At 44.4% G+C, this 122,655-nt stretch overlaps 1 protein-coding gene and 1 pseudogene across 1 annotated transcript; both read left to right on the forward strand.

The window, feature by feature from the left end:
- The first annotated feature begins 32,131 nt into the window (after positions 1 to 32,131).
- Positions 32,132 to 87,540, forward strand: LOC148514742 (G protein-coupled receptor family C group 6 member A-like; annotated as a pseudogene).
- On the forward strand, positions 66,600 to 67,891 carry LOC148514743 (uncharacterized). Its single transcript, XM_088480997.1, has 3 exons — positions 66,600 to 66,763; positions 67,095 to 67,120; positions 67,332 to 67,891. Exons 1-3 carry the CDS (start codon positions 66,741 to 66,743, stop codon positions 67,889 to 67,891), a joined length of 609 nt encoding a protein of 202 aa, XP_088337123.1. The 5' UTR covers positions 66,600 to 66,740.
- Positions 87,541 to 122,655: the final 35,115 nt, after the last annotated feature.

The following is a 122,655-nucleotide window of genomic DNA, read 5'->3' on the forward strand; positions in this document are numbered from 1 at the left end:
TAGTAAGATTCAATTTCTGGATTTGGTATTAGATACCACTAATTTTGAGAAAACAAAAGAAATTGAAACATACACATTTTTTAAGAAGGTTGATTGTAACAGCTATCTGGCATTTTCCAGCTGTCATTTTCATAAATGGAAGAGAAATATTCAAGCATTTCAATTTGTTCGGCTTCGTAGAAACTGTAACACTATTGAAAGATTTGACCAACAATCTGAAATTTATAATCAGAGATTTTTAGAACATGGTTATCCCAAAGATATTATTCAACATGCAAGGGAGACAGCTAGAGATAAAGATCGAAAAGAATCATTGGTCTATAATAATATTAATAAAAAGAGAAATATAATGAAAGATAGTATTACTGAACAGAAATATAAAGAGAATAGTGTGGCCGGAGGCCGACCACACAAGATTAAAATGGCTGCCAAGGCATTGAGGGGATTAACCCTCATGCCGTTGCACCATTTTAAAAAGGACAGTGTAAAAGCACACTGCACATGGTTTATAATAAACTGTATTAAAGTATATATGTATTGCTGTAATGCACTGCAGCTGATCTGCAATGCATTAGTGCATGAAGCAACGTATATTTAATAGGCTATGCACTATATGGTTTAAATGTATGTTTTGTAGAGAAAATACACTTTTTGTATAAAACATGTTCAGCCTCTGTGGCTGCAGGAAACTAGATGCTAATTGTCATTCCCTTAGCAGGAGGTCTGATGAATAGGCTTGACTGGAAGTTCTCTCTGTAAAGGTGTGACTAGTGTCATATAGCCAAACACTTCAGTTACAGAACTTCCTTTGAAAAGACAATTTGTTTTTAAGAACCTTTTGGAAGTCACTGAATGTGTTAAGGTTGGGAATGCCAAACTGATTGATACTTTCATTGGGAAGGATGAATGTCATTTACTATTTCCTGTGAAATGTTATATCAACATGTTATACAGTTATACTGTATGATAAATCAGTTTTGTTTAGGTTTGGGTGACTCCTTTGAAATGTAATATGTGGTTAAATTATATTTTCCGAGGAATCATGATTGGTTGAGAGGAACACAGGGCGGGTTTGCCCCCTGTGATGTTGTGTGTAAGAATGAGATAAAAAAGAGGCCCTGTATGTGTACATCTCTGAAAATCCTTTGTGGAGAAGAGCTGCTGATAAGATTCCTGCATGCAATGTAATGTATCCCTTCATTCGGAAGGTTGAGTCTTCTTTAAGACATTGAGCAATAAAACAACGTTTGCCTTTACTTCAATTGTCTCAATCCTGCGACCAACAGAATTGCGCCAAAATGCTATTCCGTTCTCCAGCTGTTCTGGGTAAGAGCTCAGCATCTCCAAGTTCAAGCCCTCTGACAAGCTACCGTGCAGACGTGGTCCATTGCGAGGGATCAGGTGGGAACAGCCGACACCAAACAGGAGGTGTGTCCACAGTTAATCAAACGCATATGCAGCAGAAGCGGTTCCAGTCACCGGTGGTAGGAGCCTAATGGTAATGTAAAAAGCGGTTCCAAACGCCGATGGTAGAGTTTGGTGGTGGCAGCATCGTTAAATGCCCACGGTGCAGTGGGCGGAGTCAGTGACAGGCGGTCACTGACAGGGAGTGGGAGCCCAAGAGCGCTAACCCATGACCAGGGCGGCCTAGGCGAAAGGCGTCCGGTCACAAATCTTTTTTGTCCATGTGTCACGAATTATAATAATGGAGCCAATATAATTCAGAGAGTTCTTAAGAAAAATTGGCACATTCTCAAATTAGATCCAGTACTGTCAAATTATCTTCCTAGTGGTACAAGTATGGTGTTCAAAAGGACTAAAAATATCAAATCATATGTGTCTAAAAGTAAATTAGATCCACTTCACGAACCTGTTGGTATCATAAAAATCCCTTTGGAGATCTAAAAGGGTTTTTTACATGTGGTAGTTGCAAGGTATGTAAGCTAGCTGAACGAGGTGCCAAAACCTTTTGTGGTAAAGAATCAAAGAAAGAATATCCAAAAGCTTCATTAATTGCAATTCCATGTTTGTAATATACAGATCACCTGTCCTTGTGGGTATAGGTATATAGGGAAAACGAAAAGGGTCTTTAAAATCCGGATCCTGGAACACACGTAAAATATTAAAAATAAATTAACGAATCATAGTCTTCCAAGAAATTTTCAGGATCATCATAGTAGCAATCCTGATGTCTTGAAATTTAATGGCATTGAGAAAATGAATACTAACAATCGTGGTAGTGACCATGATAGAGATCTAATAAAAAGAGAGACATATTGGATTTTAGCTCTAGATACTCTGATACCAAAGGGTCTCAATGAGAGGATAGAAATAACCCCCTTTATAAGAGATGTCTAAATGAATGTGTAATGTATTAACTGGTATTCTAGCCTTCATTTTTTGATGTCTCTAGATTTCTAATTCTTTTAATTTAATGTCTCTTGAAGTATTGATTTTGTGGAGAAAAATCATGTATTTGTTTATATTGATTGCTGTATATCAATAATGTTTGTAGAAACAAAAGATGTTTTTTATGTAAGACAAGTGTGGACTGGTACTGAGTGACAGTCTCCAAAAAAATCCTCTTTGTAACATACACCAGACACGATCGTCCCGGTTTTGAGAAAGGTGTGGATGTATACCTCCACACTGATTGGCTAGCCTGCCATTTATGAATGAGCTTACTGCATCACGAAGCCCAGCCCTCTGACGAAGTCTATGATGAAACGTGCATGGAACTGATCCCCGGCTTCCCTGGCAGCGTGTCCAGGACTGACGTGGTCCGACCAGCGGCGGCCTGTTGTCAGTGTCCAGTGGTGGGGATCCTGGGACGCAAGTTGGAGATTGTCCGGTGGAGTATTCATGTTTACACCATGTGGTAACCAGCCCAAACTGTTTTTTATATGGTATGAGTGACACCATAGTTGATGAGTGCTTGCAACTCTTTCTGTGTGATATTAAAAAGTGTTTTTTATCTGCACCATGGAGCGCTCTCTTTCTATTGTATTCTGATATATATATATATATATATATATTTATGTATTCCATAGACAAAAAAACCTTACTGTTTCACATGTCCCATTAAGGCTTCTTTGACATGATCTGAATTTTCACAAAACTTACTGAATTTGTGCCACTCAAACTAAAAGAAGCAATGAAATTATGATCATTAAGGTTGACACCTTAATGGACATGTTCCTTGCACAATACAGATATGATATGCCATCACACCCTGTGGTTAACTGCAGATGCAGCACTCTCACAGATCAAAATTGCTGTCACTCACAAAATGGTGGATCTGCTAATTCACAGAATTGTGTGCTCATTGGAATACACACATGCAGTCTATGCAACTGAGGTCTGAGCAGTTATGTGGCTCCCACATCCCACTCAGTTCTCACAATCTTTCCATCTTCCCATTCAATCACCACAACAATCTCACTGAGTTTCAACATCCTTCTTACTCTATACATTTATCTAATTTAGAATACACATTCAGCTCCCTTATTTTTAAAACTATCTTACTCTGTCTATGCATGTACATTTTCTTCCCCTATATGCCTCCATGCTGCTATATATACCCCAATCTCTACTGCTGTGTGATCTGCACCACTTTGTCCCCCCAACCGTGCAACTCTGTCTACCCCACCCGCACCACTCTGTCTTCTTCCACATCCACACTAATCTGTCTTCCCCAATCCCTACTGCTGTGTGGTGTCCCAACTGAGCTAGTCTGTGTTCTCTCATCTGCACCAATCTGTCTTTCCCCATTCACACTGCCCTGCATCCATGCCACTGTTTCCTTCTGCACCACTGCCTTCCCCCAAGCCATGCAGCTCTGTCTTCCTCTCCTCTGTGGCACTCTTTCTTCCTCCATCTACACCACTCTGTCCCCTCTAACTGTGCCACTCTGTGTCCTCCCCCACCCGCACCACTCTGTCTTCCTCCCCTTCCACACCAATCTGTCCTCCCCAATCCCTACTGTTGTGTGTTCTTTCATTTGTGCTAGTCTGTATTCCCTCATCTGCACCAATCTGTCTTTACCCATCTGCACTGCTCTGTCATTTCATGCCACTGTCTACCTCCGATCCACATTGCTGTCCCCCAAACCATGCCACTTTGTTTTCCCCCTAGCCGCACCACTGTTTTTCACCCATGTGCATCACATTGCTTCCCCCCTCTGTACTGCTTAATCTTCACTTTTGTACACACCCTTCTGTCTCACCCATCCATGCCACTCTGTCTCCTCCCCCCATCCACACCACTCTTATCCCATCTGCACAGCTCTATCTTCTGCTCAGACCTCAGTTGCATAGATTGCATGTGTGTATTCCAATGAGCACACAATTCTGTGAATTAGCAGCTCCACCATTTTGTGAGTGACAACAATCTCATTCTGTGAGAGTGCTGAATCTGCAGTTAACCACGGGGTGTGATGGCATACCATATCTGTATTGCGCAAGGAACGCGTCCATCAAGGCGTCAGCCTTAATGATTGTAATTTCATTGCTTTTTTAGTTTGAGTGGCAGAAAATCAATAGGTTTTGAGAAAATTTAGATCATATCTAAGAAGCCTTAATGGGACATGTGAAACCGTAAGGTTTTTGTCTATGGAATTTCATTGTTTTTTTTACATTTATTAACTTGCAGGCTTTGTAGGAGCAAACTGTGCCACCTGCAGGGAAGTAGGGCAACAAAATTGTACACTAGCAAAGGTGTAAAAGGGGCCGGCACACAGGAGGTGGTTTGGTAGGTGTAGAGTGAGAGTCAGCTGCAGAGGTGGGCTGTAGGCATGCAGAGTAGCAATAACAGCGGGGCTGTGGAGCAGTGACAGTAGCAGGGCAGTGCACAGAAGCATCAGCGGGTGACAGATGGACTCACTGGTGCTGGGCATGCACCTGAGAAAATCTAATAAATAAAACACAGATGCATGGACGTATTAGGGAGATCCATCCATGCACCTGTTAAACAATTAATGTGTAATATAAAAAAAAATGACATGCCCACACAGCACAACCAGCATCTGGCTTTAGAGCCCCAGTGCTGGTTTTGCTAAATACAAGGGAAAAACGATGTAGGGGTCCCCTAGAAAAAAATGGAAATCTCCCAGAGAACTCCCAAGGAGGGTATGGTGTTTAAGGGGCTACACCTCAAAAGCTATTAGAGGTACGGAGCTGAAGTTTGGCATGGGCGGGTAGAACTATCAGTGCTGCTAGCCAAATTTCAGGGCAAAAACATAAAAAATTAGGATTTGGGAGTAATCTAATGTTCCAACTGTTAGTTTTTTCTGACACTGTCAATCAGGACCACTTTTACTTCAATGTAAACTCTATGGGGGATTTTTGGGAAGGCATAACTCAGGGTAGGGGGTGAATTTAGACTTGGGGTTTGTTTTATTAGGTGGGTACTTTTCCAGTGTATGTGCTGTTTGGGTTTAGGTAATTGAGAAAAATTTCTTACCTCACAAATCCACCATTATAGAAGTTGGAAGTTTCAACTTGTGCAGCCTCAGAAGGAGCCTCCAGCAGGTGTACTCACTGTGGCGTCACTTGGGTGCCCCAAGATGGCTGGCCAGTGCGGGCGGAAGTGGTGGTGGGCTCACGGGAAGGAAGCAGCCATTAGCAACAGCTGGGACCCAGGGACGGTAGCGGGTGTTAGTGGCGGCGGTGCAGGTGGATGTGGTGCGGGCTGCAGGACCCAGGGGAGGTAGCAGCACACAGATGCAGACTCAGATACGAAAGATCCATGATACCTGCTTCTGTGTATAAATAAACAAACACAGAAGCAGGCACAGGATCAGTGAGACCCATCTGTGCTTCTGTGTTTAATAAAAAAAACCTGTATAAAAATATTTTAAAAAATGGGGTGCCCTGCCTTTGAAAACAACAACCAGCAGTGGGCTTTGGAGACCCAGTACTGGTTGTGCTAAATACAGGGGACAAACAACATAGGGGTTCCCTGTATTAAGCACAACCAGCACCAGGCTTTTCAGAACCAGTCCTGGTTGCCAAAATACAGGGGACAAATAAAGTAGGGGTCCCCCATATTCAGTGCAACCAGCACTGGGCGCTGAGCCAGTCCTGGTTCAGGAAATACAGGAAAATGCGTAGAGTCCCCCCAGCTGAAGCATCACCCCTGACCACTATTCAGCCCAGGCCGGGGATCCCTGTGGAGCTGGGGACACCCCTCAATAAAGGGGTTCTCCTCTCCAGGGCACCCCAGGCCCAGACTGGTATCCCTGGGCTACCCCCAGCACCCCTGGGTGGTGCATGCTGGGTTGATTGTGTAGTATGGTGCATATGAAAATATAAAGATTGTCTTTTGCAGTAGTACTACAGGTCCCAGCAGGCATCCCTGCATACTGGTACTTGGAGAACCACAAGTACCAGCAGTTGGGGCATTAAGGGCCCGCTGGTACCTATTACACCCCTGCAAAAGAAATATTAAAGTAAAACAAAGACACAATTTTTAAAAATATTTTATTTTTCTGCACCTTCACCTGGGGGGTGGCAGCCTTTAAGCTCTTTTTCATGACTGCCACTTCCCCTAGGACTTCGGCGGCATCTTCACCTGGAGGGTGGTGGCCTTAAAGCTCTTTTTCATGGGCGCCGCTCATCTAAGACTCCCGGCATCTTCTTTCTTCAGCAGCTCTTGTTTGCTGCTACCCGGCTGGTGGAGTTACTGGATGGTGCCTGGAGCTGGCTTTATATAAGCCAGCCAAGGGGGTGGGGCGATGACGTCGCACGCCGTGATTGGCTCGCGGTGGCCATCTTTGAATATCAAATATGGCGCTGAGGCACCATTTTTGAAATGGGCACACTCGGTTCTTACCATTGAAGTCAATGGTGAGAACCGCTCATTGGTTGAGAGGCAGAAGGCTCACCTCTCCCAGCCAATGAGCGCTCAGCACCAGGAGTTCTGTACTGAAATCCTGCGGCGGAACTGTCATTCGGGTAGTAGTGTCCTTAGAGGACACTACTAATATACGAGGGTCCACGTTTTTGCGTTTTTTTTTTTTTTTTGCCAAGACCCTGGATTGCCTACTTTGGAACGAAGAGGACAGATCCACGCATAGGAGGAGGTGAGTATGGATTTTTTATTACAGGTATGCTATGGATTATATACTGGAGAAGAGGACAGATTGGCTACAGGGATACATAGGTGAGTATGTGAGATGTGTGCAGGTATGTTTTAATATATACTTTAACTTTTCTACGGTGTGTTTTTTTATTATTTCTTTTGCTATGGAACTAGAGGTACCAGCAGGCCCGTAATACCCTGCATGCTGATACTTGTGGTTCTCCAAGTACCAGAATGTGGGGGAGGCTTGCTGGGCACTGTAGTTCCACAGCAAAAGCCAATATTTTAACTTTAATTGCACCACACTTTACATAATCATCCCGGCACCCACCGGCCAGAGGTGCTGGGGATAGCCCCGGGCTATTAGTCTGGGCCTGGGGTGCCCTGGAGAGGGGGCCCTCTTTACTGGGGGGGTCTCCAGCTCCCCAGGGATCCCTGGCCTGGGCTGACTAGCAGTCAGGGGTGATGCTTCGGCTTGGGGGCCCTGTGAAAAGGCTCCCCTGGCTGTGGCATCACCCCCCCCCTGCTATAAAGGGTCGAGTGCTGGTTCTGGCAAATACAGGGGGACCCTACACATTTTTTTCACTTGTATTTCCAGAACCAGGACCAGCTCAGAGCCCAGTACTGGTTGTGCTGAATACGGGGGACCCCTACGTAATTTGTCCCCCATATTTTGGCAACCAGGACTGGTTCTGAAAAGCCTGGTGCTGGTTGTGCTTAATATGGGGGACCCCTACATCATTTGTCCCCTGTATTTAACACAACCAGTACTGGGTCTACAAAGCCCGCTGCTGGTTGTTGTTTTTGGGGGGGCACGCCATTTTTTTTACATAGGTTTTTTTTAATTAAACACAGAAGCACAGATGGGTCTCACTGATCCCATCTTTGCTTCTGTGTTTGTTTATTTAAACACAGATGCAGATGCAGATACCACGGATCTTCCAAATCCGAGCCTGCTTCTCTGTGCTGCTACCTCCCCTGTGTCCTAATGCCTGCACCACCGCCACCCACACTGCTGCTTGCATCACCACCACTAATGCCTGCTACCATCCCCGGGTCCCAACAGCAGCTAATGCCTGCTACCCCCCCACCCCTCTCCCCCGGGTCCCGGCCGCAGCTAACGCCCACTTAATTCCCCCAAGCTCAATGCCGCTACCGCCCACAGAGGACGGCCATCTTGGTGCACCCAGGTGAAGCCACAGTGAGTACACCTGTTGGTGGCTCCTGCTGAGGCTATGCAATGAATTGAAGCTTCCTATCTGTATAATGGTGGATTTGTAAGGTAATAGTTTAAAAACTGTAACTTTCTCAATTACCTGAACCCCAAAAGGCCCTATTCTGGAACAATAGCTACCTAATGAAACAAAGTCTAAGTTTGCCCCCTATCCTAAGGTATGCCTTCCCAAAAATCCCCCATAGAGAATGGCAGAAAAGTGGTCCTAATTTAGAGTGTCAGAAAAAACAGACAGTTGGAACTTTAGATTACTCCCAAGTCCACATTTATTAAGTTTTACCTGTCCATGCCAAATTTCAGCTCTGTACCTCCATTAGCTTTTGAGGTGTAGACCCTTAAACACCCTGCCCCCCCCCTCTGAAATTCTCTATGGAGATTTCCATTTTTTTATTCCGTGGGAGAGGTCAGTGATATACTCCTGTGCATGACAGTCAGTGATAAGGGCATGTGAGGCTATGGTGGCCATACAGGGGCAGTGCAGTGTTTGTATGGAGGGGCTAGGGAGATAGTACTAACAGTAGAGAGGTAGTGTTTGGTATGGAATAGTCAAGGGAATAGTGCAGATAGGTAATGGTGAGTATGGAGAGGTCAGGGAGGTAGTGCAGAGAGATAGTGTTTGATACGGAAGGGTTAGGAGAATAGTAAAGATAGGTAGTGGTGAGTATGGAGGAGTCAGGGAGTTAGTGGTAAGCATGGAGGAGTCAGTGAGGTAGTGGTGAGCCACCTAGTAACCCTTGCAATGCTGGTCAGTTACACATTATGCCACACTGTAGTGCTTCACATATTATGCCACAGTGTAGTGTATCTATATTATACTACACTGTAGTGCACTCACATTATTATTGTTGTTATTGTTATTATTATCCTTTATTTATATGGCGCCACAAGTGTTCCACAGCACCTTACATAGTGCATAGAAGAAGAATTACAGTGCAGGATAAGGACACGATTTATATACATTGCTGCAATTTGATGAAAGCACTCACAATAAGCAGCAGGTAGTTTGCAGTCATGTGTTAGGTGCCCTTATGGGGAGTAAAGAGTAGAAGAAAATGTAAAGAGAAGCCCATGAGGGAAGAGGTCCCTACTCATGAGATCTTACATTCTAAAGCCACACTATAGTGCTCCACACATTATGCCACACTGTAGTGCTCACACATTATTCCATACTGTAGTGCCTCACACATTATGCCACCTGTAGTGCCCACACATTATGCCATACTGTAGTATCTACACATTATATCACTGTAGCACCCACATATTGTGCTACACTGTAGTACCCCCACATTATGGCACACTGTAATGCTCAAACATTATGCCACACTGTAACACCCCCTCACTATGCCATACTTTAGTGCCCACACATTATGCCACACTATAATGCCCTTACATTATGCCATACTGTAGTGCCCCACACATTATGCCACCTGTACTGCCAACACATTATACCACACCTTTGTGCCCACACATTATGCTGCACTATAGTGCCCCCCCACATTATACCACACTCTAGTCCCCCCACATTATTCCACACTGTAGTATCCACACATTATGCCACCTGTAGTGCTCACACATTATGACACTTGTAGGGCCCACACATAATGCCACACTGTAGTACCCACACATTATACCACTGTAGCAACCACATATTATGCCACACTATAGTGCTCACACATTATGCCACACTGTAGTACCCACACATCACACCACTGTAGTGCCCACAGATTTTGCTACACTGTAGTGCCCACACATGATGCTACACTAGTGCCAACACATTATGCCACCTGTAATGCCCACACATGCCACACTGTAGTGCCCACACATTATGCCACCTATAGTGCCCACACACTATGCCACACTGTAGTGCCCACAGAAGCCTCAGGCAGCCAGCAGAGCAGTAGTCACAGCAGTTCACACTTCACAGCAGCAGTCACAGCCTCAGAGGAGCATGTGATGGGCTTCTCCAATCAGAGCTCAGCACATGCTCCTCTGACCCCTCTGCAGTGACCACTGGAATTCATTACCTAGTAGTGCACTGCAGCACTGAGACTGACTGCAGTCAGTGTGCCCTGGCCTTCGGTCCTCTGCGTGCAGCTGCTGGCCGGGTCAGTCACATTCTTGATGACTTCCCGGCAAGCAGCTGTAATGCTTACTATACAAACGATGCTGTTGACCATGCCCTCCTGTGATAGGGGGCATAGCTACAAGTCAGTGGGTTCCACTGGGGATTTCACCGAATCCCCGGCAGCCCAGTCAAACTTGGAGTCAGGATCCAGCGCCGGCATTCTGAGTGCAAGAATCCCCCGTGGTCGGGTTATTGACTGCATCCTGTACATATACCACAACTTTGGTGCATCTGCAAATGATGCATTGCTGAGCCTCATTTGTGCATGTTTTTCTGAAACTGAATGTATGGTTTGTTTGCATGAGCCCTCATATACACACTCTTTGAAATAATTCATAAGAAATGTTTTTTGGAAAGACCATTAAACTGTAAACACATGTATTATTTGTTGTATTCTATTTTTGTTTACTTTTGCTTCTGTAATTTTGAGAACTAATAAATAAAAAGATAATTATAAAAAAATTGTTAAAAAGAAAATATATTCAAATGGTAGTTATATAACTAGATAACAATGCACAGCAAATGTCAGTATGTCTATTTTCAAGTGGCCTGGGCAATGAGGGACATTGGGTGTGGTGCAGAGAACACAAGTCAGTTTTGCTGACATATATTGTATGTCATTACACTGCACATGCCCCGGAAACGAGTGTACACAATTACCTAGGCATATTTAATCCTGTTTCAGAGGGACCTTTTGCACCAGGCATAGGGCTGGTGCAAGTACATATCGATGATGGTGACAGCTATAAAATCAAGTGTACGGATAGGCACAGTCTGACTGCAGAGATGTATACAACAACATATGGGTGATTTAAAACATTATTTGCTGTGCACACAATGCAGGAGCATTTGTGTTAATCTCTGCATGTACCTTTAAGGTCACTTGAATGACTAATAGCAGGACTCTCGGGAAATAGTATGTTGTGGGTGTAACCTAACTGGGGGACTTTCCAGCAGAAACATTATTGAAAGCCTATGCAATTTGAGACAACAGTGGAATGTCTATTTATTTCCTGAAAAGAGAAAAACAACATTCTTGCTTTACATATGTCACAGAATACAAATATTTTCTCATTTTGTTTCTTGGCTGCAGTGGACACAGTTCATGATGTTTGTAAATTGGCCATTTTATGCCATTCATATAATTTCCAGCTGGAGATATGTATGGCCATGTGACATTTATGAAGAAGCTATAGCTTACCTACCTGGGGACATCATGATTGGTGGGATTTTACCAATCCATAAAAAAGTCTCAAACTTATTACAGAGAAAGGAAAATTATAGTTTCATTTGTAGCATTTTTGTATTACTATTTGTTTTAAACAAATATTTAAATGAAAAAAAATGTTACCCTCTTTCTTATATTTTTCCCTTTATTATTTATTGATGAATTTTGATTATAAAAGAACTATAAAACGTGTACTGTAAATAATAGAACTGATTCTGAGTTGGGAGTAAAGCAAAAAACAGCAAGTAATTTTGCACCTTGGTAAAACCATGTGGCACTGCCAAGCGACAGATTTAAAATGTGCAGATATTTAGATTTTGGCAGGGTGTGTCTAAACTCAAATCTAAATTAAAATGTAAAAATTAAACTATCCAGTGAATTGTCATGAATTTTTTTTGGGGAGTCATACATTTTTCTATTTTATTCCATTTTTTAACATGTATACCAAAAGAATCCTCCACAGATCATAAATTGATTGCCATCAGATATGCTGTGATATAGGGGTTTGAAATCCAATGAGTATCGAAGTCGGATTTTAAATGAGAGTCACAACTGATGCATAGTAAATGCTGTTTTTTAGACTGCAATCCGATGTTGATAATTGACGATACCAGTCAGTTTGAGAACAATCCAAAACCAATCTTTAGTACATTTACCTGTGAATGTGATCTAGTGTCTTTTTTTTTGGTCCAAAACAAAAATATGTTCAACAAATTATGTGAATTTCAAATTTTCGATGTTATGTATAAGCCATGTCATATATTTTTGATAATTGTTTAAATTGTATACTCCCCCTCCACAGCACAGCAATAAAATACATATATTTACTTACAAAGGTTACTTAATATATTTAAGTAAGAAAACATCCATATGAATACAATAAAAGTTACAATGAGATTATTTTTAAAAACCTGTAATTTTTGGACATTTCTTGTGAATAGAGCCATGGACATTTGATAATTGGCACATAAGCTCTCTCATACCCCTTTTCCACCAAAATTCTGGGTCTGACCCAGAGTTGGAACAGGGTTTTGCCGGCGCCGGCTCGGGATATTCCAGAGTCAGCGCCGCTCACACCGGAGTCGGGTCTGCATAGGCCCGGCTTTTCCGGCGTGTAAGTGGTCGCTTGGAGATGACGTCATCTCCAAGCACCACTGAAGCCGGACCAATCGGTCGGCTAGCAGCGCACTCCAGGTCATCGTGACTCGGAGTGCGCTGTTCACACAGCAGGGTTTCACGAACTATGCCCGTTTTAAACCCTGCTATTTACCTGGGTTGGATTGCCGGGTCACTCAACCCGGCAATCCAACCCTCTCCCCTTTTACAGCAGGGAGCTGCCCGGGTTAACCCTTCAATAACCCGGGTTTTAGCTCCGGCGTACAAGGGGTATTATTAATTCAAAAGGTGTTTGTTTTTGACAGTGCTGTCCAACTGGTGAGCCAAGTGTCTAGTGCTGTCACTATCTGCTATTAAGAAAATTAGTGTTATTACAACTTCCTCAGAGAGAACAACAAGCATTTGTAGTACTTTAAACCTGAGTTATTTTGCAGCAAGTAAAATCTGTGAATTTTCAATAAGAAATTGGTGCATTTTCAAAAAGTATTGCTTTAAATTTTTTATTTCATTGCATTTAAGATTGAAATCATGCTGCTTCCCTCCTAGCAAGGCATTCTCATTCAGCTAATATGGGAAAAACACTAATCACTACCAAGATGTAACAAGGCATTTTGTAATGTAGAACACTGAGGTTGATCAAAACAATACTGTTGCTGGAGACGTTATATATAAGCATGGAGCCATTAAATATAAGCACTGTTAATTGATGGTTCACCTGATCTCATTGCCCTGTTTTGGAGCAAATTGAGTAGTCTCAGAGGTTGAGGAAGAGATAAGAAAGAAACCTTGCAAGGCCCCTTATCCACATCTTAAAGCTGAGCATACAATACATAGAAAGTAGAACATACTCTGGAGTGATACACAATTTTTGGATTTTATTTGGTTTTGCATAAAGATGTGCACCAACCCTCGTGTTTTGGTTATGTTTTGGATCTGGATTTTTTATTAAAAAAATTAAAAAAAACAGCTAAAATCACATAAAATGGGCATTTTTTGGTTCCTACAGTATTAATAACCTCAATAGCATTTATTTCCACTCTTTTCCAGTCAGTTTTGACCACCTCACAGCTCACAAGGGGACCAGGAAGTGTGCTTTCCAAAAATAAATAAACAAATGACTTAAATAATGCTTTGCAAATCTTCTATAAACTGGCATTTCCGAACCTGTAGAGGGACATAAAAAAAAACATAGTTAGTGTCCTTGAAACTGCCGTTGTTCCCACTGTCCACTTAACCATATGAGACATATTATGAACAAGCGGAACTGAGCAGCAAATGCAACATTTCAGACCTAAGGTTTAAGTATTACGTTGTGCGGCTGCGCCATGCCTGCTTGCTGGGAGTTGATTTTTTTCATCCCAGAAGGGGACCAGGAAGCGTGCTTTTCAAAAATAAATAGACAATTGATTTAAATAATCCTTTGCAAACCTTCTTTTCTGTAACGGAATTTCCGACCTGTACTGGGACATAAAAAAACAGAGTTAGTTAGTGGCCTTCAAATTGCCATTGTTCCCACTGTCCACTTCTCTTAGATATGTGAATGTTAGAAACTTAGAATGTAGAAGGCCAAAAATTGGGAGGACCACACATGGCTGATTGATCAACCATGGCAAATGGATTAGTGTCATAAGGAAGAGGAGGCTGCAAACTGGGTGTCATATTATGATGAGTTGGCCATATGGGATATATTGCTGTTAAGGGATCAGGCTGGTTATCAGTGGACACATTATTATTATAGTTGTTGTTATTCTGGGTTGCCATCTCCTGAAGGGTGTTTACCAACAGACAGATACTACCTACCTATCAGCTCAGGCATAGACAGTTCCTGAGGAACAGAGCTCTGTTCTCTGAATGGAAGCCAAATAGGTGGGAGCCCCTGTTCCAAGTCCAACATCTGAAGCTCTTATCTCTCCACATGATCTATGATAGAAGAAAAAAAATGTCATTGGAGACGTCTAGCTCCTCTTTCTGTACCCTGCTTACCCTTTTTGGACAGGAAGACCAGGATGGATGGTTTGGAAGAAGAAGGCCTAGCAACAGATGGGGATGGTCATTATCAAGACCAGGTCCCCCCAGTGGGTGTAGTCTGGGAGGTATTGGTTGGCATGCAGGCAGCAGAATAACAAAGGCCTCCATGTTGTCTGTGCTTACTATTCCGTATTTCAGTTTTCAGAATCACTGGATGTCTTAGTGCATTCAGGCCAAATATGATCCATGAATTCCCAGACAGATTCCAGACAGATTAATCCTTTGCTTGTAATAATCTTTGGCTATATATAACACCCACCTTTGCCAGGAATTACCAGACACTTTGAAGGCTGTAAATTTGAACTGCTTTATAGAAAACATGTGAATGGTACCTTTCCACACTGCAGAACATGATGGAGAAATCCCTTGAAGTTCAGCACCTAGAGCATCTTTTTTCATGTTCTCTGAGGCCTCTCCTAACTGTGAAGAAACATTCTCCAAACTGTAGTCTTCCATTGTGACTTTTTAAAGGTGACTTCAATGTTGTCCACTGGCTGAGATGCATCTCATCTGAGGGTTGTGTTTTCCCCATGCAAATGAGACAATTCACATCCAAAAGGTGACTCTAATGTTTAGCCATGGTGTCAGTCTCTCTTTTGACTGAATTAGGCTTTAGTTTTTTTTTACAAATATAGGCTTTAGTTTTTTAGAGCATATAACTTTATAAGCTGTTAGGATAACATTTCTGCTATGTTTAAGATTAAAAAAAAAATTTTTGTAACCCAATAACGTAAAAAAAAAGTTTTCATTGCAATATTCATGCAGCCCCTTGACAGGTAGCAGCACAGCACCCCTGTGCAGCTATGCCGATGACAGGTGTGGCTGAAACACACACAAAAAAAGTGTTTATTTAATATTTTGGACAACATAAATTAATTTAAAGACAATTCATTGGGTGCAGCCCCTGGATAATAAATTGATCATACATTAATTTAAAAACAATTCATTGGGTACAGCTCCTGGCTGTTAAATTGATCATAAATGAATTTAAAAATAAATCATTGGTTACTAAACCAACCATAACATTAATTTAAAATGTCAGGCAGTAATGCCCCAACCAGCATGTAATGGAAAGGAAAAAGGTGCAAGATGGAATAGTCCTTGGGCCCTCCCACCCAGCCTCATGTTTTATACAAAACAGGACAGTTTAACAAACCAATCATTTCAGCGACAAGGACTGCCAATTGTGGCTGAAATGATTGGTTTGTTTGGACCCCCATAAAACAAGCTGCCAATGTGCTTTGGACATTGAAAAGAAAATAATCTCATACACAAACTGGCTTTACATTACTAGTTGTCATTGTCCTCGTCATCCCCATCAGTGTGTACATCCTCTTCTTCACACAATATTAATTCATCCCTGCTGGATTCCACCATAGGCGCCTCTGTCATTTTTTGATGTAATTGTTGATCGAGGTCTTCCTCGTGGAATTTGTAATTCATTTTAATGAACATCATCTTTTCCACATTTTGAGGAAGTAACCTCCTATGCTGATCACTGACAAGGTTGCCAGCTGCACTGAAAACTCTTTCGGAGAACACACTGGAGGGTAGGCAACTTAAGTAATGCAAAGCCAGTTTGTGTATGGGACTCCAACTGCCTCTTTTTCCTGCCAGTACTGAAAGGGACTGTCTGACATGTCTATTAGAATGTTATCTCTGAAATAGTCCTCCACCATTCTGTGAATGGAGACCGTATCACACATAGTCATGGTAGAAGACATGTCACTAGTAGGCAGTTCTCTCAGGCCCGACCAGATATCATTTTTTGGTGACTGATCTGCATGCAGCAGGCATTCTGTAAAGAAAATTTAGTTTTTTCCTGGCAGCTGTTGAAACTGAAGGAGGAGATGAAGGCGTTTCACATGTGGCTGCAGCTGACAATTTTTAGACCAACAGCTCTTTGCATAGTTTTAGATTTTGGTCTTTTGGAAAAAAACTCAAAAGGTAGGACTTAAACCTAGGATCCAGAATGGTGGCTAAAATATATTTTTCAGATTTCAATAGATTGACGACTCTTGGATCCTGGTGAAGTGAATTAAGGGCTTGATCCACTGGTCCGACATACTTTGCGCAATCACTCCATTTCAGCTCCTCGTTCAGTTTCTCCAGCTGTTTTTGCAAAAGTCTGATTAGGGGAATGACCTGACTCAAGCTGGCAGTGTCTGAACTAACTTCACGTGTGGCAAGTTCAAAGGGTTTGAGAACCTTGCACAACACGGAAATTATTCTCCACTGCGCTTGAGTAAGGTACATTCCCCCTCCATGGCAAATGTCATAGTCCGCTGTATAGGCCTGGATGACCTTTTGCTGTTCCTCCATCCGCTGAAGCATATAGAGGGTAGAATTCCACTGATTTACTACCTCTTGCTTCAGCTGATGGAAGGGCAAATTTAATTGTACCTGCTGGTCATGCAATCTTCGACAAGCGGTCGCCGAATGTCTAAAATGTCCAGATATTTTGTATGCCACCGAGAGCATCCCCTTCACGCCCCAGTCATTTTTTTAAAAATGTTGCACCACCAAATTAATTGTGTGAGCAAAACATGGGACGTGTTGGAATTCGCCCAGATGTAATGCTCTCACAATATTGGTGGCTTTGTATGAAATCTCAAATCCTGCGGAAAGTCCAAGTGGGGTAAGCCATTTAGCAATGATTTCCCTGAGTTTTTCTAAGAGGTTCTCAGCGGTATGTCTCTTAGTGAAACCAGTTATACAAAGAGTAGCGTGCCTCTGTATCAGCTGTCTTTTGGTAGATGTTGCTGCTGCTGCTGCTGTTGCTGTTGTAGGCAATACACCTACCCAGTGGGCTGTCATAGTCATATAATCCTTAGTTTGCCCTTCCTACTTGTCCACATATCAGTGGTCAAGTGGACAGTGGGTACAACGGCATTTCTGAGGACATTAATAAGGTTTTTTTAATGTCCTTGTACAGATTTGGAATTGCTCTTCTAGCAAAGTGGAATCTAGCGAGGACACAGGACCTGCATTAACTATTGAAAACCCACTTCAGTAATGGCGGATACTGGATGCACATCTAATACCAGCATAGCTGTTATGGCGTCAGTAATCCGCTGTGCAACTGTGTGATTACTGTCATACTTGTTTGCCCATGCAAATGATTGTTTAACAGTTAATTGCTTTTTGGAGGATACGCTACAAGTAGTCTTCCTCCTGGTCCCCTTCTGGGATGAAGATCCACTGACAACAACAGCAGCAACAACAGGCGTAGTCATCAAGGATCCTTCTGAGGAATCACGGATAGGAGAGGAGTCAATCATGCTTGGAATACCAACATTGGATGCAGCAGGACTACTCCCGATGACGAATGAGGATGTTGATGATGCAGGTGTTGGTGTTGGAGATCGTAGGTTTTGAGTTTTGGAACTTGGCAACGTACACTTTGATATTTGATGAATGCGCTCCAAGGAGGAGGTTCCTAGGTGTAACAAGGAGGAGGTTCCTAGGTGGTTTAGGTCCCTCCCTCTACACACTCTTGCATGGCAATGGGCACATATGGCTTGACAACTGTTGTCTGGATCGGGATGGAAATAATCCCACACTTGAGAAGTAGATTTTTTTATCTTTTGTCCCGGCATGACAACAATGGGCTTTGGCTTTTTCAAACCATGGGCAACAAACCATGGGCAACAGCTGTTGCCTTACTTACACAAATGACATCCTCAGCATCAACATCCTCATCACCAACACCAACATCTTCATCCTCAACATCCTCATCATCCTTAGCGCCTTCATCCAGCAAAATATCCTCCTCCTCCATGTGCAATTCTACAGAAGCATCCTCAATGACTGTGTGTGCAAGATGTTGACCTCCCTTCCCCACATTTACAGAGGGCACACAAATGTTGGAACTTGGAGGATCCTCCAGTACACTAGTATTTAGGTCGGGCTCACACATGGCAACCGCGGACACACTTGCACTCTCCTCTGGGATTTGTGATTTCAATTTCTCAGGGCACACAGTTGGTTTTTCCGGAGCTGTCTTAACAAATATCACATTTTTAATTGGACCACCACCACTACTACTACAAGCAGAAGGGCTATCAGAATCAGCAGACTTCTTTATAAAGTAAGAAGGCCAAGGCCTTATCCTTTCCTTGCCACTTCATGTAGTGAATATCATATTGCCAATTTTTTGTTTATCTTAAAAATTCACGGCTGATCACTATTGACAGTCTAATATCAATCTTATACCAGCGCTGGGAGCTGGGTAGACTTCAACCCTTTTTTTGGACGTGTATTAATTTCAGTAAAACCTGCTTTACCATACCGATGGTGTGACTTAAGCCCTGGGGCATGGGCCTTCCTAAAGGTCGAGGAAGTTGATGGCCTTGCACTGCTGGCGGCAGCTACATCATGTGGTTCTTGGCCTTGCTCTCCTGTCATGTGACAGCCCTCCATATTTTTTCTGCAGTCTAGAAGCAGTGTCACAGTCACCAATAGTGTAGCCAAGGTGCGGTTACAAAATTCACACACGTGCAGTCATGCGTACACACAAATATATTAGAAAACACGACAAATAATGATTTATATTTTTTGTCAGCCCCAGAGTAATGATTGATCACGACTGGAGTTGGGCAGCACTAGATTGCAACTTGCGTTGCTGGCTGGCTCTTGTGCGCTACTGCGGTTAAGCCTAACACCCACGCACACACACAAGAAAAAAAATATAAGACAGTGACACTTGTATTGTTTTTTTTTTGACTGAACACGACTGGAGTCACTGGATCTTGTGCACTACTGTGGTTCAGCCTAACACCCACGCACACAAACAAAAGTATGACACTTTAATTGTTTTTTTTTTAAGAACGACTGGAGTCAGGCAGCACAAGGTTGCAACTTACGTTACTGGCTGGATCTTGTGCACTACTGCGGTTAAGCCGAAAACCCACCCACACAAACAAGAAAAAAATATGACACTTTTACTGTTTTTTTTTTTAAGAATGACTGGAGTCAGGCAGCACAAGGTTGCAACATGCGTTACTGGCTGGCTCTTGTGCACTGCTCTGGTTAAGGCAACGACCTACCCACACAAACAAGAAGAAAATATGACACTTTATTGGTTTTTTTTAAGAACGACTGGAGTCAGGCAGCACAAGGTTGCAACTTACGTTACTGGCTGGATCTTGTGCACTACTGTGGTTAAGCGAAAAACCCACCCACACAAACAAGAAAAAAATATGACACTTAAATTGTTTTTTTTTTTTTTATAGAACGACTGGAGTCAGGCAGCACAAGGTTACAACTTGCGTTACTGGCTGGATCTTGTGCACTACTGCGGTTAAGGCGAAAACTCACCCACACAAACAAGAAAAAAATATGACACTTTTATTGTTTTTTTTCAGAACGTCTGTAGTCGGGCAGCACAAGGTTGCAACATGCGTTGCTTCCTGGCTCTAGTGCGCTACTGTGGTTAAGCCTAACACGTATGCACACACAGAAAATTTTAAAAAACACTTTTATTTTATTTTTTTTACTTTGTTTTTTGAAGTCCAGAACTTGGGCCCAGAGATGGACACAGCACAAGCCCAGGACACAGCAGACAGCCCAGATGGATCACCAGACAGCACAGTGACAGTGACAGCACCGTGACCAGAGACCAGAATGGATCAGCACAGACAGCACAGTGATAGTGACAGCACCGTGACCAGAGACCAGAATGGATCAGCAGGCAGCACAGTGACAGCTCCGTGCCCAGAGACCAGAATGGATCAGCAGTCACCAGCCCAGAACACAGTTGATAGCACCAGCACCTCTCCCAGCCCTACACTACCCACCCTCCCTGTTCAGTCTCCACAGCCAGAGTGGAAATGGTCGTCCGTCGCGTGGTCCCTTATATACTACATTGATCATAGAGACGAAAGCACGCGAACCGAGAGATTTCCGTCTCTATGGTTTTGCCTCAGTTTCGAGAACTGAGTAAGGCGGAAACCTCCGAGCCTGCTTGGATCCGACTTGTATATGCTAAATTCGGGTGGATTCGGTTTTCTGGGAACCGAACCCGCTCATCTCTAGTTTTGCGTACACTGTATCCTGAGAACCTGCAATTAAAGACAGCGCTTTGTGGCCATTCAGGTATGAATGTGGTCGACGTGACCTTTGTCTTGGACCTTTGCTGCTGAACTGGAGGCCTGATTCAACAGAGGACAGAATTGCAAAGCCTCATACAAGCAGCTTTGCAATTCCATCCATGCTAAAATGCAAATGCAGCAGGCAGTGTCTGACACCTCCTACTGCATCTGCGATCCTAGCGCTGCGACCAAAGTATCAGCCTGCGATCACCATTAGGACCATCGTGACCATCAATTGTGATGTTGGACGGCGCTGGTCAGCTTATTCAGGCTGGCCGGCATGCGAGGCCAGGGGTCTGCATCCATAGACGCAGGTCTTGACCATGCCACTCCCAGAAAATGGGGGCAACATGCCCCTGTGTCCGGGAACACAGGCCATCCCCACCTCCGCACCGCAATGTAAAAGCTTCTGTCTGTCAATCAGGCAGCGGCATAGAGGTACCTGCGTGTGATCACGCAGGACACGTTCTGCCGATGCACAGAAAGGGTCCTGCGAATGCACTGTCGAAACTGGATTATTGGCTGAGACAAGATCAGTTTAAAATTGAATCGCAGCGACACCATCTTGCGACTGGCTGCAAGACGCCATTTTGCGAAATGGCTGCCTAAGCACCATTTTAGATAAACTCACATTTTAGTACATGTGGCGATAATACTATTAGCATCATGCGAATGCATCTGTGACCATCGCCATAGGTTACGGCGATTCACCAAAAGCCCATTTCATTACTTTAAGTATTATAAAGGATATATATTTCAGAAATGGCTTTACAGTATGCCAAAATTGATTGTATTAGCTGAATAAAGCAAATGGCCAAGTGACAACTAGCCTGTGTAGATAAGCTTCCTGGAATAACGTCTGCTCTCACTCCAGGTGGTCCGGCTAGAATACACACCTTACATTAGCAAGCTTCCTTCAATTACATGATTTCAAAGACTAGAGTGTCATCTTAGGTCTATCTCGTGTAGCTGTGCTATTTGCATTTCACACAAGAGACTGGGAGAATAAAGAGTTTTTTCTTTTGAAGTCTGGGACAGGTGGGGGGGACTGCTGACATATTGGGCATGTGGAACTATCTGGCTCAGCATGTCACACTGCTAAGATGTTCACTTAGTGAGAGTTAAGTGCACCCTTCCTCATACACACTTTAATATGTCTTTATATCAAACCCCGAATACTCACACATTACATATTCACACATAAGGTTTAATAAGCTTTAAAGTATATGATTTAAGTTGGTTCAGTTATTTTAAATGCTGTGAAATAAAGATATTTGATAACTAAGGTTTTATACATGTTAAGACAGCCGTGTTTGGGTTCGTACTGATGCATACTCTTTCAACAGAATTCCGGTACTATCGGTGTGGAGATCGCATCATGCATTCTCAACTTATGGACCGCAGAAACTACAAGCAACAAAATGTATATTTTATGAACAACTGTTAGGATGCAGCATGGGGAGGCGGGAGGGAAAAGACCCTCAGTTGTTAGAGGCTGGGCGAGTCTATTTGAACCAGCCTGTTAAATGCACTGTAACATATGCTTCTCCCCTAGGAACCAATGGCATAAGCAAGAAACTTCTCTATTGTCCTGTCTATTCTGGGGGTTATAAACATGTGTGCTCAAACACTGGGTCTTTAGTCTTCTTGCTGAATGCTGATTGACGGAGGTTTTCTTTCTGAATGCCGGGATCTGGTCCAGAGGCGCTGCATATGTATACTGTACTTGGGTCTGTATAATTCCTTTGCGCTAAATTGTACACAGATCATAGCGTGTAACTGACAGTACTTTTACTTGAATAATACTTTGTGCTTCGGAACCACATGTTCTGAGTCTGGAGTCTCTATTTATTGTATGACTGCATACGCAAATTAGCGTCATCCTTAGAGGTTTATAGGAAGGATTGTAGAAGGTACAGGCAGGGATATATAGAGGTTCATTTTAATATCGTCAGCGCAGATTCCTAATAATCGGGAATCTTGCGTGCACTGCTAATTCAGGCCCTGCAAGTGCAGGTTACTAGTACTTTTTATAATTTAGATAGTATTGGGCTTAGTTGACTCACCTTGTAGGATTCATAGCACACAAAAAATATGGTAGTTGCTCAAATCAGCTATAATGACATACCACAGGTGCTTGTAAAGGGCAGGGTTTACACTGAGCACAGAAAAAAGGGATTTTTACCTCCAGCACACTGTAGCAAAATAAAAAATACTTAAATCCTACATAATAATAGAGATTCAGAGGTATTAGTTACATACATTTGCAAATATATGAATAAGCACCAGGCCAATCGTCAAGGCTCCTCTATACTGGCATCCCTAACATTAAAGGGTTCATGTCCGAAAAGCAAGTCACCCCAAAAAATTCTAGCCAAGGACCATCCCCAGGGCATCACACAAAAGGGGGAAAAAAGGTGATAGTGAAGTGTAAAGGATAGATGTGTAAGGATAAATCAATAAGTGTTAATGAAGTGTGAAAGAATTAAAATGACATAAATAATATACAAACAATTAGAGAAGTGATAAAAATATTCTATGTGAATTAAGTGGTGATGCCATGAGAAAGTTCCAGCCAGGAGAACCCCGGGGGCCCCACTCCCAAATGCTCACCCCAATAATAATTATTGCTATATAATAGTAGCACCCACTCTGGGTCATATAATTACAAATTAGTGTACTGCATGATAACAGCACATGTATAAGCTGAGAGCTAACTTACCTTGGAGGTACCCCAAAAAACCTCCACATGGCACTATAAGGATCAGCACCTCCTCCTAATGCAGACTCCCTTCATACCTCTCCAAACTGCAAACAAAAATTATGGTAGTTGCTCAAATCATCTATAATGATATAAAGATTTCGCAACAGTGTGCGGGAATGAAAATCCCTTTTTTCTGTGCTCAGTGTAAACCCCGCCCTTTACAAGCACCTGTGGTATGTCATTATAGCTGATTTGAGCAACTACCATATTTTTTGTTTGCAGTTTGGAGAGGTATGAAGGGAGTCAGCATTAAGGGGCACATCCACTAGACGATCTACTCCCTGTCCAATCTCTAAACGATTTTCCCTTGAAATTTTATCTTTTAGTCTGACCAATTTGCAAATGATTTGCAAACGATTTGCAAACTATCTTTAATAGATCAAGTGAAATTGACCTGCATGTTCAGTCGACTGACGAGACGATCAAACGACCAGCGGGAGCGCGCATCGTTGATCGTTAACGACCAAACACTGCACGATTTATAAAGGATTTTGAAACGATTGAATGATAACGACGTTGTTATCATTGAATCGCCTGCTAAAATCGTGTAGTGGATGCCCCCCTTTAGGAGGAGGTACTGATCCTTATAGTGCCATGTGGAGGTTTTTTGGGGTATCTCCAAGGTAAGTTAGCTCTCAGCTCATACATGTGCTGTTATCATGCAGTACACTAATTTGTAATTATATGACCCAGAGTGGGTGCTACTATTATGTAGCAATAATTATTTTGGGGTGAGTGTTTGGGAGTGGGGCCCCAGGGGTTGTTCTGGCTGGACCTTTCTCATGGCATCACCACTTAATTCACATAGAATATTTTTATCACTTCTCTAATTGTTTGTATATTATTTATGTCATTTTAAATCTTTCACACTTCATTAACACTTATTGATTTATCCTTACACATCTATCCTTTACACTTCACTATCATCTTTTTTCCCCCTTTTGTGTGATGCCCTGGGTATGGTCCTTGGCTAGAATTTTTTGGGGTGCCTTGCTTCTCGGACATGAACCCCTTAATGTTAGGGACGCCAGTATAGAGGAGCCTTGATGATTGGCCTGGCGCTTATTCATATATTTGCAAATGTATGCAACTAATACCTCTGAATCTCTATTATTATGTAGGATTTAAGTATTTTTGATTTTGCTACAGTGCGCTGGAGGTAAAATGCCTTTTTTCTGTGCTCAGGATTCATAGCACGTTGGCCATCATGAAGTCAGACTGACACAAGAGTGGCCACTACAAGTCTTGGCCCCCTGAAGAGAATAACAAATAATTATGTCCTTTTAGTGTATTTAAAATCAAAACAGTGACCTCTTATTATTCTGAATGTGGAATTGTGTCTCTTTAGATATATAATTAGAGAATGATGCACACATAGGGGCATATCCAATTGGGTGCGAGGTTTAGCGAGGTTAAAACCTCGCTCCCCTCGCGCCCAATTTAGAAATACCACGGGTATGTGCACTCCCGATACCTGCGGTATTCAATTCCAAAAATACTGGTCGCGGGGTTTTCAGTTGTGAAAACCTTGCGCCCCGTGTTTTTAAAAATAAAATTAACAAATCACTTACATGGCCGGGGCTCTCCAGACGTCTCTGCGGCTCCCAGTGGCCTCTCCTCTCTCTTCATACTGGAGAGGGGGCTGCTGGGAGTCCCAGGGGCTTGTGGGATAGGCAAGGGCTGCTGGGAGATGTAGTTCTACCAGCGCCCAGTACAGGGGGCCACACTAACAGTGTGGGGGCACTGACATTATACACACACACTCATACACACTTACATACACCACACACACTGACATACTCACCGCTGCTGCAGAAGAGCCGCCTCCTGACGCAGGATGAAGAAGACAACACAGCAGGAGGTAAGTGATTATGGACTAATTAAGCTAATTGGATACTTCCAATTGCTTAATTAGTCTTTACTGGGGGTGCCACAGGGGTGTCAGGTCAAGTCCTGGTGATTTCTACTAAAATCATTGATTTTAGGAAAAATCACGAAAAAAAAAACTCCCGACGCGTGTTTTAAAAAAAACACGCACCTAATAGAATAGAATAAAAAAAAACCCGCACCTGCAGGAAAAACATTGCAGGTGCGGGTTTTTTATATTCTCACACGCTATTGAATATGCCATAAAGGAAGGAAAATATATAGTTAATTTTCCCCATTATTATTTATCATATTATTGTGCTCACAAGATTTTAGGGCATTTGCTAAACTAAAATCTATCTTAGATCAGACTTATCAATAAGGAAAGACAAAAATACTTACAGATATAGTAGGCTTCTCTCAAGGAACTGAGAAAAAAGAGCCAAATGATGTACAGTCTGATAAGCCCACCTAATTAATAGAAGGACAGTCAATTACAGCGTTCTTTCATTTAAAATGGCCACTATATTTGAACATACCATTGGGCTGGGTAGCTGCTGTACGTTAGTTGTTTGGGCCTCACCACTCTAGAACACTGGCCCTGATTCAGAGCCAGACGCTCTGACAGAGTGCTCGCTCTGAATCACGGCCGTCCCTGCTCCTTTTTGGAGCGGCCTCCTGGCCACTGGCCACTCACATAGCTGTGGGTTACCACACATAGCAATAGCGAGCGGCCATGATGATGGTCGCGATGGTCAAGAGTCAAGACCATCGCGACCATTGGGCTTGCGATGAGACCCTGCGGTAGGGTCTCGCTGCCGCAAGCCCAGGGGTGCTTTTGGCTCTATCAGAGCCAAAAGCACTCCCACTGACATCACTAGTGATGTCAGTGGGGCCGGACCCGGACGGTAGGCATTCCCATGGGAACGCCTCCGTCTGGGCAGCCACGCCCCCGGCACGCCCACCAAAGGGGGCGTGCTGTCAATCACCATCGACAGCACACCCCTTTGGTGCGAGACCCATAACGACGGCTTGGCCATCGTTATTCGGGTCTCGCGCATGCCCACGACGGAGCCGCCTCCATCGTGCGCATGTTCACTTGGGCACCATGGACCCGCTTGCGAGCGCTCAGCGCTTGCGAGCGGGTCAGAATCAGGCCCACTGAGCAATGTTGAGATCACAAGCTGTTACAGAAAGGGATGGAGGGTTTTTTTTACATTTATTTCTTTATTGAATTTTTTAAATTACTCTAACTCAGTGGTCTCCAACCCGTAGCTTGCGAGCTACTAGTAGCTCGCAGTCTTAATTTTGGTAGCTCGCCTAGCTGCAGTACTGCCGTGTCAACTAGGAGGGTAGCTTGCCTAGCTGCAATACTGCTGTGTCAACCAGGAGGGTAGCTTGCCTAGCTGCAATACTGCAGTGTCAACCAGGGGGATAGCTTGCCTAGCTGCAGTACTGCCAAGTCAGCTAGGAGCCCACTAGGTGACCTCTGATGCATGCTCCCCTGTGGCATCGGCGCCGTTGGTGGAGCTACGGTGAAAAGAGTCAAGTGATTGCCATAGCCGCTATGATCACCTGACGTGCTTCTACGCCACGGTGGAGCGGCACAATACGTGACAAACACCACGAGTGACTCCTGCCCAGCCCTCCCGCAAAATCACACAGCAGTCCTGTAACGATATCACTGTATTAATTAAATGCATTGTTGTGATCTATGAAACATTTTTTTAATTTTCATTAAATGACCTACAATTGTTCGGTTATTAGCCAGATTTTTTTTTCTATAATTTTAGTAGCTCTTCATGAGGTATAATTTGTCTCGAGTAGCTCACACCCCAATTTAGGTTGGCGACTACTGCTCTAGCTAATGTAGGGTGATATTGTCTGTTTTACGTCTAGTTTTACCAAGTGGTTTCCCCTAAACAACATTTAGTTTTAAATACGCCACACATAGACTGCGTTTGTGTTTTTACCATAAAAACTGCAAGATAGCAAATTTTGTAGTTTAAAGGTGAAAACTCCTACCTAGTATTGTGTGCTGACGTGTGGCAGTTTCAAAACTAGAAAAAAATATTTAGATGAAATTGAAAGTTTGTCACAGAATGTGATTAGTTTTTTTTCTTTTTAAAGGAGAGGCATTTTTATGGGTTTTGGTAAGTTTCATTCATTGTGAAGCTAATACAACATGTGTCATTCAGAGACAGTGACAAGATAGTCATCTACTGTAGTTGATGTCAGAAAAACATTTCCAAAAGTTTTTAAATGATTCAGGATTAACTAAGATAGAGTATTGTGCTTTACTGATCATGTGCCTGGGAGATGAATGATATGACCCTCAAACACAGTACTGCAAACAAATGGGGAAGGCAGAAAGTGCCTACTGATCATAGGGAATGAGATCTGTTACCCGTCTACTTTGGCAGTCAGGAAAGGGTTAAGAGACCTCTTCACTGTACATTCACTATACTAAATTATATTTACATTATTCTATGTGTGTACAATTTGCACACTGAAAAGGTAATCTGTGGAAAAATCTTTAAAATAAAATTCAAATGTTCAAATTATCTTATCATAGATTGGACATTCCTGTTCTCAGAGTCAGCACTAGGCATAGGCATTCTAAACAAATACACAAACAAAAATCCGGAGAATACCACTCTGCGCTCACCCAAAATATAGAATTTACTTATCTTCAATATGAAGTCCTGATCTTGGGACCTCAAATCCTTTTTATAATGGACACTTTATATGATAGGTGTGGGATGTATGTTCCAATGTTGATGAATATGTGGGAACATAAAACATAGAACACAATCTAGTGCAGACGTATAAGAATTCACTTGAGTACACAATAATTCACATATAGGGGTGTATATGATCTACCCCAAATTAATACATATATAGTCCATTCAGGTATATGCTCTCCATATGTCCATATTAAAATGGAAAAAAAGGCACATTTAAAAACCAAAGAGACAAAATTTCCAAAAAAAATAAGTGTTTTAATTGGATATATCCAAATGAAGGAGTTCCAAATAACTTTAAAAATACAACAATGCTTCACAGCTGAAATATCCACAAAAGGTGAAGATGGCTTCCTACCAGAATACAGTGGTTTTTTGTGCGTATAAGAGTGATCTCACTGCCCGCAGTAATGCACCCAAATCTTCGATGGAAATGGCACCGTCCTCCTCTGGTCTGGTCTGGTCAGGATAGCTGTTCAACACCAATACCGCCAACGCGTTTCGATCAGTACTCTGATCTTCCTCAAGGCTTGAGGAAGATTACTGCGGGCAGTGAGATCACTCTTATACGCACAAAAAACCACTGTATTCTGGTAGGAAGCCATCTTCACCTTTTGTGAATTATTGTGTACTCAAGTGAATTCTTATACGTCTGCACTAGATTGTGTTCTATGTTTTATGTTCCCACATATTCATCAACATTGGAACATACATCCCACACCTATCATATAAAGTGTCCATTATAAAAAGGATTTGAGGTCCCAAGATCAGGACTTCATATTGAAGATAAGTAAATTCTATATTTTGGGTGAGCGCAGAGTGGTATTCTCCGGATTTTTGTTTGTGTTAATGTAATTTTGGTGAGGATAACACCAAGGAGATTTACCCTTTAGCAGCCTTTGTAGCGCAATTGTTGGCAGATATCACCTTCTACATTCATTCTAAACAAATGCCTAGGGCATTGGGAATGCCTAGGTTCTGCAGCACCACCCCTCCCTGCTCAGCTCCGTTCGGGCAGCGCAGTAATCAGCCAGTCAGTTGACAGCCATGTCAGAATGAGCTTCTGCACAGAAGCTCATTCTGGCTACAGGGCACAAGGAAGATGGACACAGCCGCAGGAGGATATGCTGTGCATGCCCAGCCGTGGCCACTCCTCCCATGGTCCTTTACGGAGCAGAGCCGTGAGTTATAACTCACAGCTCTGCCTCCATATTTGCCGTCCATCAGACCAGGGCATCAGAACGAGGGCAGACACCAGTCCACTGGGTACTGGGTTCTGGGGCAGTACATACAGAGTAGAGGGGGCCGGAAAATCAGCTGTAGGTTCTGTACAACATGTGATGACAGTCAGGGTGTGTGTGTGGAGCATGCAATGTAAGTTAGGGAGATGGAAGAGCAGCATGTGTGTAATGTCAGTTGGAGGGGTGCAGCATGTGTGTAATGTCAGTTGGAGGGGTGCAGCATGTGTGTAATGTCAGTTGGAGGGGTGCAGCATGTGTGTAATGTCAGTTGGAGGGGTGCAGCATGTGTGTAATGTCAGTTGGGGGCGGGTGCAGCATGTGTGTAATGTCAGTTGGGGGCGGGTGCAGCATGTGTGTAATGTCAGTTGGGGGCGGGTGCAGCATGTGTGTAATGTCAGTTGGGGGCGGGTGCAGCATGTGTGTAATGTCAGTTGGGGGTGGGTGCAGCATGTGTTATGTCAGTTGGGGGGTACAGCATGTGTTATGTCAGTTGGGGGGTACAGCATGTGTTATGTCAGTTGGGGGGGTGCAGCATGTGTTATGTCAGTTGGGGGGGTAGAGCATGTGTTATGTCAGTTGGGGGAGTGAAGCATGTTATGACAGTCAGGGTGTGTATACAGCATGCTGTGTCAGGGGTGTGTGGAGCCTGCTATGTCAGGGGTGTGTGGAGCATGCTATGCCAGGGGTGTGTGGAGTCTGCTATGCCAGAGGTGTGTGGAGTCTGCTATGCCAGGGGTGTGTGGAGCATGCCATGCCAGAGGTGTGTGGATCATGTTATGCCAGGGGTGTGTGGAGCATGCTATGCCAGGGATGTGTGGAGCATGCTATGCCAGGGGTGTGTGGAACATGCTATGCCAGGGATGTGTGGAGCATGCTATGCCAGGGGTGTGTGGAGCCTGCTATGCCAGGGGTGTGTGGAGCATGCTATGCCAGACGTGTGTGGATCATGCTATGCCAGGGGTGTGTGGAACATGCTATGCCAGGGATGTGTGGAGCATGCTATGCCAGGGGTGTGTGGAGCCTGCTATGCCAGGGGTGTGTGGAGCCTGCTATGCCAGGGGTGTGCGGAGCCTGCTATACAAGGGGTGTGCAGAGCCTGCTATACAAGGGGTGTGTGGAGTATGCTATGGCATGTTATGACAGAGTGTGTGGAGCATGTTACGCCTGGGGTGTGTGTGCATATCAAGTATATATATATATATATATATATATATGTGCACATGATGTGTGCATTTGTGTGTATATATATATATATATATATATATATATATATATATATATGTATATATATTTCCTTGTGGCTGGTATTAAACACAAATAAATAAATAAATATATAAACTAAATGTTTATATATAACATATATAGATATATATTTTGGCATCCGCATATAAACACCAATGCTGGGTACACATTGGCCAACATATCAGTTATTCAATTAATCGGCCAATATATTGTGTGCCCATCAGCCAGTGTGTACACATGGGTTGGGTATGGGATGCCAACAGTCGGGATCCCGAGGGTCAGAATCCCAATGCCGGCATCCTGACAGGGTTAGTATACCGACACCTGTGGCGTTGGATGAAGTCTCTACTCCGTACAGGACAACAGCCTGTTCTTCTGTCTTAAAAAGTTGGATTCACTTCCAAGATATGTAAATAGAGTCAGAAAGAACTGATATAGTGAAGTACTTCCAGATACTTTAATAATTTCCACATATACATATACTAATGATAAAAATAATAGACCTATACCTATCACCAGATAGGTTGGCCCCATACCATAAAATGAGGGTGCAGTTTCCGGACACCCAAAAAGGCATAAGAATCGATGTTATACTCCACGCTTTCCCGGGCAAGATCATGGGCCTTCTGGTAATCTGGAAATCACTGTCCCCCAACGGCACTCCACACACACACCAACGCGTTTCAACTCCTACAATGCTGGAGTCTTCCTGGGGGCCCTGAGGAAGACTCCAGCATTGTAGGAGTTGAAATGCATTGGTGTGTGTGGAGTGCCGTTGGGGGACAGTGATTTCCAGATTACCAGGAGGCCCATGATCTTGCCTGGGAAAGCGTGGAGTATAACATCGAATCTTATACCTGTTCAGGTGTCTGTGAACTGCACCTTCATTTTATGGTACGGGGCCAACCTATGTGATGATAGATATAGGTCTATTCTTTTTATCATTAGTATATGTATATGTGGAAATTATTAAAGTCTGGAAGTACTTCACTATATCAGATCTTTCTGACTCTTTTTACATATCTTGGAAGAGGATCCAACTTTTTAAGATAGAAGAACAGACTGTTGTCCTGTACGAAGTAGAGACTTCATCCCATGCCTGTGGAAAACAATTGTTGGTGACTGTATGAGATTGGACAGTGATCCTAACATTAGTTGGTGCATAGACATTATTTTGTTTGTATTTTCATTTGTGGAAGTAGGGAACATTTTATGAGACTATTCCACAAGTGTCAAGTGTGGCCGACTGTAGAAGTGCTAGTAATAGTCTATTTGTTTGTCATTAGATCAATGCTGTATTGTTGGTTTGGTTTTATTGGTGGTTATTTTTTATCCATTTCATTTTCAAAATACATTTATTTTTGTTTCAGCCTATACGTACGAAGTATGATTCAAGCGCTTTCTATGGTCTATGCAATTGAAAATATTAATAATTCCACATTGTTACAATTGTTAAATTGGGCTATGAGATTTATGATTCATGTTCTTATACTTTGAAAGCAGTTGAATCCACACTGAGACTAGTTCCAGAAACTGCAACTATAAATAATTCTTCAGAATGCAGCAACAAAAAACGTATACCTCACGTCAAAGCTGTTGTTGGAGAAACATATTCAGAAATCTCCATTGCAATTTCCAGGACACTCGGCATTTATCTTATGCCAAAGGTACATATGCACTTTACATTGCATGATTTACTATATAATTTGTATTAAAACATAATGGGCCTGATTCAGAGGTGAATACTAATGGAACGCAATGCCATGTTGGTGGAGTTGAGCGTATATTTGCTACTGCCCATGCGCAAAATATTCTGAAAACCGCTACAGCACATGCGTACCACAGAGTGTACACACAATGGGAGAGCTGGTAACAGAACTTGAGAGGCAAAGTGAAGGACCTTCCAGGGCAGTGGAAAACAAGCAAGACGAGAAAAACTCTGATGTGAGCACTCTTGAAAAAATTGACTAATTAAAACATAACTTTTATTGAAAAACTTTCAGATAAGAAAAATAGTGCCAGCAACTGTATGTGGCTTTATCAATAATGATACGGATGAAGCAAAATAAGTATCATATGTGAAATAAAATAAACATAATTACACTGATGTCATATGTGAGGGATAATTATGTATCAATGCAATGAGGTATCACACACTAGAATCATCTCAAACTAGGATAGTAGATATATGAGAAGAATAAAAATGCTGCTGGTAACTGTCCTATGTCCCACCTGATCCAAGTTCGTTAATGTATAAAGTGAAGAGATAGTCAATGTTCTACCTGAATGAGCATAAATAATCCCAATTGGGAAATAGAATAGTTAATCAGGTAAATGCATCAATACTAGGGGTGTGCACCGGCCACTTTTCGTGTTTTGTGTTTTGGTTTTGGATCTGGATCTTTCTTCGTGTTTTGGATCTGGATTGGTTTTGCCAAAACCACCCTTCCGTGTTTTGGGTTCTCGGTTTTGTGTTTTGGATCTGTATTTTTTTGAAAAAAAGCATAAAAACAGCTAAAATCACATAATTTGTAGGTTTTTCTGCTCCTATGCTATTATTAACCTCAATAACCTTAATTTCCACTCATTTCCAGTCTATTCTGAACACCTCACACCTCACAATAGTGTTTTTATGTCCAAAAGGTTGCACCGAGGTAGCTGGATGACTATGCTAAGCGACACGAGTGGGCGGCACAAACACGTGACCCATCTAGGCGTGAAACTGCAGTGGCAGACAGGATGGCAGTTTGAAAAACTAGGCCCCAAACTGTACATAATGCAAAGAAAAAAAGAGATGTAAGATGGAATTGTCCTTGGGCCCTCCCACCCTTATGTTGTATAAACAGGACATGCACACTTTAACAAACCAATCATTTCAGCGCCAGGGTCTGCCACACAACTGTGGCTGAAATGATTGGTTCATTTGGGCCCCCACAAAACAAGCTGGAAATTAATCTGTCCCTGCACAAACTGGCTCTACGGAGGCAAGATGTCATCCTCATCCTCCTCATCCACCGATTCCTCACCCTCTTCAGTGTGTACATCCTCATCCTCACAGAGTATTAATTCGTCCCTGCTGGAACCACAGGTCCCTCTGTACGTTCTGGAGGCTGGTCTCCCTGGAAGAGTTGATAATTCATTTTATGAACATCATCTTCTCCACATTTTGTGGAAGCAACCTCCTACGCCTTTCGCTGACAAGGTTCCCGGCTGCACTAAACACTCTTTCGGAGTACACACTGGAGGGGGGGCAACTCAGGTAAAATAGAGCCAGTTTGTACAGGGACCTCCAAATTGCTTCTTTTTCCTGCCACTACAGGTACGGACTGTCTGACATGCCTACTTGGATGCTGTCACCGATGTAATCCTTTAACAGACAGACGCACGCTTGTCGCTGCTGCTTTGAGGATGCAAGTGCGGCTACAGCCCACACAATTCACAAAGACAGAAAAAAAAAGAACAGTATTTTAATTGTTTTTGTAGCACACTTTGAGGGTGTCACCACCCTTTAACAGACAGACGCACGCTTGTCGCTGCTGCTTTAAGGATGCAGGTGAGGCTACAGCCCACACATTTCACAAAGACAGAAAAAAAAAGAACAATATTTGAATTGTTTGTGTAGCACACTTTGAGGGTGTCACCACCCTTTAGCAGACAGACGCACGCTTGTCGCTGCTGCTTTGAGGATGCAGGTGGAATCTAGACGGGATTTGGAACCGAGGACACACTACCTCCATCAATTGTCTAAATCCCACTGCACTAATGGCGGATACCGGACGCACGTATAACACCAACATAGCAGTCAAGGCCTCAGTTATACATTTTGCTTCAGGATGACTGCTGTCGTACTTCATCCTCATCGCTAGGGACTGTTGGAGGGTCAATTGTTTAGTAAAAGTAGTGATGTTCCTACTTCCTCTCTGGGATGATGAACAACTCCCAGCAGCAGCAACAGCACTAGGAGGAAGTGGTTCTTGATCTTTCCCTATTTTATTTTTATCAGAGAAAGTTTGGTCCTCCATTTATGTTATATTGATATATACGTGCGGCTAAAGCGCACACAAACACAGAAAATATTTTTTTATTTTTGCTGGAGAGTAGTGCACTTTGTGGGTTACACCACCCTTTAAGAAATGAGCCAGCCGGCTCTTTACTTATGGGACACAGGCACACGCTTGGCGCTGCTCCTTTGTTGATGCACGTGCAGCCACAGTGCACACAAGTAACAAACACAGAAAATATATATTTTTTTGTTTTGGAGTGTACTTTGGGGGTTACAGAACCCTTTAACGGTCAAGCCAGCCGGCCCTTTACTTATGACACAGGCGCACGCTTGGCACTACTTTGTTGATGCACGTGCGGCTACTGCGCACACAATTCACAAACACAGAAAATTATTTTTTTTTTGGTTTGGACTGGAGTGTACTTTCGGGGGTTACAGCACCCTTTAACAGTCAAGCCAGCCGGCCCTTTACTTATGACACAGGCGCACGCTTGGCACTACTTTGTTGATGCACGTGCGGCTACTGCGCACACAATTCACAAACACAGAAAATAATTTTTTTTTTGGTTTGGACTGGAGTGTACTTTCGGGGGTTACAGCACCCTTTAACGGTCAAGCCAGCCGGCCCTTTACTTATGACACAGGCGCACGCTTGGCACTACTTTGTTGATGCACGTGCGGCTACTGCGCACACAATTCACAAACACAGAAAATAATTTTTTTTTTGGTTTGGACTGGAGTGTACTTTCGGGGGTTACAGCACCCTTAACGGTTGAGCCAGCCGGCCCTTTACTTATGACACAGGCGCACGCTTGGCACTACTTTGTTGATGCACGTGCGGCTACTGCGCACACAATTCACAAACACAGAAAATTATATTTTTTTTGGTTTGGACTGGAGTGTACTTTCGGGGGTTACAGCACCCTTAACGGTCAAGCCAGCCGGCCCTTTACTTATGACACAGGCGCACGCTTGGCACTACTTTGTTGATGCACGTGCGGCTACTGCGCACACAATTCACAAACACAGAAAATTATATTTTTTTTGGTTTGGACTGGAGTGTACTTTCGGGGGTTACAGCACCCTTAACGGTCAAGCCAGCCGGCCCTTTACTTATGACACAGGCGCACGCTTGGCACTACTTTGTTGATGCACGTGCGGCTACTGCGCACACAATTCACAAACACAGAAAATAATTTTTTTTTTGGTTTGGACTGGAGTGTACTTTCGGGGGTTACAGCACCCTTAACGGTCAAGCCAGCCGGCCCTTTACTTATGACACAGGCGCACGCTTGGCACTACTTTGTTGATGCACGTGCGGCTACTGCGCACACAATTCACAAACACAGAAAATTATTTTTTTTTTGGTTTGGACTGAAGTGTACTTTCAGGGGTTACAGCACCCTTAACGGTCAAGCCAGCCGGCCCTTTACTTATGACACAGGCGCACGCTTGGCACTACTTTGTTGATGCACGTGCGGCTACTGCGCACACAATTCACAAACACAGAAAATAATTTTTTTTTTGGTTTGGACTGGAGTGTACTTTCGGGGGTTACAGCACCCTTAACGGTCAAGCCAGCCGGCCCTTTACTTATGACACAGGCGCACGCTTGGCACTACTTTGTTGATGCACGTGCGGCTACTGCGCACACAATTCACAAACACAGAAAATTATTTTTTTTTTGGTTTGGACTGGAGTGTACTTTCAGGGGTTACAGCACCCTTAACGGTCAAGCCAGCCGGCCCTTTACTTATGACACAGGCGCACGCTTGGCACTACTTTGTTGATGCACGTGCGGCTACTGCGCACACAATTCACAAACACAGAAAATATTTTTTTTTTTGGTTTGGACTGGAGTGTACTTTAGGGGTTACAGCACCCTTTAACGGTCAAGCCAGCCAGCCCTTTACTTATGACACAGGCGCACACTTGGCACTACTTTGTTGATGCACGTGCGGCTACTGCGCACACAATTCACAAACACAGAAAATATTTTTTTTTTGGTTTGGACTGGAGTGTACTTTGGGGGTTACAGCACCCTTTAACGGTCAAGCCAGCCGGCCCTTTACTTATGACACAGGCGCACGCTTGGCACTACTTTGTTGATGCACGTGCAGCTACTGCGCACACAATTCACAAACACAGAAAATAATTTTTTTTTTGGTTTGCACTGGAGTGTACTTTGGGGGTTACAGCACCCTTTAACGGTCAAGCCAGCCGGCCCTTTACTTATGACACAGGCGCACGCTTGGCACTACTTTGTTGATGCACGTGCGGCTACTGCGCACACAATTCACAAACACAGAAAATAATTTTTTTTTTGGTTTGGACTGGAGTGTACTTTGGGGGTTACAGCACCCTTTAACGGTCAAGCCAGCCGGCCCTTTACTTATGACACAGGTGCACGCTTGGCACTACTTTGTTGATGCACGTGCGGCTACTGCGCACACAATTCACAAACACAGAAAATATATTATTTTTTTAGCACTTGGGGGAGCACCCCTGATGGACAGAGCACCCCCTGGACAACACTACAGCACCCCTTTAGGACTGGGACACTGCACAGGACTTTGGAGTGGACACAGCCCCTATGGAGAACTGACTGCACAACACAGTCCAGCCAGCCCCTATGGACTTTGAAGTAGTGGACACAGCCCCTATTAACAACAGCAGCACAGCACAACACAGCCAGCCCCTATGGACTTTGAAGTAGTGGACAACAGCAGCACTACACTACACTACACTACACAGCCCTAACTCCCACCCTCCCTCTTCACTGTCCACAGCCGAGTGAGAAAATGTCGCCGACGCGGGTACCTTATATAGGATCCAAAACCCGCGAGACTCGGAAGGCGGGATGATGACGTTTTGCCTCGATTTCAGATCCGAGTCAGGCGGGAAAAGTCGAGCCTGACTCGGATCGGACTCGGATCGGGGGGGCTCGGGGGGGTTCGGATTTCAGAAATCCGAACCCGCTCACCCCTAATCAATACAAATAAAATAACACAAATTTAAATGATCTCAATAAACTGGGATAATATATATATGAGCTAAAAAATGCTGCCAATAGCCCTCATATATCCCACCTGATGCAAGGTCGTATATGTGTAAATTAATAATATGATAAATATACCACCTGGGTGGATGTAAATAGTCACTATTAGAATGGTTAATCAGGTCGAAAGTTTTAGTCAGTGGCGGGCTGGGCCGGGGGAAGGGTGCCATGTGCCCCCCTGGCCACAGCGTCATGCGGGCCGCGGGCCGGTGCAGTCTGTGTCACTGTGACACAGACTGCACCGCATGTGTAGCGCTGACCGGACGGAGTCCGGTCAGCGCTACACAGCACAAACACACAGCCGCCGGAGCCGGCAGCTGTGCGTTTGCTGTAATCAGCAGCCGCTGAGAGTCTGTAAGACTCTCATCGGCTGCCGCTGCTCCCACTGCGGGAGCCATCTTCCGGCTCCCACAGTGGGCAATGGGAGAGTCGTCGTCATGACGACGTCTCTCCCATAATGCAAAGTGGCCAGAGGAGCCGGTGGAAGCGTCGGGACCAGGAGCGGGAGTTTCAGGTAAGTGTTTTTTATTTTTTTTATTTTATTAAGTCTCTCTCTACTAGGGGGGGGATTACTATGGGGGCACTATCAAGGGGGGGGATTACTGTGGGGGCACTACCAAGGGGGGGATTACTATGGGGGCACTACCAAGGGGGGGATTACTATGGGGGCACTACCAAGGGGGGGGATTACTATGGGGGCACTACCAAGGGGGGGATTACTATGGGGGCACTACCAAGGGGGGGGATTACTATGGGGACACTACCAGGGGGGGATTACTATGGGGGCACTACCAAGGGGGGGGATTACTATGGGGGCACTACCAGGGGGGGATTTCTATGGTGGCACTACCAGGGGGGATTACTACTGGGGGCACTACCAGGGGGTGGATTACTATGGGGGCACTACAAGGGGGGGACTACTACTACTGGGGGAACTACAAGGGGGGACTACTACTACTACTGGGGGCACTACAAGGGGAGGGGACTACTACTAGGGGCACTGCATAGGGGGGAGGGGACTACTACTAGGGGCACTACATAGGGGAGGGGACTACCACTGGGGGCACTGCGAGGGACCACTGCTGGCGGCTCTATATAAAGGGACATTGCATAAGGGTTACCACTATTGGGGGCACTGCATGGGGGGGTGGACTGCTACTGGGGGCACTGCATAGGGGGTACCACTATTGGGGGCACTATATAAGGGGCCTACTACTGGGGGCACAAGGGGCACTGAACAGGGGGGACCACTACTGGGGGCACAAGGGGCACTGCATAGGGGGGATCACTACCGGGGGCACTACTGGAGGCCTGCATAAGGGTGTTATCTCCTGTGGCACACGGGGGCACTGCATATGTGCACTACGACAGGGGCCTGCCCCATATCTTTATTTTTACCTTACATTAATCCCATATGGACCTGCCTCCTCCCTGAAACACTTGAGGGGGGGCGGCGCCGTAGCACGCACGTTCTTCGGGCACCGTGGCTACACTCTACTCCTCTGCCAGGGCCGCCTGCATGCATTTGCCCCCCAGGCTAAAAGTTGCCAGTCAGCCCCTGGTTTTAGTGCTTTATAGTTAGCATAAAAAGATGATCACATAACAATACACACCCTCAAGAACAAATTCCAAAACAATACAATACACAAAAGGCAAAATATTAGAGATAAAAATAATTCACATTCATATCCTAAAAAGCATGATAAGTGAAACTTGATCAGTTTGTATACATAATTCCCTTGCTGAGATGAAAGGCCAGAATAATTAGGGTAAAGACGCGTATAAGTGCAAATATCGATTTGTTAGAGTCTAGCATAAATCATAACATAATGCATATGTATCCTTCAAGTATATCTGATATGACCTCCTTGCCTACATGTGTACTAGTTAAAGCCTGAGGATTACCCTGCTTTGTATTGAATTCCATTCGTTTGGTTACACTATCATAAGCATTACAAGCAAATGTTCAATAACATACCTTTATATGACTACCTGTTTGGCTGTTTTGAAATCTCTGTGCCAGATATATATTGCTAATTATAGATATGTTGTTACAGAGCAGTTTTATCTCTCCATACAGACAGCTGTATGCTAATTGAGCTTAGTGTATAGGAGTTGATGTATGTTAGCTATCTGCCTTAAGAAATACTTGAAGGAAACATATGCAGTATGTTATTATCTATGATTTGCATTTATACACGTTGTCATAGCATATTACTGGTCTATTTGTGTGTGAATATTGTATAGGATATTTACATATATAATTGCTGTATATTCTCTCTCTATATCTCTCAGTATCCACTCTATTAACTGACGACTACCTCACTTTAAGTAACTCTCTCAGTCGGGCCCCAATGCTATCCGTTAGACCCCCAACAGCAGAAGCGAAATTTTAAGTAACGTTGCAGTTACACTGTTGTTTCTAACGGCTTAACTGTTCTCAAATAATCTCTGACTCATTATTGATGGCTAAGGCTAAGTAAGGAGAAGCAGAATTTAGAGTAACAGTGTCTTTACCCTAATTATTCTGACTTTTCATCTCAGCAAGGGAATTATGTATACAAACTGATTAAGTTTCACTTATTATGCCTTTTAGGCTATGAATGTGAATTATATTTATCTCTAATATTTCACCTTTTGTGTATTGTATTGTTTTGAAATTTGTTCTTGAGGGTGTGTATTGTTATGTGATCATCTTTTTATACTAACTATAAAGCACTAAAACTTTCTACCTGATCAACCATTCTAATAGTGACTATTTACATCCACCCAGGTGGTATATGTATCATACTATTAATTTACACATATACGACCTTGCATCAGGTGGGATACGGAGGACTATTGGCAGCATGTTTTAGCTCATATATATATTATCCCAGTTTTTTGAGATCACTTAAATGTGTGTTATTTATAACTTATTTTATTTGTATTGATGCATTTACCTGATTTACTATTCTATTCCCCAAGTGGTATTATTTATGCTCATTCGGTAGAACATTGACTATCTCTTCACTTTATACATTAACAAACTTGGATCAGGTGGGACATAGGAGAGTTACCAGCAGCATTTTTATTCTGCTCATATATCTACTATCCTAGTTTGAGATCATTCTAGTGTGTGATACCTCATTGCATTGATACATAATTATCTCGCACATATGACATCAGTGTAGTTTCTGATATACAGTTGGTATATATTAGGGGTGAGCGGGTTCGGATTTCTGAAATCAGAACCCCCCCGAGCCCCCCCGATCCGAGTCCGATCCGAGTCAGGCTCGACTTTTCCCGCCTGACTCGGATCTGAAATCGAGGCAAAACGTCATCATCCCGCCTTCCGAGTCTCGCGGGTTTTGGATCCTATATAAGGTACCCGCGTCGGCGCCATTTTCTCACTCGGCTGTGGACAGTGAAGAGGGAGGGTGGGAGTTAGGGCTGTGTAGTGTAGTGTAGTGTAGTGTAGTGTAGTGCTGCTGTTGTCCACTACTTCAAAGTCCATAGGGGCTGGCTGTGTTGTGCTGTGCTGCTGTTGTTAATAGGGGCTGTGTCCACTACTTCAAAGTCCATAGGGGCTGGCTGGACTGTGTTGTGCAGTCAGTTCTCCATAGGGGCTGTGTCCACTCCAAAGTCCTGTGCAGTGTCCCAGTCCTAAAGGAGTGCTGTAGTGTTGTCCAGGGGGTGCTCTGTCCATCAGGGGTGCTCCCCCCAAGTGCTAAAAAAATAATATATTTTCTGTGTTTGTGAATTGTGTGCGCAGTAGCCGCACGTGCATCAACAAAGTAGTGCCAAGCGTGCACCTGTGTCATAAGTAAAGGGCCGGCTGGCTTGACCGTTAAAGGGTGCTGTAACCCCCGAAAGTACACTCCAGTCCAAACCAAAAAAAAATTATTTTCTGTGTTTGTGAATTGTGTGCGCAGTAGCCGCACGTGCATCAACAAAGTAGTGCCAAGCGTGCGCCTGTGTCATAAGTAAAGGGCCGGCTGGCTTGACCGTTAAGGGTGCTGTAACCCCCGAAAGTACACTCCAGTCCAAACCAAAAAAAAAAATATTTTCTGTGTTTGTGAATTGTGTGCGCAGTAGCCGCACGTGCATCAACAAAGTAGTGCCAAGCGTGCGCCTGTGTCATAAGTAAAGGGCCGGCTGGCTTGACCGTTAAGGGTGCTGTAACCCCCGAAAGTACACTCCAGTCCAAACCAAAAAAAAAATTATTTTCTGTGTTTGTGAATTGTGTGCGCAGTAGCCGCACGTGCATCAACAAAGTAGTGCCAAGCGTGCACCTGTGTCATAAGTAAAGGGCCGGCTGGCTTGACCGTTAAGGGTGCTGTAACCCCCGAAAGTACACTCCAGTCCAAACCAAAAAAAAAATTATTTTCTGTGTTTGTGAATTGTGTGCGCAGTAGCCGCACGTGCATCAACAAAGTAGTGCCAAGCGTGCGCCTGTGTCATAAGTAAAGGGCCGGCTGGCTTGACCGTTAAAGGGTGCTGTAACCCCCAAAGTACACTCCAGTCCAAACCAAAAAAAAAATTATTTTCTGTGTTTGTGAATTGTGTGCGCAGTAGCCGCACGTGCATCAACAAAGTAGTGCCAAGCGTGCGCCTGTGTCATAAGTAAAGGGCCGGCTGGCTTGACCGTTAAAGGGTGCTGTAACCCCCGAAAGTACACTCCAGTCCAAACCAAAAAAAAATTATTTTCTGTGTTTGTGAATTGTGTGCGCAGTAGCCGCACGTGCATCAACAAAGTAGTGCCAAGCGTGCACCTGTGTCATAAGTAAAGGGCCGGCTGGCTTGACCGTTAAGGGTGCTGTAACCCCCGAAAGTACACTCCAGTCCAAACCAAAAAAAAAATTATTTTCTGTGTTTGTGAATTGTGTGCGCAGTAGCCGCACGTGCATCAACAAAGTAGTGCCAAGCGTGCGCCTGTGTCATAAGTAAAGGGCCGGCTGGCTTGACCGTTAAAGGGTGCTGTAACCCCCGAAAGTACACTCCAGTCCAAACCAAAAAAAAATTATTTTCTGTGTTTGTGAATTGTGTGCGCAGTAGCCGCACGTGCATCAACAAAGTAGTGCCAAGCGTGCGCCTGTGTCATAAGTAAAGGGCCGGCTGGCTTGACCATTAAAGGGTGCTGTAACCCCCGAAAGTACACTCCAGTCCAAACCAAAAAAAAATTATTTTCTGTGTTTGTGAATTGTGTGCGCAGTAGCCGCACGTGCATCAACAAAGTAGTGCCAAGCGTGCGCCTGTGTCATAAGTAAAGGGCCGGCTGGCTTGACCGTTAAAGGGTGCTGTAATCCCCGAAAGTACACTCCAGTCCAAACCCCAAAAAAATTATTTTCTGTGTTTGTGAATTGTGTGCGCAGTAGCCGCACGTGCATCAACAAAGTAGTGCCAAGCGTGCGCCTGTGTCATAAGTAAAGGGCCGGCTGGCTTGACCGTTAAAGGGTGCTGTAACCCCCGAAAGTACACTCCAGTCCAAACCAAAAAAAAATTATTTTCTGTGTTTGTGAATTGTGTGCGCAGTAGCCGCACGTGCATCAACAAAGTAGTGCCAAGCGTGCGCCTGTGTCATAAGTAAAGGGCCGGCTGGCTTGACCGTTAAGGGTGCTGTAACCCCCGAAAGTACACTCCAGTCCAAACCAAAAAAAAAATTATTTTCTGTGTTTGTGAATTGTGTGCGCAGTAGCCGCACGTGCATCAACAAAGTAGTGCCAAGCGTGCGCCTGTGTCATAAGTAAAGGGCCGGCTGGCTTGACCGTTAAAGGGTGCTGTAACCCCCAAAAGTACACTCCAGTCCAAACCAAAAAAAAAATTATTTTCTGTGTTTGTGAATTGTGTGCGCAGTAGCCGCACGTGCATCAACAAAGTAGTGCCAAGCGTGCACCTGTGTCATAAGTAAAGGGCCGGCTGGCTTGACCGTTAAGGGTGCTGTAACCCCCGAAAGTACACTCCAGTCCAAACCAAAAAAAAATTATTTTCTGTGTTTGTGAATTGTGTGCGCAGTAGCCGCACGTGCATCAACAAAGTAGTGCCAAGCGTGCGCCTGTGTCATAAGTAAAGGGCTGGCTGGCTTGACCGTTAAAGGGTGCTGTAACCCCCGAAAGTACAATCCAGTCCAAACCAAAAAAAAATTATTTTCTGTGTTTGTGAATTGTGTGCGCAGTAGCCGCACGTGCATCAACAAAGTAGTGCCAAGCGTGCGCCTGTGTCATAAGTAAAGGGCCGGCTGGCTTGACCGTTAAAGGGTGCTGTAACCCACAAAGTACACTCCAGTCCAAACCAAAAAAAAAATTATTTTCTGTGTTTAGCCGCACGTATATATCAAATCGATATAACATAAATGGAGGACCAAACTTTCTCCGATAAAAATAAAATAGAGAAAGATCAAGAACCACTTCCTCCTAGTGCTGAAGCTGCTGCCACTAGTCATGACATAGACGATAACATGCCATCAACGTCGTCTGCCAAGGCCGATGCCCAATGTCATAGTAGAGGGCACATACAATCCCAAATGGCAAAGTTCAGGAAAATGACCTTGAAAAAGACATTTAAATCAGCTGAAGAGAAACGTAAACTTGCCAATATGCCATTTACGACACGGAGTGGCAAGGAACGGCTAAGGTCGATCCCTAGTATGTTCATGACTAGTGGTTCAGCTTCACATGACGATGGAAGCCCTCCTCCCACTAAAAAAATCAAAAGAGTTAAGCTGGCAAAAGCACAGCGAAGAACTGTGCTTTCTAAGAAGATATCACAAATCCCCAAGGAGAGTCCAAGTGTGGTGGTGGTTGCGATGCCTGACCTTCCCAGCACTGGATGGGAAGAGGTGGCTCTTTCCACCATTTGCACGCCCCCTGCAAGTGCTGAAAGGAGCACCCACAGTCCACTTGCTGATATGCAAATTGAAGATGTCACTGTTAAAGTACAACAGGATGAGGATACTGGTGTAGCTGGCGCTGAGGAGGAAGTTGGCGAGGAGGATTCTGATGGTGATGTGGTTTGTTTAAATCAGGCTCCGGGGGAGACAGTTGTTGTCCGTGGGATGAAAAAGCCCATCACGGTCATGCCTGGGCAGAAGACCAAACATTCCACCTCTTTGGTCTGGCAATATTTCTATCCAAATCCGGACAACAACTGTCTTGCCATATGTACCATATGTAAAGGTGAAATAAGTAGGGGTAGGGACGTCAACCACCTAGGAACATCCTCCCTTATACGGCACCTGCAGCGCGTTCATAAAAAGTTACTGTCAAGTTCAGAAACTTTGGCTAAGACCGTAAGCAGTCCAGGGACACCTAAATCCCGTTGTCCTGTTGTATCCAAGCGCCTGCAAACCACACCGTCAACTCCCTCCTCATCAATTTCCTCCTTAGTCAGGATCGGAAGTAGTCCTGCAGGCCATGTCACTGGCATGACTGACTCTCCTAGCCGGGATTCCTCTGGAGGATCCTGCATTGCTACGCCTACTGCTGCCGCTGCTGCTGTTGCTGCTGCTGGGAGTCGTTCATCATCCCAGAGAGGAAGTAGGAACACCACTACTTTTACTAAACAATTGACCCTCCAACAGTCCTTAGCGAGGAGGATGAAGTACGACAACAGTCATCCTGAAGCAAAACGTATAACTGAGGCCTTGACTGCTATGTTGGTGTTAGACGTGCGTCCGGTATCCGCCATTAGTGCAGTGGGATTTAGACAATTGATGGAGGTAGTGTGTCCCCGGTTCCAAATCCCGTCTAGATTCCACTTCACTAGGCAGGCGATACCGAGACTGTACAGAAACGTCAGAAAAAGTGTCCTCAGTGTCCTGAAAAATGCCGTTGTACACAATGTCCACTTAACCACGGACATGTGGACAAGTGGAACAGGGCAGACTAAGGACTATATGACTGTGACAGCCCACTGGGTAGATGTATCACCTTACGCAGCAACAGCAGCAGCGTCACCAGTAGCAGCATCTCAGAAATGCCAGCTCGTTACAAGGCAGGCTACGCTGTGTATCACCGGTTTCAGTAAGAGGCACACCGCCGACAACCTCTTAGAGAAACTGAGGGAAATCATCGCCCAGTGGCTTACCCCACTTAGACTCTCCTGGGGATTTGTGATATCTGACAACGCCACCAATATTGTGCGGGCATTACATCTGGGCAAATTCCAGCACGTCCCATGTTTTGCTCACACAATAAACTTGGTGGTGCAGAATTTTCTGAAAAGCGACAGGGGCGTGCAGGAGACGCTTTGGGTGGCCCGAAAAATTTCTGGCCACTTTCGCCATTCAGCGACTGCGTGCCGAAGACTGGAGCGCCAGCAAACACTCTTGAACCTGCCCCGCCATCACCTGAAGCAAGAGGTTGTGACGCGGTGGAACTCAACCCTCTATATGCTTCAGAGGATGGAGGAGCAGCAAAAGGCCATACAAGCCTATACATCCACCTATGACATAGGCAAAGGAGGGGGTATGCACCTGACTCAAGCGCAGTGGAGAATGATTTCCGTGTTGTGCAAGGTTCTCCAGCCCTTCGAACTTGCCACATGTGAAGTCAGTTCAGACACTGCCAGCTTGAGTCAGGTCATTCCCCTCATCAGGCTTTTGCAGAAGCAGCTGGAGAAAGTGAAGGAGGAGCTAAGACGGAGCGATTCCGCTCGGCATGTGGGACTTGTGGATGAAGCCCTTCATTCGCTTTGCCAGGATTCCAGGGTGGTCAATCTGTTGAAATCAGACCACTACGTTTTGGCCACCGTGCTCGATCCTAGGTTTAAAGCCTATGTGGTGTCTCTCTTTCCGGCCGACACAAGCCTGCAGAGGTGCAAAGACCTGCTGGTGAACACACTGTCAGCTGAAGCGGAACGTGACACGTCAACGGCTCCTTCTTCATTTTCTCCTGCAACTGGGGCTGCCAGGAAAAAACTTAGGTATCCTAAGCAACCCGCTGGCGGTGATGCAGGGCAGGCAGGACCAAGTTTGGACATCTGGTCCGGATTGAAGGACCTGGCAACAATTTCTGACATGTCTACTGTCACTGCATATGATACTGTCACCATTGACAGAATGGTGGAGGATTACATCGGTGACAGCATCCAAGTAGGCATGGCAGACAGTCCATACCTGTACTGGCAGGAAAAAGAGGCAATTTGGAGGCCCCTGTACAAACTGGCTCTATTTTACCTGAGTTGCCCCCCCTCCAGTGTGTACTCCGAAAGAGTGTTTAGTGCAGCCGGGAACCTTGTCAGCGAAAGGCGTAGGAGGTTGCTTCCACAGAATGTGGAGAAGATGATGTTCATCAAAATGAATTATCAGCTCTTCCAGGGAGACCAGCCTCCAGAAGGTACAGAGGGACCTGTGGTGGTGGATTCAAGTGGGGACGAGTTAATACTTTGTGAGGATGAGGATGTACACACTGAAGAGGGTGAGGAATCGGTGGATGAGGAGGATGAGGATGACATCTTGCCTCCATAGAGCCAGTTTGTGCAGGGACACATTAATTGCCAGCTTGTTTTGTGGGGGCCCAAACGAACCAATCATTTCAGCCACAGTTGTGTGGCAGACCCTGGCGCTGAAATGATTGGTTTGTTAAAGTGTGCATGTCCTGTTTATACAACATAAGGGTGGGTGGGAGGGCCCAAGGACAATTCCATCTTGCACCTCTTTTTTTTCTTTGCATTATGTACAGTTTGGGGCCTAGTTTTTCAAACTGCCATCCTGTCTGCCACTGCAGTTTCACGCCTAGATGGGTCACGTGTTTGTGCCGCCCACTCGTGTCGCTTAGCATAGTCATCCAGCTACCTCGGTGCAACGTTTTGGACATAAAAACACTATTGTGAGGTGTGAGGTGTTCAGAATAGACTGGAAATGAGTGGAAATTAAGGTTATTGAGGTTAATAATAGCATAGGAGCAGAAAAACCTACAAATTCTGTGATTTTAGCTGTTTTTATGCTTTTTTAAAAAAAAATACAGATCCAAAACACAAAACCCAGAACCCAAAACACGGAAGGGTGGTTTTGGCAAAACCAATCCAGATCCAAAACACGAAGAAAGATCCAGATCCAAAACCAAAACACAAAACACGAAAAGTGGCCGGTGCACACCCCTAGTATATATACACATATATTGTTATATTTTTCCCCAGGTTCATGAACATTATTGCAACTTTGTGATCATGTGTTGTGTTACAAGGTGGAGCTATAGGAGGTGACTGTATTTTAGGGTATACACCCAGGGCCGGATTAACGATGGGGCGGGTGGAGCTACAGCTCCAGGCCCCCTATTCAAAATAGGCCCACGGCAATTGTTTAAACAGGATTTTTTCTCCTTGCCACCCCACTGACAGCGGGCGCCGTCTGAAGCCCCGCCTATTGAAACCCTGGCGGGCCGCTCTCATCCCCTCTCCGGCCACCCGCAGCCAGTTCAGAAATCACCAGACAAATGGCAGCTTGCGCGACTTCCGGCTTTTACTTTTTCTCCCTGCCTGCACTGAATAGTGGTGCTTCGGCGCATCCTACGCACCGCGTAATGATGATGTCACATATGTCCTACCCCACAAGCTGCTGCAGGAGATCGGCTCCGTGAAGGCTGGTTAGCTCGCCTGGTGAGTTGTGACTCTATCAGTGCTGCTGATGTTGTGCTGGCTGCTGCTCATGATCACTGAGACTAAGGTAGCCCTCCTGTAAAGCACCGTCAGAACTGATTTTTTTTTTAGTTATATTTGACAATATTGTGGTTTGCAAAAGCAGTGTTTAGATAGAGAGACAGACACATTTATGTATGTGTGTGTATATATATATATATATATATATATATATCTAGCTTAACAGACGAGCTAGCTCAGTTTCCACCTGGATCTGCCCCTTCTCTGGCTGCCCCCATTCTTTCGGCTGTCCTCCTACCCGCATCACAGCTCTGCCCTGCCCCCCTCCCCATCCCATCACAGCTCTGCTCCTATACTTACCCTGGCGGCCGGTCCTCTCCTCCGAAAGCTATCCTGTCTCCCTTGCCTTGGGACCCGTCTGGACCTATGCATTGAGGAGACGTGACAGCATTACACAAAATTTTATTTGTGAGTAATATATGTGTATATGTGTGTGTATGTATATATATATATATATATATATATATATTGTACACATCAGTCCAGATGTGCAGCACTCCCTTTGAAAGGAACTGTATAATAAAGTCCCGGTGCCCTCCTGGATATCCTGAAACTCAGGATCCAAAATACACCAAACAGATAGGCAGTACTCGTAAATAAAGTTCCACCATAGCATGTATTATATGCTATATATGCAGGTACGGACTTTTTTTTTCAAAATGAGCAGGTCCTATAGGAAGCGCTGCAGCCAATAAGATCTGGCTGTGTCAGTCACCCCAAATCTTGGCTGTCTCCTCCCAGCTTCAGCATCCCCCAGCTTCCTCCGCCCCCAACAGTAATCGCACTGTAAGCACTCCCAGAAATGATGGTGCTCTGCTAGCAGTGTGACTCCCAATAAGCCCCACTGACACAGAGCAGGAGTAAGCCTGTTGGACGAATAGTTGCCTATCCCTGCCATATTCAGTAGGGGTGGAAGACTCTCAAATCCCCGCCGCTTGCTTTGTCCCCCTTTTTTGCTCCTCACTTGCTCCCCAGTGGTAAACGTTCTTGGGCACTCAAAGTAAGTACAAGGAGTGTAGTACCCTCAGGGGCACATATTTGTATCCTCCATAACCCCCCTGCCTCCCCACACAAATACACACAGCTGTCAGTGACTGAGATGTGTTCCACATGCTAGAGGTTCTAACTTGGACTGAAAAAGCAAATACCCTGATAAAGTTGCAATGCGTATCACAGGCACTACAAAGTGGCATAATGTGTATTGGGGGTACTATAATGTGACATAATGTGTATTGGGGCACTATAATGGGGCATAAAGTGTATTGGCGTCACTACAATGTGGCATAATGTGTATCGGGACTATAATGTGGCATAATGTGTCAGGGAGCACTACGATGTGGTATAGTGTGTTCCATGGGCACTACAATATGGCAAACTGTTCAGGGGCACTGCAAAGTGGCATAATGTGATTGGGGGAACTACAAAGTGGCATAATGTGCGTCTATTAACAGTTGCCCATCTGGGACTTTATGCAAATGCAGCTACAAACATCTTCCCATGTGTACATCAGTGCGGCCAAAAGTGCAAGGACTGAGACGTCCACTTTCAGTGTCCATACACACTGTTATACCGATTTATTGCATTTTTATACACCACTATCGGTTGCACCATCGAAACTTGCCAGCTCTATGGCAGGTACAGTGTCTCCTGCTGGCTATGGCCTCCCTATGTCTGCACCTGTGCGTCTCTGTATGTACTGGCTTTCATTGACAGGCCCCCGGCACTCCTGCTTAACAGACCATGGTCCTCATTCATACCCGGTCACAAGCGCTGAACGCTCGCAACCGGGTCGATGTTTAGGCTGCACTGCGCGTGCGCAAGCCCCGGAGCGAGAGCGAAACTCTCTCGCTCCGGAGCTCACTACAAAAGGGCCGGCTGTCGATGTTTATCAACAGCTCGGCCCGTTTTGTAGGCGGGGCGGGGGGGTTGTTCCACAAACGGAGGCGTTCCTTAAGGAACGCATGCCGTTTTGTGAGCGGCCGCACTGACATCAGCAGTGATGTCAGTGGGGAGCTTCCTGCTCGATCAGAGCAGGAAGCTCCCTGGGGCTTGCGGCTGCCGAGACCCAACCATAGGGTCTTGTCGCGAGCTCCGATGGTCGCGATGGTCTTGACCATCGCGACCATCAACCTGGTCGGTCGCTAAAGCTGTGGGTGGTAACCCAGAGTTTAGCTAGCGACAAGGACGCCGCACTTAAAAATAGAAGTGGCCGCCCTCATTCAGAACGAGAGCTCGCTTCTTGCGAGTGCCTCTGAATGAGGTCCCATGTCTGCACCTGGCCTCCCTATGTCCACACCTGTGCGTCTCTGTATGTACTGGCTTTCATTGACAGGCCTCCCATAACATCCCTGCTTAACAGACCATTTTTGCATGCCTTATAGCCACCTCCCAATCATCACCCAGGAACGCCCATCACTACGTGAACATTGGCATTGCCTGTGGCTCTAATTCAGGTCCATGATGTGTACTGGGGGCTCTATGATGTGGCACAGTGTGTATTGGGGGCACTACTATGTGACATAATATGCATCAGCACTATTATTAAAAAAACTGATGGTTCTCATTTTAGCATCTTCAGTGTGTTGCGAGTTGAATGGGGAAAAGTGAGTTTTGGTGGAGGCCGGACCGTTGTATGTATATAGATTTGGAGCTTCTGTTTTGCCTTTAGAAGGTTATATAGACAGAATTTAAGCTCGTATGTCTTAACTCCCAGTCAGGGCCATTTAATCTCCCCCCTAACTGTCCTATGCCCTCCAACTATGATGCAGGCAGTCTGTGTATATAATATTCTACTCCCCTTGTGTCCTAAGATACAGTACACTGCAAATATTTAGGGTTATAGCTCCGGAATGTTTGTATAAAGCTTGTGTACTAATTAAATAAAGCTTAAGCTTTGTGCCCTACAGAAATGTTGGTTACACTGTTTCGTTATTTCTCTCAAACTGTTTTTAATTATAATGGGACCCTGAAACCGTGAGGTATGGCCTCAAATTGTATACATTATGGGTCCCTGGGACTCACATACTGTCATTTTTGTGGAGGATCGATCACTGTATAGATAGAATGAATGAATGTGTTAGTATTGTGACTAACCATTAATGTTAATAATATATCTTTTATATAAAATTATGTAAATTACTTTATTTAAAAATGAGATTGAGGTGGTAGATGGTAGGCATAGCTATGGCCTCAATGGTGCTAGCCACACCTCACTGCACAGACCACACCCTCTGTGTAGACCAAACCCCCAACAACAGTAGCCAGATCCCTGCCGTGCCGGGTACACCCCCTGCGCAGGCCCACAATAGGCCCTTCATAAATGTCAGCTCCAGGCCCTTGTAGAGCTTAATCTGGCACTGTATACACCCCTATCTTCAGCATCCCTATCATTGTCTCTTCTCTGTTTTTAATATATGTTTCATTAAAATTTAATTTGATTTCACATATGATACTTATTTTGCTTTATCCGCATCATTATTGATAAAGCCACATACAGTTGCTGGCACTATTTTTCTTTACTTTTATTGAAAAACCTTCAGATATGTTTTAATTAGTCCATTTTTTCAAGAGTGCTCACATCACAGAGTTTTTCTTGTCTTGCTTGCTTTCCTTGTTCATTTTAACTCTAGTGAGCACCACCACCACCTGAGTGTATTTTTAATCTGTGACCAGATACTTATTGATAGGAATAGTGGTTATTATTATCATGTAAAAAATTTTCATTTCCAATTTGTCAGTGCGACGATATCCCCCTCTCCCCTTGTCCCTTGTCATTGCTGCCTTCCAGGGCGGTGTCTGGGAGGTGGCCTGAAGTGAGCGCAACAATTTGTACAATGTGGGTGTGTTATGGGAGTGTCGCAGGCATATCAGTGACAGCGGGCTGCACTTTTAGACACACAGACGCTTACACAAAGGCCATTTTCAGATGCAGGCATTGCTCCAATCTTAGACAGGTGCAAGTTTTGATGGTGGACGCGGTGGTGTGCCGATGGTGAGCTGCAGGAATTGCTCCAGTCATAGACTGGTGCAAGTTTTGATGGTGGACGCAGTGGTGTGCCGATGGTTAGCTGCTTACTTAGACCCACCAGCAGTGCTACTGTAAACAGCAGCACAGAAAATGGGCGTCTCAGTGCTTGCACTATCCGGCGCTCACTAGTGTACAAGGGGACGGCTGAAACTATCATTTGCATATTATCGTAGCTGTGACTCCGTCAACTGGCGTTTGATCTCTGAATTAGACCTAATGTGTAAAACTGTGCATAAGAATGCTGATTCCTGTCTATAACACAGAGCTATTTTTTTTTTTTTTAAATCTTGAAAATGTTTCTCTTTATGACACAGCTAATACTGGTATATGTCTTTTTTTGTATGCAGATAAGCCCAGCATCATCTGCTGCCATTTTAAGTGACAAAATAAGGTTTCCTTCATTTTTACGTACTGTTCCAAGTGATATACACCAAACAAAAGCCATTGTGGAACAGGTGAAATCATTTCAGTGGAACTGGGTTGGAATCATCGCAAGTGATGATGAATATGGCCGATCTGCTCTGGATCTTTTAAATGATTATTTTAAACTAGAGGGAATCTGTATGGCATTCTCGAAAACTGTGCCGTCATATGTAGGCCATCCTACTTTGCAAGCATCTTTAAACAGTGTAATAAATTAATTAAAAAGTAGTTCAACAAATGTATTGGTTGTCATTGCAAAAGATCTTGTTGTCAGCAAACTTCTAACAGAATGTATTAACTTGAATATATCCAAAATTTGGATTGGGAGTGATAGCTGGCCAAATTCGAAGGAAGTTATGAATATTAAAAACATTGCAAAGGTTGGTACAGTTCTTGGAATAAATTTCAAAATGAGTCATGTTGAAGGATTTGAAGATTATCTAAGAAACCTGAAACCTGAATCAAAAAATGATGCTCTTGAGGTATATAAACAGTTAAGATTTAATTGTACAGAAGAATACAGGGAATATCTTCAGTGCATCAATTCATCTTCTGGAAATTGTGTTCTCAATGATTTGCTACAGCTGAAGTCCCCTCTAGCATGCCAGAAGAACCTCTCTTTTGCAAATGATAACTTTTTGCTGGACAGTATTGAATGGAGCAAAACATACAGTACACACCTGGCCATTATAGCCATAGCGAATTCAGTAAAGGATATTTTATGCACAGATGGAAATTGTGAAAATAATTTAGACTTCCCACCAAGTCAGGTAAGTGAAAACACAATTAACTACTTAACCAAAAAAATACTGTATATGGATCAAACATGTCCTGTGCATGGTATTATTGCTGGGATCTTGATATTTAGTTTATCTATTTTTTATGAACAAGTAACACACTCACTTTTTGCTGAGTTATTATGTTTGATTAGTGTCAATTAGGGGTGAGCGGGTTCGGATTTCTGAAATCCGAACCCCCCCGAGCCCCCCCGATCCGAGTCCGATCCGAGTCAGGCTCGACTTTTCCCGCCTGACTCGGATCTGAAATCGAGGCAAAACGTCATCATCCCGCCTTCCGAGTCTCGCGGGTTTTGGATCCTATATAAGGTACCCGCGTCGGCGCCATTTTCTCACTCGGCTGTGGACAGTGAAGAGGGAGGGTGGGAGTTAGGGCTGTGTAGTGTAGTGTAGTGTAGTGCTGCTGTTGTCCACTACTTCAAAGTCCATAGGGGCTGGCTGTGTTGTGCTGTGCTGCTGTTGTTAATAGGGGCTGTGTCCACTACTTCAAAGTCCATAGGGGCTGGCTGGACTGTGTTGTGCAGTCAGTTCTCCATAGGGGCTGTGTCCACTCCAAAGTCCTGTGCAGTGTCCCAGTCCTAAAGGAGAGCTGTAGTGTTGTCCAGGGGGTGCTCTGTCCATCAGGGGCGCTCCCCCCAAGTGCTAAAAAAATAATATATTTTCTGTGTTTGTGAATTGTGTGCGCAGTAGCCGCACGTGCATCAACAAAGTAGTGCCAAGCGTGCGCCTGTGTCATAAGTAAAGGGCCGGCTGGCTTCACCGTTAAAGGGTGCTGTAACCCCCGAAAGTACACTCCAGTCCAAACCAAAAAAAAATTATTTTCTGTGTTTGTGAATTGTGTGCGCAGTAGCCGCACGTGCATCAACAAAGTAGTGCCAAGCGTGCGCCTGTGTCATAAGTAAAGGGCCGGCTGGCTTGACCGTTAAGGGTGCTGTAACCCCCGAAAGTACACTCCAGTCCAAACCAAAAAAAAAATTATTTTCTGTGTTTGTGAATTGTGTGCGCAGTAGCCGCACGTGCATCAACAAAGTAGTGCCAAGCGTGCGCCTGTGTCATAAGTAAAGGGCCGGCTGGCTTGACCGTTAAGGGTGCTGTAACCCCCGAAAGTACACTCCAGTCCAAACCAAAAAAAAAATTATTTTCTGTGTTTGTGAATTGTGTGCGCAGTAGCCGCACGTGCATCAACAAAGTAGTGCCAAGCGTGCGCCTGTGTCATAAGTAAAGGGCCGGCTGGCTTGACCGTTAAGGGTGCTGTAACCCCCGAAAGTACACTCCAGTCCAAACCAAAAAAAAAATTATTTTCTGTGTTTGTGAATTGTGTGCGCAGTAGCCGCACGTGCATCAACAAAGTAGTGCCAAGCGTGCGCCTGTGTCATAAGTAAAGGGCCGGCTGGCTTGACCGTTAAGGGTGCTGTAACCCCCGAAAGTACACTCCAGTCCAAACCAAAAAAAAAATTATTTTCTGTGTTTGTGAATTGTGTGCGCAGTAGCCGCACGTGCATCAACAAAGTAGTGCCAAGCGTGCACCTGTGTCATAAGTAAAGGGCCGGCTGGCTTGACCGTTAAGGGTGCTGTAACCCCCGAAAGTACACTCCAGTCCAAACCAAAAAAAATTTATTTTCTGTGTTTGTGAATTGTGTGCGCAGTAGCCGCACGTGCATCAACAAAGTAGAGCCAAGCGTGCGCCTGTGTCATAAGTAAAGGGCCGGATGGCTTGACCGTTAAAGGGTGCTGTAACCCCCGAAAGTACACTCCAGTCCAAACCAAAAAAAAATTATTTTCTGTGTTTGTGAATTGTGTGCGCAGTAGCCGCACGTGCATCAACAAAGTAGTGCCAAGCGTGCGCCTGTGTCATAAGTAAAGGGCCGGCTGGCTTGACCGTTAAGGGTGCTGTAACTCCCGAAAGTACACTCCAGTCCAAACCAAAAAAAAATTATTTTCTGTGTTTGTGAATTGTGTGCGCAGTAGCCGCACGTGCATCAACAAAGTAGTGCCAAGAGTGCGCCTGTGTCATAAGTAAAGGGCCGGCTGGCTTGACCGTTAAAGGGTGCTGTAACCCACAAAGTACACTCCAGTCCAAACCAAAAAAAAAATTATTTTCTGTGTTTAGCCGCACGTATATATCAAATCGATATAACATAAATGGAGGACCAAACTTTCTCCGATAAAAATAAAATAGAGAAAGATCAAGAACCACTTCCTCCTAGTGCTGAAGCTGCTGCCACTAGTCATGACATAGACGATAACATGCCATCAACGTCGTCTGCCAAGGCCGATGCCCAATGTCATAGTAGAGGGCACATACAATCCCAAATGGCAAAGTTCAGGAAAATGACCTTGAAAAAGACATTTAAATCAGCTGAAGAGAAACGTAAACTTGCCAATATGCCATTTACGACACGGAGTGGCAAGGAACGGCTAAGGTCGATCCCTAGTATGTTCATGACTAGTGGTTCAGCTTCACATGACGATGGAAGCCCTCCTCCCACTAAAAAAATCAAAAGAGTTAAGCTGGCAAAAGCACAGCGAAGAACTGTGCTTTCTAAGAAGATATCACAAATCCCCAAGGAGAGTCCAAGTGTGGTGGTGGTTGCGATGCCTGACCTTCCCAGCACTGGACGTGAAGAGGTGGCTCTTTCCACCATTTGCACGCCCCCTGCAAGTGCTGAAAGGAGCACCCACAGTCCACTTGCTGATATGCAAATTGAAGATGTCACTGTTGAAGTACAACAGGATGAGGATACTGGTGTAGCTGGCGCTGAGGAGGAAGTTGGCGAGGAGGATTCTGATGGTGATGTGGTTTGTTTAAATCAGGCTCCGGGGGAGACAGTTGTTGTCCGTGGGATGAAAAAGCCCATCACGGTCATGCCTGGGCAGAAGACCAAACATTCCACCTCTTTGGTCTGGCAATATTTCTATCCAAATCCGGACAACAACTGTCTTGCCATATGTACCATATGTAAAGGTGAAATAAGTAGGGGTAGGGACGTCAACCACCTAGGAACATCCTCCCTTATACGGCACCTGCAGCGCGTTCATAAAAAGTTACTGTCAAGTTCAGAAACTTTGGCTAAGACCGTAAGCAGTCCAGGGACACCTAAATCCCGTTGTCCTGTTGTATCCAAGCGCCTGCAAACCACACCGTCAACTCCCTCCTCGTCAATTTCCTCCTTAGTCAGGATCGGAAGTAGTCCTGCAGGCCATGTCACTGGCATGACTGACTCTCCTATCCGGGATTCCTCTGGAGGATCCTGCATTGCTACGCCTACTGCTGCCGCTGCTGCTGTTGCTGCTGCTGGGAGTCGTTCATCATCCCAGAGAGGAAGTAGGAACACCACTACTTTTACTAAACAATTGACCCTCCAACAGTCCTTAGCGAGGAGGATGAAGTACGACAGCAGTCATCCTGAAGCAAAACGTATAACTGAGGCCTTGACTGCTATGTTGGTGTTAGACGTGCGTCCGGTATCCGCCATTAGTGCAGTGGGATTTAGACAATTGATGGAGGTAGTGTGTCCCCGGTTCCAAATCCCGTCTAGATTCCACTTCACTAGGCAGGCGATACCGAGACTGTACAGAAACGTCAGAAAAAGTGTCCTCAGTGTCCTGAAAAATGCCGTTGTACACAATGTCCACTTAACCACGGACATGTGGACAAGTGGAACAGGGCAGACTAAGGACTATATGACTGTGACAGCCCACTGGGTAGATGTATCACCTTACGCAGCAACAGCAGCAGCGTCACCAGTAGCAGCATCTCAGAAACGCCAGCTCGTTACAAGGCAGGCTACGCTGTGTATCACCGGTTTCAGTAAGAGGCACACCGCCGACAACCTCTTAGAGAAACTGAGGGAAATCATCGCCCAGTGGCTTACCCCACTTAGACTCTCCTGGGGATTTGTGATATCTGACAACGCCACCAATATTGTGCGGGCATTACATCTGGGCAAATTCCAGCACGTCCCATGTTTTGCTCACACAATAAACTTGGTGGTGCAGAATTTTCTGAAAAGCGACAGGGGCGTGCAGGAGACGCTTTGGGTGGCCCGAAAAATTTCTGGCCACTTTCGCCATTCAGCGACTGCGTGCCGAAGACTGGAGCGCCAGCAAACACTCTTGAACCTGCCCCGCCATCACCTGAAGCAAGAGGTTGTGACGCGGTGGAACTCAACCCTCTATATGCTTCAGAGGATGGAGGAGCAGCAAAAGGCCATACAAGCCTATACATCCACCTATGACATAGGCAAAGGAGGGGGTATGCACCTGACTCAAGCGCAGTGGAGAATGATTTCCGTGTTGTGCAAGGTTCTCCAGCCCTTCGAACTTGCCACACGTGAAGTCAGTTCAGACACAGCCAGCTTGAGTCAGGTCATTCCCCTCATCAGGCTTTTGCAGAAGCAGCTGGAGAAAGTGAAGGAGGAGCTAAGACGGAGCGATTCCGCTCGGCATGTGGGACTTGTGGATGAAGCCCTTCATTCGCTTTGCCAGGATTCCAGGGTGGTCAATCTGTTGAAATCAGACCACTACGTTTTGGCCACCGTGCTTGATCCTAGGTTTAAAGCCTATGTGGTGTCTCTCTTTCTGGCCGACACAAGCCTGCAGAGGTGCAAAGACCTGCTGGTGAACACACTGTCAGCTGAAGCGGAACGTGACACGTCAACGGCTCCTTCTTCATTTTCTCCCGCAACTGGGGCTGCCAGGAAAAAACTTAGGTATCCTAAGCAACCCGCTGGCGGTGATGCAGGGCAGGCAGGACCAAGTTTGGACATCTGGTCCGGACTGAAGGACCTGGCAACAATTTCTGACATGTCTACTGTCACTGCATATGATACTGTCACCATTGACAGAATGGTGGAGGATTACATCGGTGACAGCATCCAAGTAGGCATGTCAGACAGTCCATACCTGTACTGGCAGGAAAAAGAGGCAATTTGGAGGCCCCTGTACAAGCTGGCTCTATTTTACCTGAGTTGCCCCCCCTCCAGTGTGTACTCCGAAAGAGTGTTTAGTGCAGCCGGGAACCTTGTCAGCGAAAGGCGTAGGAGGTTGCTTCCACAGAATGTGGAGAAGATGATGTTCATCAAAATGAATTATCAGCTCTTCCAGGCAGACCAGCCTCCAGAAGGTACAGAGGGACCTGTGGTGGTGGATTCAAGTGGGGACGAGTTAATACTTTGTGAGGATGAGGATGTACACACTGAAGAGGGTGAGGAATCGGTGGATGAGGAGGATGAGGATGACATCTTGCCTCCGTAGAGCCAGTTTGTGCAGGGACACATTAATTGCCAGCTTGTTTTGTGGGGGCCCAAACGAACCAATCATTTCAGCCACAGTTGTGTGGCAGACCCTGGCGCTGAAATGATTGATTTGTTAAAGTGTGCATGTCCTGTTTATACAACATAAGGGTGGGTGGGAGGGCCCAAGGACAATTCCATCTTGCACTTCTTTTTTTTCTTTGCATTATGTACAGTTTGGGGCCTAGTTTTTCTAACTGCCATCCTGTCTGCCACTGCAGTGTCACTCCTAGATGGGTCACGTGTTTGTGCCGCCCACTCGTGTCGCTTAGCATAGTCATCCAGCTACCTCGGTGCAACCTTTTGGACATGAAAACACTATTGTGAGGTGTGAGGTGTTCAGAATAGACTGGAAATGAGTGGAAATTAAGGTTATTGAGGTTAATAATAGCATAGGAGCAGAGAAACCAACAAATTCTGTGATTTTAGCTGTTTTTATGCTTTTTAAAAAAAAAATACAGATCCAAAACACAAAACCCAGAACCCAAAACACGGAAGGGTGGTTTTGGCAAAACCAATCCAGATCCAAAACACGAAGAAAGATCCAGATCCAAAACCAAAACACAAAACACGAAAAGTGGCCGGTGCACACCCCTAGTGTCAATATAATGATGAATGTTTGCAAGAAATTTGTCAGGTACCATGTCAGATGGGACATGTTGTGGGCTTTAAACTGAGATGATGTTCAAGCCCCTCCCTGTTCCACTTTAGCATGTACAGTATCAGTATCATGTGTGATGTACAGTAATTGCATTAGCATCATGTGTTATGTACAAAATTTTGAATTTTATATTTTTGAAGTCAAATTCTGTGCAAACATGATCAAAGAGACCAGAATATAAAATATAAATGACAGATTCAAGGACAGGATCACAACATGTATAAATTGAACATAAATAAACATAAAGGAAACCTTGTTTTATGTTTGCATTCTTTACTCCATTTCTATTTATATGATTAATTAATAATGTAATATAAGTCTTTTTCATTTAAAAAAAAATACATTTATGTTGTATTTTCTCTGTTTAAGCCCATAAAATCTAGATTTTATGTAATATAATATACATGTAAAATTGGCACACCCTGACAGGAGATGACATATATTTATACAGAGACATCAAACAGTAAAACTTCTAGTATACTATATATATAATACAATAAGTCATCTATTACAAATGCATTTTACTGTATGTTGCAGTCTGGGGAGTAGATTTCCTATCTGACAGGATTCAAAGAGCAATAGTAATTAATGCTAAATCCAGCTTTTTAGCATCAATTTCTGGTGCCCTTTGACATCCATTGGTCAAGGCAGCGGTTTTGTAAATCCAAAGGACAGTAAATCTGCCCCTAGGTGTGTTTTCAGACAAGTGGCTATGTTTCATAGGGGTTGCATATAATTTCTAAAAAAAATTATATGTCATATAAATTACATCAAATGATTGTAGTCATCAATGTTTGATTAAACATTAAACATTCCAAATTAACAGACTGATATTTCCCAGCTACAAAATCTTTAAATCATGGCATTTTAGAGGTTAGATCAATGTAATTTATTTTTAAACAATAATATTTTGTTTTCTGCAGCTACTTGAAATATTAAAGAACAGTAATTTTTCTTACAATGGCAAAACTTTCCACTTTGATGAGAATGGTGATGTCTTAATCGAATATGATGTCATTACTTGGCATTCTATACAAAACAATACAGAAGTTAAGATTATTGGTTCCTATGATATATCGGATGATGTGATCAACATAAATAAAAGTCTTCTTCTATGGAATACAGACAATAATCAGGTTAGTAAAACAAAAAATACATTTATGAGGCAAATTATACAATCATGGACAGAATATTACTGCATTTTTATGTAGCTGACGACCCAAATACCTGTTTTTAATATAGAACTGTTATGGAAGTGAGCAAGTAAGCCATAAATACTACAGAAGTATGATGTTTCATTATTCCAACATTAAAAAAATTACAGCAAATTTCTATAAGACATTTAAAATGATGCAAACATTGAGACACATGTATTAAATGTCAGGTGGAGAAGTTACCCATAGCAACCAAGCAGCTGCCACCTATCAATTTACAGAATGTACCTGATACATGAAAGCTAGAAGCTGATTGGCTGCTATGGACACCTTTTCCACTGTCCTCTTTAGAAGGTTTGATCCATCTCCCATATAGAGAGATGGGTAAATCCCTACTTCATCAGACATATTTTTATTGTTCTCTTTTTTTTAAATAAAGCATGATGTCTAGGGCTTGTTTATTTATACATACAAAGAATATGTAATAGTTTTATAATTATTCACCAGTAAAGTGTAATGCTGCAAGTACAGTAGTGTTTCAGCAATATTTTGTATAATAAAAGCAACCTGGAGTTGACGGGCTAGTGACTGTCACTTTTTATCCTCTCTTTACTAAAAGCCTACCCCACTGTCTTTTTATAGAAAGCATGTGCAAAGATAGCTATTACTAAGTTATTCCATGCGATAGATCCCTATGTGAGAGAGGTGCCCAGAGGGGGGCGGGGGGTACTAATTTCCCGGGCACAGGCTTGCTGGAGGGGCCCGGTGCACCCCCCCTCTTACATCACAGCAGCCCAGCACATGCTGCTATGTGCTGGGCTGCACTGGGAGACTGCTCGTGGCAGCTAAGCAGCAGCCGCAACAGCCTCCTATCCCTGTGGGGGTAGCAATCACACTGATTGCACCCCTTACTGGCTATGTGCCGGGCTGAGGGGCTCACAGCGCTCCCTCTCTCAAGCGGCACTGCAAACATATTTTCCTAAGGGGCTTGGCCACGATTAGGCCACACCCCCTTCACCCGGACCCGATGCATCTGTCAGTGTGTCTGCCTATATGTAGTCAGGTCAGACCTTCTACCTTAGTTTAATACGAGAGTGGTTAAATAAGTATGGTAACAAGACCTCTCACATGTATAATTTTATATATTTCATTCTAATTTCCCACCAGGCCAGAGCAGGTAGACCAGTACTTCCCCTCATGGCCATGCCCAATATCAGTTGTAAGATGGTGGGGCTGGCAGAAACATGGTCATACACTGAGGTGCATAGTGTGATCAGATTTCTGTTTCTAAAGGGCACATCAGCAGCTGAAACTCATTACCAAACTTGTTGAGGTGTATGGTGATACTGGTTTACTGCCTGTGATAACGACAGGACAGACGTTTAACATGAGCAGCCAAGCATGTCCAACACAGATGACAATTTATGCTGCATTGAAGGTCTTATTCAGGAGGACAGACACATTCAAGTTAGTGATATTTCTGATGTACTGAGCATCTCAGTGGGTACTTTGCACAACATCATTCATGAGCAACTGGGGTACAGGAAAAAGTGTTCACACTGGGTACCAAAGCAACTCAAAGCAAAGCAGTTCACAAAACCAATAGGACGGGACTGTCTCTCCTGCCCTTGTGGTACCATGAGAAGGGAATGCAGTTACTGCAGTGTATCATTACAGGCAATGAAACATGGGTGCATCATGTGGCACCGGAGACAAAGCAAGCATCCATGACATGGAAATACACATCCTCCCCACCTTCAAAGAAATTCAAACAACTCCATCAGCAAAGAAGGTCATGGCGACTGTGTTTTGGGACCACAAAGGCATTCTTGTTGATTTCCTCTGGAAAAGAGATACTGTGAATGCTGGCGGCTATTTTGATATATTGAGCCGATTGCGGAGGGAAATTCATAGAAAACGACCTGGATTGCTGCGAAAAGGCATCTTATTGCTGCACGATAATGCCAGGCCACACTCAGCCAAAAGCACGCGTGAGTTGTTACGACGCTACATTGGGAGGTTCTGGACCATCCTCTCTACAGCCCTGACCTGGCACCGAGTGGTTTCCATATCTTTGGACCATTGAAGAAGCACCTGGGTTTACAGTGATTCACAACAGACAGTGAAGTTCAGCAAGCCATCATGTCCTGGCTTGAGGTTCTTGTCACTGATATCTTCAATGCCGCGATAGATGCCTTGGTGTACCGTTGGAGCAAATGCTTTGACAAGTATGGGGAAAAATAATCGGTACCAAGGCCATACTATAGATTATAGGTACACTACTGTTCAAAAGTTTGGGGTCACTTAGAAATGTCCTTATTTTTAAAGAAAAGCACTGTTTTTTTCAATGAAGATAACATTAAATTAATCATAAATACTGTAAGGAATTGTATCTGACTATCACACCTCCGACCACAAGAGGTCACTATTTGTTTCTGATTTTCCCTTCAGTTTTGCGCTTAACCAAGATGGCCAGTGTTATCTCAGTGGACTCCATCTTGGATCCTGTTTCCTGTTTGGGCCTATAAATAGCCATTTCCTGATTTAAACCATGCTTGAGTATTCTGCTTGCTCAGCTCCTGTTACTTGTTACTGGTTCAGCTCCTGAATACCCGGCTGCTTATATACCTTCTTTTGGCTACTGGCCTTCAGGTACGTTACCAGGGATGTGACATGATACTCAAGCCTAAAATGGAGTCTGCCGAAGATGTGCCTATTAAGCGGCGTGTATCAAGTTTAGCCACCATGTTAATTGAGTGCCAGGCAGAATTAAAATTTCTCAAAGAAAGTTTTGTGGGATTTGATTCACAGATTAAACAAGAAATGCAAACTATTTCACAAAAAGCCTGGGATGCACATAATGGTTTTCAAGAATTTTTAATGCGAATATCCCAACATGAAGAACGTATACTAGAATTAGAGAATCGATCACCTGCTGTATCACCCTCTTCTACTACACTCCCTCTCCCACCAGCCAGGTTTGGGGGAGTCCCTCAAAAGTTTTATGGATTTATTAATCAGTGTCAGATGCACTTTTACCTATATAACTCCCACCTTAAAACTGAAAGGCTGACCGTATAATGTATTATTTTGTTACTTAAAGATGCAGCACTGACATGGGCATCACCCTACATTGAGACCAAGAGCCCCATATTAGAGAGTTTTGATGAATTTCTCAAAGCCATGAGATTAACTTTTGATGATATAAACCGGAAGGAAATGGCTGAAAAGGCACTACTGAAACTTCGTCAGGGTAAACGCACAGTTGCAGAATATAATGCTGATTTTCGGAGATGGGTTCTGGACACCACATGGAATGCTGAGGCACAACTGTCTGTTTACCGTAAAGGACTGTCTGATACTATTAAGGATGAATTGGCTCTGGCAGATGCACCCACTGAACTGGAACCTTATATACATCATTGCATTCGTATTGGCACCCGTTTAACTGAGAGACGGCAAGAGAGAAGAGACTCAGCCTGGACTAATCTAAATTATCGTGAATCTACTGCTTCAAATTTTGGTACTGCCGAGGTGAAAACAAATGCAGAATTTTAGAATTTAAAATTTAGAATTTAGAATTTTAAAATTTTAGAATTTAATTGAACCCATGCAAGTGGACACACTTCAAAAACAAAGTTTAAATGAAAGATGAGAGCAATGGCGCCAGGAGAACTTGTGTCTTTATTGCGGAAAACCAGGGCATTATGTATGATATTGTCCCAGAAGACCTAATAAGGTAGTATCCACATTGGTGGAGGTTGATCTTTCTGATCAAGAATCTGTGAATTCTGATACTCCTCACCAATTAAATGCTATTATCTCAAGTTTGTCTTCTTTAGCAACAATTTATAAGAATAAAGGAAATCATAATTCTCACTTCACAATTCCAGGTCATTTCCAGGTCAATTCTCATTGGATTTCCACTTCAGCCATGGTGGATTCTGGTGCAAATGGAACTTTATGGATATAATGTTTGCTAAGACAGACAAAATAAAGTTCCAAGAAAAACAGACACCCATTTTAATGGAAACTTTAGATGGTTCACCCCTGAACTCCGGTCCTGTTACTCTTGAAACTGAACCATTGGAACTAGCAATTGAATCATGTCACTATGAGACTATTACCTTTCTCCTGATCTCCTCTCCCCAATTTCCCATTATTCTAGGAATTCCTTGGTTAGCTGCAAATAATCCAACCATCAACTGGGAAGCAAAGACAGTTTCATTCTCTCAGGAGATTGGTGTCTCTGAGGCTAAAGCTGAACCCTCTCATATAGAGTTGCAATTCCCTGCCAGCATTGGAACAATTACCTCCACAATATCAAGAGCTTGGTGATGTTTGTGATAAAAGGAATGCTGACAAACTATCACCTCATAGACCATATGATTGCCCAATGGATTTGTTACCTGGGGCCACCATACCTTTTGGACGCATTTACCCATTAGCTGAACCTGAAATGAAGGTCCTTAAAGAATATCTTGATGAAAATACTACAAAAGGTTTTATTCGTCCTTCAACATCACCAGCAGGAGCTCCTATTTTCTTTGTGAAAAGAAGGATAGTTCATTAAGACCATGTATTGATTACAGGGAACTGAATAAAAATACAATTAAAAATAGGTATCCTCTCCCCCTCATTTCAGAATTGTTGGAGAGGCTTCAAACAGCTAAACTTTTCACTAAATTATATCTATGAGGGGCATATAACTTAATCCGCATAAGACCTGGCGATGAATGGAAGACTGCATTTTGTACCAAATATGGACATTATGAAAATTTGGTAATGCCTTTTGGGCTGTGTAATGCCCCTGCAACATTCCAACATTTTATAAATGATGTTTTTAGAGATCTAATTGATCAGTATGTTGTTGTATATCTTGATGACATACTAATCTTCTCAAATTCCCAAGAAGAACATCACCAACACGTGCGAACTGTGCTTGAGTGTCTTTGTGAGCATCAGTTATACATTAAGCTGGAGAAGTGTGAATTCTATCAAACTCAGGTTCAGTTTTTGGGTTACATCATTTCACCTGAAGGCTTAAAGATGGATCCTGACAAGCTTCAGTCTATTTTAGATTGGCCAACTCCAAGAAATATTAAAGAGGTTCAAAGGTTTATAGGTTTTGCCAACTTCTATAGACGCTTCATTAAATATTTTTCCAAGATCGTGGCACCAATTACGACAAATCCCATACTAATTTATCCCAACCCAGAGCTCCCTTTTATTCTCGAGACAGATGCTTCAGATTCTGCAGTTGGGGCGATTTTGTCACAAAGAGTAGAAGATGTTATTGCAACCATGTGCCTTTTTCTCCCGTAAAATGACTGCCTCTGAATGAAATTATGACGTGGGAAATAAAGAACTATTGGCCATTGTATCTGCATTCACTGAATGGAGGCATTTGCTAGAGGGGGCCTTACACCAAGTGATTGTACTTACAGATCACCAAAATTTAGAGTTTGTTAGGGCTGCTAAGAGACTTTCAACCCGGCAAGCCAGATGGAGCTTATTCCTGAATCATTTGATTTTGTTATTTCTTACAGACCAGGATCTCACAATGGGAAAGCTGATGCTCTATCCAGAGCATATATTAATGACTCTCCTCAAGTGGAATCAGAAGAAACAATCCTCCCTAAGTCACACTTTTTAGGAGCTATTGGCACAGGTGAGCTGATATCTGATATCAAAGAAGGCTACAAGACAGAACCCATCCTTTTAAGTCCTCCTTTAGATGTACATTTAGCCTACAGGAACAACTTATGGAAATACGAACATCGCTTGTATGTACCAGCATCAGCACGATTAAAAGTACTGCAATTTGTCCATGACTCTACACTGGCAGGCCACAAGTGTGTGCAAAAAAGCCATGAACTGTTATCTCATTATTTCTGGTGGCCAAAATGTAAAGAGCATGTTAAAAAAATGTGTACTATCTTGCAGTATTTGTGCCCGATCTAAGGTTCCCCATAGTTCACCACTTGGACTCTTACAACCATTACCTATTCCCTCTCATCCATGGGGTACATTTCCCTGGACTTTATTGTTGAGTTACCACCATCAAAAGGTAGGACTACAATCTTAGTGGTGGTGGATCGACTCACAAAGATATCCCACTTTGGGCCCTGTCATGGACTACCCTCTGCGAAAGAAACAGCAGAATTGTTGATTAAAGAAGTGTTTCGACTATATGGGGTACCTGATGATATGGATTCAGATCGGGGGGTTCAATTTACTTCACATTTTTGGAAGCAATTTTGTACAGCTCTTGATATAAAGATTAACCTGTCAACCATCTTCCATCCACAATAAAATGGTCAAACAGAGTGAACCAACCAGACATTAGAACAATATTTAAGGTGTTATATTTGCCATCTGTAAGATGATTGAGTTGATGTTCTCCCAATGGCAGAATTTTCATATAATAGCTCTCAACATTCCTCCACCAAACAGAGTCCTTTTTTTCCAATCTGGGGTAACACACAAATCTGCTCCCTAATTTTCCATGGGATTGCTCTATTCCTGCTATTGCGGAAAGACTACAATCTCTACAAAGTAATCTTGAGGTGTTAAAAGAAACATTGCATCATGCCCAGGACAGTTACAAGAGAATTGCTGATAGGCACCGTAAAGCTGCACCAGTTTTTAAGATTGGCGACAAAGTCTGGCTCTCTACACAAAATCTAAAAATAAGTGTGCCTACTCCAAAACTAGGGCCAAAATTCATAGGTCTATTTAAGATCTTAGCTCAGGTCATTCCAGTTTCCTTCAGGCTTGAACTTCCAGAGTCCATGAGGATTTATCCAGTTTTTCACAGCTCCCTGTTGAAACCAGTCATGCCAAATCCATTTCCTGGACACATCTTACCTCCCACAGATCCTGTCCGAGTAAATGAACATGAGGAATTTTTGGTAGAGGGAATTCTGGATTCACGCATTCATCGAAACAAGCTTCAATATTTGATAAAATGGCAGGGGTATGGTCCAGAACACAATTCATGGGAACCAAAAGAGAATGTTCATGCCCCTCAATTACTGCATGAATTCCATCAGAGATATCCAAATAAACCTGGCTAATTACCGTCCAGAGGACGTTGTTGAAGGGGAGAATACTGTAATGAATTGTATCTGACTTTCACACCTCCGGCCACAAGAGGTCACTATTTGTTTCTGATTTGCCCTTAGTTTTGCCCTTAATCAAGATGGCCGGTGTTATCTCAGTGGACTCCATCTTGGATCCTGTTTCCTTTTTGGCCTATAAATAGCCATTTCCTGATTTAACCATGCTTGAGTATTCTGCTTGCTCAGCTTCTGTTACTTGTTCCTGCATACCTGATTTACCTGTGATTAACTCCTGGTGTACCAACATTGGCATACATCTGACTACCTGCTTGGATACTGACCGGATCTTCATCTACTGGTTCAGCTTCTGAATACCCGGCTGCTTATATACCTTCTTTTGGCTACTGGACTCCAGGTACGTTACCAAGGACGTGACAAATACACTCTATACATTGTTAATGTGGTAAATGACTATACTAGCTGCAAATGTCTGGATTTTAAAGGAATATCTACATATGTGCATAGAGGCCCATTTTCAGCAAGCATCACTCCAGTGTTCTAATGGTACATTGTGTTTGCTAAGCGTGTTAGAAGACTAATGGATGATTAGAAAACCCTTGAAATCCCTTGTGCAATTATGTTAGCACCGCTGAAAACGGGTTTGCTCATTAGAGAAGGTATAAAACTGGCTTTCCTTTGAGCTAGTTGAGTATCTGGAGCATCACATTTGTGGGTTTGATTATACTCTCCAAATGGCCAGAAAAAGAGAACTTTCATGTGAAACTCGAGAGTCTAGTCTTGTTCTTAGAAATTAAGACTATTCCATGTGAGAAATTGCCAAGAAACTGAACTACAACGGTGTGCTCCCTTCAGAGAACAGCACAAATAGGCTCTAACCAGACTAGAAAGAGAAGTGGGAGGCCCCAGTGCACAACCGTGCAAGAAGACAAGTACATTAGAGTCTCTAGTTTGAGAAATAGATGCCTCAAAAGTTCTCAACTGGCAGCTTCATTAAATGGTACCGCAAAAAGCCAGTGTCAACGTCTACAGTGAAGAGGCGACTCCGGGATGCTGGCCTTCTAGGCAGAGTGGCAAAGAAAAAGCCAAATCTGAGACTGGCCAATAAAAGTAAAAGTATAATAAGGGCAAAAGAAAACAGACATTGGACAGAGGAAGATTGGAAAAAAGTGTTATGGACAAATGAATCGAAGTTTGAGGTGTTTGGATCACACAGAACATTTGTGAGATGCAGAACAAGTGAAAAGATACTGGAAGAGTGCCTGATGCCATCTGTCAAGCATAATGGAGGTAATGTGATGGTCTGGGGCTGCTTTGGTGCTGGTAAAGTGGAAGATTTGTACACGGTAATGTCATACCCTGTGGACAGTGCTTGATTGGAGCCAATTTCCTCCTCCAACAGGACAATGACCCAAAGCACACCTCCAAGTTATGCAAGAACTATTTAGGGAAGAAGCAGGCAGCTGGTATTCTGTTTGTAATGGAGTGGCCAGCGCAGTCACCAGATCTCAACCCCTTTGAGCTGTTGTGGGAGCAGCTTGACCATATGGTACACAAGAAGTGCCCATAAAGCCAATCCAACTTGTGGGTGGTGCGTTAGGAAGCATCGGGTGAAATTTCTTCAAATTACCTCAACAAATTAACAGCTAGAATGCCAAAGAATGCCAAAGGTCTGCAATGCTGTAATTGCTGCAAAAGGAGCATTCTTTGATGAAAGCAAAGTTTCAAAGCAAAGGACAAAATTATTATTTCTAACCTTGCCAATGCCTTGACCATATGTTCTATTCATTTTGCAACTCATTTGATAAATAAAAGTCAGTTTTCATGTAAAACATGAAATTGTCTGGGTGATCCCAAACTTTTGAACGGTAGTGTATATTTATGTATGAGTGAATACATTTACGCGATGAAAGGTCTTGTTACCTTATTCATTGAATCACCCTCATACATATGACAGTGAGTAAACTTTGCAAGTGGTGTACTAGGCAAATTATATCATGAGCACTCTTATAATCTGAGAATGAGAGAATATAGGGATAATTACAGACATATATAGCAGAACTCAATATAGTAAACAGAAATTACAGTATGTGGTACAGTAATGTTCAGTTTTCTCTACTCTGTAAAATGTACTTTTAAAACTACATAATAATAATAATAATAATAATAATAATAATAATAATTAATAATAATAATCCCAACAATGTCACAATTAAAAGTGTTCATAAAATGTAAATAAATATCCACTAAATAAGTCTAGAGTGCAAAGTATACGGCTGCAGTATGTAACAATGTTGCAAAAAATAACTATTCTGTAGGCTTTACCCAAGAAAAGCTATACCCAGATGGGTGCAGGATGCACTGTAACAGATTGGGAAAAGGTTCAGGGGGAGATGTATCAAACCTCCCAGAGAAACAAATTGGCCATTGCATCTAATCAGCTTCTAAATGTCATTTTACAGGCTGTGATAGAAATCATTTTGCATGCTGTACTACCGGTATCTCTCTCCAAGCTTTGTTAACTCCTCCTGATATCTCTCGAAGGTTTGATACATTTCCCCTCAGTCCTTAAAGAATACTTACCCTAATGGATTACATAATGTATGTGTTATTGCTTCTTGATGGAATCACTAAAGTAATCTGTGATGTCAGAAGCTTCCTGGAGTGCTAATTAGCTGTAAATATATAAATCTGTTCCACCAGTTTGATGTAGAAAAACAATCAGATCACTACTGTAGATTGCTGTTCAGATAATGTCATCACCAGCAGTGACTTAAAGGGGGTATCCACAGGGCTGTAGAGAGCGCCGCCGGGCCCAGGTAAAGAGGGGGCATGGTCTCATCATGGGAGGCGTAGCCACACCCCCTTGAGAAGAAAAAAAAACACAACACTTGTGCAGTGCCGCTAGGAGGTGCTGTGAGCCCCTCAGCCTGGCGCAAAGCGGGCTGAGGGGCTCCAGCATTCAGACCTTCATGTCGCCGAGGTGCGGGTACCACACTGAACGGCGTTCACTGAACATCATTCAGTGAAGGAGCCCGACCTCCTATCTCAGAACATGCTGAACCTGACGAGCATCGTCAAGTTGACGGCATGTTCCGTAGAAAGTCGAGGTCGGCAAGGACCCAGCGTACACGGGCATCGCTGATCCTTGCCAGCTATCCATTAGCAGACTTTCCTAACAATCCAACGAAAACCTCCTGGTTTTGGTTGCATCGTGTAGAATGTCTGCTAATGGACAGGCCCCTTTACTGTGATGTGAGATTTCTAAAGCATTAAAGATACAATGTGACTGCAGCTTGCTATTAGACTGTGTCCATTTCTCAAGACGTGATACTGATGAACATTCAACTTGATCTTTAAAAATATTAAGGGGGTCTATTCATCATCTACAAAAGTAGGGGAAAATTAAGATTTTTATACGGTAATTCATCATTCTTGTAACACAGGGATATAACTCTCCGAACACTTAAAACCACCTTTTTACCTCTCCAGTGCCTGTCCAGGCTAGCGCTGGGGTCCACTCGCACTGTGCAACACTGCTGGATAGCACAGAGGTCCGCTCACTCTGCACATTGCTCTCAGCTGGTGCTGAGGTCTACTCCTGCCACGTCTGCTCAGTGTCTTGTCACTGAGCATCGAGATAGCTCTTCGAAGTCACTTGCTCACAGTGTGCCTCCCCAGCATGATGGTATAAAACTGTAAACCAGAGTTCCCTCCAGAACAACAGTATGGGCGCAGCCATGTTGGACTCTATATTTAACACCTGCGACAGGCTTCCGCAATCTGTTGTACAAACATGATGTTGTCTATCTTGACAATATTCTCATATTTGTCAATGATCTGGAAGAACATCACCAGAAAATAAAGGAGGTTTTGACATGTCTCCGTTCCAATCATCTCTACTGCAAATTGGAGAAGGGTGTCTTCGAGGTCAAGTCCATTCCCTTCCTGGGATATATAATTTCAGGTTCTGGTCTCAAAATGGACCCATAAAAACTCCAAGCTATTCAAGAATGGCCACTTCCTAATGCTCTCAGGACTGTACAGCGCTTCCTTGGGTTTGCTACTACTACTACTATCGCAAATTCATAAAGAACTTTTCCATCATCATTGCACCTATCACCGTGCTCACCCAGAAAGGTGCCAATCCATACCGCTGGTCAGAGGAAGCAAAGGAAGCCTTCCAAAAAAATCAAAAAGAAGTTAATTTCAGCTCCTGTTCTTCATCAACCTGATGTCTCACAGCCATTCATCTTGGAAATTGACGCTTCTCCTATGGATAGTGGACGCAACCCGTATTCAGGGAATAGACTAGACCTATTCCTGAGTCGCGGAGTCTAATGTGCTGGTGGTATTCACCAGGGACCCTCGCAAGAAGGTATGGACTTAGCTGCATCTGACACACAGGTCGTGGCCCTAAGGTTAGGTTTCCCTATAAAGGTGCTGGTGATTAGTAGAGTGCAGGGAACTTGTAGCGTAGTAGACTAGTCGGGTCAGAACCAAACAGATGAGATGGTACCAAGTAGCAGACGTAAATGGATCACAGGGAATAGCTGAGGTTATAACCAGATATCAAACATGGAATCAGGGGTCAGGCAGAATCGGAGTCACGAACAGGCCAAGGTCAGAACCAATAGTCAGGATACACACAGGAACGCTGGAGTATGGTAATGGAGCCTATACTCTGGCACTGGAGTGCTCCCAGGAACTTCCTTTTATAGGTCAGAGTTCAAACTAGCCCCAATCAGTGCTTCCTATTTGAGTGCCTGTCACTTTAAATCTTTAGCAGAGCGGCGCGTGTGCTCTGAAGAAAGCCGCCTGCCGGGGAAGGAGAGGAACAGCTTACAGTGGGTGCCGGGGATCTCCCGCCCACTGTCCCACGCCAGCCAGGACTCCAGTGTCGCCGAACCAGGTAAGAGAGACCTGGATTCGGTGGTGCCATGACACGTAGGAGTTGGAGCCATGCTATTTCAATGCGCTCCTGATGGTCTTCTTCACCCCTGGGGATTTTTCGCCAGAAGATTCACTCCGGCTGAGTGCAAATACTCTATTGGGGTTCAAGAACTTCTTACTATTAAGTTAGCTTTAGAGGATGGAGCTATCTTTTGGAAGGAGCTGTGCATTCAATTTCCATTCTCACAGACCATAACAACCTCTTATATCTTAAGACAGCACATTGTCTAAATCCGAGGCAAGCCAGATGGGCCCTCTTCTTCTCATGATTTCACTTCAAATTGTCTTTTCGTCCAGAGGCCCAGAACCGAAAGGCCGATGCCATCTCTCGCTCCATGGACAAAGAACATTAGACTACATACGCTGAGAAGCATCATTGATCCAGTGGCCTACTCTGCAGTCGGAGTAGAATCCTCACCACCTGTTGGGAAAACTCTTCTCAAGCCCGCATTAAGCAAGAAACTGCTACATTGGGCTCATGCTTCCTGCGTTGAAGATCATGCAGACATAAAAAAGACCTTCAAGTTCATTTCCAGGTCTTACTGGTGGTCCTATCTCAGAAAAGACGTCCAACACTTCATTGCCTCGTGTAACAAGTGTGCCCAGTGTTAAGTGCCTCGACAGTCTCTAGCTGGGCAGTTACTTCCTCTCTCTGTTCCAGAACAGTTGTGGACACATCTGTCAATGGACTTCATTACCGATCTTCCGGTTTCAAACAAGATCAACACCATCTGGGTTGTATTTGACCGGTTCACCAAGATGGCTCACTTCATACCCCTTACTGGTCTTCCGTCAGCTCCAAAGTTGGCTCAATTATTCATAAAAGAAATCTTCAGGCTCAGGGAGTGCAGTTTGTTGCCAAGTTTTGGCGTTACTTGTGTTATTCACTTCAAGTCAAAATCAAATTCTCCACTGCCTATTATTCCCAGTCCAATGGTCAGACGGAAAGAGTCAACCACGCCCTGGAGTCATTTCTTCATTTATTTATATACTCCTCTCAGTATACAGTAACTAGGCTGAACTGTTTCCTTGGGTGGAATTTTGTCACAACTATCAATACCATTCTTCATCTGGTTCCATGTCCTTTTATGCCACCTATGGTCTTCACCCTTGAATTACTGAGTTTCAGCCTCTTCCTGCCTCACAGATTCCAGCTTCGGACCGCACCTTGCAGCACTTTGTGAAGGCTTATGAGTGGTACAAGAAGTTTGCTGACAGGAAGAGGAGAGAAGTTCCCAATCTCAAGGAAGGTGATCAAGTTTGGCTCTCTACATGAAATCTGCAGTCAAGAGTGCCATCAATGAAATTTGCCCCCTGCTACATTTGGCCATTCGTCATTGATAATGTAATCAACCCAGTTTCATTTATTTTCAAGATACCTCCCTTCCAGAGGATACCAGATCCCTTCCATATTTCTTTACTGAAACCACTCATACTCAACCGGTTTCATTTAACACTTCCAAAGGCATTCCTGGACTTTTGCCTCTAACATCAATACTCCTCAGCTGATCCAAGCATTCCATACCAAGTTTCCACAAAAGCCCAGGGGTGCTGTCAAGCTCCGGATACTTAAAACCACCTTTTTACCTCTTCGGTACCTGTCCAGGCTAGCGCTGAGGTCCGCTCATGCTGTGCATCACTCCCGTGTAGCACAGAAGTCCGCTCACGCTGCACATCGCTTCCTGCTGGTGCTGAGGTCTACTCCTGTCTCATCTGCTCAGTGTCCTGTCACTGAGCATGGAGATGGCTCTCTGCAGTCACTTGCTCACAGCGTACCTCCCCAGCATGATGGTATACAAACTGCAGCCAGAGGGCCTGATTCAGAGCCGGACGCTCTTTCAGAGCGCTCGCTCTGAATCAATGCCCTACTTCCCTTATTTAGAGCGGCCTCCTGGCTGCTCGCATAGCTGTGGGTGACCACCCACAGCTATAGCGAGTGGCCAAAAAGATGGTCGCGATGGTCAAGACCATCGCGACCATCGGGCTTGCGACGAGACCCTTGTGGTAGGGTCTCGTCTGCCACAACCCCAGGAGTGCTTTTGGCTCTATCAGAGCCAAAAGCACTCCCACTGACATCACTAGTGATGTCAGTGGGGCCGGCCCCAGACGGTAGGCATTCCCATGGGAACGCCTCCGTCTGGCCAGCCACACCCCCGGCATGCCCACCAAAGGGGGCGTGCTGTCACTCACCCCCTTTGGTGTGAGACCCATAGCGACGGCTTGCCCATCGCTATGCGGGTCTTGCACATGCGCATGATGGAGCCGGCTCCCTTGTGCGCATGTGCACTTAGCCAACATCGACCCGCTTGCGAGCGCTCAGCGCTCATGAGCAGGTCTGAATCAGGCCCAGAGTTCCCTCCAGAACAACAGCATGGGTGCAGCCATGTTGGAAACTGTCACCTGACTCTCCTCCACCACTCAGAGTGCTGTTCCCAGACCAGCTGATCGCAGCATCCAATCCCTGGGGATCCTCCTCTATAAATTTATTTTCCTGACTGGCCTCTGTGCCAGTACAACATAACTTCTTGCTAAAGTTACAGCTCAGTGCTGAGCTCCCAGGTACTCTGTATCTAAATGGTCCCAGTCAGTTATATCCAGATCCAACATCTCGTAAACATGTCTCCTATACCATCTTGCACACCAGTATGGTTTTATCACTGACACTTGTTCTTACAGCAACCATCGGATCCAACCGATACCTTCAATTATCGGTCTCATGTGATGCTTCCAACATCGGACTCTTATCAATTACAGTAAGTTCATCAATTCCTCAACATTGGTCCCAGCTGATCAAGTTAATCAAATCATCAACATCGGACTCTTATGAATTAAGTTCTTCAATTCACAAACATCGGTCCCAACCGATCAAGTTCATCTATTCTTCAACATCGGACTCTTATGAATTAAGTTCTTCAATTCACAAACATCGGTCCCAACCGATCAAGTTCATCTATTCTTCAACATCGGACTCTTATCAATTAAGTTCATCAATTCTTCAACATCAGATTAAGGGCCTGATTCAGAGCCACTCGTAAGCGGCAGCTCGTTCGCTCCGAGCGATGTTTGCCCAACTGCGCATGCGTACGGATCGTTATACGCATGCGCGAACCAGTCAGTGCGGCCGAAATTCATGTGCTCGCAAAATAGCGAATGCCTGCTAATTTGAGTGACAGGATGAGGCGTATGTGGGTGGTAACAGGGGAAGGTGCTTGAAAACGGGGAGTGGAGATCCGATCGCAGGCGTGCTTAAAGGTCAAAACGGGCGTTTTATGGGTGTGCATATTTAAAACAGCAGCGTCATTGACCACGTCACTGGGTTTTTTTTAAGCCAGAACTGCTCGCAAACTTGTGGTAGCAAAAACCAACCACAAGAATAGCGAGCAGCTCATACCCTGTTCGATGTACTTGATTAATCTAATAAATAGCGGACATGACGTAGGATGCGACCGGCCAGGGGGCGTAGTTTCCCAAAAAACGACCGCAAGTTCTGTTCGCTCGTTCAGACCAAGAGGCGTGAACAGACCGCAAACAGCGAACGGTTCATTTGAATAGCCACCCCTATTTTCAGGACGAGCGAGCGCTAATTGCGTCCGGCTCTGAATCAGGCCCTAAATTCCATCAAGTTCTTCAAATCAACAACATTGGTCTAAAACTGATCCAGCTCTCAATCCAGCATCATCAGTCCCAATCCGATTCTGCTCATTCATTCAGTATTATATACGCAGCTCCATTCCAACCTGCTGTTCAAAAAAGACTTTCTATTCCTGTTCTCGCCTTCGGACCCATCATCCACTGTCGTATCTCTACCTCCTCACATCTATATATAAGGAGGTCCTGCCTCAACTCACCTAAATTCATCCACACCTCTCAAATCTCCTCTTCAGTCTCCCACGCCTGTTCCAAACCAAAACCAATCCTCAGGTGTGACAGGTGTTATTTAATAGCATTTATTTAAATATGGAAATCTGCAATATAATATTCTGTCATTAAACAAATAAAACCTACTTACTAATACCAGATGTAGAAATATTATCCTTTACTGAAATATATTTTATTAGGGTAAGATCTTTGATCAAGGTAATTACTGATTTTATAGTTGATGTCATAGGAAATGTTATGTGATGCCAGTTACTAGAAATCCGTAATGTAATCATGTTCATGCTGAAAATTTGTGAATCTCCAATACATTCCAGGAATGTACTGAAAGCATACTTCCCAACAGTGATGGTCAGTTTCTCAGGACAAGGGGGCATGTCATGAAGGGGGCATGGCCACACCCCTAGGGGAATTCCTAGTGCTAAAAAATGTGCCCTCCTAATACCTTTGTCATGGGTACCAGCAACATATGCACACAGCACTCATTCACTGATGCTCTACCCAACTGATCAGTGATCTGGATAAAGCAATCCCAATTGTGTGATTGGGCCAGAGGGCCTGATTCAGAGCTGAACGCTCTGACCAGAGTGCTCGCTCTGAATCAAGGCCCTCCTACCTTTTTTTGGAGCGTCCTCATGGATGCTCGCATAGCTGTGGGTTACCACCCACAGCTATAGCGAGCGTCAATGATGATGGTCGCGATGGTCTTGACCATAGCGACCATCGGGCTTGCGACGGAGACCCTGCGGTAGTGTCTCGCTGCCGCAAGCCCTGGAGTGATTTTGGCTCTATCAGAGCCAAAATCACTCCCACTGACATCACTAGTGATGTCAGTGGGGCCGGCTTGAGATGGTAGGCGTTCCCATGGGAATGCCTCCGTCTGGCAGGCACGCCCACCAAAGGGGGCATGCTGTCAATCAACATCGACAGCAAGCCCCCTTTGGTGCGAGACCCGGAGCGATGGAGAGCCCGTCGCTCGCTGGGTCTCGCGCATGCACACGACGGAGCCCCCTCTGTCGTGCGCATGCGCAGTTGGGGAACATCGACCCACTTGCGAGCGTACTGCTGCTCACGAGCGGGTCTGAATGACCCCCAGAGGCCCTGATTCAGAGCCGGACGCTCTGAATCAGGGCCGTCCTACCTATTATTGGAGCGGCCTCCTGGGCGCTCGCATAGCTGTGGGTGACCACCCACAGCTTATGCGAGCGGCCAAAAAGATGGTCGCGATGGTCAAGACCATCGCGACCATCGGGCTTGCGACGAGACACTGCGGTAGGGTCTCGCTGCCGCAAGCCCAGGGGTGCTTTTGGCTCTATCAGAGCCAAAAGCACTCCCACTGACATCACTAGTGATGTCAGTGGGGCCGGCCCCAGATGGTAGGTGTTCCCATGGGAACGCCTCCGTCTGGGCAGCAACGCCCCCGGCACGTCCACCAAAGGGGGCGTGCTGTCACTCACCATCGACAGCACGCCCCCTTTGGTGCGAGACCCATAGCGACGGCTTGGCCGTCGCTATTCGGGTCTCGCGCATGCGCACAACGGAGCTCCCTCCATCGTGCGCATGCGCACTAGGGCACCATCGACCCGCTTGCGAGCGCTCAGTGCTCGCGAGCGGGTCTGATTCAGGCCCAGAGCCTTCACATTGGGACTATCTTGCTGAAATCAGTAACATTGAGAAGTATGGTGTATGCAAGATTATACATACTGCATCATTATAAGCTAGCCCATTCATTATTTAATCAATATATCTATATATATTATTTATGCACTTTTACAGGTTCCCTTTTCTAATTGTTCCAAATCATGTATTCCTGGATATTATAGAAAATACTCTCTCATAAGCTGCTGCTATGAATGCGTTGGATGCACAGAGAATTATTATTCACCTGAAGCAGGTAAGCATTTTATTCACTAAAAAAATAGAAGGACTTATATGGTGCATCTGTCAAAAATATTGATACTGAAACGTAGTCTAATGCTGGCCATACACTAGTATGACCAGCATAAGATGCGATTCATCATATGTTTTACCTTGAACTCCCCGGCAGCTACCTGGCAGTCAAAAAGCACCAAATCGTGCGGCAGGGACTGCCAGGAAGCTGCCGGGGAGTTCAAGGGAAATCGTGGGATGAATTGCAGGTCGTACTAGTGTATGGTCAGCAGTACAGGTCCACACACACTGGGGTCTATTTACTAAGCAGTGTTAGGAGACAGAGTGAAAAGTGATAAGGTGCCAGCCAATCAGCTCCTAACTGCCATCTCATAGACTGTGTTTGAAAAATGACAGTTGGGAGCTGATTGGCTGGCACCTTATCACTTTTCACTCTATCTCCTAACACTGCTTAGTAAATAGACCCCACTATCTTTTAATGTAAAACTCAGGTCACACATGAAAACATCCTCACAAAGCATTACTTAATATCACTATAAGTTACATTGGAGCTACCATTTTATAATTAATAGATTTGTTTGTATATTTATAGGCATTGCACAATATTTGCAAATTCTTAGTACTCAGATGAAGATATAGTTTGAAAAAATGTGCATTTGACAACCAACAAGGTGTATTAGTTTTAAGGAGGAGATTTATCAAAGCTTCGAGAGAGATAAAGTGGAGAGAGATAAAGTACCAACTAATCAGCTCCTGTCATTTTTCAAACACTGCCGGAAAAATGACAGTTAAAAGCCTGGTTGGTAATTTATCTTTCTCCACTATTTATTTATATGTTGAATATAATCATCAATCAGCATGCTGAAAATTAGATGATCAGATATTATATTATTTACTAATTATACTGCATTTGGAATGCAGATATTTTGCTACAGTATTCAGATGCAAGCGTCATGCTGCCCAGTTTTTCCGTTCACAGCCATAATCATTAGTATTGACCCTCACACCTAAACCATGCTGTGTGCAAGAGATTGGTCTGACACATGCATCATTTTAGGATATATTCACAACTCAGAATATGACACTACTCAGACTACAAGGCCTTGACACTCACATCAAACTACCATTGTTCTGTTCTGTTCCTCTACCCAGTGGCAACACTGTTGCCACCCAGAAACACCCATTTCAAATATAGACGCCTCTGATTCAGAATCTCCTAGAAATATACAAGGATGCATATGTTCACTATTGTAGTTTGTTAATATTTGCTAGATGCTGCTGCACACACAGCTGCATGCGACTCAGAATCAGGTCCGGGATACAGTCAGGATCCCACCCGCCGATATCCCGACACTGACAGCCCAACATGGAACTAAAGATAGGCATCAAAATCCAGACGCCTATCATTAGCCCTACTTCAAAATACTGACACCTGGCATACCGAACGAAGGTAAGCTGGGTGTCTTAGCATCTAGCCACCGGGGGGGAAGGGTTAGGTTTATGGACCCCGGGTGAGACTTAGGGTTAGGCAACCCCCCGGGAGGGTTAGGGTTAGGGTAGGCAAAGAGGAGGTTAGTGATAGGCACCATTAGGGGCTGGTTACGGTAAGGCACCTTCCTGGGAGGGTTAGGTTTAGGGTGCGGGGAGGGGGGGTTAGGTTTAGGCACTAACGGGGGGAGATTAGGGTTAGGCACTAGGGTGGAGGTTAGGATTAGGCACCACTAATGGAGGGTTAGGGTTAGGGGGGAAGAGGGGAGGGTTAGGATACTTACCATCCCCAGTTGGGAATTAGGTCCGTCGCTGTTCTGCTGTCGGTATTTGATCCGGTGGCTATTCAGCCGTTGGCATTACGTACGGATTCCTCAGGTCCAAAATATATAGTTCCCAAATAGAAACAATAAGTGATATTTAAATTAACTCAACTTTTCATTTCCTTATTCGGAAGTGTGGGTGGACCACAATCTAGTGATATAATAGTGATTATGCAAAAACAAAAGTATAAAAGATTCTAAGACCCACATGTGTACTGTCATCAGCTAAACACGCTTACTAGCCCTCATATGATCTTGAAAATCAGCTCAGCCTAGCTATACAGATGGACTAGGCAAAATAAATGAATAACATATGGATAACTTTATATTGTATACTAATATATATTTGTTTGCTCCAGATATGACTGGATGTCTAAAGTGTTCTCAAAGTCAGTGGTCGAGTAATGGAAGCTCTCGATGTGAAAATAGGACTGCAGAATATTTTGAATGGAAGGACCCATTTGCTATTACACTATTGACTTTTGCTGCTATTGGGTTTGTAGTTATGCTAATAATAGGAATTCTGTTTGTCAAATATGCTGACAGCCCAGTGGTTAAAACAGCAGGGGGGTATTATACATACTTATTGATGATATCCTTATTATTTAGCTTGGTGGGAATTTGTTTTTTCATTGGAGAACCAAGTGACACTATCTGTAAGATCAGACAACCTCTCTATGGTATCAGCTTCACCATCTCTATTTCCTGTATTTTAATCAAATCTATTCGAATTCTTCTAGCATTTGAATCGGCCGCTAGGGGACAAAGGGTAGTAACATTAACCTACCAGCCATTCATTATTATCATTGTCTTAACTGGGATTCAGTTGTGTATTTGTACAATGTGGCTTATACTGAAAGGTCCTTCTTTTATTAAAATTTACCCAACAGTTCAATTGATAAGCCTACAGTGTGATGAAGGATCTTATGTAGCATTTGGCATTATGTTAGGCTATATTGGGTTACTTGCATTGATTTGTTTCCTACTAGCGTACAAAGGAAGGAAATTGCCAGAGAAATACAATGAGGCCAGATGTATCACATTTAGCATGCTTGTTTACATGTTTGTCTGGATTCTCTTCATCCCGATTTACACGAATGGCACTCGTGGCATGTACCTTTCTGCTGTACAAGCTGTTGCCATACTGGCCTCAATATATGGAATGATATCCTGTCACCTTTTACCAGTTTGTTACATGATAGTTTTCAAAAGAGAAACTTGTAATCGAGAAATGTACCTTCAGAGCGTTAGTAGATTCTACCAAAAGAAGGTGCCATCAATTCATCAAAAATCCTCAGAACTAGAGATTCCTTCTGCTAACCTCAAACAAAATTCTAGAGCTGTCCATTTCACTCAGATGAATTTAAGTTGTTCTAGAATAGTAAGAAAAAGACATAAGAGCTGTTAGCTGTAATACATTATGTAATATGGCAAAATCAAAAACTATGTAAGTATCACCTGAAGATGTACAAAATAGACATAATTACTTATTTTATTCCAGTACAATTTTGTCTGGTGATACACACACTCACTGAACCTTATTTACAAAGTGCACCGCAAGTTGCTTTGATTTTGAAATCCTGCATCAACATGTATCGCAGAACGCTCTTCATGATGTATACTCAGGCTATGCTTCTGAAAATGTGTCTACATTTGCAGGAAGGAGGGAACATTACAAAAGTGTAAATAATACATCAATTCCAATCTACCACTTTAGAACAGGATAAGTTCAATATCCTGGCGCAGGGGATGCTGGCGATTGGAATACCAGCGCCGGAATTCTGACACCTGTCAGAATCCCGGCGCAGGCATCACGAAGGTAAGTAGCGGGGTTCGGGAGAGGGTAAGGGGTTAGGCACTAGGGGTAGGGTTAGGCACTAGGGGGGGAGGGTTAGGTTTAGAGTGCGGGGAGGGAAAAGTTAGGTATAAGCACTAGGGGGTGAGGTTAGGTTCAGACACTGAGGAGGGAGGGTTAGGGTAGGGAGAGGGGGAGGGTTAGGATACCTACCGACAGGTGTCAGTATCCTATCTCTGTCGGGATGCCAGCATTGGGAATTTGACCGCTGGTGTCCTGAGCACCGGCATCCCGTACCGATTCCCTTTAGAACCACCTCTTCTCCTCTTAAACACCATTTTTTTTCTAAATGCTCCTGAGGCAAGCCTTGTTTATATCTTAATTATTCATGAGGGTGAGCAGTTATCAGACATATTTTTAAGACATGTTACTTACAAGAATGTTCACCTAGAAATATATAGTATCAGACAGGACACAACAACTACCAGCTCTAAACTGGGGAAAAGATCAAGATATTTTGCAGACTAAAAATAAGTGTGTCTTCTTCAAAGCAATGAAAATTTCAATCTAAATTCTCGCTCTGCAAAATATATATTTTTTAACCAGAATTATCTATGTGCCTACTCTGTACTTAGAAAGGTACATACAGGTTGAGTCTCCCATATCCAAATATTCCGAAATACGGAATATTCCGAAATACGGAATTTTTTTGGCATGACTGAGATAATGAAACCTTTGATTTTTGATGGTTCAATGTACACAAACTTTGTCTAAGGCACAAATTGTTAAAAATATTGTATAAAATTACCTTCAGGCTTTGTGTATAAGGTATATATGAAACATAAATGAATTTCATTTCTGTGCACAAACGTTTTTTGAACCACAAAATTATTGAAAATATTGTATAAAATTATCTGCAGGCTGTGTGTATATTTGGGTCCTATTCCCAAGATATTTCATTATGATATGCAATAATTCCAAAATACAGAATATTCCATTATCCAAAATACCCCTGGTCCCAAGCATTTTGGATATGGAAGACTCAACCTGTACTACTTTATCCATAAAATATCTGCATCACCACAAATACAGTCATCTTTATCCACGCCTATGCTTTTTTTGTGTTACTAAGAGTGCCACTTCCAGCACAAAATGAGGCATGTGACTTATCCAGTACTGTATTTTGCACTGAACCACAACTGCTTTGCGCATCATCTCTGGTGATTTCTGGTGAGAGGAAATAAAAATGTGACATTTCCCCACCACCACTTCCCAGATCGCATATACTGTAACAAAAAACGGTGTTATAAATGGAATATTACTAATGCAGAGGCAAATGCAGGATTTCTACAGGGGTTTTCTGAATGCTTGATTTAGGAACCCGACGCAACTGCAGCAATAAGCCTAAAACAAATGCTTTAAATTGTTTTATGTACATAACAAGTACAGTATGGTTGAGTTGCTTAATCACACTGCCTTATCTTTATCTATTGATATAAGTAGAATGCTCAAGAGGATAAAATGGTTTTTACACACAATAAAATAACATATTACATGCAGTGAAATTAGCTGAATTTGCCATTTCGTCGTGTGTTTCATACTTGCTGATTTTTATTGTCTCCTCTCCGGGAGAAGCCAGGAGAGGACATGCAGCTTACAGTTTTGGGGAGCAGGAACGGGCTCTCCACATCAGTAGACCCCACCCCATCATGTCAAATAACTGCGATTTGCCATTCAGTGTGTAGGGGGCATGACAAAATGATGCGATTTGCGGTTCAGTGTGTAGGGGGCATGACAAAATGATGCGATTTGCGGTTCAGTGTGTACGGGGAATGACAAATGATGCGATTTGCATCATTTTGTCCTGCACCCTCCCTATGGACTCGAGATTCTCCATATTATCACCCGAACTTGCCCACTTCACTAGAAAGGGACGGAATGCAGGAGATCCATCCTTGGGGGTGTGGGAGACTACCAGAAACATCATGAGCTTCCTGCAACTTCCGGGATATTAGGCAAATATGCTTTCAGGTGTGTTCAGCTATACAGTAAGGTACATTTACCATAGAGACTAAAGTTGTTGCTGCATCCACCATGGGGCTGATGCTGTTAACTGGACTGCAAATAAGATGCTATTGTTTTAAGTTTTCTTGGTTACCTGGTGTGTTTGAGCCCTTAGAACAAATACTTACATATTAACAATCACAGTCAATATTTCACATACCCATGCATTGCTATTGACTTCCACTTTGCATCAGAAAAGCAACTTAGCTTGTGAAGGGGCTATTAAGTGACGTGCGGTGAAGTAAATGGCTGGGGAGGCACTGGCTAGTTTCAGAGCCAGATTTACAGATACATATATGAACCTAAGGGTTCATGTGGGCATTATACAAAGGTGCAGCAGTATATAGTGCTGGAAATTTGTGTGTTTTGATCTGAGATGTGCAGAAAAGGTAGATGGGGGAGGCAGTGCCTCACCTGTCATACACTTTTTACTCCAGACATTTGACTCTAAAAATGATTAGAATAATACAAAGAAGATATTTAGAATATTTTCTTGAAATTTTTATAGTCAAAACTCTGGAGTATGCCTAAGTATGACAGGATAGGTTCTGCCTCACCTCACCGCACATCAATGGGCTACTTATAGGACTTAATGACACACAGACAAGACAAGGACAGACAGAAACACAAGCAGACCTGATGGACAGACACTTGGACAGTACTGGAAGACACGCTCCCAGGACAGACTGAGAGACGCACACATTGATATGGATCGAAGGCATATTCACAGGAAATACAGATGGACACACTAGCAGTGCTTTAAAAGAGACTAACAGGGTATATAGACACACTGGAAGACAAATGCTTGTCTTCCAGCACACAGTGCTGGAAGACAAGCTCATAGGACATCACATTGACACCACTGGGAGACAAGCCAGATCAGACAGACAGTGCTCACTCTCTTTCCCCTACAGATCAGGCAGCTACAGATTTTTCTCCTCATGACATATAGGAGAGACTCAGCACATGATTGGTCTATGCCTGAATGGCCATATACCTTCCCTTTAGCAGCCTAGTGCAGTGCACAGAAAGGCAGTATACTGTACTAATTTTCTGCAGGCAGTGACAGACAGGTTGTACAAGACTAGATGAGGGCTGCCTAAGCGGGAGACTATTTAAGAAGCCTACATTTTTTGTGATGGGTAGCCTAGAGAAGCTGTTGCTAGGCAGTTTTTAGTTTGTGAGGTTAAACCTGTATCACTCTTGCATTACTTCAGGAATTGTGCCAGTTTTTCCGTCCTCCACTGTCTAAGCCTCATTTTCTCTTGTAATTTTTTCTTTACTTTCCTGTTTATTACTATAAAATTTTTCTTGTCCTCTTTAGCTAATTTCAACCCATACCCCGTTTAAGCCTCCCCCCCTCCCTTGCTTGCTTTACTTCACTAATCCTTTCCCACCTTAATGTTGTGCTGTGTTGCCCCTGTTAATCTCCCTTGCCCAGTCAGGATGCCCCATCCCAAGCGATCTGCATCCCCTCCCCTCCATTTAGTGGATGCAGCTCGCCCACTCGCGGCCACGGGCCACCGCCGGCCTGTGTTCTTGGCGTGCCCTCCTTCACCTGGGGAGCCCACCGGTGTTCAGCCCATTCTTCAATCGGGCGGTGAAGCAGCTCCCCAGTTTCCCTCCTCCAGGCCCCTGCTGCCTGTGCGGGCGGCGGTTGGGCTTGGTGGAATCCACGGCCACGGTACTTTCACTGCCCGCCTTACCTGCCAGTGGTCCTGGTGTCCTGTGTGACCCGGGTGTCCTTCCGGGCATTGCAGTGGATGCTGGGGCTGGAGAAGGGTCATGTGATGAGGCGCATGCCAGGGACAGGGAATCCTCAGCTGTGCTAAACAATAATAATAAAGCGGCAAGTGGCATATGGACCCCTGGCCTCTCTGTGGAGGTCTTAGGGCCCTTGCCAGCCGCTACCTCCACAGGCGCCATTTTGGGGGCTGCCAGGGAAAGCTCTGCAGCTCCTGTGATGGCTGAGCCTGTCACACATTTGCCTAGGGTGCCACTTGCTGTTTCAGCTGCATATGTGCAGGCCATGAGCACTGGAAGCTCATGGTCAGCAAGTTATAGTTTACACCCTCAGCCCACTATTTTAAACTCTCATAATACTTTTGCGGGTTATGCTGTGAATACTTTGCCAATTAATGCCCCTCTTTATCAGGCCGTGCCTGCTGTCAGTACGGCTCGGCAACCGTGTTTCCAGATGTCAGGGTCGAATCCGATCAATTCTCAAGTACCTTTGGTGGTTTTCTCTCCCCAGGCAGTGCAAACCACATGGTCATTAGGCGCACATCATGTTTTTCCCCAGCATTCCGGTTTCCCCCCTATGACTGTTTCTTACCCCTCATACACCTCCTCGGCCCCTACTTTTAGCCAATTTCCTTATGGTCAGCCGAGTTTTCTGGGGTCACAACAGCCACTTAGCCCATAGGCTCCTGGCACCCTGCTTATGCTTCACCCGTGGCTTGGTTGCCTGCATACCCCCCACCAAACGCTCTGCAGCAGAGTTTTCCTCAGTAACCAGTAGTTTCCGCCCCTTATTTTAGCCCTGCTTCCCAATTGTGTCAAACTGTTCCTGTTACTGCCCCGCAGGTGCCTCCCATCCCTCCGACCCCACCCCCCCTCCCCCACCCCCAGTTGCTGAGTCAGTGTCCTCCATGGATTTTAACACGTCTTTTGCCACACCCAATGTTCTCCCTAGTGGTTCAGCGACAGCTGCGGTACCAGATGCGGTAGTACGTAGAAAGAGGTACGTGTCTCAGGACAAAGTTGCGGCATCAGGGAGCAATACTACGGGGACGGCAGGAGTGATATCGGAGGATTCGGAGCTTCCGGGCCCTTCAGGAACAGGTGAGCATACATCTGCACAAATTTCCAATGACAGTTATTCATCTGATTCATGTACTAGCAGCGAGTCGTCGGGGTCCCCTAAACGCCCGCGGAAATTAGCAAAATTGATTGCGCATCACATAGTCAAGAAAGCGACAAAGAGCAAGGGTCCTGAGAAAACAGCTGCTCCTACGGAAGTGCCACCATATTATGATATGGTGCATTGCGCCAATACCGCTATTACGAGGGGTTTAAGGAAAAGAATCCCGGAAAAGATAAGAAAGGGGAAATATATTGATATGTTTACTCTCACGGATGACATGAAGCAGCATTTTGAGAAGGCCAAGAAGACAGGTGGCATTGGGGAGAATGCTTTTCGCAGTATCCCATCATTGGATGAGGGGTATTTTAGTCTTGGCAGCTTGTTACCTTGAAACTATGTCAGGGGAACACATGAACATGCTAAATATATTTACCTCGTTCATGATATGTTCTTGGCTTCTTGGGGTTATGTTTGGAGATATTACGATGAAAAATTTCGTCATAAGCAAAAAGGGAATTCGGTCATGCCTTTAGGGGTAAAAGATGTAGAGGTGTCGATAGAGGTAACCCAAAATAATAAAAACCCATTAGAGAGTCAATATAAGAAGCCGAGTGTAGTAGGGAAGGGCAACTCAGGGTATATGGCAAAAGGTAAATGCTTTGCCTTCAATGATGGGAAATGTACTAAAGGGGCGAATTGTCGTTTTCGTCACTCCTGACGCAATTGTGGGGGAGGACACCCAGCCAAGGACTGCAAGGGCAGGTGTGGTGCGCTGGGGCCACTAAATAGGGCGCCAACACCCATTGTTTTAGAGGAACTTAGTAAGTGGTTGGAGCGTTATCCTATGCGGGATGATGCAAAGTTTTTGTTTGAGGGTTTTAACTTAGGTTTTCATTTTCCGTTTCTTTCCAAGTAGTTGTCCATAGGAATCTCAGGTCGGCGAGGGAGTTACCGCTGGTGGTGCGGCAGAGGGTGGATACGGAAGTTCAATTAGGACGTATGTGCGGTCCTTTCGATGTGGAACGCCTGCCGGGTTTGTGCATTTCCCCCCTGGGGTTGGTGCACAAGAAAGTTCCCAGCAAATTCTGTTTACTCCAACATCTGTCTCATCCGCGCGGGGGCTCTGTCAACGACGCCATTCCCAAGGAGCTTTGCAGGGTGCAGTATCAGCTGTTTGATGAGGCCCTGTGTTTGATTCGCACTTTTGGCCCTGGGGCGTTAATGGCAAAGTTAGATATCGAATCGGCTTTTCGGCTACTGCCATTGCACCCCGATTCCATGCGCTATATGGGTTGTAAGTTGGAGGGTACGTTCTACGTTGATAAGTATCTGCCCATGGGGTGTTCTGTTTCCTGTGCCTATTTTGAGAAATTCAGCACATTCCTTCACTGGTGCATTGTCGCGGGCACAAGTCAACATGGTGTTGCCCATTATTTAGAAGATTTTTTCTTTATAGGTCCAGGAAACAGCTATATTTGTCAAAAAAAATTGTTTTCAGCCAGCTCGTTGTTTCATGTTTTGGGGGTTCCAGTTGCTCATGAAAAGACAGAGTGCCCCACTTTTTATTTGTCCTATTTGGGTATCGAGGTCGATACCAGGGCGGGATACTGCCGCCTCCCGGCAGATAAGGTCCAGAAGCTTTTGGGGCAAATACAGGAATGTTTACAGCTAGAAAGGCTCCGGTTGAAGCAGGTGCAGTCCCTTTTAGGCTCTTTTAATTTTGCTTGGCGGATTATTCCTATGGGGCGAAATTTTTGCCGTAATCTTGAGAAATCAACGACGGGTGTGCTAAAGCCGCATCATACCATCCGCCTCTCTAGGGAAATCAAGGATGACCTTCGAGTGTGGTTTTCCTTTTTGTCAAATTTTAATCAGGAACTCATGTGGCCCTCTAGTGCGGTTTTTAATTCCACTCTGCAATTATTTACTGATGCGGCCGGGTCTACGGGTTTCGGAGCATTTTTTCAAGGGGAATGGTGCATTGCGCATTGGCCGCTAGCATGGTTTGCACAGGGTATCATGGCCAATCTATTGTTACTGGAGCTATTCCCAATAATTGTGGCTGTGGAGCTTTGGGCCACCAGATTGGCGAATCAGAGCATGGAATTTCGGTGTGACAATTTGGGGGTAGTACATGCTGTTAACAATCAGCGCTCCTCTTCCCCTGAGGCTTTGCGGCTTCTGAGGCATTTGGTGCTGTGGTGTTTACAGTTTAACATAAATTTTTCAGCAGAACACGTACTAGGGGTTGAAAATGACATAGCGGATGCTTTGTCACGTTTCCAATTTTCTAGATTTTGCGCTTTGGTGCCTGGGGCTGCTGTTATTGGCTTAACATGTCCTCCTTATGTCTTGCTGATTATCGAACAGGCGTAGCTTGGATGGCGCGTAAGTCCTTGGCACCATCTACATTACGGGCATACACATCTGCGTGGCAGGACTGGGAGGCTTACAGGGTTAAGTATGGGGATGCGGGTAAGTCCCAGGAGGATTGCTTGTTAGCATTTGTTTGGGGTCACTATGAAAGGGGTAGATCTAAGGCAGCCATGGCTACAGCGTTAGCGGGTATTTCCTTTCACTCGAAGATGTATCACAAACCTGATCCCACCAAGACCTTTGTGCTATATAGGGCTCTTAAAGGTTGGGCCCGATAGAGACCTGCCGCAGGCCCATTGATTTGAGCTTACTATGGGACCTTGTGTAAAATTCCCCGTACTAAAACGGATCAGACTGGCCGCGGGAAGTGGGTTTCCCTTAAATCCCATGCCATACCTGACATCTGCCCTTTGCGCCTTGCGGCCCTTTACAGTCAATCAAAGCCGGCGGGGGGTTTTCAATTTTTAGTTCATGTAGATTCTTCCCCTCTTACGAAATTTCAGTTTGTGGCGGTTTTTAGGCAATGTTTACTTGCTTTAGGCTTGAAGAGTGAGGAGTATGGTACTCACTCTTTTTGCATTGGCGCTGCTACGTGTGCTGCGGCGGAACGACTGCCAGCGGCTGCTATTCAGCAGATGGAGAGGTGTAAATCAGCTGCATTTAAAAGTTATGTATGTTGTGATAATTTGTGATGTTGCGCCAACTCAGAAACGCTGCTTACCTGTCAGTTTTTGAAAGATTAGCTTTCAAAAACTGTGGATGTGAAGAGATTTTTTAATTTTTCCTCCGAGGGGGCCTTGGTTCTAATTGGCTATACAAGTGGTCCACGGAAGGTTTTTTACGTTTTCTCTTTCGCCTGGGTTTATGTACTAATATTGTATATCGCATGTGTTGTTCATTTACATGATTTTGGGTTCACAGTACACTATCATTTACATGGTTTTGGGTTCACAGTACACTATCTGATGGTTAAGTGTCTTCTTTTTCAGCATCTACGGGCTCTACGGAGCAAGTATGGCTGGTGGGCAACTCCTATATGTTTTGGGCTGAAAGACACCCTCTAGCTAAAAGAGCGGCTATGCTAATGGGTGGCCGCACAGTTAGATGGTTTGGAATCCGAGGATTGCATTGGGACTCCCTTTGGATTTGCTTTTTAGGCAGGAGAGGCAATGGGCCTGTCCCGATTGGTTGATTCTACATTTAGGAGGGAATGATGTAGGTCAGATTAAGGGAATCAAGCTGATACTAAGAATTAAATAGGTTTTGGATAGAGTGTTCTCCCATTGGCTGGGGTGTATATAGTGTGGTCGGAAATTGAAGAGGGTCCGTTGATGTAGCTGCTTTGGACAAAGCCAGGAAGAAAGTAAACATTGCAGTGGTTAAGTTTGTGTCGGCTGCCGGGGGTGTTGTAATCAGGCACCCTCTTTTGGTTCTTGAGAATTCACATTATTTTAGGTCAGATGGGGTACATTTATTGCCTTTGGGGATGGGAATTTTTCTTAAAGGTATTTTTTCTGCTTTCGAATAGTTAGTTTTGTTGTTGGGTGGCAGGCTGCGGTTCAGGGAACCTGGCATGGTGGGAAGGCGCTACTAACCAGCGGCCACAAGTGGCATAAGCGGTCGTTGTGAGGCACTTGCCCTTTTGAAGGACGGCGAGTGGGTCCTACCTATGTGGGTTGGACAATCGGGCACTATTCTTTGCGGAAGTGTCCGGACTGTGCCAAAGTAAGGGGCGGTGAGAATTGCACAGCGCAGGTTACGCTTTTGGAGAAGTGGGGGCATTTTAGTCGTCCCCCAATTTTATGGTAAGATTTATCTTGGCTAGAGCTAGGTAGTGGTAGCGCCTTCTTTTGTCACCCTCATTAATTAAAATAAATTTGCAATTTAATAAATATATCAATTCTAATTCGAACCAAGCTATCGTTGTCTGTGTGGTTATTTCATTTAGAAGTTAAGCTTAGCATAAGAGGTTATTATGTTTTTGTCACAATAAATGAATGGACGCCTTATCATTTTCACCAAGGCAGGGGGAATTTCTATACACCAGGAAATGTAAAATTTGTAGAACTCATTGTCTGCAGATCTGTGGATAAAACTGAGAAGATATTAATACATTCTGCACTGGTTGGTTGAGGAAGGACTGAAAGACTTGATGAAACATATAACGTTTTTGGGGAAAATAAGAAATAAAGCAAATATTATTTGGAAAAGTTTCGACATTTTTTAGTAAACACATTCAAGTTATATTTCTGATGTTAGATTGTTTTTATGCTTAAAAATATATTTATATAGAGACATTCCTACTGTATATTTATTATTGTAATTTTAATAATAAAGATCACGTTAAGTATTGAAAGTATTTTTCATCTCCTTGTCTTCTATTTGACAGTACCATCTTTCCATTAATTTATTTAAGTTGATACACTTACTGTACAAATGAGATCTATGTAACATGATATATAGTTATACCTAACAGTATATACGGTATTTGTATTTTATACATGTAACTTCTATTAGAGATTGAAATTGGAATTCTTAGAAACTCATCTTGGAATTCTGCTGCAGAAAATGTTCCCCCAAATACTACTGTACTTTGCGTCTTCTATTAATACTACTGGACTAATATATTTATAGCCCACCATTCATCAGTAAGTGGTGTCTTCCTGGTACCTATATCAGCAACTTATCAGTCATCTAGTTTCTAGCTCATATTCAAGATACTTTGGGAAAATAGGTCATCAGGTGCCCTTGTTTAGCACAGCACAGACACAGGGACAGTAGTGCAGTGCAGATTCAATGTCAAAATAATGGTCACCAAACCATTTTATTGCAAATTTCTACTCCAGAACAGTTGTTGGGTGCATTAGTCACATAGTGAATTGGGAGTGTCAATCCTGCCCTATACTTCAAGTAATTTCACCTGGCCTGCTTTCCTTTTCATATGGGGCTTCACGCCAATTGTTCCTGTCCCAGTGCAAGACATGTTCAGAAGAGCAGGGCGAGCTTCTCCGGGAACATGGACTGGCATTGCCTCCCCTAAATTTTCATATGAGCCATGGTTATGATATGTTTTGTCCCTGGCAACACCAACTTCGGTATTGTATCATGAAATAAACTTGCAATATAAAGTGAAGGCTGTAGTTCAAAATGTAAAAATTCAGCATGTCAGCAATAACATGTCGACATGGTCTGACATTACCAGAATTGTGATATATGAAGGCTGCTTGTGTTGTACCTGTAAATTAGGGGGAAAAAGTTAATAGGGTCCCCCCATATTTTAGGAACCAGTACCTGGCTGCTGAGCCTGTTCTGTTTCAAAAATAGGGGGGGGAAATTGCATAGGGATCCCCCTATATTTAAAACCAGCTGGGGTGTAATGCCACAGCCAGGGGACTCTATCACCGTGCCATCCCAGCCAAAGTATTCACATAAACTATTGTTTTTTACCGTGAAACTACAGGTGCCAAACGGCAGGCATTCTGGCACCTCTAATTCCACTGTAAAATACAACAGTTTATCACTATTTTCCCCACTATTACCCCCATACCCACAGCCCAGGGGTGTGGGGAAGAGCCCTGGGCTTCAGACTAAGCCTGGGGTGATTGGAGAGGGGGGATCACTTTATTGGGTGGGTCCCCACCTCCCCATAGATCCCCGACTTGGGGTGCAAATGCTTTGGCTGGAGTGACCCAGTGATAGGGTCCCCTGGCTGTGGCATTACACCCCAGCCAGATTTGAGCCTGGTGCTGGTTTTAAATATAGGGGGACCCATGACATTTTTTCCCCTAATTTTTAAAACCAGGACAGGCTCAGCAGCCAGATTCCTAAAATACGGGGGGGACCGTATTCATTTTCTCCCCATATTTTTAGGAATCAGGACTGGCTGAACAGCCTGGGGCTGGTTATGCTTTTGGGGGGGACCCTACATAATTTTTTTTTTATTTACAATTTAGAAAAGGTTACAAAGCAGAAACATACACAAATAACACTGATCTGTGTATGTTTCTGGAATACTCGCAGCTCAGGAGGTGGTCTATTTGAAACTCCTAATTAACTGTAGTTTGCTACAATTATATCCGAGATTGTAATCTTGTTTCTTAGTAAATGCCCGAGTTGTATCTTTTTCATAAAAAGTACTTCAGAGTTTGACCGATAGTGAGTTTTTGCAATCTCTCCCAAACTCACCGAGTTTGTCTTTAGTAAATTTGCAAGAAGAAAAGCATGCCAAAACTCACCCGAGATTGCAATCTCGACAAAACTCGACTCTTAGTAAATTTACCCCAAAGAATACAGTCACTATCCAAAATTTTAAAAATAGAATCAACATTTTTCAAGCACAGGCACCTATAACAGTGTCTTAAACAGAGTTGGAAGTAAGTCAACATCATTGCTCGAAAGAAGCATATATAGAAAAAATGCATTTATTCGCCCTTATGAAAAGATGTACCTTCACTGCACTATACATCTGTCTGCATGTCTCATATATTACCAGCCATCATCATCAGCACACTTGCAAGTGTCCTATACTAGATGGTTTTCCTTTATCGGTATGTAATGCCGCCGGATCAAATCCTGACAGCGGCAGCCAACGGGTCAGAATCCCGACTGCAGCAGGTAAGTGCTTTAACCCTCCCCTCACCCTCACTTAGTGGTGCCTAAGCCAAACCTACCCCCTAGTGCCTATCCCTAACTTCCCCCCATTAGTGCCTAAACCTAACCCCCCATCCCTGCACTCTAAACCTAACACTCTCGGGGGGTGGGTGCCTAACCCTAATCCCCCCTAGTGGTGCCTAACCCTAACCCCCCTTTCCCTACCCTAACCCTCGCAGGGGGTGCCTAACCCTAAGTTCCCCCCAGGGGTCCCTAAAGCTAACCCTCCCCCCCCCTGTGGCTACACGCTAAGACACCCGGCTTACCTTTGTTCGGTAAGTCTGGTGTCTGGATTTAGTAGCGGGGCTAATGATAGGCATCGGGACTTTGAAGCCTATCTTTAGTCCCATGTTGGGATGTGGGTGTCGGGATACCCGACCCACCTGTATCCTGACCGCATCCGAATCCAACCCTGCATTTATTAATATGCCCCCTCTAAACTTTTCCTGTGTGGGATGCCACGTTATCTCTCAGTTCCCTCTCTGCAGTCACAAATGTAGATGGGATTAAAATCAGAGCGACTCTGCATTGGTCCTTTTACAGAGCATGTGCAATTAGAGTTTAGGCAAGATACCATCCTCAGATTGGCATAAATTAAACTCTGAATCAGCCTAAAAAATGTTTTAACACAAAACAACTTTTATTTACTGTATTGTACAGCTAAAAAATATTTTCACTTTGTTGCTGATGCGCCGTCTCCCTAGCAGGAAGTATCTGTCGCAGAATTGATAATAAATGTTGGCTGCTAATCAAGGCCAGCAACAGAAATCTTGGGGCCCTGTTCACAAATTTTTTTTGCACCCTCCCCGCTATGTGCATGCTAATCAGCTTGAGTCTTTTCTTACCTATATAGAGGTTTTTCTGCAATCAGGGACCTCTGAAGAAATTAATTCCCCCTGGGCAGACCATAACTTCAGTCGTCATTCACTATTCATGTAGGCAATCACATGGTCCGGAAGAATTGTGTTTAAGTAGGAATATAACCAATGTCATCATAATACAATGTTTTCTTGTAGAATTGGTGTCTTAATAAAAATGTATTGTGTCCCAGCCTTTTCCTTCTAATCTGGAAGGTTGCAGAAAATATCCATCCCCTTACCCATTGTGTCTCTCCAGCAGCATCAGTCCCTCCCTTGTGTCTCTCCAGCAGCATCAGCTCCCCCCGTTTCTCTCCAGCAGCTTCAGCTTTACCTCCTGTGTCTCTATAGCAACCTCAGGTCCCAATGTGTCTCTTCATAGCCTCATCCTCCCTTGTGTCTCTCAGCTTGCCCCTTCATGTCTCCTCATAGACTCAGCTCACCCTCCCATGTTTCTGCAGCAGCCTCAGCTTCCCAATGTGTCTCTGCAGCAGCCTCAGCCCCAACCATGCCTCTCCAGCAACCTTTGATCTCCCTGTGTCTCTCCATAGCTTCAGCTACTCCCTGTGTCTCTTCAGCAGCCTCAGTGCTCTCCTGTGTCTCTCCTTAAACTCAGCTTTCCCCCTTTCAGTGTCTCTCAAGCAGATTCACTTATCTACCATTTATATTTTGCTTTCTCCTCCTCACAGTAGCAGTGGCTCCTCACTCCTCTGTTCTGTACATCATGACCTTACGTGTGCTGTGCCAAAACAAAAATAAACATATTGTGCTGGATGATTCCGGCCCCTCCAATAAACAGTGAATCTAGGGCCTGATTCAGAGCCGTTCGCTATTTGTGGTCGTTCGTTTAAAAACAAGGGGTGGCTATTCAAATGATCCGTACGCACATTGCAGTCTGTTCACACCTCTAAGTCTGAACGAACGAGCAAAACATACGCTCGTTTATTTGTTAAAAACGCCCCCTGGCCGCTCGCACCATACGTCATGTCCGCTATTTATTAGATTAATCGAGTACATCGACCAGCGTATGAACTGCTCGCTATTCTTGTGGTTGGTGTTTGCTACCACAAATTTGCGAGCAGTTCTGGCTCTAAAATAACCCAGTGACGTGGTCATTGACGCTGCTGTTTTAAATATACACACCCATAAAACGCCCGTTTTGACCTTTAAGCACGCCTGCGTTCGGATCTCCACTCCCCATTTTCAAGCACCTTCCCCTGTTACCACCCACATACGCCTCATTCTGTCACTCAAAATAGCAGGCACTCGCTATTTAGCGTACAAACGATTTTCGGCCGCACTGACTGGTTCGCGCATGCGTACTAAAAAGCGTACGCATGCGCAGATGTGCAAACATCGCTCGGAACGAGCGTACTGCCGCTAACGAGCGGCTCTGAATGAGGGCCCTAATTTTTAACAATATTGTGCTGTATTGTGAAAATTGTTCTAGTCACAAATGTATACTATATCTCTTATCAAAAAGTGATTAATATCAGTCTGATGGAGAGATTCATTCAGGTGTGATATCCCACAGGAGCCTTGCATGGTAGGTATTATGGTAGGTAAAATACTTATTTTTGTGATATGTTACTACCCTAACTTCCAATCCCTTATTCTACTTAGGAAGTGTAAATTGGTATTTATAAAGTCTGATAGTGTCGGCGAGGCATATGTTGGATCAGTCAGTCAAAGTCCAAGTAAAGAAAGTCCTTCAAATGTTGCGAATGGCAGTCTTCCGGTAATTTGGTAGCTCACCTCCATTACCAATGATTTTAAAGTAAGAAACTTTTACAGATCACTAACATTGAAACAAATAAGGAAATGCTGAAAATGTGGGGGTGCCACTCTCAGCCAGTAAGTGCTTCCCAATTCATGCCAATGGCAGTGACTGCAAGCGACTGGTCATTGCAGGTTAGACACTGTACTCAGGCCCTGATTCAGAGCCGGACGCTCTGACAGAGCGCTCTCTCTGAATCAGGGCCAGCCTTCTGGTTTTTTAGAGCGGCCTTCTGGCCGCTCGCATAGCTGTGGGTGACCACCCACAGCTATAGCGAGCGGCCATGATGATGGTCGTGATGGTCAATACCATCGCCACCATTGTGCTTGTGACGAGACACTTGTGGTAGGGTCTCGTTGCCGCAAGCCCCAGAGAGCTGTCGGCTCTAACAGAACCGAAAGCTCTCCCACTGACATCACTTGTGATGTCAGTGGGGCCGGCCTCAGATGGTAGGCGTTCCCATGGGAACACCTCCATCTGGACAGCCATGCCCCCGGCCCACCCACCAAAGGGGGCGTGCTGTCACTCAACATCGACAGCGCTCCCCCTTTGGTACGAGACCTGGAGCGATGGTTTGCCTGTCGCTACCTGGGTCTCACGCATGCGCACAATAGAGCCGGCTCCGTCGTGCGCATGCGCACTGGGCCATCATCGAGCCACTTGCGAGCACATATCGCTTGCAAGCGGGTCTGAATCAGACCCTCGGTGTACAGTACATACATAATTAAGGCAGTGCGGTGTCATACGCAGCCATACCGTAAGCTGCACACAGGAAGCATCCACATACCTGCGGCAGATCAAGTCAACCACTAATATGCTAATAGGTCTGATGGTTCTCGAAGTTACCGATGTTTACGCTATCTTGCGTGCTGATCAGGCTGTGCGTAAAGGTAGATGGGCGGCATAGTATGGGGCTGGGTGTCTGCATCTTGTCTTGCGGTCTCCGTGAGTATGCATTGATTAGCATATTCTCACAGTGGACAGGTGCGTGCGTCAGCATCTGTGCGTTCCTTGCTGAATCAGGGCCATAGTCTTTTAGCCTATTTATCAGTAGGTACCCACCCACTTCCCCTTCTGATCTAGGGTAATAATGTCATCTACCTGGCCCTGTTGGTCTACTATGGTATTTGGCCCTGCCCAGCTCACCTATAACTCGTGCTTTTGGGTAAGTACTGGCGCCATCACTTTCTGTCCAACTTCTAGCTCCCTTTCTTGCATCCACTGATTGTAGTTCTGGCACTGCTGTTCCTGCATCCCCAGTGTGTGGTCATGCACAAGCTGCATTAACTGCTGCAGTCTATCCCTCATTTGGACCACATATTCCAGGATGGGAACATCAGGTTCCAGAACATCTCTCTTCCCAGTTCTCCCAGACTAGGTGAAGAGGCCCCCATACACTTTGAGCATGTACAAACTCAAAAGGGGAAATCCTGGAGCACTACATGGTACATGAATAATAGCTGCTACAATGACTTCTACTAGCTCCCCCTCTGACTCATATGAATGCAACAGCTGCTTAATGGTCCTGTTAAATTTCTTGCAGAGCCCGTTCGTCTGGGTATGGTAGGGGGTGGTGCAGAAGGTATGGACTCCAAGCTTGTCCCATACTGTCTGCAGCAAGTCCCCTAGAAATTGAAATTGTTTTCCCTGATTGGCAACCATTTCCTGGGTGATAGTATGCGGCTAAAGATATCCATGAGAGCCTGGGTAATATGCTTGGCATCTATGGATGCCAGTGCACTGCCTCAGGATATCTAGTTGCATAGTCATTCGGCTTGGTTGCCCCACAATTTTCATGGCAGCTTGCTCGAATGGTTCACCTATGATGGGCATGGACTGTAGGGTAGCTCTATGCGGGAGGTCACCCACGGCAATGGCATACTTCGCAGGACACCTTACAGTATACTATCTTACCTCCTGGTTTAGTCCAAGCTAGAATAAATGCTACAATAGGCAGGTGTGGGTTTTACAGATTCCTAAGTGGCCTGCTATGGGGATGTCATGGGCAAGAGCCAGCCAAGCAGGTATGGTACTGCCATGAGAACAATTAGCTGTTTCCTTGGTACTTTGGGATCTAAGGGATCTGCTTGTGTGGGTACCCTGTTACTCAATGGCGGCAGTTCAGGAGTCATGGCAGCTGGTCCAACCAAGACTCCCTGTACTGACATAGGAGGGTCCTTCTGTGCTGAAGGTTGGCATAGCTGGGGAACATAGCTGGGCCAGGTGCTGGGACCACTGATGGAGATACCAATGTTGCTGGGCCCTTCAGTGGGTTGTCCTCTCCTCTGGATTGGCCAGTCTCCACTGTGGCCTGTTAGCTGTGAACTTGTCTGCTAATTAGTGCTGGGGTCCTGATCTTCCATCTGGAGTGCTGGGGTCCTGATCTTCCACCCAGTCTCTAATCTCCAACGGCATCTTGTTAAGCAGCTGCTCCAGGATAATAAAAATTTTAACATCCACTATGGTACTGGCCTGATTTTCGGGCAGCCACCTGTCACAGTTCCAGCGGAACAGGTTATTGAACTCAGTAAATGAGGAATCCACTCTTTGTGCCATAGGCCAGAACTTTGTCTTATAGGATTCTGCTTTCACTGCATATCTGGCCAGCAGCACCCTCCACACCTCTTCATATGCCTGTATCTGCTCTAGACTCAGGGCATGGTGCGCCTCCAGACCTCATCCCCTCAGACTGGTTAACAAATAGAGATGCCACTCTGCTGCCTCAATCCCATGATTAGTCATCACTTATTCAAAAATCTGTAAATGGGTGTCAATGTCTGAACTGGCCTCATAAAAAGGTGGGTCATCTTGATATCTCAGCCTGGTTGTCTGCCTTGCCACAGGGTTCCAGGTCTGCACTTCCAATGTGGCACCCAATACTGCTGCTTCTTGACCTAGCACTGCCAACAGCTCCTGCAATTGATGTTCCCTGACCCTCAGTCAGCTCTGGGATGCAGTCCTCATTATAATTTTCTCCAGGGTCCTCTTGGTTCCATTGAGTCAGCTTTGCCATTAATACAGCCCTGATTTCAAATGCCTGGAACACAATCCATCTTGTATAACAGAGGTCCTGCAGTTGATCATTCTTGCTGTATTGGTAATATAGTGTTGCTGCTTCCATTCCCTACTGTATTTATGATTTTTTTTGTGCTTGGAGGTTGATGTCTACGTGATCCCAATGCTGCCACCAAATATAATGATATGGGGTACAGAGATCATTCAGACTCATTGATAGATGAAAACCTGAAACATGGACAGGCTCGACCAAAGCACAGCACACTCAAACAATACCAAGCATAGAAGCAAAGAGACCATACAAGTCCTCTGGCAAGGCACAGCCTGCATTTGAGCCAAAGTAAATTCCAACAGGGGTGAGTTAAAGTTTATTGGGGATACAGACTGATTTCCAAATGCACCAGATACCTGCAAAAGTGTTCAAGAATTGCCGAGCATCAGTGGAGAAAATCACGTTCTAAGGCTGACTTCCTCCATTTCAAATTTATTCTCTCTTCCTACAGTGCTGCCCTGTCTCTCTCCAAACAAACATATTTCAAGAACCTCATCTCCTCTGAGTCCTCAAACCCCCATCGTCTATTTGCCACTTTCAACTCCCTCCTCTGCCCTTCCCCTCCTCGCCTCCCCTCCTCGCTCTCTGCCCTTGACTTTGTCACCTACTTTACATCTAAAATTTACTCCATAAGTGAGGACATCATATCCCATCAGACCCTGAGCACTCCTCCCCTCCTTACCCTGACCACCCCTCCCCTTCTGTCTCACCAACTCTGACATCCTTCTCCCCTGCTTCTGGAGAGGAAGTCATGGCCCTCATCTGGTCCACCCCTCCTTCCACCTCCCCTCTTGACCCTATCCCTTCCCGTCTCCTCTCCTACCTGTCTCCTTCTGCCTGTTCCCATCTGGCTCACCTCCTTAATGTCTCCCTATCATCTGGCACTGTCCCTTCTGCATTCAAACATGCCCTTGTCTCCCCCATTCTTAAAAAAACCTACCCTTGATCCTAGCATACTTTCCAACTATCAACCCATCTCTCTTTTCCCTTTTGCTTCCAAACTTATTGAGCCTATTGTCTACAACTGCCTTACCACCTTTCTTTCCTCCCACTCCCTCCTTGACTCATTTCAGTCTGGCTTCCATTCGCTCCACTCCACTGAAACTGCCCTCACAAAAGTCAGCAATGACCTCCTTGCTGCAAAATCTAAGGGACACTACTCTCTGCTCATTATCCTCTCTGCTGCATTTGACAATGTAGACCACCCTCTCCTCCTGCAAATCCTTTACTCTCTCGGTTTATGTGGCACTGCCCTCTCCTGGCTATCCTCCTACCTCTCTGATCATTCCTTCTCTGTGTCCTCTCATGACTCCTCCTCCCCCCATTTCCACTAACAGTAGGAGATCCCCAAGGTTCTGTTCTTGGACCTCTCCTTTTCTCCCTATATACTTCCTCTTTAGGTGAACTCATTAACTCCTTTGACCTCCAATATCATGTCTATGCTGAGGACACTCAAATTTACCTTTCCACCCCTGAGCTCTCCCACTCGCTCCTTACCAGTATCTCCAACTGTCTCTCTGCTGTCTCTTCATGGATGTCCCAGCGCTTTCTTAAACTTAACATGTCTAAGACTGAGCTCATCATCTTTCCACCCTCTTCCACTACATCACTTCCCACAATTTCATTATTTATTGATGGCACAACTATCTCCTCTAGCCCCAAAGTGCATTGTCTTGGAGTTATCCTAGACTCCTCCATCTCCTTTAAACCACACATTCAGCACCTCTCGCAGTCCTGCCATTTCCACCTAAAAAATATCTCCAGGATTAGACCTTTCCTCAGCCAGGATGCCACTAAAACCCTCATCCACTCACTGATCATCTCCAGATTGGACTACTGTAACCTTCTCATAGCTGGCCTCCCAGTCTCTCAACCTCTCTCCACTACAATCGGTTCTCAATGCTGCTGCTTGGCTCATCTTCCTCTCCAGACATTCTACATCTGCTTCCCCTCTCCTTCAAGCCCGACACTGGCTCCCCTTCCCCTTCAGATGGCAATTCATGGTTCTTACACTCTCCTACAAAGCCCTCACCAAATCCTCTCCTGCATACATTTCTGACCATCTCTCCCTTCAGACTCCCGCCCATCCACTTCGCTCAACAAATGCATGCCGCCTCTCTTGCCAACTGATTACTTCCTCCCACCCCAACATCCAAGATTTTGCCCATGCTGCTCCCTACCTTTGGAATGCTCTCCCTCTCCCCATCAGACTCTCCACAAATCTTCAAATGGGCTCTCCAGACCCACCACTTCATCAAGGCCTTCCAGCACTCATCCTAACCCACCTCATTCTCTTTCCTACCCATCTTCCCCTTCTGTGTCATGCCTGTCTGTCTGCCCCTCCCCTTTAGAATGTAAGCTCTCACGTGCAGGGACCTCTTCCCTCATGTGCTTCTCTTTACATTTTCTTCTACTCTTTACTCCCCATAAGGGCACCTAACACGTGACTGCCAACTCCTGGCTGCTTATTGTGAGTGCTTTAATCGCTGTTGCAGCAATGTATATAAATCGTGTCCTTGTCCTGCACTGTATTGTACTGTAAGTTACTTGTTTCTTGTTCACCTACTAGTTCTATGTACTATGTAAGGCGCTGTGGAACACTTGTGGTGCCATATAAATAAAGGATAATAATAATAATAATTCCCCCCCCAAAAAAACCTGACCTTTTCGCCAGTTCGGCTATTCACTGCATTCGCCCATATGCGTTTTCGCCTGTTTTACCATTGAAAGGGGCAAAAAGCAGGTGCGCTCATTGAGTAAGCAAGCAAAAACTTTGCCTCAAAACACATTAATGGCGCGAAAACATTGCACTTTTCGTCGATCTTGGCTTTTTGCGGCTAATTGAATCCAGCCCTATATTGAGAATATTGCTGAAGGAGAATCTGCCACAATGGTTTGTATGTCATATAGCAAGCCCTCATATGAATAACAATCTTTATTGGGTGTAATATATTAACATATTATTGAACTTGAATCAATCAACACTCAATATAACGCAGATGCTAATGTACAATACCAAATAAATACACAGTGGGTCAATCTGTTTTTGAATCACTTTATTCCCCTTACTGTTGTTTTTAATATCTCACTGATTTAGCCTACATATTTTAACTGTACCTAATAAAGGTTACATTTTATTAATTAGTGCACTAAACAGGACAACACTTTTTTTCTTCTTTGATGTCTTAGGTATTACAGTTGTCAAAAGGCTACACCTCTGTGACCGGATGGCCTCAGCCTGACTCCCAACACAGATTGGGGTTTTGATCCCCACTGGACCTTGGGGTATCAGGGATTCCCACTTACCATCAGTGACCGCCTGTCACTGACTCCGCCCACTGCTCAATGGGTGTGTATGTTGCTGCCACCACCAAGCCCCTTCAATTGGCGCTCGGAACCACTTACGAACACCCAGGCTCCTACCGCCGGCAACTGGCACTGCTTCTGCTGCGTATGCATTGACAAGCTGCAGCCACACCTTCTGATTGGTGTCGGCTGATATCCCCATGATCCCTCGCAATGGACCAGGCTCTGCACGGTAGCTGGCAGAGGGATTGAACTTGAAGATGCTGAGCTCCACACAGAACAGCCGGAGAACGGAATAGTGTTTGGCGCAAGTCTGTTGGTCGCAGGATTGAGATGCAGCCATAGTAAAGGAAAGATGTTTATTGCTCACAGTCTTGAAAAAGCCCCTTCTTCAGTTTCAAATGGTTCAGCATACAGAAATCAAACAGCAGTTCTTCTCCACAAAGGATATACAATGATGTACATTTTTACCAGGCACGCAGCCTTCTTTTATGCCACTCCAATACACATTACCACAGGGGGTAAGTCCGCCCTGTGGTTTCCAACCAATCACCTTAAGTGCATGCCCTGTGCTTGTGCTGGCCACATGCATGTTTAACATTGTCCCCTATGGACAGTGGGGAGTGGTCACTCCCCTGTGTCCGAGCCCGCCCACAGAGCTCAGCACACCCTTTGCTTCGTCCTGTCTGCAAGAGAAAAGTTTTCCCTCCAAAATGGACTTCCAGGAATCTGCTAAGGGACCAAGCCTGCCATCTCTGCCTGAATCTGAGCTCCAGAGGTGGATGGCCAGGGTTTCCTGGCCACAGAGGGGAAGCTATTTTGGAGCTCCCTGAACACAATTAGCTGGCTGCATTAGCCAGCTTCATATGCACCTCCTCATACCACACTCAGGCATGAGGCTGCCTAAGAGGGCAATTTATTTCTTCTGGAAGGGGCTGGGGGATCCAGCAGCCCACGCAGAGCCTTGGATCCCCTGGGACTTCCAGGGAACAAGGTAAGTGCAATTTACTTTTAAATTATACACTTTGGGCCTGATTCAGAGCCGGATGCTCTGACCAGAGCGCTCGCTCTGAATCAGGGCCCTCTTCCATTAAAATGGAGCGTCCTCCTGGATACTCGTATAGCTGTGGGTCACCACCCACAGCATATACGAGCGTCCAAAAAGATGGTCGCGATGGTCTTGACCATCGGACTTGCGAGGGAAACCCTGCGGTCGGGTTTCCCAGCCACAAACCCTGGAGTGATTTTGGCTCTATCAGAGCCAAAATCACTCCCACTGACATCACTAGTGATGTCAGTGGGGCCGGCTTCAGACGGTAGGCGCTCCCATGGGAACGCCTCCGTCTGGCAGGCTCGCCCCCAGCACGCCCACCAAAGGGGGCGTGCTGTCAATCAACATCGACAGGACGCCCCCTTTGGTGCGAGACCCCGAGCGATGGAAAGCCCGTCGCTCGCCGGGTCTCGCGCATGCGCACGACGGAGCTCCCTCCGTCGTGCGCATGCGCAGTGGGGAACATCGACCCACTTGCGAGCGTACTGCCGCTCGCGAGTGGGTCTGAATGACCCCCTTTAACTCAAACACATACATTAAATATATACAGTTAAAATACATTATGTGTTATTACATATACACCAAGCCTGTGCTCTGCATCAGGCTGTTGCACACTGCAGCACTGTAGCCCAGGACCTGCTGCCCTGGCTCAGTGCTGCACAAACCATTTTGAATACATTTATGTTTACTTTATTATTTTCTGTCATTACTTTTGTATAGTACCCTGTACCCAGCGCTCAGCGCTCAGAGCTGGGCTCTCATACCCCTGTAGTCTGGGACTGCTTGGGATCTCCCTCGTAGCAGCACACCAGGGGTTAAAGCTCCAGAGCACTGCACAGGGAGCCGACTTGCCCGGACCTCCCGCAGTGTGCGACTCTGTTCACACTCTCAGTGCTGGAGGTACAAGGAGCTGGATCTCCCTGTCCTCCAACAGGCAGCTACTCAGCCCTGCCCTCCACTGTCTGGCCACAGTAAGCAGCCGGCACGGAGGGGCCAGCAGCGACCCTGTAGAGCTGGGGCACCGGGAGCCAGGCTCCCAGTCCCCAGCATGGTGCCCTCCTTCTCTGCAAGGGGGTCGGTGCTCCAGCCCTTCCACGTGCAGCTACTCTGGCCTGCAGTGTTGCACGGGGGCTGGCTTGCCAAGTCTCCCTGCGTGCGGTGCTCAGCCATTCAGTCCGGTACACTCGTCCTAGCTGCAGTGGCTTCTGACTTCCCTGGAGGGCCGGGAGCCAAGCTCCCATCCCCAGCGTGGAGCACTCAATTGCTCCTTACACCCAGTTCCCAAATTGTTAACAAATTGTTTCAAAACACCCGGCGCCTAGCGCCGTTAATAAGTTTTAAATATGGCGCTTAGCGCCCATTGTTCATTTAAAAATGGCGCCGCAGCACGGGGGGTTAACCCCTTCAGTGCCGCGGCTCCCATTAAGCACGTGGGGCCGTCCTCCTTTAAATATACACACAAATTTATGGTGAACATTAAGGGGCCAAATCCAATTGATATACTACTAACAGTGTTGGACTTGTACAAGGATCTATTATTCCAGTTTTCCCTTTACCCTGAATTTTTAACCTGAATTCTAGAAGAAAAGTCTCCACAGAGGCCCAGTTGATGTCGGTGGCCATCTTGAGAGGGTCAGATTAGAATGCAAAGTCCATAGAAACCCAGTTGACAGTGGAAGCCATTTTGGGATAGTCAAATAAGCAGTCCCAAATAATAAACAACATTCTAAAGCTAAATAGCACAATTAAAATCAGAAGACAAAAATATTAACCATTAAACATTGAAATGGTGGCTATATGGAGGGGACAATATGAGTGAAACAAAATAGGGAAAAGGGTCGACACACCATGGTGTAAAACCATACAGTGAAAGACATTCTAATATGAGAATGGAATTTTTAATTACATTTTTTTAACTCAAAATCCTTATTAAGCCCAAACAGAGCCAGATTTTTATAATTTTATATAATATTCAATTCTGCCCTAGCTAATTTTTTTGGTGATGTCTTTAGATTTGATATCACCTACAACCTTTTGTAGCAATACTGGTGCACCCTGCTAACCAGAAGCAAGGACCATAGGCCAGTGGTTGTGCCAAAATATGCAAATGTTACAGCTGCCCACTAGCAGCATCTTAAGTCTACTGTTTGCATACACAGATACACCATTGGTCACACCATCGACTTCTAAGCAACCCTATGGTCACTCAGATGTTTGTCTGAATTAAGTTGCCGGAGCCTTGACCACGGAAAGCAAATTTGAAGTTGCAGGCAATGGTCATGGTCAGTGGCGGATTTTACCTAGGGGCAGTGAGGCTGCAGCCCCCCCAGTAAATTCAGCCACTTCAGTGAGCCAGTGCAGTCAATGACTGCAATGGCTTCACTTTGACTGGCGGTGGCTTCCTATTGGAAGCACCACCCAGTCATGCTAAAGACAGGTAGCCCCAGAGGGAGGTGCCTCCTCCCCCTGGGACTGCCAGTCCGGGCTGCAATCAGCAGAGAGCGGCTTGCTCTGCCTTTCAGGCGTTAATTTTATATTGAATACGGGGATAAGCGGGAGCGTGCACCAGACTTAACGCAGAAAAAAACTCCGATATGAAGCGTTAACTTCGACAGTGAAGTTAACGTTTCATATTGAATACCCCTCTTAAGCTCAGTTTCTGCTTGTCTGGACCATGGCATGTTGCAGTCCTGTTTGGAAAAAGTAATAGGTACATGTAGTAATGAAAGTAAAGCAATTAATATGGTCCACCAATAATACCACATAAAGCAACATGATGTATATTCTGTGTAAATATTAAATTATTTTTTATTTTACAGCCCTTGGAGCATCTGTGGAAACTCTTGGCACTGCTGTTCTTCTAAGTGCTGGCAGCCCGGCCCCTTCAGCATGATGTCATGTGCTCAGGGGGTGTGGCTGGCACAGGGCGTTGTAATATCCAGTTGCAACATACATAGATATGCATCTACATCATCCAATATTTGAATCTTTTGGATGATGCAAACTTTTAATGCTACAGTAGGTATTATTTTGCACTTATTACTGTTTTTTTAAATATAATAATTGTTGGGATATTTTTATTGTTAAAATTGTTCTTTTAAAAAATGAATTACAAAAAATATATATTTTTGGACAACAAATATTGTTTTGACATCTACTGTATATAATAAGCAAGAAAGCGTGTCTGTCTGTCTGTTTGTCCTTTATGCACGGCCAGAGTTTGGACCTAGCTCCACCAAATTTGGCATGGTGGTGTAGTCTGATCAGGATTAGGTTTTTGCCTAGGTTTGAACTTCAACAGGGCCACACACTGTCACACAATCCCTAAAAATGGTGAAAGTCTTAAATTACACAGGTTCCAGGGTTGGCTCAAATTGGCAGTCTAACAAAAACAGGTTGGGTATAGGATGCCGGAAATCGGGATCCAGGCTGTCAGAATCCCGACACTGGCATTCGACAGGGCTAGCATACTGACACTATTTGTTCGGTATGCTAACCCTCTCCCTACCCTAACCCTAAACCTCCCTCTTTGGTGCGTAACCCTAACCTCCCAGCCTAGTGCCTGAATCTAACCTCCAACTCCCCACACCCTAAACCTAACCCTCCCCCCTTAATGCCTAACCCTAACCCTCTCCCTAGTGTGTAACCCTAACCCCTAAACCTAACCCTCCCCCCACCCCACTACTTACCTTCAGTATCCCGGCAGTTGGGACGATGGCGTTGGTATTGTGAGAGGCATCGCGGCTGCCAAAATCTGTCTGAAAGCTACAATAGTATACTTTTATGAATACCTAATGATCTATACACCTTAAATGTCACTATTTAATGTTATAAGTCGCAAAAGAAATATTTGCTTTCCAGACTTTAATTGTGGTTCCAAAGCACAAAAAGATATTATTCACTAAAAAGCAGATAGTTACACGCTGTGATCTAAATACAATTAGCGCAAACAAATTATACAATCACTAGGTACAGTCGAATACATACGCATGCGCTCTGGATCCAGATTCCCGGCATCAAACCTCTGTCAACAGCAAAGAAAGATGACTAACTATCATATCCAGAGTGCTTGTTTTTGTACCCTTACAGAGATAGGCAATACAATAGAACAAGTTGGCTTAATCCCATTGGTTCTTCTTCCTGGTTCTTCTGGTATGATACAGTTCATAGGTCAGTTTGTATTGTAATAATTCAGCCTCCAACAGTTCTTTGTGCCCATTTTCCCGCCGAAGAACAAGTCTAAACTGGCTACATTTCAGAGTACATTTCAATGCCTAACTCTCTATGATCCATAATTTGCAGACACATGTTGCGATTTCCTCGCCAATGGAACCGGAAATCTGCAAATAAACAGTGGTTCAGTATGGCAAAAAAAAATTAAACCTGAGATCTTAAATACAGTCGCTTTAATAATGAATAAAACCTTGGATACTAACCTTAATGCTAGGGAACCTTTCTATGTAAGTGTACAATGTGTAAGTGTAAAGATATTAAGAAAAGACGCTAGTTAGCACTGTGTGTCTACGGGTTTGTGGAGTACACCATGGTATGTGTTTTGCTGGATTGTTCATATTATATGTTTTAGTAAATGTATGTATTTATATAATGAGGACTTTTAATAGTGTTCTATTGCTTGGGAATCGCACGAAGCTAAATAATAACATCGCCGTATGTACTGATATTGTGTGAGATTCGCTAAAATGGCGTTGAGCAGTCATTCGCAAAATGGCGTCTTGTTGGCATTCGCAAAATGGCGTCGTGCAAATTTTTATTTTAACAGATTCTGTCTCAGCCAATTATCCGGCTTCGACAGTCCACCCATTGATAGCAAACAACACGCTATCACACTCTGATTTTAAAATTTAATTTAGGCTTACACTATGACATATTATTCATTATTATATTATGGGATGGCACAAGGTGGTTCTTAAACTAATGTGTCTCTGGGTGGGACATAAAACTACCCTTATATGCACACCGCGGATCTTGGGAGATCATGGGAGAGATGTGGGGATGCATCTAACCTATAAAGGAAGTCTTGAAGGGGATATGGACATACATTATTTAAGATGTTTTAAAATAACATTAATAAAACATTTCATGCATGGCTAAATTTATACATCATCTGATGGTACATTCTAGTTCAGGGTTGTAATGCAGTTCTTCATTTACCTTGGTATTCATACTGTTACTACTGACCACCATCATAATTTCATTCCTTCGATTTACCTTATCTTTACATTTTCCACATTTCAACACAGTAGGAACACATTTGACACATAAGCCAATTAGTATGATGACAACCAATATGAGGATCAGGAGTTTACCTATACTAGCAACCATTTCCTGGATCCACTCTCCTAGACTGAAGAACCATTTCACTGGGTTCTACCATTAAACCCATTCTTCTACCTTCTCCTCCACGTCAGCCACTGAAGCATTATGGTTCTACCAAAATTACCATTTTAACTGCAGAATTTCGTCCATCTTCCGATCTATCACCTCCTTGGGGTCACTAGTATCGTTCGTGATGTACGTGCAACACTTTACACCAAATTGGGTGGCCAAAGTTACACAATACCCTCCAGTGACAGCTGTTAAATAATTTAACACTAGCCTATGTTGCACAAGTTCTTTCTTATAAGCTTGTAACTCCCTACCTATATACCTAAACGTGTCATCAAACATCTTGGCAATATTATCTATTAATTTAGCAAGATCTTGAATATATCTGAAATTTAGAGTACCCCGAGCGATCCTGGTGGGATCCAATGCTACCAAAACTTGGAAGTCAGTTGTTTCACTAATCAATTGTGTGGCTTTATGTACATCACCAGGTATCATGTTTCTCTTGTCACGGTGTTCATACTGTGTGTGAAGATATGGTGATGGTGTGTTTTTATGAATATCAAGCATTTCACCATGTATAAGGGTCATAACCTCTGGGAGTACTCTTCCCAGGTAACACAAACCTTCGGAACTCGGAGAGAGCCACTTATACACTTTCCTTCCACCTATATAATATACATCATCGGGGAGGACATAAGGTAGAGTAAACCTCATTATCGTCACACACATTTCCCTAGCAAGTGATCGTATTTCAGGTTCTCCCATTTGACTCATGCAAGTTTCTGGTTGTAATATTTTGGCACAATATCCTTCTGGTACCCTACCAATCATTTAATCATTTCCTTTGGTGGAACTTAGTGTATATTTATACCGGAAGTGTCTTCCACCTAGTCTAATTGTGTGTAAAAGTTCAAGATTTATAGGCTCATGATCAGCTCTTAGTGAGAAGGTCATTGTCTGGTTATTCCCTGTCACCTCCCAACTTCCTGATTTATTGAAGTTGTTGATGTTCAAACATAAAAGTGATCTATCTACTTGGTACTGGTGGAGTTTAAAATGAGGTGGTTTGGACTTAAGAAATGTTCCATCCAGTGCATTCCCTCTTTGTAATTCTAAAGCCTCAGAGACATTTAATGGAAATGGCACTAACCCTACATTATGCTGTCCTTTAGGCATGTGAGAGCACACCCAACAGTCAGTTTGGTTTAAAACTTTGCCCACCATGGTATGATAATCCTCTAAAGGATACCAACCACAATACAGGTTATACTTAGGTTGACACCGTTGGATGCATCTCTCATCGACTATGGACCCACAAAACTCACACATACAATAATCCTCAGATGATAGACCTTCACACTGTCTCCGAGTTTCCAAAATAACAGATCTCTTAACAATTACTGTACTGGGTTTGGTCAGATACCACCCTTGTGACTGTATTGCTCCTTCTCCCAACTCCACTCCATCAATATCACCCTCAGCTCCCCTCTCTGTCCTCTGTCCTCTGTCACAGAAACCAGAGATCCCGCAACAACACAGGATGATGAAATCTCTGGGAGAAAACACAAAGATAACCATAGCAGGCCACTCCATTGCTGAAAACAATGATCTACAAATTTCTTTAGCTCTGGTATCTCACTGTAACCTTTAACCCTCCCGGAACAGACCCGCAATTGACAGGTCTACGTTATCTGTCTCGATTCCACCTTGTCTCTCTACCGGTTGGTTGACCTTCTTACAGTGAGTGGAATGGACCCAGGTTTCTTTCTCTGCCACTTTCAAGGAAGTTGTACTCATCAGCAACACCTGATACGGACCTTCTCACCGATCCGTCAAACAACCTGAATGCAAGAAATTTCTGATCATAACAAATTCTCCAAGTTCAACATCATGACAGTTTGTTTCAGGCATGACACGAGACAACAAATTCAGTTTCTGCTGTTGCTGTTTTAACTGTTTACTCATTGTTATAAGATACCTTACAGTTACCTCGTTGTTACTTTTCAAATCTTCCTGTGGACTTATAATCAAATGAGGTTGTCTACCAAACAGTATTTCAAAGGGGGACAGATTGAGAGGGGGTCTAGGAGTTGTCCTGATACTATGGAGGACAAGTGGTAGTGCTTCTGGCCACCCCAGTCCAGTTTCTGCTATGATCTTACTTAATTTATTTTTAATAGTACCGCTCATCCTCTCCACCTTGGTGCTGGATTGTGGTCGGTAGGGGGTGTGAAGTCTACTGTTAATACCCATCAACTTACACATGTTTTGGAAGACATCACCTGTGAAATGTGTACCCCTATCACTTTCAATAATTCTAGGGATACCGTATCTGCATACAACCTCCTGAACTATTTTCTTAGCAGTAAACACAGCAGTATTAGTGGCAGCTGGGTATGCCTCAACCCAATTAGAAAACATATCAGTGCACACTAATACATACTTGAGATTCCTGCAGGGTGTTAATTGGATGAAATCAATTTGTATTACCTGAAAAGGTCCGTCGGTCGGAGGAATGTGGGATGGTTCAGTAGGGATTGTTTTCCCAATGTTTTTCCTCAAGCAGGTCAAACAGGACATTGCTCTCTTTTCCGTTTGGGAAGAAAAACCCGGTGCACACCAGTATGCTCTCAGCAACTTGCACATACCTTGCTTTCCCAAGTGAGTCAGACCGTGCGCTGCCTCAGCCAGGCTTGTATAGTACACCTTGCGGGCCACTGGCTTACCTTGTCGATCTCTCCAGAGTCCAGAAGACTCTTGCCCACATCCCTTGGACCTCCAAACTGCCTTTTCCTGAATGGAACACACATTTAATTTCTGAATATGAATCGTTTGAAACATCATTTGGTTAATTGGCATGTTCACTTTTAACCCTGCTGCCAATTTGGCAGCTTCATCTGCCCTGTTATTGCCCAGTGACACCGGATCATCCTCACATGTATGGGCTCTACACTTAATCATGGCCACTGCCTTAGGCAAATGGATCGCTGTCAGTAGTCCTTTTATATGATTTGAATGTGCGACTGGTGTGCCTGCTGCTGTCATAAAATTTCTCAGATGCCATAGAGCACCAAAATCATGTACTACCCCGAAGGCATACCTAGAGTCAGTGTAGATATTAGCAGATTTGCCTTTTGCTAATTCACACTCTCTTTTTAGTGCCACCAGGTCCGCCACCAGCTTGTGAGGTGGACCAAGAGGTTTTGGCTTCTATGATGTCTTCGTCATTTACAACAGCATAACCTGTACATAACTCTCCAGTGTCAGTCTGTCTATGACAACTCCCATCCATGTAAAATGTCACATCTACATTTTCTAATGGTGTATCCTGTATGTCAGGTCTTGCAGTAAAGGTCTGAATCAGATATTCCAAACAATCATGTGCATCAACATACCAGTCACCATCGACAGCATGCCCCCTTTGGTGCAAAACCCAGAGCGACATATTCCTCGTCGCTCGCCGGGTCTTGCGCATGCGCACGACGGAGCTCCCTCCGTCGTGCGCATGCGCATTCGCACAACATCGACCCGCTTGCGAGCGTCCTTTGCTTGCGAGCAGGTCTGAATGACCCCCTAAGTCTTGTAATGGCAAGGCCAAAATAGAAAAACCTGGGATTCACATTCTGCAGTATCCACGCATTCCCAAGAAGGTACGGATTTGCTGTTGGTTCTGCGGCAGTGTCATGGTCTGTATGGCCTGGATTCTGTCAGTGATCAGATGTCGTAAACCCTGCATTAGACAGTGTCTTAAGTATTTAACCCTGGACTGGCTTGGCTGTAGTTTGTCCTTAGCAACCTTGTGTCCTGTTTGCGAGTGATGAAGCAGTACATTTTTAGTATCATTTAAACATGACATAAATGAATCAGAACACAACAATAAATCATTCACATATTGTATTAGAACAGATCCATTGGCAGGTTGAAAAGATTGTAAACAGTCGTGTAAGGCCTGGGAGAAGATACTGAGGCTGTCTATGAAGCCCTGGGGCACTCGCGTCCAGGTGTATTGTACCCCCCTGTATGTAAAAGCAAATAGGTACTGACAGGGTGAAGATGGACAGAGAAGAAAGCAGAACAGAGGTCAATGACAGTAAAATGGGTTGCATTTGGTGGGATCTGCATGAGAATGACATCTGGATTCGGCACTACAGGGAATTGGCTCTCTACTACCTTATTAACCCCTCTAAGGTCCTGTACCAGCCTATAACCCCTCCCACCACTCTTCTTCACAGGAAATATGGGACTGTTGGCTACACTCGCTGTACGGACTAAAATTCCTTGTTGTAATAACCGCTCAATTATGGGATAAACCCCTATCTCTACTTCCTGTTTTTAATGGGTACTTGGGAATATTTGGAGCTCTCCTACCGCTTTTTAGATTTACCATTATGGGAGCTACGTTTGCCATCAATCCAGTGTCCTGTCCATCTTTGGTCCAGAGGGACCCCGGTATCTGAGATAACATTTGTTCTACTTGAGATGGATTTTTATCTGAAACAGTAGAGTGAAACATTAACCTTTGGGCAGTGTCCAGTTTATATCCCTCACCTCGTGCGCAACTCTCTCTGGGATATCTAGAAATATACCATCAGGGGTACAATAAATGATACATCCCATATTACATAACAAATCCCTTCCCAGTAGGTTAGTAGGAGCCGCTGCTGCCAGGAGAAAGGCGTGCCTGGTATGCAATGGACCAATAGAAACCTCTGCAGATTTGGTTAAAGGATAATGTTGCACTTTACCCGTTACACCCATTGCTGGTACTGTTTCGCTGGTCACCTGTAAATTAGATGGAGATTTTATCACTGATCTGGTTGCCCCTGTGTCTACAAGAAAAGAATGCTTAGTACCAGCTACATCAATTAACATTACAGGTTATTCTCTAACATCCCCAGTTAACCTGACTGATTGTAGACTACAGGTGTGACCTGACCCCTAGAGTTGACTATCTTCTTCCAGCAAAGCATTCACTGCTGCGACATGAGCAGGTGATGGCTGGAATTGTCCTTTCTGTTGTGGGTGCCCCTTCTGTACAGTAGGTATGTTGGTGTTCCCTGGTTTGGTGTTTCCCATTTCTTAGCCTTACAGAACTTACTTATGTGGCCCTCCTGGTTCCATCTATAACACCTTCGTAGTTGACGTGTTGTAAAAGGTTGTTGTTGTGTGGGTTGGGGAATGAGGAAAGATTGTGGTTGTGTATAGGGATAAGGGTTTGGAGGTTGTATGGGATGAGTGTATTGTGGTTGAGTGTGGTAAGAATGCTGCGGTGTTATTTGCATTCCTTCCAGAGCTTGGATACTAACAGCCATTAGTTTCTCGCATCTTCCTCAAGATGTTTTTATTATGTTCAATTGTAGATTCCCTGAGTGTGTCTACTGTAACTCGCCTCCATCCAGGAAGTGAGGTCTGAACCCTGGCTTTTAGAGTATCCTTAAGACCATCCATAAGCACTGTGATTGTCATTTCCCTGTGATGGGTGTTGTTTTTTATGTCCTCTATACCTGTGTGTTGGGAAATAGTCTGCAGTGCTCTGGTAAAATAATCTGCTGCAGACTCACTCTCTTTCTGCTTAATCGTGAAGATTTTACTCCAGTTAACAATTAATGGGAGAAATACAGCCAATTGGGTAACAATGTGGGTTATATTGTCTTGATTATCTCCATCCAATACACAGACCGTGATAAACTTTTTCACGTCGGTATCGTGTGGAAGACATGCCCATAATACCACTCATCAATCTTTATTGGTTGGCTCATGAGCATTACCTAAATCCTTTACAAATCTCTGGCACTTTGCTAGTTCTTTCCTAGGGTCAGGGAAATCTGTCATTATGGAACGTAGTTCTGCTCTTGTCCATGGACAATGCATCGCTACATCCCTTGTGGCTACTACACCATGCGCGTCCCGATTCCCATTGGGAACAGTTATTGTCCGAACGGGATGGATGCCTGCCATAATGCTACCTTTGGCCTAATTACATAGTTGAGGGTTCAGCCTACTGCTACTATGTATGGTATTAGTAATCTCCGCTACTGTTAAAGCGGGTGTTAATACTTCCTGTACTGGTGGGGCTACCTCCATTTCTGGTACTAGCAGGGCAGCTAGCTATGCTTGCTGTGGTGGTACATTTAACATTTGTGCAACATGGGAGAGAGCGGACATCACAACAGGTTCATCATCTACATCATAAACATGTTCCTTAAAGTTGCTTAGAAGAGGTTAAATATTACTTGTTACATTTTTATCAGTTTTTACATCGACTGTACCTTGACCCCCATCTGCATAGGGCGGTGGTAGTGCGCATGAACTACTGACTTTACCTTCCGCAACACTACCTTGCCGTGCATGTGCACTACCTTGCGGCGGTCATGCAGCGTTGTTTGTGTGCGTGCTTCCTTGCATCATGCACGAGACGCTAGTTTGTGTCGCGTGCACACCGCTAAGCCACATATTCTCCTCGTGCTGCCACAACTTCTAGCAATCATTAAACTTTACCCTTTTCTTCAGAGACTTTACTAAACATATACTGACTCTGAGATTGTTCAGAACCTCTGAATCAAAGCTACCAATCTTAGGAAAAGGTGTTCTACATTTCTTGGTAATTTTGACCCATATGTCGCAATACGCTCTAGCGTATGCACCATACTTTTTAAACATAACATGCCTGGCCAATCCTAATGGCCCTTCCATCTGCAGCACATCATTGACCATTACTAGAGATGGCTTTGCACCCATCTGGGAAAACGCTTAGCAATTTCTAGAGAATTTTGACTGGTGAACGATTTTCAGTGAGTATCGTTCACTCACTCACTCCCGTTATACCCAACTGACCCGCCTGGCGTTATAGTCGGCCTGCACAACAAGGAGCAGACTAACCACCTATTGTAAATTATTCTATTAAACCAAGCTTCAGCCGCTCGCTCCTTCCCGGTATACCCCACTTCACCTCTATGTTATGATCCATGTGTAACCGCCAGGCAATTTATTTTACTTGTGGTAAATTTAACCCAAGCTTCACCACTAGCTTCCTACTTTGAGTTTACTCCAACTGGTAGCATCTAGAAGTTCCAATAACCCCTAACCTTGACAGCAGTTTCACTCCCACGACACCCACTTCACAATCACAATTTATATAATCATGCGGTCCGATCGCATTGCCCAAGGAACCTAACTGATCAATGGACTTTGCTATTAATGGATGCCGGACCAAGAAACCCCTCAGTTTCTCGATAACCTAAACCACAATGTACCTGCTTTGTACACTGGCCCAGTAGTTTGTGCTGCCCTGAAGGGCACCTACCGAGTTTATACTGAGGTTTAACAGACAGTAACCTCCACTTATACTGAGGCTTAACAGACAGTAGCCTCCACTTTGCAATCACACGTTTCAATTATAGACTCCTTTTCTGTACAGAAGATAAAAACCTTGTTCCCTTAATAGAGCAGTATAATTCAGAGGTTTTAACAAGCAATCATGCTATACATACAATGACCATTGAACACGTGGCAGCAATACAGGAAATATGCATACACTATTGTGCGACTTCCCCTTTTAACACTAAACTTTATCAACGAAGGAAAACAAACTTTTTCCTTCCTTGTCCCTTGATTCTAATCAGCGCTCCTTGAACTCACACAATAATGGATAGCGGTCTCTCAGCATCCAGTGGTAGCAGGCTTTCGAAGGCACAATGCATTCTTTCCTGCGTATGGCGCCTCCACCCTTTGCTGAGAGATCAATAACCGTGTGTTACTGTGTAAATTGGCAGCATGATCTCACTCTATGAGCCCCCAACTATGAATACCTAATGATCTATACACCTTAAATGTCAATATTTAACATTATAAGTTGCACAAGAAATAATTGCTTTCCAGACTTTGATTGTGGTTCGAAAGCACAAAATGATATTATTCACCAAAAAGCAGATAGTTACATGCTGTGATCTAAATACAATTAGCGCAAACAAATTATACAATCATTAGGTACAGTCAAATACATACGCATGCGCTCTGGATCCAGATTCCTGGCATCAACTATGAAACCTCCAGCAACAGCAAAGAAAGATGACTAACTATCATATCCAGAGTGCTTGTTTTTGTACCCTAACAGAGATAGGCAATACAATAGAACAAGTTGGCTTAATCCCATTGGTTCTTCTTCCTGGTTCTTCTGGTATGATACAGTTCATAGGTCAGTTTGTATTGTAATAGTTCAGCCTCCAACAGTTCTTTGTGTCCGTTTTCCTGCCGATCAACAAGTCTAAACTGGTTACATTATAGAGTACATTTCAATGCCTAACTCTCTATGATCCATAATTTGCAGATGCATGTTGCGATTTCCTCGCCGATGGAACCGGAAATCTGCAAATAAACAGTGGTTCAGAATGGCACCAAACACGGTCTGCTTATCATGTACTAAACATGAGATCTTAAATACAGTCGCTTTATTACATAATTAATAATGAATAAAACCTTGGATATTAACCTTAATGCTAGGGAACCTTTCTATGTAAGTGTACAGCGTGTAAGTGTAAGGATATTAAGAAAAGACACTAGTTAACATTGTGCGTCTATGTGTTTGTGGAGTACACCGTGGTACATGTTTTGCTGGATTGTTCATATTATATGTTTTAGTAAATGTATGTATTTATATAATGAGGACTTTTAATAGTGTTCTATTGCTTGGGAATCGCACGAAGCTAAATAATAACATCGCTGTATGTACTGATATTGTGTGACATTCGCTAAAATGGCGTTGAGCAGCCATTCACAAATGGCGTCTTGTTGTCATTCGCAAAATGGCGTTGTGCAGATTTTAATTTTAACAGATTCTGTCTCAGCCAATTATGTGGCTTCGACACTTTTAACCTCATTCTTTATAATTCATGCAAGTTCATATTAAATCCAGAATTTATCTTTTTCTTAAAGTGACCATATATATTAGTCGGGTTGGGTATGGGATCCCGGTGGTCAGAAAACTGACAGCGGCATCCCGATAGTCAGAATCCCGACACTACAAGGTAAGCTGCCTAATGCTAAACCTTACCCTAACCCTCCCTCCCCAGTGCCTAAACCTAACCTCCACTCCTAGTGCCTAAACCGTACCTCCTCCTACCCACACCCTAAACCTTACTCTTTCCCCTTACTGCCTAACTCTAACCCTCCCCCTAGTGCCTAACCCTATCTCCTAACCCTAAACCTAACCGACCACTAACCCCCAATACTTACCTTCGGGATGATGGTGGTCGACATTCTCTAGCCGGGATCCCGATGCTGTCAGGATTCCAGTGCCGGTAGTTTGACCGCCGGTATCCTGCACGCTGGGATGCTGACTACATCCCATATTTAGTCAGCCCTCTGTGTTTGCATGCAAGGGTGTAACTAGAACTTTGTGAGCCATATAGCAAGATCTTAAAAGGGCCCCCAAGAGGTAATAAAATACATACATTTGCCCCCACACAGAGTCCATTCATGTTATGCCACACAGAGCCCAATCAGGTTATGCCACACACTAGTAGCCCTTATACACATAATGCCACGCAGTAGTAGTGTCTATCATACATTATTCCACATAGTAGTGCCCCTTACACTACACAGTAATGCCCCTTACACATTATACCACATAGTCATGCCCTTTACAGATAATGCCACATACTAGTAGTGCCCCATATAACAAATTATTCCACACAATAGTAGCGCCCCTTACACATTATGCCACAAACAACTCACCTCACCATGTGCCTCTAGCAGCCTCTCATCTCCCCTTGTTTGCCATCAGCAGCTAGCAGGTGTGAATTTGGTGCCAGATCACCTGCTAATTACATCTGGGGCATTGTCAGGCAATGGCAGACATGGACAGACAGGGCTGGCGCAATTTTAATCTGGCACTCGTCACTAGCCAATCAGAGCTAGCAGACCGGCAGCCAATCAGGGGCTGCCACTGTTTTCTATTGCCTCGTGACTGGCACCAGCCCTGTGCTCATGACCGGCAGTGCTATCTCACCATGTCTGCCTGCCAGTGCGCCAGCCGTAATCAATCTGTAAACACATGTATTATTTGTTGTATTCCATTTTTATTTACTTTTGCTTTTGTAATTTTGAGAACTCAGAAATAAAAAGATAATTATAAAAAAATTGTTAAAAAAATATATATTTAAATTAGGGGTGAGCGGGTTCGGATTTCTGAAATCCGAACCCCCCCGAGCCCCCCCGATCCGAGGCCGATCCGAGCCAGGCTCGACTTTTCCCGCCTGACTCGGATCTGAAATCGAGGCAAAACGTCATCATCCCGCCTTCCGGGTCTCGCGGGTTTTGGATCCTATATAAGGTACCCGCGTCGGCGCCATTTTCTCACTCGGCTGTGGACAGTGAAGAGGGAGGGTGGGAGTTAGGGCTGGCTGGGCTGTGTAGTGTAGTGTTGTAGTGTAGTGTAGTGTAGTGTTGTGCTGTGCTGCGCTGTGCTGCTGTTGTCCATAGGAGCTGTGTCCACTACTTCAAAGTCCATAGGGGCTGGCTGGACTGTGTTGTGCAGTCAGTTGTCCATAGGGGCTGTGTCCACTCCAAAGTCCTGTGCAGTGTCCCAGTCCTAAAGGGGTGCTGTAGTGTTGTCCAGGGGGTGCTCCCCCCAAGTGCTAAAAAATATATATTTTTTCTGTGTTTGTGAATTGTGTGCACTGTGGCAGCACGTGCATCAATAAAGGAGCAGCGCCAAGCGTGCGCCTGTGTCCCATAAGTAAAAGGCCGGCTGGCTTGTCCATTAAAGGGTGCTGTAACCCCCAAAGGGCACCCCAAACAAAATAAAAAAATATATTTTTTTGTGTTTGTGAATTGTGTGCGCAGTAGCCGCACGTGCATCAACAAAGTAGTGCATAGCGTGCGCCTGTGTCCCATAAATAAAGGGCTGGCTGGATTGACCGCTAAAGGGTGCTGTAACCCCCAAAGTACACTCCAAACAAAATAAAAAAATATTTTCTGTGTTTGTGAATTGTGTGCACTGTGGCTGCACGTGCATCAACAAAGGAGCAGCGCCAAGCGTGCGCCTGTGTCCCATAAGTAAAGGGCCGGCTGGCTCATTTCTTAAAGGGTGGTGTAACCCACAAAGTGCACTAGTCTCCAACAAAAATAAAAAATTATTTTCTGTTATTGTGTGCGCCTTAGCCGCACGTATATATCAATATAACATAAATGGAGGACCAAACTTTCTCCGATAAAAATAAAATAGGGAAAGATCAAGAACCACTTCCTCCTAGTGCTGAAGCTGCTGCCACTAGTCATGACATAGACGATAACATGCCATCAAAGTAGTCTGCCAAGGCCGATGCCCAATGTCATAGTAGAGGGCACATACAATCCCAAATGACAAAGTTCAGGAAAATGACCTTAAAAAAAACATTTAAATCATCTGAAGAGAAACGTAAACTTGCCAATATGCCAATTATGACACTGAGTGGCAAGGAACGGCTAAGGTCTTTCCCTATGTTCATGACTAGTGGTTCAGCTTCACATGACGATGGAAGCCCTCCTCCCACTAAAAAAATCAAACGAGTTAAGCTGGCAAAAGCACAGCGAAGAACTGTGCGTTCTAAGAAGATATCACAAATCCCCAAGGAGAGTCCAAGTGTGGTGGCGGTTGCGATGCCTGACTTTCCCAGCACTGGACGGGAAGAGGTGGCGCTTTCCACCATTTGCACGCCCCCTGCAAGTGCTGAAAGGAGCACCCACAGTCCACTTGCTGATATGCAAATTGAAGATGTCACTGTTGAAGTACAACCGGATGAGGATACTGGTGTAGCTGGCGCTGAGGAGGAAGTTGGCGAGGAGGATTCTGATGGTGATGTGGTTTGTTTAAATCAGGCTCCGGGGGAGACAGTTGTTGTCCGTGGGATGAAAAAGCCCATCACGGTCATGCCTGGGCAGAAGACCAAACAGTCCACCTCTTTGGTCTGGCAATATTACTATCCAAATCCGGACAACAACTGTCTTGCCATATGTACCATATGTAAAGGTGGAATAAGTAGGGTAGGGACGTTAACCACCTAGGAACATCCTCCCTTATACGGCACCTGCAGCGCGTTCATAAAAAGTTACTGTCAAGTTCAGAAACTTTGGCTAAGACCGTAAGCAGTCCAGGGACACCTAAATCCCTTTTTCCTGTTTTATCCAAGGAATCGGTGGATGAGGAGGATGAGGACGACATCTTGCCTCCGTAGAGCCAGTTTGTGCAGGGACACATTAATTGCCAGCTTGTTTTGTGGGGGCCCAAACGAACCAATCATTCAGCCACAGTCATGTGGCAGACCCAGGCGCTGAAATGATTGGTTTGTTAAAGTGTGCATGTCCTATTTATACAACCATAAGGGTGGGTGGGAGGGCCCAAGGACAATTCCATCTTGCACCTCTTTTTGTTCTTTGCAGTATGTACTGTTTGGGGCCTAGTTTTTCAAACTGCCATCCTGTCTGCCACTGCAGTGTCACTCCTAGATGGGCCACGTGTTTGTGCCGCCCACTCGTGTCGCTTAGCATAGTCATCCAGCTACCTCGGTGCAACCTTTTGGCCATAAAAACAATATTGTGAGGTGTTAGGTGTTCAGAATAGACTGGAAATGAGTGGAAATGAAGGTTATTGAGGTTAATAATTGAATAGGAGCATAAAAACCCACAAATTCTGTGATTTTAGCTGTTTTTATGCTTTTTTAAAAAAAAATACAGATCCAAAACACAAAACCCAGAACCCAAAACACGGAAGGGTGGTTTTGGCAAAACCAATCCAGATCCAAAACACGAAAAAAGATCCAGATCCAAAACCAAAACACGAAAAGTGGCCGGTGCACACCCCTAATTTAAATGATAGTTAGATAACTACAGTAGATAACAGTGCACAGCAAATGTCAGCATGTTTATTTTCAAGTGGCTTGGGTGATGTGAGACATTGGGTGTGGTGCAGAGGAGAACAAAGTCAATTTTGCTGACATATATTGTATGTCATTACACTGCACATGCTCCAGAAACGAGTGTACACAATTACCTAGGCATTTTTAATCCTGTTTCAGAGGATTATACCTGGAGCAAGT

Source organism: Taudactylus pleione, unplaced genomic scaffold (genome assembly GCF_031769625.1).
Source record: "Taudactylus pleione unplaced genomic scaffold, aTauple2 ptg000259l, whole genome shotgun sequence".
NCBI lineage: Eukaryota > Metazoa > Chordata > Amphibia > Anura > Myobatrachidae > Taudactylus > Taudactylus pleione.

Coding starts and splice junctions, on each gene's coding strand:
- LOC148514743 (XM_088480997.1), top strand. CDS start 66,741: ATGTGTACTATCTTGCAGTATTT. Junction 66,764..67,094: donor TGTACTATCTTGCAGTATTT/GTGCCCGATCTA, acceptor CTTGATATAAAG/ATTAACCTGTCAACCATCTT. Junction 67,121..67,331: donor CTGTCAACCATCTTCCATCC/ACAATAAAATGG, acceptor CATGGGATTGCT/CTATTCCTGCTATTGCGGAA.